Here is a 144,179-nt window from a genome sequence, read left to right as displayed (position 1 = left end):
GCTGATCAATGGGTGAGCCTTTGCCATTCTGGTTATTCTTCTATCCATTTTGATGGTTGTTTTCTGTTTTTTTCCACGCGTCTCTGTTTTTTTTTTGTCCATTTTAAAGCATTGGAGATCACTGTAGATGAACAGCCTATAATTTTTTGCACCTGCGTATAAGTTTTCCCCTCTCCAATCAACTTTTATTCAAACTACGCTGTTCTTCTGAACAGTGTCTTGAACGTCCCATTTTTCTCAGGCTTTCAAAGAGAAAAGCATGCTCAACAGGTGCTGGCTTCATCCTTAAATAGGGGACACCTGATTCACACCTGTTTGTTCCAAAAAATTGACAAACTCACTGACTGATTGCCACACTACTATTATTGTGAACACCCCCTTTTCTAATTTTTTTTACTAATAGCCCAATTTCATAGCCTTAAGAGTGTGCATATCATGAATGGTTGGTCTTGTTGGATGTGTGAGAATCTACTGAATCTACTGGTACCTTGTTTCCCATGTAACAATAAGAAATATACTCAAAACCTGGATTAATCTTTTTAGTCAAATAGCACTATTATTCTGAACACTACTATACAAGAGAAACAAGGATGTGAAGTATCACTTGCATTGTAATTTTAGAGATGTGGGAATGGACTGATTGTCTGCCTGGGTAGTTGCCATTCAGGACCCAAGGCGGTTCCGTGGTGTTGTGATTGCAACAAAGTGCAGCACCAGCCCATGTTCCCAGACATGACTTGTTGCTCAATCTTGTTCCCCTGCACTAGCAACTAGTGGACAGTCTATAGGGGAGCAGCCCCTGATACCTCTTCTTTTTTCTTCAGTTTTGCGCACATGCTGCAAAATGCCAAAGAGTAAGTATGTCCCTTTTCGGCTATATCAAAATGGCGGTGCAACATAGCAGCCTCTAATGACAGGACCCCGCTCCCGTGTGAAGGGGTCATTCTAACCTTATGAAAATGCAATGATCCATTGTTGCAGATAATTCTACACTAATACACACTAAGAAAAGAGAATAGTTGAACCAACTTCAATGAATTGTTTTAATTGGTCACATCTAAATGTATTAAGTTGTTTTAACTTAAGTTTGAAGTTAGAGTTGCTCGAACTTACGAACTTAAGTTCAAACAACTTAATTCATTCAGGTGTGACCAATTGAAACAACTTTTTAAGTTGGTTCTTTTTTCAGTGTATATTCCATTTAAGCTAATAAATGGCCCTAAGTCATACACACTGTTTTTTATAGTAAGGATACCTTGTTTTTTTGTGTTTCACATTTCAGCTTGTATGAAACTATAAATCTCACAAATAGGTGTCAAGAAGTGTTTACACTTCCCGACGCCACAATAATTAGATCAGTCAATCTTTGACAAGATGGAGTATTGATTTTGACATGCAAAATAAGTGATGGTCAAACACATAATGAGAATTTCCACTGATGTCGCTTTTGTGGTACATCAGCAGTCTGGGCTGTATTGTGGACTCATCGGCCCGGCGGTGATTTTTCTGGTTTCAACCACTCCTTAATAGCCCAAATCCCTTTTGGAACGGATATGTTACTTCTGGACCAAGTCATTACTACTTTGACAGATACCAAATGGAAGTGGGGGCTAATTATGCTGCATGTAATATGAAGGCAGTTTATTAATCAAAACTGTCGGAAAAAAAAGAGGACCTCAGACCAGCCAAGTTCAGTTTGAAATGTTAATTTTGTACTTGACTGAATGTTAACAATACTCGCATCTGTTGTTTACTTTGTGTGCCAGTTGTTTTTAATTGATGCTCTATCAAAGTAGAAGTGGAATATTGTGATCAACGATGCCCAGTAATCTATGTCTGCCAAGTAAATCCAGGGCTTTTTTGGTGATTAGTCAGATGTCAAACAACTGAGCCTTTAGCCCTCAGTATGAAGGTGGTGCATTATTGAAGTGCAAGTACATGAAGTTTTGTCCCTGGAGTACACTAAGCTGTCAACGCCAACGTGGCTGAAGGACTAAACTGGAGAAGAAAAAAATTCAAAAATCAAAACCACCATTATGTCGCTGCTGGTTGATGGTGAATATTAAATGATCAGATTTTATGTACTTTCTGAACTAACGCTCTCCCGTCTCATTATGGACACAGGAAACTCACCAAAGTGGTCAATTTACTCATCAGGTTTTATGTCATATTTGTTTTTCTTTTAACTATGATATTATGTAGATGTCCTCATGCAGTGTATTTGTCTTGATAGTGACCCACACTTTACTTCAACGGCACTTTTCCTAATCTAGGATTCACAGTGGAAAATAGGCCGGACTTAAGGATCAATGTTCAGCACTCCTGTGCACGTAGCAGCCATTGGCTTTGACAAGCAGCAGATGGTGAGCTATTCAGTGATTTACTGCCGCATAGCTGCGGGTGTAGTGCTTTTTGTGAGTTTCTCCTCCTGAATAATTGATAGAATACTTTCAGTTGGCTGTGTAGCATTTCACAAGTTGCCAGTTGAGTGTAAAACTTTGGCACACCTTGTGTGTTTCTTCAAGGTATTGGTGATTTTTAATTGTTAGGGCATTTGGCTCACATGTGTTAGGATGCAGTAAAAGACAGACTTTAGGGTTATGTTCATGGTAAAAACTACTTAAATGGGTGGAAGTAAATGTGCCACCTGAATGCATGCTGAGTGTTTAGTAGTGTTCCAGAGGATGAACATAAAGAGGACATGATGTGGGGACCTGCTTGCAAGTGCAAACTAAGTCAGTTTGCACCTTTGTAACACTTTCAACATCCAGAGTTGCTGTGTAAACATAATATATTGTATGAAGAAGAAATCTTTTTTTGGCAGTTGCTGCACACTGTATAGGAGGCAGCTCAATGGAACAGGTGCTGGGCTACAGCCATGAAAACCTGGGTTTGATTCCCCCATCATGCTACATGTCCATGCCTTTTGACATGTCATCTGCATTGTCCCAGTTCGCCCAACTGTAAATGTTGACCTTGGCTGGGGAAGTAACCTGCATGGGACAGGTGTCCCATCCAGAAAGAGTTGTAGTCTCCTCATCTACTTCACTTTTTGGTATCTGGGGATAACAACTAGTACCAAATGGCCTCAGGGCCTACATAGTACTAGCTTCATCTTCAAATTAAAATGAGTGCATAAAAGGAGGAACCACTTAGTTTGCAGAAAACTTTGGTGCACCAGATCAAGGACAAAAGCAGCTTAGGATGGCCTATGTAACATCCCCTAAAGGTGTCTGCTCTACCTCTCATGTAACTGTCGTTTGCGATGGAGTGATTTGGAATGTTTTGAATCCTTCTTGTAGTTAATAGGAGACCGTAGTCTCGTTGGAACCTTCAGTGATATTGCGGGATTTGAAAACTTATGGGGACCTCCATTTAATCTATATACAGCATAACTTCACATGGATAAATGGTGTACGGTTTTATTTTTGGCTGCAATCACCGAAAGCAGTCGCAAAAAGTTTTTTTTTTCGGTTCCCGTTGGAGAAGGAAAGTCGAGAGGTGGGAGACATCGTGTCAGTAAGTGTTAGCCTACACAGCTAACCAGAGTAGGCTCCATTCTCTCGCCTGCAAAACCGCCTCAACACGTTTGTGCTATGGATCATGAACAAACTGCAACATGTGTCCACTTTCCCACCGCATCGTCGCTTTTTCTTTGCATTTCACTTTATTTGCATGTAATTTGCCCAAAACCCCATTGAAAATGCCATGTTTTGTACCCTGAGAGTAGAGAAATTGCATCATATGCGTCACATTTTTACCCTTTAGTGCCCACCCTCACACGAGACTGTGCTGCCCTATTGGCAGATTTCCACTGACATTAGGTGCATACCACCACCTACTGTGCAGGAGTGTGCAGATGGACTTTGCCGAGTATATTCTTGTCAATAATAATATGGTAAAGGACTGTATTATATATAGCGCTTTTTATGGCCAAGGTGCTCACTACACACTGGGAGCAACTTGGAGATTAAGGACCTTGCCCAAGGGCTCGAGTGATTTTTCAGTGTCAGTGATTTGAACTGAAGATCCTCTGGTCACAAGCCTACCGCATTAATCACTTAAACATCACCATAATAATATGATGATGATGATAATACCCTGTTCTACCATCAGAGGGCCCAGGAATCTCCATGCGAAATTCTGCCTGAAGAAAGGATGGGCTGATGCACAAACATGGTCAATATCATGTATATCGCAATGCGAATTTCAATGAAATGTTTAATTAATTACAAATAAAAAAATCACAAATAACTCACCTGATTGTGCCCACTTTTGGTCAATTTCTCATTTCATTCAGTGGGTCTGTAACCAACTTTCTTCAATAAAGGGGTGGGGCTGATGCTTGGCCCCGGACCCTCCAACAGGCAAATACGGTAATAATAATAATAGTAAGTCCCTTTGGCTGCTCCCTTGTTTGCACTCAGGGTCACCACAGCAAATCCAAGGTGGATCTGCATGTTGAATTGGCACAGGTTTTACGCCGGATGCCCTTCCTGACGCAACTCCACATCACATGGAGAAAGGTGGCAGGGGTGGATTTGAAACCCCGGAACCTTCTGCACTGAAACCAAGCGCAGTAACCACTTGGCTACCACCCCTGTGGTAAGAATAATAATAATAATAATACAATGAAAATAAGTTTAAAATGAAATACTTTCTATATAAATATTTTGATGTATTAACATGTTTCTTTTTAAATTGGACATTTAGTGAATTTTATCTATTGGTAATTTCCAATAATAATAATGGACTCACAGGTAGGGAGTACCAAGATGGGACTGGTTATGGGAGGGGTCCAGAAGCAGCCATGGAATCTCTGTGTCTGTGCATATGGAGGAGATTGAGTGGGTGAAGGAGGTTTGTAGGAATGAGGCGCTTAACTGTTTCACCTCAGGGAGCTTTGGTGGATGACTGATGTGGCTGTAAATGATCTGCTCACTTCTGATCTGTTTCCTCATTTGAACACCTCTCACTTCTGTCACCTACTGCATCCGCCATCTAAATGCAGTGTGTGCAAAGATCTTTAAGGCAATGATGGATGACATTCTGATTGATATAATTAATATTAATTCATGTTGTGTTCTAATCACACCCATAACTGATTATGTGATTAAATACAGCCCCTTTGTACTTCGGGCCTTACTTTGTGCTCAGATTCACTGTGTAAACAGTAAAGCCGGTTGTACACCCCCAAATGTACATACACTGTGCGCTATAGAACACCAAGATAGGGCCCTTAATGGTCATAGTGGTCAAACGTGAATTGATTGTTGTCAGCAGGGTTAAGGTTTTGATATTATCACTTTAAATGCAGTGACTTGTTCTTGTTTGTACTTCTTCCTTCACTGCCTGTCCCTCCCTGTGTGGGTGTAATGGCAGCATTTGTTGTTGTCGCTTCCAAAAGTGTCATTTAATAACCTCACTTTGCAAATGGTTTTTGCTAACCATGTACAACACCCTACTGAGATAATTTGATTGGAATTTAAGAGTGGGCCTCTCTCAGAGAATTTAATAAACATTTTGGCAAAGTGTACGAACAAGTTATAACGTTTCACAGCCAAAAGGTTTTAATTTGTTTCTTATCGCCAAATGGCACTGACTGCCAGCAGCATCTGGTGAGTCCATTATTACACAGCATTTGGACTGCAAGAACATATCTTCAGTTTTAAACAAACACAACATTAAGACAGTAAAACCCATCTCTTTGATTTGTTACAGTGTGATTACATTTTCAGATTGCATGAATTCTGTATTGTTCACTTTGGGAACAAAATCTTTTGTTTTGGGAAAACGTGTATATTGCTGTTCAGATTTTAAAGACCTGCACCTTGTTTCATTGATGGAGTTGTGTTTTTAATGATCATATCGACCCCTGCAGTAATGATCTTCAGATTGTTTTCTTCTCTTATCTGTTACTTCACCTTGATAAATGCAGTGAGTCATGTTTCTGGTGTTTGGTTCTGATCTTTGGGTTCTTGTATTTCTTGTACTATGTCCCCCTGTATTATGATTTCATGCAGTTTCATTGATCTCTCAGGATTCTTTTACGTGTTAGATCTCTAGTTTTCCTACTGTGTAGTTATCGCTTGTGCTTTTGTTCTGATGTCTCCTCCAAGTTGTCTCCGTGCAGCTTTACTTCCTCCCTTCTGGCTTTCAGGTTCAAGTGATTAATTGTTTGTCAGCCTTTATAACCACTCACCATGTCTTACTACCGTGCCAGATTGTCTAGCTTCATGCCTGCTCCCTTGCATTTTTTCTCAGCTATTCTGTGTTTTCTGAGCCTGGCCTGCCAAATTCAGGTGTGGTCACCTGGTATGATTGAGCTCTGTGTAGTGAACCTCTGCTTGTGTTTTTTGGATAACTCTTCTGCTGCTCCCTTTAAGGACATGGTTGTCTATAGGAGAATTCAGGGATACCAAAAGTGATGTCATAGTCATGCATTCTTATGACACTGGTTGTCAACAATACGGCCATTGTTGTTAGCATTTGAATTATAACACCGTCAACAATTTTTGGAATACACAACATTATGTCTGGTTTTCAACAAATGTGATGGTGTTATTTGCGTAAAGTTGGCAAAAACACCTCACCAAGCTGAGGTGCGGTGGGGCCGAAAACTCATCCTGATCTATACCAATGGAGCCGTGACCTGACAAATACATCAAATTTGGAATTTAAGATAGGCACCCAGTGAATGCAGTCCATGACAGAGTGTTAATACACAGAAATTTAGCAAATCAGAGAATTTAGTTTTTAAAACTTAAATAACACAAACACAAATCCACACAACTCTGCAAATTCAAATTATTTTCATTTATATAGCGCCAAATCACAAAGCTACCTCAAGGGGCTTCACACAAGTAAGGTCTAACCTTACCAACCCTTACCAAAAAGGACTTGTTTTTTCTTATTGTTGTTTTGTAAATTATGGAAATAAATATCTGATTATTTGTTGAGATGGGAATTGATGACTTCATCAACACCAACACTGTTATCGATTTTGCTGTTTGGTCCAATTCTTTATCAATTCTTGATCAACATTCTGTGGAAAAATGTAGGCAGTTGTTCAGCATCAATGAAAGCAGAGTTTGATTTCATGACATCATATCTGTCCTTGTAACGAGACCAGTGGCCTGAAAAATTTCAAACTGGTTGGTTTTCTATTTCCCGGTTGCTCGATTAAGTGGAATAAAGTGCAGTAAGGGTTAAACTGAATCAAGACACTTTTTAGCCAAGGTGTATGGAAACCTTCACCAACATCTGTGTATTATATAGTGAGGAAAATAACTATTTGAACACCCTGCGATTTTGCAAGTTCTCCCACTTAGAAATCATGGAGGGGTCTGAAATTTTCATCTTAGGCGCATGTCCACTGTGAGAGACATAATCTAAAAGAAAAAAGAAAAAAAAAATCCGGAAATCACAATGTATGATTTTTTTTAAATAATTTATTTGTATGTTACTGCTGCAAATAAGTATTTGAACACCTGTGAAATCAATGTTAATATTTGGTACAGTAGCCTCTGTTTGTAATTACAGAGGTCAAACGTTTCCTGTCATTTTTCACGAGGTTTGCACACACTGCAGCAGAGATTTTGGTCCACTCCTCCACACAGATCTTCTCTAGATCTTTCAGGTTTGGAGTTTCAGGTCCCTCCAAAGATTTTCTATTGAGTTCAGGTCTGGAGACTGGCCAGGCCACTCCAGGACCTTGAAATGCTTCTTATGGAGCCCCTCCTTAGTTGCCCTGGCTGTGTGTTTGGGGTCATTGTCATGCTGGAAGACCCAGCCATGACCCATCTTCAATGTTCTTACTGGGAAGGAGGTTGTTTGCCAAAATCTCACAATACATGACCCCATCCATCCTCCCTTCAGTACGGTGCAGTGGTCCTGTCCCCTTTGCAGAAGAGCACCCCCAGAGTATGATGTTTCCACCCCCATGCTTCACGGTTGAGATGGTTTTCTTGGGGTTGTTCTCATCCTCTAAACATGGTAAGTGGAGTTGATTCCAAAAAGCTCTATTCTGGTCTCATCTGACCACATGACCTTCTCCCATGCCTCCTCTGGATCATCCAGATGGTCACTGGAGAACTTCAAACGGGCCTGGACATGTGCTGGCTTGAGCAGGGGGACCTTGCTGCCCTGCAGGATTTTAAACCATAAGAGCATCATGTGTTACTAAGGTAATGTTTGTGACTGTGGTCCCAGCTCTCTTCAGGTCATTGACCAGGTCCTCCTGTGTAGTTCCGAGCTTTCTCAGAATCATCCCTTATCCCACAAAGTGAAATCTTGCATGGAATCCCAGACCGAGGGAGATTGACAGTCATCTTGTGTTTCTTCCACTTTCTAATAAATAATCATAACAGTTGTTGTCTTCTACCAAGCTGCTTGCCTGTTGTCCTGTAGTCCATCCCAGTCTTGTGCAGGTCTACAGTTTTGTTCCTGGTGTTCTTAGACAGCTCTTTGGTCTTGGCTATTGTGGACAGGTTGGAGTGTGATTGATTGAGTGTGTGAACAGGTGTCTTTTATACAGGTAACAAGTTCAAACAGGTGCAATTAATACAGGTAAAGAGTGCAGAATAAGAGGGCTTCTTAAAGAAAAATTAACAGGGCTGTGTGAGCCAGAATTCTTGCTGGTTGGTAGGGTTCAATACTTATTTGCAGCATTAACATACAAATAAATTATTAAAAAAAATCATACATTGTGATTTCCGGATTTTTTTTAAATATTATGTCTCTCACAGTGGACGTGCACCTAAGATGAAAATTTCAGACCCCTATGTGTGTGTGTATTCTTGCACAATATGCAGAATTGGATGAACTATAAGGAACAAACACTGTGGTATATAAAATCTGTGGTATTTCAAAGTGAACTTTGGAATCTTTGGAATGGTCATCCAGTTTGGGCTTCTTAAAAATTGGTAGCGGGTTAGCTGCTCCACGCTGATAAGTGCAACAATTACTGTGGTGTTTGTAACAGGCATCGATTAGTGTTGTCTTCTCTTCCCCTCCTTTCATCGATTGTAGATGCCTCTCCCAGATTCCAGGCCCTGGTGTTGCTGTGTGATAACACACTAATGTCTGGCTGCAGGATCAGCCCTAATGCACATCTTCTTGTCTTTATGGCTGTGTTTGTGAAAGTCAGACATCAGAATGTTTTTCTATAAATAGTTTTTCATAAACTGATTATTTATGGAGGCGTTATGTGGCACTGTGAATTCTATCATGCTTGATATTCTTTTACTAAACTCCATTGCATACCTGACACCAAAACACATTTGACATTCTCAGTTGAATGTATAGCACATTGTACATTATTTAACATAAAAAGCTCAATATGCACTGCATCTGTGTTCTCCTGTAAACAATGACAGTTTAATTTGTTTCTCAGCAGTTAATAATGTGAATTGATTGTTCTGATTAAATGCTATTTTGCTGTCTGATGATGTTATATAAAGTATAAGGCTCTTCTAACATTAAAGAGTTATTTTTAATCAGCGACAAATGAGTTGTGGGTTGATGAAGTGTGTATCTACCTTTCTGTCATCTTCCCTGTGCTCGTGTGTTTCCGAGGTCACTACTTAATTTAACTTTAAATGAGTCCTTAATTGAAAAAGACTCCATCTACATTACAGATGATTTTAGTTAAATATTGTAGTGTTCATAATTTGCATCTTTATATCGCTCAACTTTAGAGAGACATTTTGATTTTGAAAGGTTTTTAATAAGGTAATACTCATAAATTTTATGCACAGTTCAGTAAATCCTTGAAAAAGCCAATAAATAACTGAAATTATTACCCACCGGTAGGTGTCAGAATTAAAGACTTTAAATGATCTACAATCATTGTGTGACATGAGAATCATTGGTAGTTTCCACCCGACACAGGTGCCATTTTTATGCACACTGCCACACACACACACACACACGCACACACACACACACACACACACACGCACACACGCACACACGCACACCACACACACACACACACACACACCACACACACACACACACACACACACACACACACACCACACACCACACACACACACACACACACTGTTGGAGCCTATCCCAGCAGTCACAGAGCGCGAGGTGGGATACACACAGGATGCCAGTCTGTCACAGGGCCACAAACAGACAAACAAACACATTCACACCCAGTCGCACACCTACGAACATTTAAAGATTCCAATCCATCCGCATGTCTTGGATGTGGGAGAAAACCGGAGCACCCGAAGGAAACTCATACAAACACGGGGAGAACATGCAAACTCCACACAGAAAGGCCACAGGTGGGAATTGAACCCATGACCTTCTCGCTGTGAGGCAACAGTGCTAACCACTAAGCCACCGTGCTGCCTGCACACTGCCAGTGTCCTCTAAATTGCAATACCTCTAAAAATGAGGTGTGATCCGGTGCAGAGCTCGTTCATTGATATCGTCGTCACCAGAAAGCATTTGCACCTTCAACCCCTGAAAACCATGTTTAAAGCACAGGTGCCTCATTTACACACAAAACAGGACCTATTTCCTTTCCTATTGCGTATGGTGAAGTGAAGCCAGAAAGTCAGAAAAATATGAGTGGCCCCAGTACACATTATAATGATGACATGTGCAAAGATAGGTGCACCAAGCTTGTGGCATAATATTCAAGAAGACTTGAGGCTGTAATTGCTGCCAAAGGTGCATCAACAAAGTATTGAGTAAAGGCTCTGAATACGTATATACATGTGATTTCTTAGTTTTTTTAATTTTATTTTAATAAATTGGCAACTCTCAAAAAACATTTTTCACATTGTCATTATGGGGTGTTGTGAGTAGAATTTTGATGGAAAAATGAATTTACTCCATTTTGGAATAAGGTGTAATATAACAAAATGAGGAAAAAGTAAAGGGCTGTGAATACTTTCCAGATGCAACGTAGCGTCACCACTTGCTGCAGTCATTCTTTTTGTTTAGTTTTTTTTTTTTTTTGGCATCCCATTACTGTGACCACACAGACAGCTCGATTTCTGTTTCAGAAAAGTTTCTTTTCCTGATCTTCCTTCCTGTTGCCATGATAAGTATGTGTTTCAGGCTTCATGTGTAGACTTTAATATTCATGAGGTGTTTTCCATTTGCCAGTTATATGTAATTTAGAAAGAGAACTTTGCTTGCAGGTGTGCATGTGCATGGTTTCATAAGTATGAGGGTTTTTTTTTTTAGTACGTCAATTTTGGTTTTTATTAGTACATACATTTTTTGTATGAATCCTACATAGTATTTAATAAATGAGGCCCCAGAGCTGTTTAGGACTGTATAAAGTGTGCAACAGTCACACACCCATAATATTAACAATGCACATAAGATTTGCTTGCACATATCATCACCAGTTGTCTGCAACAGTGTAATTCTAATATAATGACTCATTATGGCAGGGTAAAAAAAAAGAAAAAGAAAAAGACACTGGGAAGAGGCAGAAAAAAACACTTTGTGAGAGCTGTCTCTCTTTCTCACTCTCTGTGTTGAAGAACAATGACATTTTATGTATAAATTACACCACAGAGGTTAATCAAGAACAACCATTAAATAAAATACATGTAAACACTCATTGCAGAAGAAATCATCTTGCTACAGGCTTCACCTCAGGGAGCTTTGATATACACCATCTGCTTTGTGCTCTGACAGATCAGCTTGGATCTCAACTCTCTCAAAATCCTTTCACTTGAGTCTGCTTCCTCAATACCTCATTGCTGTGCAGCAGGTGCATGCCAGTTTAAATGGAAGGGCAGGTGGCACTCAAATTGGCTGAGATCATGTTCAGACCACAAAATGGCCATGAATAATGAACCTGGTAATTTGAGCCTCTTTGCACACAATGTCCACCTTTGAACTGGTATTTCCAGCCATTTAAATACTACAGTGCACTCTGACATGCATACTTCAGTCATAGGGGTCAGGCATAGTGTTGCTGGAGCAGAGCTGTTTAGAGAGCGTGCCTCCAACAAAATAACCCCGGCAATCTGCCAGATCTGGATCTCTGTCCAGACCAAATGGCATTTGCGGGTTATATGCAAACTGGTCTCACGGCAAGTTGTGATTCAGCAGCACGAAATATACATTAATCTATTGGTTCATGATATTGTGACGAAAAGCGCCTCATTTTCATCAGCAGCACAAATTCATTTTAATTCATTCCGTGACGGCTGCACAAAATTAAAAGTGAAGCGGGGTTGGGGGGGGTATGGTTAGGGTTGGGGAAATGAGTAGTGTTAGGTTATGGTTAAGGTTAGGGTTGGGGGTAGGAGTAGGGTTAGTAATAGTGAGTTAAAAAAAATCACGAAAATTTGGCTCATTTCGTGATGGTAGGATGAAAAAAAAACATGAGACTGGGCTGTTATATGACACAGTTATGATCAAGACATATCTATTGACTTTGAACTTGAATAATGAACAAAATTACATTTTTTCTCTTACAGTAAAAGTATTTCAAACATGTTTCATAAAAAAAAATCTACATTTTGGTAGTCCTATTCCAAAAACAGAAACAAACAAAGAAACAAACAAAATGTGGAAACATTTGGGTTGATTGCTGCAATATTAAAGGATTATTAATCAACTGTGAGGTCTGTACGGGGAAATATTAGACTGAGGTGTAAGTACGGGCCAAGTGCCAGCGAGGTCCGTGCGAAAAACACCGAGGTCTGATATTCCCGTACAGACTGAGCAAGTGAGGTTAATAATTTGTTTATTATATGGCTATTATATATATATATATATATATATATATATATATATATATATTGTTAAATCAAATCAATTTTATTTATATAGCACCAAATCACAACAAACAGTTGCCCCAAGGCGCTTTATATTGTAAGGCAAGGCCATACAATAATTACAGAAAAACCCCAACAGTCAAAACGACCCCCTGTGAGCAAGCACTTGGCAACAGTGGGAAGGAAAAACTCCCTTTTAACAGGAAGAAACCTCCAGCAGAACCAGGCTCAGGGAGGGGCAGTCTTCTGCTGGGACTGGTTGGGGCTGAGGGAGAGAATCAGGAAAAAGACATGCTGTGGAGGGGAGCAGAGATCAATCACTAATGATTAAATGCAGAGTGCTGCATACAGAGCAAAAAGAGAAAGAAACACTCAGTGCATCATGGGAACCCCCCAGCAGTCTAAATCTATAGCAGCATAACTAAGGGATGGTTCAGGAGCACAAACAGTGAGATGTGGGTGTGTGCACACCCAGTAACCAAAACAGTCAGAAGGTGGAAAGTCACCTCCACCCCTAATCACACACTCGTGCAGCTCCTGTTAACCACTTATCTGGTTGGGGTATGAAGCGAAGCCGTCGCTGTTCACACCAAACGCCAATCCAGCAGATAAGGCTCACAACAGGAAAGTGGCTGCAAAAAGAGTTCAGACTATGACACAGTTTTCAGTACAGCAGAGAATTATCTTCACAGGTAGATGATATCTCGGCAGCGAGGTGGAGATGACATCCGGCTTTTATGGAGTGATGAAATGATGGGTGACAGCTGTCATGAGTTGATGTGTGACAGCTGTCACTCCTGGTTGTGTCCGTGGCGGCAGCGCCCTCTCGTGCCTGAAGCCCGCACTTCAGGCAGGGCGCCCTCTGGTGGTGGGCCAGCAGTACCTCCTCTTCTGGCGGCCCACACAACAGGACACCCCCCTCAACGGGCACCTCCTGGCGCCTGACCAGGCTTGTCCGGGAGACGTCGGTAGAAGTCGGCCAGGAGGTCCGGGTCCAGGATGAAGCTCCTCTTCACCCAGGAGCATTCTTCAGGTCCATACCCCTCCCAGTCCACCAGATACTGAAACCCCCGGCCCTTCTGACGGACGTCCAGGAGCCTGCGAACCGTCCATGCAGGCAGGAGGCGGCACCGGTCCGGGAGCACAGAGTTGTGGTGTGGCTTGATCTGGGAAACATGAAAAACCGGGTGGACTTGCAGTGAAGCTGGGAGCTGGAGCTTCACTGCGGCCAGACTGAGGACTTTGAGGACCTTGAATGGACCAATATACCTGTCCTTGAGTTTGGGTGAGTCCACTTGGAGGGGGCTGTCCTTCGTTGAAAGCCACACCTCCTGCCCGGGATGGTAAGCAGGGGCCGGGGAACGCCGGCGGTCTGCATGGGCCTTAGCCCTCGTCCGGGCCTTCAACAAGGCAGAACGGGCGGTGCACCACACCTGACGGCATCTTCGCAGGTGGGCCTGGACCGAGGGCACACCGACCTCTCCCTCCACCACGGGGAACAATGGGGGCTGGTACCCCAGACACACCTCAAATGGGGAGAGGCCGGTGGCAGAGGACACCTGGCTGTTATGGGCGTACTCGATCCAGGCCAGATGGTAACTCCAGGCCGACGGGTGCACGGATGTAACACAGCGGAGGGCCTGTTTAAGTTCTTGGTTGGCCCGCTCTGCCTGTCCATTCGTCTGAGGGTGATACCCGGACGAGAGGCTCACGTTGGCACCCAGTTCTCTGCAGAAACTCCTCCAAACCTGTGAGGAGAACTGAGGACCACGGTCCGAGACAATGTCAGTTGGTATCCCATGCAGCCGTACGACATGGTGGACCAGGATGTCTGCTGTCTCCTGGGCTGTAGGGAGCTTCGGGAGGGCCACGAAGTGGGCCGCCTTGGAGAAACGGTCCACTATTGTGAAGATGGTCGTCATGCCCTGGGACGGCGGGAGGCCCGTGACAAAGTCCAGGCCAATGTGAGACCAGGGGCGACGAAGCACCGGAAGCGGTTGCAGAAGCCCTTGTGTCTTGGAGTGGTCTGCCTTGCCCCTGGCACAGGTGGTGCAGGCCTGGACATACTCCCGGACGTCGGCCTCCATGGACACCCACCAGAAGCGCTGCCGGACAACGTCCACGTCCCAGGTGAGGGTGGCCACGATAGTGGACTCCGGAATGATGGGCTCCGGTGGATCCGACAGCTCAGTCTTGACCTCATCTTCATGCACCCGGGACAAGGCATCCGATCTCTGGTTCTTGGTCCCGGGGCGGTAGGTGATTCGGAAGTCAAAACGCCCGAAGAACAGTGACCAGCGGGCTTGCCTGGGGTTCAGCCGCTTGGCGGTCCTGATATACTCCAGGTTCCGATGGTCAGTGAAAACCGTGAACGGCACAGACGCTCCCTCCAACAGGTGTCTCCACTCCTCAAGAGCCTCTTTCACCACAAGGAGTTCTCGATTGCCGACGTCATAGTTCCGTTCAGCTGGGGTCAACCTGCGAGAAAAGTAGGCACACGGGTGAAGAACCTTATCAGTCTCTCCGCTCTGGGATAGCACGGCTCCTATCCCTGAGTCGGAGGCATCCACTTCAACCACGAACTGGCGGCTAGGGTCGGGCTGCACCAGAAATGGTGCAGACGAGAACCGGCATTTCAACTCCTTGAACGCGGCTTCGCACCGATCCGACCAGGTGACGGGGACTTTTGGAGAGGTCAGGGCTGTCAGGGGGCTAACTACCTGACTGTAGCCCTTAATGAACCTCCTGTAGAAATTTGCGAAGCCAAGGAACTGTTGCAGCTTCCTACGGCTTGTTGGTTGGGGCCAATCTCTCACCGCCACAACCTTGGCCGGATCAGGGGCGACGGAGTTGGAGGAGATGATGAACCCCAGGAAGGACAAAGAGGTGCGGTGAAACTCACACTTCTCACCCTTCACAAACAGCCGGTTCTCCAACAACCGCTGCAGGACCTGACGTACATGCTGGACATAAGTCTCAGGGTCCGGGGAAAAGATGAGTATGTCATCCAGATATACGAAGACGAATCGGTGCAGGAAGTCCCGCAAGACGTCATTAACCAAAGCTTGGAACATCGCGGGGGCGTTAGTGAGGCCGAACGGCATGACCAGGTACTCAAAATTACCTAATGGGGTGTTAAATGCCGTCTTCCATTCGTCTCCCTTCCGGATCCGAACCAGGTGATACGCATTCCTAAGGTCCAGTTTGGTGAAAATTTGGGCTCCATGCAGGGGAGTGAACACTGAATCCAGCAGGGGTAAAGGGTATTGATTACGAACCGTTATGTCGTTCAGCCCCCTGTAATCAATGCATGGACGGAGTCCGCCATCTTTCTTGCCCACAAAAAAGAAACCTGCACCCATCGGGGAGGTGGAATTCCGGATCAGCCCGGCAGCTAATGAGTCCCGGATGTAGGTCTCCATTGATTCACGCTCAGGACGTGAGAGGTTGTACAGCCTGCTAGACGGGTACTCAGCGCCCGGGACCAAATCAATGGCACAATCGTACGGACAGTGCGGGGGAAGGGTGAGCGCCAGATCCTTGCTCAAGACGTCAGCAAGGTCGTGGTACTCAACCGGCACCTCCGTCAGATTGGGAGGGACATTAACCTCCTCATTAGCATTTACACCGGGAGGAACCGAGGATCGTAAACACTTCCGGTGGCAGGTTTCGCTCCACTGAGTCACAACCCCAGACGGCCAATCAATCCGGGGATTGTGTTTAATCATCCATGGGAAGCCCAAAATCACGCGGGAGGTAGAAGGAGTTACAAAAAACTCAATCTCCTCCCGGTGATTCCCAGACACTACCAGGGTTACAGGTAGTGTCTTGTGTGTGATAAAAGGGAGAAGAGTGCCATCTAGTGCTCGCACCCTCACTGGCGAAGAAAGCGCCACCAGAGGGAGCCCTGTTTGTGTTTTGACCGTTTGAGGCAGTCTCTCTGCTGATGCTCACTCGAGCCGCAGACAAAACCCTCCTCGCGGACCAGCCTCCTCTGTCTGAGCCCTGCTCGTGTCCCTAGCACAGTCAGCAGGGGGAGCTGTAGCCACACGGAGCGCTGTGGCTGTGGATCGTGGGGAAGACGGCTCTCTTTCGGACCCAGGAGGAAGAGGGACGGCTTGTGCCTGACCACGCCCTTCGCCTCGCTCCCGTCGGCGTTCTTCTAACCGATTGTCCAATCGTATAACCAAATCGATAAGCTCAGCCAAATCCCGCGGTTCCTCCTTAGCCACCAGGTGCTCCTTCAGGACCAACGACAGTCCGTTTATGAAGGCGGCGCGGAGCGCAGTCATATTCCAGCCGGATCTCGCAGCCGTGATGCGGAAGTCGACTGGATATTCGGCTGCGCTCCGGCGCCCCTGTCTCATTGACAGCAGCACGGTAGACGCGGTTTCGCCTCTGTTAGGGTGATCAAAAACAGTTCTGAGCTCCCTCACAAACCCAGTATAAGAGGCGAGGAGCCGTGAACTCTGTTCCCAAAGTGCTGTAGCCCAAGCGCGTGCCTTGCCTCGAAGCAAATTAATCACGTAAGCCACCTTGCTGGCATCAGACGCGTACATCACGGGACGTTGTGCAAAGACGAACGAACACGGCATAAGAAAGTCCGCGCACGTCTCCACACAACCTCCGTACGGCTCTGGGGGGCTTATATATGCTTCAGGGGATGGTGGGGGGGGGGTCGTTGAATGACCAGTGGAATGTCTGTATTCGGCACCGGGTCGGCAGGAGGAGGAGCTGCAGCAGCGCCCTGAGCGCGCGCTTCCACCTGCGCGGTGAGAGCCTCCATCCTGCGATTAAGGATGATGTGTTGCTCGGTCATCAGGTCCAGCCGAGCGGTAAAGGCGGTGAGGATGTGCTGCAACTCACCAATCATGCCTCCAGCCGACGCCTGCACACCCTGCTCTTCCATTGGCTGTCCAACAGATGGTTGACGCCCCTCGGGATCCATGACGTTGGCCGAGATATCCTGTTGGGGAAAGTGTAGTGACACGGACCCACAACATGGGGCGCAAATGAATGGTCAATAGATGAGCCAAAAGGTAACAATTTAATGTTGTGAATGTGCACAACGAATATACAGACAATCTCAGAATCTGATAGCAGTCAATACACAAAGGTGACGTGGGGGCAGGCTCGAGGATAGAAAACGTCTGTCCTGAGAAGAGCCGGAACCACACAATTTCCGCCACCACCGAACCTGGTGAATACTGGAGCCGCCAAGTCCCGAATTCCCAGGTGATCACCGTCCCCGACTGTCGGATCTGGTACTGCTGGCGAGGAGCACAAACAGTGAGATGTGGGTGTGTGCACACCCAGTAACCAAAACAGTCAGAAGGTGGAAAGTCACCTCCACCCCTAATCACACACTCGTGCAGCTCCTGTTAACCACTTATCTGGTTGGGGTATGAAGCGAAGCCGTCGCTGTTCACACCAAACGCCAATCCAGCAGATAAGGCTCACAACAGGAAAGCGGCTGCAAACAGAGTTCAGACTATGACACAGTTTTCAGTACAGCAGAGAATTACCTTCACAGGTAGATGATATCTCGGCAGCGAGGTGGAGATGACATCCGGCTTTTATGGAGTGATGAAATGATGGGTGACAGCTGTCATGAGTTGATGTGTGACAGCTGTCACTCCCGGTTGTGTCCGTGGCGGCAGCGCACTCTCGTGCCTGAAGCCCGCACTTCAGGCAGGGTGCCCTCTGGTGGTGGGCCAGCAGTACCTCCTCTTCTGGCGGCCCACACAACAGAAGAAGAATTTTAAATTCTATTCTAGAATTAACAGGAAGCCAATGAAGAGAGGCCAATATGAGTGAGATATGCTCTCTCCTTCTAGTCCCTGTCAGTACTCTAGCTGCAGCATTTTGAATTAACGGAAGGCTTTTCAGGGAACTTTTAGGACAACCTGATAATAATGAATTACAATAGTCCAGCCTAGAGGAAATAAATGCATGAATTAGTTTTTCAGCATCACTCTGAGACAAGACCTTTCTAATTTTAGAGATATTGCGCAAATGCAAAAAAGCAGTCCTACATATTTGTTTAATATGCGCATTGAATGACATATCCTGATCAAAATGACTCCAAGATTTCTCACAGTATTACTAGAGGTCAGGGTAATGCCATCCAGAGTAAGGATCTGGTTAGACACCATGTTTGTAAGATTTGTGGGGCCAAGTACAATAACTTCAGTTTTATGAGTTTAAAAGCAGGAAATTAGAGGTCATCCATGTCTTTATGTCTGTAAGACAATCCTGCAGTTTAGCTAATTGGTGTGTGTCCTCTGGCTTCATGGATAGATAAAGCTGGGTATCATCTGCGTAACAATGAAAATTTAAGCAATGCCGTCTAATAATACTGCCTAAGGGAAGCATGTATAAAGTGAATAAAATTGGTCCTAGCACAGAACCTTGTGGAACTCCATAATTAACCTTAGTCTGTGAAGAAGATTCCCCATTTACATGAACAAATTGTAATCTATTAGACAAATATGATTCAAACCACCGCAGCGCAGTGCCTTTAATACCTATGGCATGCTCTAATCTCTGTAATAAAATTTTATGGTCAACAGTATCAAAAGCAGCACTGAGGTCTAACAGAACAAGCACAGAGATGAGTCCACTGTCTGAGGCCATAAGAAGAACATTTGTAACCTTCACTAATGCTGTTTCTGTACTATGATGAATTCTAAAACCTGACTGAAACTCTTCAAATAGACCATTCCTCTGCAGATGATCAGTTAGCTGTTTTACAACAACCCTTTCAAGAATTTTTGAGAGAAAAGGAAGGTTGGAGATTGGCCTATAATTAGCTAAGATAGCTGGGTCAAGTGATGGCTTTTTAAGTAATGGTTTAATTACTGCCACCTTAAAAGCCTGTGGTACATAGCCAACTAATAAAGATAGATTGATCATATTTAAGATCGAAGCATTAATTAATGGTAGGGCTTCCTTGAGCAGCCTGGTAGGAATGGGGTCTAATAGACATGTTGATGGTTTGGAGGAAGTAACTAATAAAAATAACTCAGACAGAACAATTGGAGAGAAAGAGTCTAACCAAATACCGGCATCACTGAAAGCAGCCAAAGATAATGATATGTCTTTGGGATGGTTATGAGTAAATTTTTCTCTAATAGTTAAAATTTTATTAGCAAAGAAAGTCATGAAGTCATTACTAGTTAAAGTTAAAGGAATACTCGGCTCAATAGAGCTCTAACTCTTTGTCAGCCTGGCTACAGTGCTGAAAAGAAACCTGGGGTTGTTCTTATTTTCTTCAATTAGTGATGAGTAGTAAGATGTCCTAGCTTTACGGAGGGCTTTTTTTTTATAGAGCAACAGACTCTTTTTCCAGGCTAAGTGAAGATCTTCTAAATTAGTGAGAGGCCATTTCCTCTCCAACTTACGGGTTATCTGCTTTAAGCTGCGAGTTTGTGAGTTATACCTTGGAGTCAGGCACTTCTGATTTAAGGCTCTCTTTTTCAGAGGAGCTACAGCATCCAAAGTAGTCTTCAATGAGGATGTAAAACTATTGACGAGATACTCTATCTCACTCACAGAGTTTAGGTAGCTACTCTGCACTGTGTTGGTATATGGCATTAGAGAACATAAAGAAGGAATCATATCCTTAAACCTAGTTACAGCGCTTTCTGAAAGACTTCTAGTGTAATGAAACTTATTCCCCACTGCTGGGTAGTCCATCAGAGTAAATGTAAATGTTATTAAGAAATGATCAGACAGAAGGGAGTTTTCAGGGAATACTGTTAAGTCTTCAATTTCCATACCATAAGTCAGAACAAGATCTAAGATATGATTAAAGTGGTGGGTGGACTCATTTACATTTTGAGCAAAGCCAATTGAGTCTAATAATAGATTAAATGCAGTGTTGAGGCTGTCATTCTCAGCATCTGTGTGGATGTTAAAATCGCCCACTATAATTATCTGAGCTAAGCACTAAGTCAGACAAAAGGTCTGAAAATTCACAGAGAAACTCACAGTAACGACCAGGTGGACGATAGATAATAACAACAAATAAAACTGGTTTTTGGGACTTCCAATTTGGATGGACAAGACTAAGAGTCAAGCTTTCAAATGAATTAAAGCAGAATAAATCAATATGTTGATCAATTATTATATCATTTACTAACAGGGACTTAGAAGAGAGAGACCTAATGTTTAATAGACCACATTTAACTGTTTTAGTCTGTGGTGCAGTTGAAGGTGCTATATTATTTTTTCTTTTTGAATTTTTATGCTTAAATAGATTTTTGCTGGTTGTTTTTGGTCTGGGAGCAGGCACCGTCTCTACGGGGATGGGGTAATGAGGGGATGGCAGGGGGAGAGAAGCTGCAGAGAGGTGTGTAAGACTACAACTCTGCTTCCTGGTCCCAACCCTGGATAGTCACAGTTTGGAGGATTTAAGAAAATTGGCCAGATTTCTAGAAATGAGAGCTGCTCCATCCAAAGTGGGATGGATGCCATCTCTCCTAACAAGACCAGGTTTTCCCCAGAAGCTTTGCCAATTATCTATGAAGCCCACCTCATTCTTTGGACACCACTCAGACAGCCAGCAATTCAAGGAGAACATGCGGCTAAACATGTCACTCCCGGTCCGATTGGGGAGGGGCCCAGAGAAAACTACAGAGTCCGACATTGTTTTTGCAACGTTACGCACTGATTCAATGTTAATTTTAGTGATCTCCGATTGGCGTAACTGGGTGTCATTACTGCCGACGTGAATTACAATCTTACCAAATTTACGCTTAGCCTTAGCCAGCAGTTTCAAATTTCCTTCAATGTCGCCTGCTCTGGCCCCCGGAAGACAATTGACTATGGTTGCTGGTGTCGCTAACTTCACATTTCTCAAAACAGAGTCACCAATAACCAGAGTTTGATCCTCAACGGGTGTGTCGCCGAGTGGGGAAAAACGGTTAGAGATGTGAACGGGTTGGCGGTGTACACGGGGCTTCTGTTTAGGGCTATGCTTCCTCCTCACAGTCACCCAGTTGGCCTGCTTTCCCGGCTGCTCGTGATCTGCTGGAAGGGAACTAACGGCGGCTAAGCTACCTTGGTCCACACCGACTACAGGGGCCTGGCTAGCTGTAGAATTTTCCACGGTGTGGAACCGAGTCTCCAATTCGCCAAGCCTGGCCTTCAAAGCTACGAATAAGCTACACTTATTACAAGTACCATTACTGCTAAAGGAGGCCGAGGAATAACTAAACATTTCACACCCAGAGCAGAAAAGTGCGGGAGAGACAGGAGAAGCCGCCATGCTAAACCGGCTAAGAGCTAGTAGCTGCGCTAAGCTAGCGGATTCCTAAAAACACACAAAGTGAATAATGTGTAAATAATTTAGAGGTGATTCAGCAGAGGGAGTGCTTTAGTTAAGGCACGTGAAGATTACACTGTGAAACAAATCGTTATCTAGTTATCTAGATCAATCTAACTACGCAGATTAAACAGCTAACAGATACTGCAAAACACTGCTGTGCTCCGGAACAGGATGTGATACAATACCGCAGTGAGAGCCAACCACCAGTTAACACGTGAACGCCCGAATATGAAGGCTACTGACGGCTCGTAGACAGAGCTCATAGTCAGAGTGGAAGTGAAGCCGTTCGCTTCAGCAGCGGAGGTGAAGTTCACCTCCAAAAAAAGAGAACAACTTCACCTCCTCTGGTCACCTCAGAGCTCTGAAGTCAAGCTGAGCAGTGGCTCATCTCAGCTCACCTCCTAGCTGACGGCCGGTGTCCCAATAGAACACCGGATCAGAGCAGGAACTTTCTGACAGATGGTCCGGTCATTAGCTGGTGAGCTTTCAATGTGTGTGTTTTTCAGATGAGGTTTAGATATTTTTGGAGTATGTTCATGTCCGTTCATGTGCATTTTTCCTGGTTTGTAAAGAAAATACGCATTCTTGACAAAAGAAAAAAAAAACACGTTTGGACCGATTGTCATGGAAAACGGTCCGGATATGGGAAAATATCCAACCGGTAATCAGCCAATCAGAGCGCGCATAGCATCACAGCCATATAATAATAGCTTTTATCTGATACCTAATAGATCCTTGTCATTTGATTGGTGGATTGTATGTCATGTGACATTCATTATTTGTCCTGTTGTATGAGTGACATATGTTGCAAGCATTTTTGTGCTATTTACTGTGCATTTTTGTCCCATATGTTTTGCTTTATTGAACACCTCCATTAGTGTTTCATCTTACAAGGAAGCTCAATTTAGTAACCGCTGTGTTCACGGGGACATCTTTAGCAGTGATTGAAGTGCTGTCAGGTTAAGAATTGGACAAGTCCTTGTCGCGATTTTTCTCTGTAGTAAATAAAGAAGACGTGTGCTCCACACAGTCTGTTAAGCTCCTCAGTCTCTCTCGCAGAACTCAGCGGTGCGAACAAGTCACCTGGATAGAGTGAACTGCGGGGTCCCACTTCCCTTCAATTCCTGCTCCAAGAAGAAACAACTGTCAAATTTTAAGTAATATATAAATTAAATCAATAAAATGATGCAGATCTATTTAGGTGTCATATAAAACAAATAGTGAATGATTGCCTTTAGTGCAGTGGAAAGAATATGTTCATTTCTTGTAGTGGTTAGCACTGTTGCCTCACAGCAAGAAGGTCATTGAATCAATTCCCACCTGTGGCTTTTCTGTGTGAAGTTTGCATGTTCTTCCCGTTTTTGTGTGTTTCCTCCGGGTGCTCCAGCTTCCTCCTGCATCCAAAGACATGCAGGTTAGGTGAATTGGAAACTTTAAATTGTCTGTAGGTGTGCATGCGGGTATGAATGTGTTTGTTTGTCTATATGTGGCACTGTGACATTACTTTAACTTACCTTGTTAGATTGCGTTTATGCAGTAACACTGTGTTTCCAGTGCAACAAAATGATTATGCAGCAGCAGTTTTCTGTGATATATCATCAGAGGTTCGCTGTCACATTCAATCTGTGTTTGAGTAATACTGCAGTGGTTTCCAAGATTTGGACCAGCCTTCTAATGAAGTTCACTGACGTGGTGAAGGTGAACGGTCCCCAGGAGAAGCCACTCCGTTTGCCACTTGCGGCTTGTCTGTCATTTGTCCTACAATATCTTTGACCGCATCGCACAAACATCCACCTTCCTCTTCTCAGTTTCTCACTTTGGTAGTTTCATTGAAATACTGTGCAGCTTCACTTTAAGATCTAAGGATCACAGTATAAACCAACAAAAAAAGAATGTGTCATAAAATTGTTGTTTTGTAGGACTGGAATAAAATTGTTTCACTCTTTATATATCAAGTAACATAAGTACACATACAGACCCTGCACTTACTGTAACCTTTAAATATGAGATTCATAATTTGGTATGGATGGGGCGGCACGGTAGCTTAGTGGTTAGCACTGGTGCCTCACAGTGAGGACGTGGGATTGATTCCCGGCCTTTCTGTGTGGAGTTTGCTTTTTCTGCCCATGTCTGTGTGGGTTTTCTCCCACAATAAAAAACCTGCTTATTTAGGGTCTGCTCCTTTCTCTGCCCCGACCAAGGCAGCATCTGGAGTTGGTCCCCGGTCACCCGACTGTGGCTGCCCACTGCTCCTAGTGGTTGGATTGTTTCTAACTGTAATTAGAATGGGTTAAATGCAGAGGACAAATTTCATTGTATGTGTGTATGTATACATATATATATATATATATATATATATATATATATACGAGGTCTGTTAGAAAAGTATCGGACCTTTTTATTTTTTGCAAAAACCTGATGGATTTGAATCACGTGTGCTTGCATGAGCCAACCTTGAACCTTCGTTGCTTACCAGCAACTGACGCAATCGACAGGCGTGAAAACGTTCACGCATGTGCACGAAGGTTCAAGGTTGGCTCATGCAAGCACACGTGATTCAAATCCATCAGGTTTTTGCAAAAAATAAAAAGGTCTGATACTTTTCTAACATACCTCGTGTATATACACTCAACAAAAATATAAATGCAACACTTTTGGTTTTGCTCCCATTTTGTATGAGATGAACTCAAAGATCTAAAACTTTTTCCACATACACAATATCACCATTTCCCTCAAATATTGTTCACAAACCAGTCTAAATCTGTGATAGTGAGCACTTCTCCTTTGCTGAGATAATCCATCCCACCTCACAGGTGTGCCATATCAAGATGCTGATTAGACACCATGATTAGTGCACAGGTGTGCCTTAGACTGCCCACAATAAAGCAAATCAAATCAAATCAATTTTATTTATATAGTGCCAAATCACAACAAACAATTGCCCCAAGGCGCTTTATATTGTAAGGCAAGGCCATACAATAATTACGGAAAAACCCCAACGGTCAAAACGACCCCCTGTGAGCAAGCACTTGGCAACAGTGGGAAGGAAAAACTCCCTCTTAACAGGAAGAAACCTCCAGCAGAACCAGGCTCAGGGAGGGGCAGTCTTCTGCTGGGACTGGTTGGGGCTGAAGGAGAGAACCAGGAAAAAGACATGCTGTGGAGGGGAGCAGAGATCAATCACTAATGATTAAATGCAGAGTGGTGCATACAGAGCAAAAACAGAAAGAAACACTCAGTGCATCATGGGAACCCCCCAGCAGTCTAAGTCTATAGCAGCATAACTAAGGGATGGTTCAGGGTCACCTGATCCAGCCCTAACTATAAGCTTTAGCAAAAAGGAAAGTTTTAAGCCTAATCTTAAAAGTAGAGAGGGTGTCTGTCTCCCTGATCTGAATTGGGAGCTGGTTCCACAGGAGAGGAGCCTGAAAGCTGAAGGCTCTGCCTCCCATTCTGCTCTTACAAACCCTAGGAACTACAAGTAAGCTTGCAGTCTGAGAGCGAAGCGCTCTATTGGGGTGATATGGTACTATGAGGTCCCTAAGATAAGATGGGACCTGATTATTCAAAACCTTATAAGTAAGAAGAAGAATTTTAAATTCTATTCTAGAATTAACAGGAAGCCAATGAAGAGAGGCCCATATGGGTGAGATATGCCCTCTCCTTCTAGTCCCCGTTAGTACTCTAGCTGCAGCATTTTGAATTAACTGAAGGCTTTTCAGGGAACTTTTAGGACAACCTGATAAAAATGAATTACAATAGTCCAGCCTAGAGGAAATAAATGCATGAATTAGTTTTTCAGCATCACTCTGAGACAAGACCTTTCTAATTTTAGAGATATTGCGTAAATGCAAAAAAGCAGTCCTACATATTTGTTTAATATGCTCATTGAATGACATATCGTGATCAAAAATGACTCCAAGATTTCTCACAGTATTACTAGAGGTCAGGGTAATGCCATCCAGAGTAAGGATCTGGTTAGACACCATGTTTCTAAGATTTGTGGGGCCAAGTACAATAACTTCAGTTTTATCTGAGTTTAAAAGCAGGAAATTATAGGTCATCCATGTCTTTATGTCTGTAAGACAATCCTGCAGTTTAGCTAATTGGTGTGTGTCCTCTGGCTTCATGGATAGATAAAGCTGGGTATCATCCGCGTAACAATGAAAATTTAAGCAATGCCGTCTAATAATACTGCCTAAGGGAAGCATGTATAAAGTGAATAAAAATGGTCCTAGCACAGAACCTTGTGGAACTCCATGATTAACCTTAGTCTGTGAAGAAGATTCCCCATTTACATGAACAAATTGTAATCTATTAGATAAATATGATTCAAACCACCGCAGCGCAGTGCCTTTAATACCTATGGCATGCTCTAATCTCTGTAATAAAATTTTATGGTCAACAGTATCAAAAGCAGCACTGAGGTCTAACAGAACAAGCACAGAGATGAGTCCACTGTCTGAGGCCATAAGAAGATCATTTGTAACCTTCACTAATGCTGTTTCTGTACTATGATGAATTCTAAAACCTGACTGAAACTCTTCAAATAGACCATTCCTCTGCAGATGATCAGTTAGCTGTTTTACAACTACCCTTTCAAGACTTTTTGAGAGAAAAGGAAGGTTGGAGATTGGCCTATAATTAGCTAAGATAGCTGGGTCAAGTGATGGCTTTTTAAGTAATGGTTTAATTACTGCCACCTTAAAAGCCTGTGGTACATAGCCAACTAATAAAGATAGATTGATCATATTTAAGATAGAAGCATTAAATAATGGTAGGGCTTCCTTGAGCAGCCTGGTAGGAATGGGGTCTAATAGACATGTTGATGGTTTGGATGAAGTAACTAATGAAAATAACTCAGACAGAACAATCGGAGAGAAAGAGTCTAACCAAATACCGGCATCACTGAAAGATAACGATACGTCTTTGGGATGGTTATGAGTAATTTTTTCTCCAATAGTTAAAATTTTATTAGCAAAGAAAGTCCTGAAGTCATTACTAGTTAAAGTTAAAGGAATACTCGGCTCAGTAGAGCTCTGACTCTTTGTCAGCCTGGCTACAGTGCTGAAAAGAAACCTGGGGTTGTTCTTATTTTCTTCAATTAGTGATGAGTAGTAAGATGTCCTAGCTTTACGGAGGGCTTTTTTATAGAGCAACAGACTCTTTTTCCAGGCTAAGTGAAGATCTTCTAAATTAGTGAGACGCCATTTCCTCTCCAATTTACGGGTTATCTGCTTTAAGCTGCGAGTTTGTGAGTTATACCACGGAGTCAGGCACTTCTGATTTAAAGCTCTCTTTTTCAGAGGCGCTACAGCATCCAAAGTTGTCTTCAATGAGGATGTAAAACTATTGATGAGATACTCTATCTCACTCACAGAGTTTAGGTAGCTACTCTGCACTGTGTTGGTATATGGCATTAGAGAACATAAAGAAGGAGTCATATCCTTAAACCTAGTTACAGCGCTTTCTGAAAGACTTCTAGTGTAATGAAACTTATTCCCCACTGCTGGGTAGTCCATCATAGTAAATGTAAATGTTATTAAGAAATGATCAGACAGAAGGGGGTTTTCAGGGAATACTGTTAAGTCTTCAATTTCCATACCATAAGTCAGAACAAGATCTAAGATATGATTAAAGTGGTGGGTGGACTCATTTACATTTTGAGCAAAGCCAATTGAGTCTAAATGCAGTGTTGAGGCTGTCATTCTCAGCATCTGTGTGGATGTTAAAATCGCCCACTATAATTATCTTATCTGAGCTAAGCACTAAGTCAGACAAAAGGTCTGAAAATTCACAGAGAAACTCACAGTAACGACAAGGTGGACAATAGATAACAAATAAAACTGGTTTTTGGGACTTCCAATTTGGATGGACAAGACTAAGAGTCAAACTTTCAAATGACTTAAAGCTCTGTCTGGGTTTTGGATTAATTAATAAGCTGGAATGGAAGATTGCTGCTAATCCTCCGCCTCGGCCCGTGCTACGAGCATTCTGGCAGTTAGTGTGACTCGGGGGTGTTGACTCATTTAAACTAACATATTCATCCTACTGTAACCAGGTTTCTGTAAGGCAGAATAAATCAATATGTTGATCAATTATTATATCATTTACTAACAGGGACGTAGAAGAGAGAGACCTAATGTTTAATAGACCACATTTAACTGTTTTAGTCTGTGGTGCAGTTGAAGGTGCTATATTATTTTTTCTTTTTGAACTTTTATGCTTAAATAGATTTTTGCTGGTTATTGGTGGTCTGGGAGTAGGCACCATCTCTACGGGGATGGGGTAATGAGGGGATGGCAGGGGGAGAGAAGCTGCAGAGAGGTGTGTAAGACTACAACTCTGCTTCCTGGTCCCAACCCTGGATAGTCACGGTTTGGAGGATTTAAGAAAATTGGCCAGATTTCTAGAAATGAGAGCTGCTCCATCCAAAGTGGGATGGATGCTGTCTCTCCTAACAAGACCAGGTTTTCCCCAGAAGCTTTGCCAATTATCTATGAAGCCCACCTCATTTTTTGGACACCACTCAGACAGCCAGCAATTCAAGGAGAACATGCGGCTAAACATGTCACTCCCGGTCCGATTGGGAAGGGGCCCAGAGAAAACTACAGAGTCCGACATTGTTTTTGCAAAGTTACACACCGATTTAATGTTAATTTTAGTGACCTCCGATTGGCGTAACCGGGTGTCATTACTGCCGACGTGAATTACAATCTTACCAAATTTACACTTAGCCTTAGCCAGCAGTTTCAAATTTCCTTCAATGTCGCCTGCTCTGGCCCCCGGAAGACAATTGACTATGGTTGCTGGTGTCGCTAACTTCACATTTCTCAAAACAGTCACCAATAACCAGAGTTTGATAATCGGCGGGTTTGTCGTCGAGTGGGGAAAAACGGTTAGAGATGTGAACGGGTTGGCGGTGTACACGGGGCTTCTGTTTAGAACTACGCTTCCTCCTCACAGTCACCCAGTCGGCCTGCTTTCCCGGCTGCTCGGGATCTGCCAGAGGGAAACTAACGGCGCCTAAGCTACCTTGGTCCGCACCGACTACAGGGGCCTGGCTAGCTGTAGAACTTTCCACGGTGTGGAGCCGAGTCTCCAATTCGCCCAGCCTGGCCTCCAAAGCTACGAATAAGCTACACTTATTACAAGTACCATTACTGCTAAAGGAGGCCGAGGAATAACTAAACATTTCACACCCAGAGCAGAAAAGTGCAGGAGAGACAGGAGAAGCCGCCATGCTAAACCGGCTAAGAGCTAGTAGCTGCGCTAAGCTAGCGGATTCCTAAAAACACACAAAGTGAATAATGTGTAAATAATTTAGAGGTGATTCAGCAGAGGGAGTGCTTTAGTTAAGGCACATGAAGATTACACTGTGAAACAAATCATTATCTAGTTAACTAGATCAATCTAACTGCGCAGATTAAACAGCTAACAGATACAGCAAAACACCGCTGTGCTCCGGAACAGGAAGTGATACAATACCGCAGTGAGAGCCAACCACCAGTAGAGGCCAATAAAAGGCCACTCTGAAAGGTGCAGTTTTGTTTTATGGGGGGGGGGGGGGGGGGGGAATACCAGTCAGTATCTGGTGTGACCTCCATTTGCCTCATGCAGTGCAACACATCTCCTTCGCATAGAGTTGATCAGGTTGTCAATTGTGGCCTGTGGAATGTTGGTCCACTCCTCTTCAATGGCTGTGCGAAATTGCTGGATATTGGCGTCGTATACGCCGGTCCCAAACATCCCAAACATGCTCAATGGGTGACATGTCCGGTGAGTATGCCGGCCATGCAAGAACTGGGACATTTTCAGCTTCCAAGAACTGTGTACAGATCCTTGCAACATGGGGCCGTGCATTATCCTGCTGCAACATGAGGTGATGTTCTTGGATGTATGGCACAACAATGGGCCTCAGGATCTCGTCACGGTATCTCTGTGCATTCAAAATGCCATCAATAAAATGCAGCTGTGTTCTTCGTCCATAACAGACGCCTGCCCATACCATAACCCCACCGCCACCATGGGCCACTCGATCCACAACATTGACATCAGAAAACCGCTCACCCACACGACGCCACACACGCTGTCTGCCATCTGCCCTGAACAGTGTGAACAGGGTTCATCCGTGAAGAGAACACCTCTCCAACGTGCCAAATGCCAGCGAATGTGAGCATTTGCCCACTCAAGTCGGTTACGACGACGAACTGGAGTCAGGTCGAGACCCCGATGAGGACGACGAGCATGCAGATGAGCTTCCCTGAGATGGTTTCTGACAGTTTGTGCAGAAATTCTTTGGTTATGCAAACCGATTGTTTCAGCAGCTGTCTGAGTGGCTGGTCTCAGACGATCTTGGAGGTGAACATGCTGGATGTGGAGGTCCTGGACTGGTGTGGTTACACGTGGTCTGCGGTTGTGAAGCTGGTTGGATGTACTGCCAAATTCTCTGAAACGCCTTTGGAGACGGCTTATGGTAGAGAAATGAACATTCAATACACGAGCAACAGCTCTGGTCGACATTCCTGCTGTCAGCATGCCAATTGCACGCTCCCTCAAATCTTGCGACATCTGCGGCATTGTGCTGTGTGATAAAACTGCACCTTTCAGAGTGGCCTTTTATTGTGGGCAGTCTAAGGCACACCTGTGCACTAATCATGGTGTCTAATCAGCATCTTGATATGGCACACCTGTGAGGTGGGATGGATTATCTCAGCAAAGGAGAAGTGCTCACTATCACAGATTTAGACTGGTCTGTGAACAATATTTGATGGAAATGGTGATATTGTGTATGTGGAAAAAGTTTGAGATCTTTGAGTTCATCTTATACAAAATGGGCGCAAAACCAAAAGTGTTGCGTTTATATTTTTGTTGAGTGTATATATATATATGTATGTATATATATATATATATATATGTATGTATATGCAATAACAATAAAGTTTCTGTTCTATTCATTCCTGAAATGTTCAGCAGGTGCCACTGTCCAGCAGATGGCAGCACAACATGTGATGTGTTTCTTTATCTGCAAAGTCCTGAACAATGTTTAACATGCAGATGTTTCAAATGATTCAAAAGGAACTGTGCATACAGAGTCATGTGGCACAAAACAATGGTAAGACGAGAACTTTGAATGTAAAAAGTTGTGGGACAACAAGAAATGGAAAGGGATAATATGTATTCTTCCTTAAACCTTCGAGGCTAAAGCAACGTACACTACTTTGATATATTATGGAGCCATCTTTTCACTTGGGACAAAAACAAAAGCAATTGGTGCATTATTAATTTAGAACACCTTTCTTGGGCTATTTAATGTAATGGCATGCAGCAAGCTAAAAACTCTCTCAGTAAACTGCTTTTTGTCACCACTGAACAAGTGAAAATGTCATTAGAAGTGTCCAGTATCGCAGAGAGGGTCCATTTGGAGGTAAACCTGCATGTGTATGCCTCACTAAAGTCAAAGAAATGTAAAAAACAAACAGTAAGCTGCTTACATTAGCCTAGCTGTCCGACCTCAGCATTTCTTCCCACTGAGGTCTTACAAGTTTACTGCTGGCTGTATCTTATTGAACGAGCCTGTCATAGGCACTCATGTACACACAGCTGACTTTTTGTCTCGACATATCATTTCCAATATCTAAACTCTTGTTGTTGGTTGACACTGAGTACAGATCCACTAACATAGCATATCAGGTTTGATTGGGTCTTTTCTGTATTTTCATGACTAAAGGTGCCCTGACACTTGCACGGCTTTGATCCGTGCACTTACACGTACTCTGCCGTGCAGGAGAGTAAACTCATCTCGAACCTTTAAACCATTGTAAACTGTGCGTGGATTTGTGCAAGTGAGCAAAGAAAATTTTTCACATGTTCAAATGTTCAAAATCTCCATCATGCATTAATTGTGTGAACTTCACGTGAACATTGCGCAAACAATTAAAAAAACACTGCGTGTGAGTGCGAGTGATTGCGTCAGCGTACCACATCAGAGCGCAGCTCGTCTGAACGATTATAACGAGATGTTAAATATAGTGATCATGAACATATTTTTACAGCTGCTCATAAGAAGGAATGAACATGCAACTGTTTTACCAAGCTATTACAATATAAACATTACAAATAATTACCTTTTAGACGGTTCCAAATGCTTTCTCCATTTCATGAAGCACACAAGACAGAGGAAAAAAAAAAGTAGCTGATGAAACTCTGTGATTACAGAAGTGATTAGAAGCCAATTCTGAGAGAAAATGATTAATCCGCTATGAAATAATTATTTTATATATGCAGCATCCAGCGCACAGAAGGCAGTATCTAGTGTAACAAAGCATGGCGTCTAGCTGGGAACACAGCGGGTGGGATTGTCACGACAAAGTGCGTGCAAATGCGTGGATCAAAGTCGTGCAAGTGTCAGGGCATCTGAACTGATGATGTCTGTACGTCAACATTATTGTATCAGCTCAATTCAATTTCAATTTCAATTACAGTTGAACGTTGTTTACAACATGCAGCTAAGCATCCAGTTACTCATAAAGTCCAGTGGTCATATTAACCAGTTGTCCAAACAGTCAGCTGTAAAGATAATTAATCCATGAAGTAGAACATAAATTGGGGTCATCAGTGAGTTCACAGCTCTGATACATGGAACCACATCACACATTCCAGGCCCCCAGGGTACCACACAGATCCCCAGCAGGCAGCAGACCACCCCCCCTTCCCAAACCCCACACACACACACACACACACACACACACACACACACACACACACACACACACACACACACACACACACACACACACACACACACACACACACACACACACACACACACACACACACAGTCTCCAATTCATCACCACTCTCCAGCAAAAGGGTGGCCAGTCAAAACAACTGGCTCTTCATGGCACTGGTTGGCTCTTGGGGATCCACAGTCCATGACTCAATTCAGCACTATCCCTCTCTCAGCATTGTTGTTGTCTGCAGACTCTTCAGTTTTGTCAGTATGCAAGTTTAATTGCTCTACAAAGTTTATTAAAAATTTGTGTCAATGCCAGAGAGAGAGACAGATATCATGTGACATATCTACATATTGGTAGCCCAACTGATCTACCTATTCAACACTTAAATAACTACTAAACGATTTTCAGTTTGGATTCTCGCATCTGTCTGAGACCTGGTCCATCCATCCATCCGTCCATCCATCCATCCGTCCATCCATCCATCCATCCATCCATCCATCCATCCATCCATCCATCCATCCATCCATCCATCCATCCATCCATCCATCCATCCATCCATCCATCCATCCATCCATCCATCCATCCATCCATCCATCCATCCATCCATCCATCAACAACACCAGTGATGCTAGCATATCCTATGAATACCTCAATGAATCCAAATGTTGAGACAGAAAGGTGAAAGTCAAAGTTTAAAGATGAATAACCTCTGTCTTCATCCAGTTATAGGCAGATCATGGTAGATAATTTAGTTTATTATATTGTGAGGTGTTGTCTAAAAGAAATGGTTGCTCCCAAAGCACATTGCTAAAATCTATGACATTTAGTTTGTTGGCTCCATGGGGAATTTGTTGTTTTTTTCCAACATCACAATGCGCTCAACATTGTCTTCATCTGTAATGGCAAACCAAGTTTTTCTGTTAAGATAATAACTGTAAAGTCTGACAGGGGGCTGTATGCAATTAGATTTACTAGAATATTTTTCTAATTTATGCAGCAATTCTCCAGTGCAAAATACAGCTTAACATTTTCATAATTTGAAGAATATCACTGGAGATAAAAGACATAATATTGATAAAATTCTACCTAGAAATGTTAAAACAGCCTCGAAATAATTTGAATATATGGATGTTAGAGCACTAAAACATCAATACCCTAAGCACGTCCCTTCCCTTGTTCCGGGGTTGCAAAGTGATTTGAAACAAGTTTTACGCTGAATGCCTTTCTGATGCAACTAGACATTACACGGAAAACACACAGGGATGGGGTTGGAACCGGGAACCTTCCGCACTGGAAACAAGCGCACTACCAGGTGGGAATTATCCTAAATCAGATTATTTGTACAATGGTACTTGGTCTATCTGGATGGTCCTTGGGTATTACTGCAATGACTTTGTGTTGAATGAACGGTTCCTTATGGAAATTCAGACATTCGCTCATGTTTGCATCAAGAGCGAATGTCAGCCACAACATTGTTGCCATGTGACATGTTTCTCTGCATGATCCAGCATGGAGGTGGATCAGTTTTGATTACCTCAGTAATTGGAAAAGGCCAAGGGGATTCCACATTTCACCTGAATGTGACAGATGGATGACTACTTCTGTGAGGTAGTCGACAGACTGGTTGTCTGCCTGGGTAGTTGCCATCCAGGACCCAAGTTGGTTCTGCGGTGTTGTGGATGTGTCACCTGACAGCAAAGTGAATTAATTCTGAAAAATAGTGGCTAAAAGATATTGTTACAGGCCTGCATGGAAACTGTGGCCCAGTGCTTCATGTTGAAGTGAATCCTACGTCGGCACCAAGGTTCACTGAAGCCGGTGCTTATCTCTTGCATACCATAGCATGAAGCAGATAAGACTCTAGAACTCCCACCGGATGGGACACCCTAAACCTAACCCATCAGCTGGGTGGACTGGGATGATATAGATGAAGTCTCATCCAAAGACACCGACTGGTAGCACAACCTGGGAACAAATCCAAGAATGCATACTGGTAGTCGAACTGTTCTGCTACTGAGCTACCTGCTCTGCATATTTGGATATACACTCTGGATAATTAGAATTGCTATTTCCAAAAAAAAAAAAAAAAAAAAAATCAAAGATGCACCTATGGTATCGGGGTCATATGTCACCTTTCTATTGCTCACTTGATGTATGACCGTGGGTGACCTTGAAAATCCAAACTCCAAGTTACTACAGTTTAAGCAAACCAGTTTGGCACCAATGTGGCTTAAACATGGTGGAAGAGTTGTGCGTTAGTCAATGATAAAGGATCAGTAAGAGCCAAGAATTAAATTGCATTAATCTGTGTCAAACATGTAAGGCACTGGTATTGGTACTCCCTGAGTGCCCACTCTTGTTCATCCTTCTTTCTGTTCAGCCTAGTTCATAAGGTTACGTGTCTATCATTGGGCAAGCAAGGAGGGAAGCAATTAATGTGGAATCATGTGATCTTTGACCCTGTTGTTGAGCAGACCTTTGGGACATCATGATGAATGGCCTTTTTCTGCACATATACATAGAGTGTGTCTCCAGGTGAAGCAGGCAAAACCATGGAAGAGCAGAAAAGTGGAGGCGCTTCACAAGGATTTATGGACAGCAGCTTTGAGTGTAATAGCACTTGGTTCCATTAACTGTAATTAGGTCATTATTTTGATAAAAAAAAAACCTGAACACAAGAAGAAGTAGAAGAAGACAACGGCATTGTTGTCTATGTTTTGTCATGCTGGTGAAGCAATTACTTTTTAACTGCAGCCAGGCAGCACATTGAAATTGATTTTATGCAGTCATTTTACATTTAGCTAAAATAGATTAGAAAGAAAGGCTTTGCTTTTACCCTGACATTGGCTCTAAATTGACTTGATACAGGTCCACCTTACGTCATCCCATTCAGGTCTCAGCCAATGGGTGTATCACAGTCCTTTGTCATGCAACCATGTTCAATGACTAAAATATTTTGCAGGTCATCAGAATGTCAGCATGAGTTTGAGGGCTTTCAGGTGCATCAGCAGTGTGAACAAAATGCCAATGTGAAAAGCTTTGCCGAAGGCTAAGTGATTCTTCTCAAGAGCTGTTTGTCAATTAAATTCTTATAAACATGAAGCAACTGTGTCTGTCATAACGCCTTCAGAAATTCACTACATTAGCAGGAATGGTAGTTTCCTTAACATGTATGTTACGTAAAAGTAGACCGTTTTGAATTCACATGTTGTAAATTCAAAGAATTTTATTTCATTTATATATATTTTTAGTAGGTATCACTTTGTTTTTCCGCTCTGCTGTGCACTGGATGGATCGGAGCAAAAAGGTGTAAAAGTGTGTTGAAGACGCCCGCAGTCAGCAATCTGTCATCAAGGCAACCACCCGTCATGCATTTCACCCCGACACAAAAAGGAAAGCCCAAGGCAGTTCCACCTGTTGGTTTCCATTCTGATGATGGACTCTGCAAAAATTACGAGACATTCCAAGCTAACAAATGAGACAAGACCAACTTGATTTGATTTCCTACCATGACTGAGATTTTAAACCCTTATAGATTGTAAATACTCTATTTATATTAAGATAAAGATTGTAGCAGAAAAAAAATGCCAAATGAATACATTCACAAGAGTGCTGTGCGGAGAAGGAGCAGAAGTTTTACAAGTGAACTCTGGCATTCATCAGGGATATGTTCTGGCTTCTACTCTGTTCAGTGTTACACAGATTAGGGTTGTGGAAATCAGTGGCTTAGGTGCCTTTGTTGGTGAGGAAAGGTTTACTGACCTTGACTACATACCCTGACTGCATCATTTGAGAAGATGAGTGAGGAATTGGGGTGTCTGGGTTTGTGATTGTCATGGATCAAGATGAAGATCCAAGCTTTTTTTTTGGCTTTTTGGATTCAGCCATTAGAATTGTATCTGTGTGCGGTGAATGTGTCAAACGTATCTCAGCAATGACATTACTGGTTTCTCAGCATTTGAGATCGGATGATGCCTGTGAAGAGTTTGTAGAGTCATGAGATCGCTTGAAAATGGTGTTTGGTGACACCAATACCTTTTGCCAAAAGCCGGTGCTTCCTGTCTCACTGTACAGTTGTGAGACTTGGACATGTATCAGTGAACTAAAGTGATGAATAGATGTATTTGGTTCTGAGCCTCTTCATAGGATTCTTGAGTACTCACTTCACTAAGCGCTTTCCAGCTAAGGTAACCTCGTTGGATAACATGACCATATAATTTGGAAAGTTATAGAAAATTTTCAGGCCTTGTCTGCTCATGCTACAAGGGTCAGAAATCAGGTGGAAGAAGTTTCCTCAGTTCTCTGGAGATCAGCTGACACAACCTGCTCCCATAGCCCCGATCACTCCTCCAGCTCTCGTGCCCAGAAAACCCTATTTTCAACATTATGGCAGAGATCTCAGAAACTTGGAAAGTTGGACCTCAGCAATAGCTGTAGGAGTGTTGGTGAGGCAAATCTCATTCTCTCCTGCCCCTGATCCAGAATGCAATTCCATGGTACCATATGCTGGAAAAATCAGTTATTGTCATTATCTGCTGTCTGGGAAGAGTAGTGAGTTGATGTTAATTCATTCTTTTTGAGATATCATTTGCACATCATCTTCCCCAGTTGGTACTTTTTTTTTGTCCAAGAAAAACAATTCCAAAATGAAATCCTGCAATGGAATAGCGACGCTTGAACATTGGTGGTCCAAATGCACTGATGTTAAGTGAGCTTGTGTTGAAGAATAATGCAAGCACAATCTTTCTCCTGTGGTGGTTTCTGGATGAGGCCAAGAACTTTTTGAGGTACCCTCATACATCTATGAGGAAGACATCCAAAAAAACCCTGAAGCCCATTGTTGTCTGTGCTTATTCTTGAATTCCGAAGAATGAAGAGGAGGAGCGCTGATGACTTCCTATGGACAGGATGCCATTCCATCCTAGGTTACTTCCCAAGCCAAGGGTGAGGGACACAGACAGTCGATTGTTCTGTCTCCTTTTGAGACAGTTATTAGAACAACATTTTTCTCCAGACTGGGATTGCAGAACATTTACCATCTGGACCAAATGCAGGATAAAGATGAGTGGAAAGACAGCATTCAAATTCTCACACCATGCCAACTCCACAATACATATTGATACCTGTGATGAAAGTCCAAAAGCATATATATATATATATATATATATATATATATATATATATATATATATATATTTTTTTTTTTTTTTTTTTTTTTTTACCGATTACAACGGAGGAATCCTGAAATTACCTGCTGAGGTGACTTAATGGAATGACTCAAATGAACTTAACTGGTTGCCTATTGAGATTTTTATGTAGGCTGCTGTTTCTTAATCCTGATCCTGGGACCATAGCAGTGCATATTTTAAGTCTTTTCCTGTGCTCAGTCATTTCAGGTGACCAAGAGCTGGTATCTCCCAGGTCTTGGTTAACTGAGCACACCTGATCCAGATAATTAGCTGTGGGCAGAAAATGATAAGATTGGGGAATGCGCTGTGCAGCGAAGTAGTGATTCGTGATAGGGGAATGTTTTTGGACACAGACTGTGTTTCACAGCACAATGTGTGAAATCACTCATCTGTCAAACATCGAAGTCAATCAACCAAGCGTCTTGCATGCAGTTTATATGCATATTTGTGTATATGTAACTGCACCGTTATTAGCAGGGTGTTTAATGCATTTGCCTGCCTTCTGGCTTTATGTTAAACCCCTGCATTGCAGCACCACTAGTGGGATTTCCACAGGCACAGCCTTTTTTTTCCTTCCTCACTAACCCTCTATCCTCACAATGAAGAGATTAAATTTGGGCTAGATCCCTCCTGCATGGCGTGCTCCTCACTCACACGTGCACGTCTTCTAGTGTTCACGCGCCACGCTCCACAGATCACCAGGCAGCTGACTGAGAGCCCCAAAAGTACCATGTAGGCCCTTTCTGATCCACATGACTCCCCTTCGTCTTTTGCCTGAGCGGGGGCAGTAGTTGTGGAGAGCCACGTGTCTTAGAGACAGACGCAGAAGAAGCTGTGAAGAGGAAAACACACCCTCCTCAGGGGCCCGAACAATTCAAGTAGTGTCTGAGAAGCTGCACACCAACTTTGGTGCTGAGTGACTTTTCCATTTGTTGGACTTTGTGCTTCTCTTCATTTAGCAGTTATCAACTGGGGATTAAGAGGCAACATAAAAAATTTTTTTTTGCCTGGAAAGAAGAGTGATTTTAACAGCTATATAATAAAGCTTTGTTTCAAGTGTCTGCAAAAAGACATCGACTAAGCTCACAGTCATGGATCTAAGGATGGCTCAATAAAAACAAAATGCTGGTTAGCAGAGAGAGTTAAACACTGCATCACCAGCCATTTTGAAAAACAAAATACTGATAAATTATTAATAGATCAGGCCGAGCGCTGCTTAATGAGCCAAACAAAATAAAACTTTCAACAGATTCTCTCATATTTATACAATTATATTTTGGTCAGTCAGCAATGTTTTGAGAAGATGTTCATTATTGATGAAGGCAAACCAGGTAGAGGTGAATAAAATATTAAACAGTCATGCAGTCTTTCAGGTCAAATAAGAAAACACATTATTGTAGTGTATATTTCACATTGTCCTACGCCATAACCTCATCACACAATAAATATCAGCTTGTCTAGAGTCTAAGAGCTATATTTGGTATATTGACGATCATTGAAGAACGATCTAGTAACACTTTATGAAAGGGTGAAGGCTTTCAGCTCGAGAAACACTTGGGAACAGCTTATGGAGTCATTGGGTTGCTGGACAGAGGTGTTTCGTGATGCCAAGAGCTTTCAAGGGGAATGAAGGTCCAAGTCTCTGGGGTCTTGGTGCTTTCTTTCTTACTGTATGGTTGACAGACCTGAATGCTAATCAGTGACCTAAGGCAACAACTGGATGTCTTTGGTACTTGGTCTCTTTGGAGGATCCTTGGGTACCATTGGAATGGCTTTGTGTCAAAGGGGTTACTTCGGGAGACTCAGATGAGGAGTATCACTTGTATTGTGAGGGAGCAATGGCGAAGACATTTTGGCCGTCTAAGTGTTGTGGACCCCAGCGGCTGGAGAAGGCCAACGGGACGCCCATGTTTCACCTAGCCTTGGCTGAAAGATGGTTATTTTTGAGTGGTATGGATAGACTTGGGGAGGGAGGTGATGGTCTAGTGGTTAAAATGTTGGGCTTGAGACCATAGGATCCTCGGTTCAAATTCCAGCCTGATTGGAAAATCACTAAGGGCCCTTGGGCAAGGTATGGCAGCATCCTCACATGGGGTGAATGTGAAGCATTATTGTACAACTAGAAACAGGTGTGTGGCAAACTCCAATTATGTTCAGATTTTGGTAGATTGTTTTCTACAACATGTTTGGATTTTCAGAGACCGAACAAATCAGGAAGAGATCCAGCTTTGTTCACCAGAAGTCATTTTACTTTTAAAGTAATTGAATGTCAGAATGCACACATCAGTGGCTGTCCCTCCTGTTAACAAGCTTTCAATAATCACTGTTTTTAGTGGATTATAGGCCAATATTCGTCCTCATGAAATACCATGTTTTTATTGCTTTTCAGTTTGGTATAAATATGATGAAGATCAAATCAGGTTGACTATTTTTGCTTTGTTGAGAACTGAGTTAAAAATCTTCAGTCTTGAATCAGTGTTAAAGGATTGTTTTCCTTCTCCTTGTCACTTTGTTCCCTCAGCTGGCTGAAAACAACTTGTTTTGACAGCTTGATAGTCTTCCTAAGAGAAATGCAGGTATTTCAGTGTGCTTGAATGTAAAGCATTTCTATCAGGCCTGGCAGATGGAAAATATAGTCCTCCATGGACCATGTCTACAAATGCTTTGATATCAAGTCAAGTCTGGAAACATGTGCCAGTGACACGCGTAGCTACATCCACTACTTGATGGAACTTCCTTGTGTCCTGGACAGCAACCACCGATGAAGATCACAGATCCTTCCCTACCTGTCAAAAGTAACCATCTATCTGCCGCAATCAAGTGAAACATGAGTATCCCGTTGGCCTTCCCTATCCATTGCAGCCCTCAACACTTAGGCACTTATATGTAAGATCATGTGCAGAGAAATGTGCCACATGCCCAAAATGTTGTGGGCGATGCTCCCTTGCAATTGTTATTATTGTGTTAATATTTTAAGTGCTCTTCAATTTAACTGGGAAATTACCTTTTGAGCGTGTATTTAAAACAGGACAAACCGAGTGCATGTTTGACAGAAGAAGCACTGCAGGGGATGGTGGAGTTAAGCTGTTTTTTTCCACTGAATTATACAAATTGGACTTGGTTATCGTTCCCTGTGGATGTCTTTCATGATACACTTAGAATAAAACAATTAAGTCCAGTGAATCATGAAATAGATTCTTTTGTGTAAACAGGAGAAAGAAATTGGGCTATCCAAAAAGCCCAAAATAAAATATCCGCAATGGCCTGGAGAACATGGACAGAAATTGACAGATCTTAAAACTTCATTAGTTTGTACTTCTAGTTATGCGTGAGGCATATGCTTTGGAGACATGATGTATCTCCAAAAACAATTTTACATTGAGTCAGGAAAACAGTCTCATTTTAAAAACTTTTTGAGAATTCATTTGTTGAATGATTTAATATCCATTATTTGGATTTATTGGGAAAAAATAAAATATGGAGATGCAGACGAGGTTGGCTAGTGGCGTAGAAATGTGATATAGGTTATGTCTTCCATGCTACCACGAACTGGGGTACGCGGCGCTGCCCGGGTTAACCTGTTTTAGACATAAGCCAAATGCCAATCATTTTAATCAAAACAATTGCCCAACATTTGTTTTTGTAATGCTAATGTCTTATAAATACGAGGTCTGTTAGAAAAGTATTCAACCTTTTTATTTTTTTCAAAAACCTGATGGATTTGAAGCACGTGTGCTTGCATGAGCCAACCTTGAACCTTTGTGCGCATGCGTGATTTTTTTCACGCCTGTCGGTTGCGTCATTTGCTTGTAAGCCGCCTTTGTGTGAGGATGAGTGTAGTCTCTCGTCGTTTTTCTTTGCAAGGAAATGGCGGAACGACTGGAGCAGCGCGACTGCATCAAATTTTGCCACATACTGGGCAATAGCCAGGTGGAAACCATTCGGATTATTTAGACAGCTTTCGGTCACGATCCTCTGGGCATCACACAGATTAAGGAGCAGTACAACCGGTTTAAAGACGGCCGCACAATGGTGGAGGGCGTGCCACGCTCCGATCGGCATCAACATGCTGAAACGATCATTTCCAAAGTGAACGCTGTGATGATGTGGGACCGTCGTGTGATTATCCGAGAAATTGCGGCACTTTTTTGCCACATTCCACTGTGAAAGAAGATTTTGCCATGAAGAGAGTGGCGGCGAAATTCATCGGCACAAAGCTGATGGCGCAGCAACAGCACCTCCATGATGAAGCCTCACAGGACATACCCTGACATGTCCAGCTTGTCCACAATTTCTCGGATAGTCACACGACTGAAAAGCCACCAAAAGCCGTCTGAATCTTCCGAATGGTTGAGGAGCTGGGCATGTTACAACATGTCCTGTGAGACTTCAACACGGAGGCGCTGTTGCTGTGCCATCAGCTTCGTGCCGATGAATTTCACCGCCACTCTTTTCATGGCAAAATCTTCTTTCACAGTGGAATGTGCCGAAAAAGTGCTGATGTCCACCTCTTCCGCAGTTTCTCGGATAATCACACGACGGTCCCACATCATCACAGCGTTCACTTTGGAAATGATCCGGTGCGCACGAAGGTTCAAGGTTGGCTCATGCAAGCACACGTGATTCAAATCCATCAGGTTTTTGAAAAAAATAAAAAAGGTCAGATACTTTTCTAACAGACCTCGTATAATGGTTAATGGGCTAAAGTTTGTCCAGCAGAACTACAAGAGGTGGACTCCCCAAACTAAGTCGAAATACTTGGTTAAAAGACAAACACATTTGAAGTCCTTCATGCAGACTTTGTTTTGCAATCAAATTTATAACAAAATTACACACAAAAGGTAGGTAACAGTAAATGTAAATATCAGTGAATCAAAATTGAGGTAGTGGTGTATTTCACTGTTTTTACATTGCAGTTTTACAAACATAAAATGAATGTATTCAGACAGGAAGGCAAAGTGGGTTGTACAGGACAGTCAGATGCTTAACAGTTGAGAACATAAAGTAGCTGAAGAAAGGGATTAAATAAACAGAGATGGCCAACACATATACAGGACTGGAAATTTGAGTTTGCCTGGTCATACCCACAGCCTCAGCCTAAGCACGTTGTTGTTTTGCTGAGTGTGCTGTGGCTGTGCTGTGCTGAGTGTGCTGTAGAAAGGGATTAAATAAACAGAGATGGCCAAAACAGAGATGGCCAACACATATACAGGGCTGGAAATTTGAATCTGCCTGGCCATACCCACAGCCAGCTATTTTGGGGGTAATTTTCAGTTCAACTTTTTTAAAAAATGGTACCAGTTTGTTCCCCATGTCATGAGGATTCAGAATATATATATAGTTTTTAGGGCTACATATTATAGTTTGGGAGTTTATCCCAGACAGACAGAAAGACAGACAGAAGTGGCAGCATGAAAAGCACATGGTACAACACTGTATGATCTTACATAAATGGCTATTTTGGGGGTAATTTTCAGTTCAACTTAAAAAAAAATGGTACCAGTTTGTTCCCCATGTCATGAGGATTCAGAATATATAGGTATATAGTTTTTAGGGCTACTTATTATAGTTTGGAAGTTTATCGCACATGGTACAACACTGTATGGTCTTACATAAATGATTATTTTGGAGGTAATTTTCAGTTCAACTTTTAAAAAAATGGTACCAGTTTGTTCCCCATGTCATGATTCAGAATATATATAATTTTTAGGGCTACATATTATTGTTTGGGAGTTTATCCCAGACAGACATCCCACATGGTTTCTCATAATTTATATGTATGTATGTATATATATATGTATGTATATATATATATATATATATATATATATATATATATATATATATATATATATATATATACACACACACACTACACACACACACACACACACACACACACACACACACACACACACACACTCATCTTTAACCGCTTAGTCCAATTAAGGGTCGGGGGGCTGGAGCCTATCCCAGCAGTCATAGAGCGCGAGGCGGGGTGGGACAAAACCGGAGCATCTGGAGGAAACCCATGTAAACATGGGGAGAACATGCAAACTCCACACAGAAAGGCCACAGAAGGGACCCATGACCTTCTCGCTGTGAGGCAACACAGAGATGAAAATGTCTTCAATGTCTACAATGCGGTCATCATGCCAACCCTGCTGTATGGATCTAAGACTTGGCCACCTGAAGACCCTTGAGTGATCCCACGAATGCTGCCTGAGGGCTATCCTCCACATCAGGTGGGAAGACTACCTCACCAACATCAGCGACCTGGCTGAAGCCAGGCTCCAGAACATCTAATGTGTCATCATAAAGAATGGGTCACCTTATTCAGATGGATGACGGCTGACTTTCCAAGCAGATCTATTCCCAGCTGAGTGAAGGAAGGTGGTCCAGAGGAGGGCAGAAGAAGTGCTACAAGTACCTCCTGAAGCAGAACCTTAAGAGCTGCTTTACTGACTGGAAGACCTGGCAAGCTGGTGAGCAGTGATCCACACGGGAAGTGGAAGTCTTCGAAAAAATGTATACAAACAACACAGAGGAGAAAGAGGAAGGAGACAGTGCAAGATTATGACCAGCAGAAGCTTCCCAACCACTTGCAGCATTTCACAGAAACCATGCACATAAAGAATCAATTAAGAGACCACTTTCCTTGTCAGCAAGGTTTGCCACAACGATTATGATACCATTATGCTGTGCGTTATTCAGCACATTGCTGCCAAAACAATTGCATCTTTCATTTGTTATTTTTCATTTAATAAATTATAAGAGAACAATACAACTTTTGTGCCTTTATCTATCTTTTAAACATGTATGCTAGTCAATTTTTTACACCTGCTCCAATATAATCACTCTCCAATTATGCCAAGAAAGAAAATAAAATGTTTGTCATGAGGCGTGCTTATAGGGAAGTGGTGTCGGTGACAGCCATTGAGCTTTTGCCTCTCCATGCTCACTCCCACCCTGTTCACATGCCCTGCTGGTTGCTGTGTTGTTAATAATGTGGATAAGATGGAAAATGGGGATTGCTGCACAGACACACACTTCAGATCTGGTGATTTGTTGTATATAATATGTACAGTCAATTAGTGACATCAGATTACAATCAGATATGCAATAAATTTGATTTGAACTGGAAATCTGAACAGAACCAAAGGGTATCCGTAAGGATCTGTGGTGACCCACGAGCAAAAAATGAGAGCAGCCAACAGAATGACAATTTATTTGGAAGATGGGTGGTGTTTTTAATTTGGCAGAGGTATCCACTCTACGTAGTGCTTATCTAGTTTAGGTTTAAGGATTTCAAAAGCAGTTGCATGTACCATATTAACGTGCAACATTTGTCAAGCAGACAGTCATCATGCGCGCCATAATTCAATAACTACTGAGCCGTGGTGTGCAGTGGATTGCTGTCAGTGACGATTCATTCATTCTCCAGTTGTGTGGATTGAAACAGTTGGTTTCACGCGCACACTTTAGGCAAGAGGGAGGCTGTTTTCAAGATGTGAGATTTTCCTATTACAGATTTCAGCTCGGCATTTATATGTGGTCGGAATTGTCCTTTTGCAGTGCAGTTGTTTCTCTGACCTTTTATTTCAGTGTCTTTCTCTTACAGGGTTTCCTTCCTCTGACTGACACCAGCGATTACTTCCAGGCACTTTTGAAGAATCGACATTTGACTGTAAGTATCCAACCAGCAGTGACAGCACATGCATGAGAAAGTTGGCGTTAAGGTCTGGGCAAATGTAATCTATTGTCTGAGAGGTCAAGAGAGGAGGAGGGAGGAGGCGATTCTCTGCTTCTTCTTCTTCTTCTGCGTGGTGAAGTGTAATATCTGTGGCCTTCTTTAAGAGGAGACAGATGACTGCATGTTGTTACAGCTCTCCACCTTCTGCAGCTTTTTACCCCCTCCGTGTTGTATGCTGCCTGAATCTATCCTGTGATCAAGTCTGCTGTCCCGTTGAGTTCAGCACTAAATGACACGGATGTAAAAACTCAGCTGCCAGCATCAAAACATCATGTAGAAGCTTTCATGCATTTTAATTTTAGTAGAATATGCAATAAAAAATGCAATCTGCACGATGGCAAGATGTCGGTTAGAGTCTTGCACGATCACGTTTTGGATTCCACTAGATGTCAGCAGGAAACATACATCGTGTGTTGGGTTTTCCCTCGCTGTCCCATCTGTTCTTTGGAAAGGTTTGTGCGTGCCAGGGAAACATCCACTGCAGCGTGTAGTGTGGTGAACAGGCAAATGCACAGTACCGCCCTCTGTGTACAAATATGATTTACTGTAGGACTGGCCCTTTGTGTGTCAGTCTCCAGCAGCACTCAGCTGATTAAACAGAGTCATTTCCATGAGCAGTGGAGGCTCTATAGGGGTTACAGTGAGCTAATAAAAGCCAGCAGACAACAGCCACCACGCCTTAAAGAACACACTGGCTCTGTTACTAAAAACATCCCACTCAGACTCATCTTCAATAGTATTGATCAGTTCCACAACTGAACTGAATACCCTCAGTGCGAGTGCACAGTTTGTGCATATCTGCAGCACCAGGACACATGGTATATGATACTGTCATTGTTCAGTGGATGTATTCAGGTATATTTTTAAAATGCATCTTGGAACAGGAAATCCAGACTTGTCTCATGTTTTGAGTGCAGGATACAAAAACAAACTAGAAGAACACTCAGTAGAACACTATCTCTGCTCAATGAATTCTCATGACGTGTTTCACGTGATATAATACAAAACATTTAACGGAATATTTTGTGCATATTTCTATGCATTTAAGCTCACATGCACAACATGCGTTTTGCATTTAGCATTCAGAAACACACGTTAAGGGCCCCTTCACACATCGTACAAATGTAGTCAAATTGTGCATGAAGCAGGAATCGTATGCAATGCGTGTAAAATCAGCACCTCATACACCTGTTGCTACAACTATTTGCGCACACCAGCAGCTGAAAGACAGAGTGTGCCCTGTGAGAGCCCATTCAATCCCTCTCGCAGCAGGTGTCTGCCAGATTCCAGGTGACACACAGGAACATTTAACACCGCTTGCTTGGCACTTAGAAAATGTGTGGACATTAGTACAAAACAGTCAGCAGACAATCACTTTGGAGCTGGCGGTGAAATTTGTCTAAGTGCCCCCACGACTGTGGAGCTGCCGAGTACATATGTGGCGTGATGGACATGCGCAAGTGTGTGTTTGTTGTCCTCACGTGGAAATACATAAAAACATACATCACTTTTGCGATGGGCTGGAGAGCGCACACGTTGACAGGCTGCCCCAGCTGAAATGGACCGTCCGTTTATGTGGACACGCAGCAGACGCTCTGAATGTCACGTCTGCCTGACAGGACACACATGTCCTGTGAGCGGCGCGCTGCAGGACTATATGGCAAGCCAACAGTGCGACAAATACCCCACTTTCAGTCATGTATCAGCAGAAATACATCGTAGCAAACTCAGTTTGGTCAGTTATCACGGTGCTTTTTTCTCTTTTTAAAAAAAATACGTTCATGTCCTTGTTGATGTCAAGCATTTTTCAGCACCTTTTACAGGACAGCGATGGTAGTGCAGTGGTAAAGTTTCTGGCTGGCAATCAGGGTTTTGTAAATTGCAGGTTCGAATCCTGTGGGGGGGCATGTATTTTTTTCACAGCAGCTGTGCTACGTGGTTACACATGCTCCAAATGCTCAATTTCAATTTCAATTTATTTTCATTTATATAGCGCTAAATCACAACAAAGTTGCCTCACACAGCTTACACAAGTAAGGTCTAACTTGCAATGTGTTCCCGCTGTGATGGTTTCATGCACGCTTGCGCATGACATCGTCGCGTGCATCAAACCATACCAGTGGGATCATTTACGCCTGCCCGTTGGCTCAATGTTTTTGTGGTTCTCTCATACGAGTTGTTCCGCTGTGATTTGCCTTGATTTGTACTTATTCATACCATGTGTGAAGGGGCCCTAAAAGTTAGGTTTAGAATAATAACAAGAACAATAAGATGGAATTTCCACCTTTTTATTTCCAGTCATCTTTCTTCAGTCACATCATCACAGCCTCCCTGCTGATTAATATGTGGGATATGTATGAATTTTTGGATTACTTTTCTCATGTTTTACTATGAATTTTAATTTGCTCTGTTAACTCTGTTATAGTGAAATACTCACCTCAAATGGATTCATTCTGGGCCATATTCCAGTTGTTGAACTCTTCTTACACTGCAAAAATGTGAAATATTACCAAGTTTATATTTGTAATTTCATGTCAGATTATCTAATCTACGTATAAAACACACTCACTTAAGTAAAATATCAGTACGAGTCTTGGGAAACTACTTATTTTGAGTCAATTTTATCTCATTTTTGAGACAAAAGTTTTTCAGACTCATAATATTTTTAAGATGCTGTGTCACAGATGTAACACTTCATAATACCAATAAAGCTGAAAATGAGTTTTCCTAGTTCATTTCAAGACCTTATTTCTCGAACCCGTGAGTAAATTTGGTCTTGTTCCATTGATTTTTTTTTAAAAACCTTGTCAGCATGTAAAAATATATGTGTGTGTGTGTTTTATTAAGTCTAGATTAGATATTTTAACTTCAGATTACACAAAGTTATTAAGCGTTCATGATTTTTACAATGGGAAAAATGTGGAGAAAAAAATGTCCTTGGGCCAAGATTTGGATCTGCAGCAAAATAACATGGGTTACCTGGTCAATGCCCGAACAGTACATTTCGTGAAAAATCACTTCATAGGCTTTTCAGTAATGCATACTAGAAATCACAGTCTGTGGTCAGAATACAAACAAACAATAAGGAAATGAACACAGGGAGTATTTTGCATGAATTACATTAGATTATTTATTCATTTTAACTGTCAGTGTTCATTTATATTGTGGTTAAGCCACTGAATAATAGCAGTGTAAAGAAGGATATCAAAAAATATTTAAAGTTTAAACAAAGAAGTATGTATTGAACACATTAACATCTTCGGTTAAAATTATTTTTTTAATAGGCTTTTTTTATTTTGAACCTTTACAGTGCATCCAGAAAGTATTCAGAAAGCTTCACTTTCCAAAATGGAGTAAATTCATTTTCCCCCCTCAAAATTATACTCTCAACACCCCATAATGATTACATGACAAAAGTTGTCATGCTAAAACTCTAGTCTTCAAGTGACTGTTGCTAGAATGTCTTTTTGCCGCTGGAGAATGAGGTTTACTTCATTGCACAGCACCTCCTACTGGCCACTGTTACAACTACAAATCATGTTTTTTGTGTAGGTGCATGGTGTGGTCTTACAGTGTGCTGTGAATCTTGTGTGGATCGATATCCAGTTCCCACTCAGACTCTGAATCAGGCGTGTCTGCTCTTTTCGGGCCATTGAGTTGCAAGATATTTCTCACAATATGGAAAAGCGTGCATGCAGAAATATACAGTTTGATCTTATAGTTACAAAGAAAAAGCCTGTGAACTGCTGATCATTTAAAAAAAGCTTCATTTAGTGTAATGTGAATTAAGACAGGAAGGCTGCCATTTTACTTTCTCTGTATGCAAACAACATGGAGACTGAGATATGCAAGATGAGCTGAAAGATCTACCTTCTACAATTGTGTTTGCCTTGAAAAATACAGAAGTCTTATTGTGCAAAGTCATCTTTTATTTACACTTTAAAGTCTGATGAATTACTACAATTCAGTTTGAGGAGACTTTTTCTTCTTCCTTTGGTTGCTCATATTTGCTCATGGACGAGACAGTAGATTCCATATTGATGGGCACCTTGATTTGGCACAGGGTTTCTCCTATAGTCAGATTAACTACAAAAGAGGGCAGCAAGCAGTTGGCACCCTCATCTGCTGTTTGCTTGTGGGTCTTCCTGCCATCAGGTTGGTCTTTAATCAGTGAAAAAACCAACCCAGTCTCCTGGCTGTTCATGAGACTGCGATACGAAAGTTACATTAATCTATGGGTTTTTGCTGGGGGAACGAAAGTGGGGTGCTTTTCGTGACTGGGGAACAAATTAATTTCGTGACGGGGCAACAAAATGTGGGGGGGTCTGGAGGGGTTATGGTTAGGAGAGGGTAGACAGTAACGCTATAGTTATGGTTAGAGTTAGGAGAAGGGGAAGATTATAAATTGCAAAATAAAAAAAAAAAACGTGTCACGAAAGTTGGTTACTTTTCATGACAGGGGCACAGAAAAAAACATGAGACTGGGCTGGAAAAATCATCCCCTATTGGTTCTAGATCAAGTGACTGACTTGGTCATTGAAGAATATTGTGTTTCTTTGCTTTGAGGTGCTATTGCATTGCTTTGACTGTTTTCTTTGGGTCATTGTCTATCTGAAGTGATGTGGTGATCAGTTGAGCAGACAGTATCGCTGTATACACTTTAGAATCCATTATGCTGCTACCATCAGCAGTCACATCATCCATCGATAAATGCCAGTGAACCAGTTCCATTGGCTGTCATACATGACCATGCCTCCACCTTGTTTGACAGAAGATGTGGTATACTTAGGGAATTTGTGTCTGATGATTTGCAGACGTTCATGTTGGTTATACGGTCGCAAATTGATCTTGAGGTAAAGTGGATATTTACAACCGTAATCCAGCATGAACGTCCGCAAATCATCAGACACAAAGAGGTTATTCCCATTCTAATCCAATTCCATCATTTGCATGGTTTATTGTTCTATAGGTAATTCGGACAGCGAGGCTTACCGTCAAGGCAGCGTCGCTCCAAGAGCGGTCAGGGCTCGGAGTAATCCATCAAATGTGAAACGGTAATTCTGTATCAGAATCCACATCTATATCACCTATTTCCGCATCGTCATCGCTACATGAATTTCTCTCGCTCTGAGCTGATACCACCATTATTGACATCTGCGTAGCAGTGTGCACCATCAGGGTGCGCAGTAATACATCCAAATGTAAAACGGTCGAATATTTTGCCATTCTACACCCAATATTAGACACGGTCTGAAATCTCACACGATCAGATTTGCGGAAAAAATGTAATTGGATTAGAATCCACAATACAAGCCCTTCTCCATACTCTTCTCTTATTCTACCATGAGCCGTCTCATGTAAGTTAATCTTGGTTTCATGTGCCCAAACAATCTCGTTCCACAACTTTTCAAGACTTTTTTAGGTGTTTTCTGGCAAAGTATACTCTGACCTTCCTGTTCTTGAGCGTTACCAGCGGGTTTCACCTTGTTGCAAACCTTCTGTATTTAAGTAACAGCATTCATCTTGTAGAGGATGTACCAAGTTGTTGATTTGGCCATTCCTAATGCTTTTGCTGCTACTTGCCTACACCTCATATTGATATTTCCATAGAGCAGCTGCCAAATGTAAATTCAACATTTGGAACCAACTCCAGACCTTTTATCTGCTTAAATTCTTAAGTACCAGACTATATAGCCTGATAACACTCGTACAGTATATTTAAAATCTGACGAAGGATGTTCTACACATCCAAAGACATAATTCAAGTAAACGGGTAGGAGAGAGAGACAGAGAGAAACTCAGCAGTGCACTGTTTGAGTATAGCATGACAAATGACAGGCTTCTTTTTCATCCAGACTTGTTTTACCCAGAGCTGTAACTATTTGCCATTTGTTCTGTTTACACATGGTGTTTCTCATGCAGTCACTGGCTTTTGCATTCAGGGACGTGCTTTAGTGCTGGTGGTGGTCGTGGCAAAGGTGCCGCCTGGATGCCTGCTGGACATTGGAGCAGATATATAGGAGTGATTCTTAGACTACGGGCACTTATTATGTCCTTTGATCATATTGTATGAAAAACAGAAAAAAGGGGAAATTTCACACTGTTATAGTTATCTTTACAATGAAAGTGTGTTAAGAAATTTGTTCTAGTAGTCTATCATGTCTTTTTCACCTTTTTTCAGCATCATTATATGCAAATATTGCCGTTTTGTGCGTGTCCCACACCCAGACTTTTGATCTTCAATGATAAAAATGAATGGTAAAGAAACGTTTTTTCTAATGTCTTAAAATATCTCTGAATAAAATATCAGTAAAATAATCAAAACATAATTGGGGTATTCATTGTCATACAACTGTTGTGATTTTTTTTAAACAAAATGTAGTTGTCCCACACTATTGCCGTAATTTCCACCACAACACTGTAATGTCCCTAAACAGTTTGTATGAAAGATTGTTTGGGTAGTTTCTATGGAGATAAACAGTGACATCAGAGCACATGTATATAGCGCCAAATCACAACAAACAGTTGCCCCAAGGCGCTTTATATTGTAAGGCAATGGTGTGGTGGAAATTACATTTACAAGGCCAATAGTGCCCGTAGTTAAAGATTCACCCATAGATTGTGGTGCATGGCCCTGATGTGATGGACTGGGGTGCGGATTGCTGCATACTGCTTTTTGTGAGCAGCATCACAAATAAGCGGGCTCGGTGGTGCGCTGGAGTGCAGGGAGAGGTGGGAGATGGAGAGAGAGGAGGGACGGGAATGGGAGGGGGGTCCTTTTGAAAAAGACAGAAAGGAGGGAAAGGAGGAGGGGTTTGAGAGAAATCGAGGTGGGGGTTGTCACTGAGAGGATGAGTGAGTGTGTCTGTGTGCGTGTACATGTGGGAAGAACGTAAGTGCTGCAGTGGAAACATTGTGAAGAGGACTGTTTGTGGTGCTGATGCGAGCGCAGTCGAGGGACATTATTGAGGCATTGTAACATTTACCCTAAGTGCCTCTTTGGTGAATGGGTTAGCCTGTTGTGGAGAACAGGAACACGGACATACAGCAGTGCTGGTAAGGGTGTATTTCCACTGTCATTTCTGCATTCATATAATGTTTCTTTGAGAGAATGTGCAATCCTTTGCAGGTTATACATGCTGAAATGTGATGATATTTTTTTTTAGGATGCGTCTGACTTTGCTTGCCTTTTTTCTGGATTTACAATAAGGCAGGTACTGTATCGCTGGTGCATGTGGTCCAAACTTTACTGAAAGCTATTTCTTAAACTTGATGACGAGATTACAGAGGGTATGATCTTCCCGAACATCTACCTTGTTTTTGCACATTTTGCATTACAGACCATTGCACATTTGCAGTTGTAGTTTGGGCTGGAGCTGGGGGGGTGGGGGTGCTAGATCTCCACTGTATTCACTAATCGTGCCTCATTTAACTCTGACTGGTGGGTGTTCTACCTTTTTGCTGGACTGTTTTCAAGAGGCATCCCTGCAGACAGATGCTACCCCAGTTCTTAACCATTAGAATCAACCAAGAGGATTAAAAGAAAAGACCTGCAGGATGCATTAAAATACCTCAGGCCTGCTGCATTATTGTTACCACAAAACCGATTCAACCAATCATCTTTATCTTTTGAGACTGAGGAGTCAGACCTTAAAGAGAGGCTGACATTTATGCTGAGGAGTGCAGAGTGGGGTGGGGATTTTATAAAGTGCTGCAGGATGCTTTTTTCCCCTGCTGTCTCTCACAGGACACACAGGCAGCAGTGAGGTGACTGTACCAAGGACAAAACCTATCTTTGGATGCTTATACCTCTCACAGCTTAATGCTGACTCTTGAAGTTCTGCATCAGCTCTGTCATGGACCTTCTAATTCTAAAAAAACATTAATTCGTCAATCAGCTACGATGCATAGAAAGAGTGTGCATCTCCCCCTTATAAAACTATAAGTATCTATGCAACAATACAATTCAGGAATGATATTTATTTATTGTGGAACAAATCGATTCGATGCAATTTTATTTGGTGAGATACAATGCAATTAGATACAGTTCTTTCTTTAATGTAGACATTCATTTTCTGTGATGAATTAGAAAAAGCCAAATTAAATTCATTTTATTGGGAAGCGGAGCGCGCTGCGGCCTCAACTTTATCAAAATTGTGGGTCTTTTAGTGAAGCTTGGGTGTTCTTTTGTTCTTCTTGTTGCTTAATGCTGACAAATATACTGTATTTGTTGTCTTTCTGATGCCTGATTCTGTTTTTTTTCTCTCTGTGCGGCTCCATCCAGAGATGGGTGTGGTGTCTGTTTCTGAAACCCTCCCATCCTGTGCACCAGCAACATTTCCTGTATATATGGTTTGTGAATTGTTTTGTAACCTGTGTCAGTAGCATGTCCCAAGCAGAGGGTCACCCCTTTGAGTCTGGTCTGCTTGAGGGTTCTTCTTCAGATGGAGTTTTTCCTTGCCCATGTGTACTTGCTCTGGGGGTTGGTAAGGTTAGACCTTACTTGTGTGAAGCACCTTGAGGCAACTTTGTTGTGATTTGACACTATATAAATGAAATTAATTGAAATTGAATTGAATTGTGGTATCGCGTGACTTCAAATATGCAGCATATTCTCATGATGCATTTCATACAGTATCATCCTAAAAGTTGAAGTTGATATTTTATGAATTTTCATACGAATTTCCACTGACGTGTAATGTGTTGCATTTACCATTCACATTTTGCATTTAACATTCAGAAATGTGCATCAGGGTTAGGTTAGAATAACACTTGTAGGAGGCCAGTCAACTAATGGCCTACTGAGAAGTTTAACCCCAGGAATGACCTGGTTTACACAGTAAGGTGTAATTTGACTAGCTACCATCAACGTGTTGTTCAGTAAGTCCACAGACATCTTCTTGGCATTAAAAGGTAATCATTTATTACAGTAATAAGGGCTTAAAATCCACAAAACAACAAAACGGCATATCAGTCATTCCTTTACGATAAAGTGGCCAAAATATTTTGCGCTTCCAGGGTCAACATCTATCCACAACAGTGTACTTCCTGCCTTACAGCAGATAAAATAAGTATTGAACACATCAGCATTTTTCTCAGTAAATATATTTCTAAAGGTGCTATTGACATGAAATTTTCACCAGATGTTGGTAACAACCCAAGTTATCCAAACATACAAAGAAATCAAACCACAGATGTCCATAAATTAAGTTATGCATAATAATGTGAAATGACACAGGAAATAAGTATTGAACACCTAAAGAAAGGGATATGCAAAAGGCATGGAAAGCCAAGACACCAGCTGAAATCTATTAGTAATTACAATCCTGCCCCTTGTCAGTGCAAATTAATATCAGCTAGTTCAGTCCTAACTGATGGCCTATAAGAAGGTGTCTCATTACGAAGATGTTACACAAGAAACATCTCATAATGGGTAAAAGCAAAGAGCTCTCTCAAGATCTTCGCAATCTTATTGTTGCAAAAGATACTGATGCCATTGGTTACAGAAAGATTTATAACTTCTGGATGTTCCAGTGGGCACTGTGGGGCCATAATCTGAGAGTGGAAAGAACATCATTTCAATATAAATGACCACGGCCACGGCCAGGTGCTTCTTGCAAGATTTCTGACAGGAGTAAAAAGAATAATCAGAATAGTTGTGTAAGAAACACCTGGATTAGCAGGTACAATTGTTTCAAAGAAGGCCATAAGTAATGCACTCAACCACTATGGCCTGTATGCACACTCATCAGACAAGACTACCTTGCTGAAGAAAAAGCATGTTGGAGGTCATTTAAAGTGTGTTGCACATTTAGACAAGCTTGTGAAATACTGGGAGAATATAGTGTAGTTAGATGAGACCAAAATTAAATTCTTTGGATGCCCTAATAGTAAGTCCCTTCGGCTGCTCCCTTGTTTGCACTCGGGGTCGCCACAGCAAATCCAAGGTGGATCTGCATGTTGATTTGGCACAGGTTTTATGCCGGATGCCCTTCCTGACGCAACTCCACATTACATGGAGAAATGTGGCAGGGGTGGGATTTGAACCCAGAACCTTCCGAACTGAAACCAAGCGCATTAACCACTTGGCCACCACCCCTGCTCTTTGGATGCCCTAATACACACCATAAATGGCCCTGAACATCAGCCCAGAAACACCATACCAACAGTGAAGTTTGGAGGTGGGAACAGCATGGTGTAGGGCTGTTTTTCAGTAGACGGCATTGCAAACTTCATTTAATGGAAGGAAGGATGAATAGAAAAAGTACAGAGACATTCTTCATAAAAAAATACCAGGATTACAAAAATGAAACGAGGGTGGACATTTCAGGAAGCCAGTGAACCCAAACATGCATCCAAGGAAACTTTCAACTGGTTTCAGAGAATGAAAATAAAGCTGCTACAATGGCCCAGCGAATCAACTGACTTGAATTCAATAGAAAATCAATGGACAGAACTAAAGATCAAAGTTCATAGAAGAGGTCCATGGAACCTTCAAGATTTGATGACTGTTTAGTCCACAATCACACCTGAGCAATGCATGTGATTAGTTTCTCCATAAAGGAGGAGTCTTGAAGCTGTCATTACCAACACAGACTTAAATAAGTATTAAATAAATTTCAGTAAGCCTGTTCAATATTTTTTCTGTGTCATTCCATTTTATTTCACATAAGTTAATTTCTGTACTTATTTGTACTTGATTGTTACTGACTTCTGGTAACAATTTCATGTTGGTTGTACCATATTTAATAAGAAAATGGTGACATGTCCAATACTTATTTTACCTGGTGTACTTATTTTACCCGATGTACCTGTGCAATGTATAGCGACACCCATTGTACAAAAAGAACATTGCACATTGGCTGTAGTATCATATTTGGCTGCTACAACATTAATAATTAAGCATCAAAGGAATTTTCACATTTATTTTCAGTCATTTTTCATTTTATTTTAATTTATTTTCACATTCATTCTCTGTCAGTGATATCATCACAGTGTCCTGCCTGAGGAATACATGGAATGTGTACAAATTCAGTTGAAAAATATGCAAAAATATGTACAAATTTTTGTGCATTACTTTTTCTTGAAGTTTATCATGACTGTTTTGTGAGAACAGGCTGTAAATACATATTTCGTGAAAAACACGGGACCTTATTCAGGTTTTTGCTGCTGTGCTGTAGCACACCTTTTGTTCACTACTAGTGGCAGCATTGTGTACAGCAGCAGAAAGCGCAAAGCGTAGCACAAAAGTAGCCCCATACGCTCACACACGCCACTAGCTTAGCTTATGGAAAGCTAAAAGTGGACACTCTCGTTTTGGCTGAAAAACCTATCCAGTTTCTGGATAATCTGTGTTAGTACGCATCTGCGGCCAATGTGCTTCATGAATTCCTGCGCAAGAAGTAGTTCCCAGATAATTGTAATATATTCCTGTGAGATAATGAGTATATCTCATCTAAATTAATTCTAAAATTTACCAGTAATAAAATTATGAAGATAACTGAAGTTTTAAGAGTGGCCTTAATAAATATTTAAGAAACTTAAAGTTTATGAGCAATTTCACCTGTTATTGCTGAAGCACATTGTAAACATTGACATGATAGAGTTTGATGCGGAAGAGTTCAGAAAGATATGATTGGAATGTTTTGATTACCATTTACAGTTGGCGATGAAAGACTTGGGAGTTAACTTTGTGTTAAAGTCAGAACAAGAAGCTGCACTGAAAGAGATCTATCTGGGAAAAGACACATTCTGTGTGTTGTCGCTCCAACGAGAGCGGCGCGCTGAGCAGTGTGGCGAAAGTAGTCCAGCAAGCTCAATCTGTGGGCGAGCTGTCCCACAATGCCAAAATAGCAGAGATGTCGCTCCAACAAGAGCGGCATGCTGAGCAGGGTGAGCTAGTCCAATAGAAGAAGCCAGCTGTTGCTAGCATGCATAAATAGCATAGCATAACCTTCCTGTTGTGAACTGGTATGACAGGACAGTATCACAAATTGTGAACCAAACATGATGTTCCAACATATACATTTATCTGCTTTACTGCTTATCAGTATCAGACATGTTGATATGTTTTTACATTACAAATTAACATAAAAAAATTATAAGATGTTGATTTTCTCAGTAATCTTGCGTTGACAGGCTCCTGACAGCTGCCAAAAATGCTAACAGCATTAGCAAACAACAATAAATAAGATGAGTTTCATTCAGCGTGAATATTGCAGGAGGGACGTCTTAGAAGATCCATTAGGAAGTTTCACCACACAGCAAGCCATATTACTCCTGGTGTTTGTAATAAAATACAATAAAATATTCCAAATGAGAGACACAGCCTCTACATCAGCTTGCAGCTGCATTGAGTGGACACTGAGCTAAAGGCGCTATGAGAGGTGGAGACATTCGGTTGAGAAGCTGTCACTTAAAATGACCTGGGTGCAATTTTACAGAACTTTATGGTTTAAAACATCTTAAATATGAGATTAGAAAAAAAATCACAGTGGAGAAAACTACCTATAGAGTCCAAAACTGTGTTCTTTCTTTCTTTTTTTGTACCAGGCTGTAAACATGTCTATTTCTGCTCTTCTATGGGCTTGAGCTGCTTTTTGGAGCCAGCCTCAAGTGGCCAGTCAAGGAAGTACAACTTTTTATTCTTCCAGGAGGGCTTCATGTGAGGTCATCAAAGTTTAACGGTTGATTGAAACATGCAAATGTAGCAGCAAAACAAGTTTAAATGAACTGATTCATAATGTTAAAATGGAACCATCTTCTGGTTCATTGTACACTAAGATCAGTTCAGGGAGTCTGTGTATTGTTGTATTCGTATCTATTACTTAAAAGTCATATTTGGATTTGTATCAGAGAATTACACCCCTAACGAATAGCAGTGTTCAGATATTATCTTTGCCTGAGGTTTTTTTTTACCGTTTATACTTGTTTACTCTCAAAACTAATCCACATATGATTTTGCATTAGGAAGAAAGAATAATTTACTCTTGTGACTGCCGTCACAGGCTTGTGTGTACTGAAGTTACATCCTGAAATATAAACCAGGCCCTCTCCCCAGCGTCTCTGGTGTTGTAATTATGAGATAGTCAGTGGCTTATATTTCGAGTGTTAACATGTTCACGCCAGCCTTACACGCATAGTAAACAAACAGTGAGGAGGATCTAAGGTATCATATTGTACCTGAATGTGGCTGGATCCCTGTAGAACTACAATAATATATGACATGAGCATCATTTGGTGAACTCCATCTGAAAGTTGACGTTTGTTTCATTTCGCTGGGATTCTCCATGTTTGCCTCTCCAGTGTTGTCCGTCAGCTGAGCCTTTGAATTTGTTAGTTTTGTTCCAGCAACCGTGGTAATAGATTTTTTTCAACAGAATTGGCGAGATAATTTACCAAAGATGAACAAGCAAAACATTCTCCATGTGTTATCCTGCAGTTTTTTTCATAATTTGGGTGGAAACAGCAAACTATTTTGTAATCGGGGAGGGTAAATTTAAAGTTAAAATTAAAAGATCATCTGCGAATGATGTAATCTGACCATGTGATGTAAATTGTTCAATCTGAGACCATCTTGTGGTTTGTGGGTCATGACACGTAAGCAGCAAACACAGCAACATCCGGTGATGCGGAGTCTCCCTCAACATCAACATTGACAAATTTAAGATCATTAATGCACAAAGAATCGGTGAAATTCGAGAAGATAAAAATCCTTGCGAATGTCTGGTGGAAAAAGTTCACTTCCTGTGCCAAAGAATGTCTTTATTTGAGAGTCACACTTTCTTCATGACAGGAAGGGGAAGTAAGAGTCGCATCATAGACGTGCATCTCTAGAGAAATTTGTCTGCTTAACTTGATGGCCAAACAATGAGAAGGTCGATGAGGACAGATACAACGCATTTATGGGTCTCTGTTGCCAGAGCAAAGTTTCCCGACAACAAAGGATGCACTGATCCAGCATGCTGAGAGGTTCAACTACCAAGCTGCCATCCACCGGCGAGCACTGCAGCAAGTAATTAATGGACCATCCTCAGACGGGCAAGGATGGAAGATGGGGAACCCACCATCACTTGGATGACGAAACCCTCAGCACCCAGTGTTCTCCTCCAGTGCATCAGCTATATTTGCAGAGTCTTCAGATCTCAGAAAAGGCGATGCTCTTGTCTGAATGCAGAACTTCCTTGTACAGATCTTTGCAAATGTACAAACTGGACCAGCTTAACTGAAGAAGATGATGTTGCTGATGCAGATGAAGATGACTTAGATGAAATGTGATGGACAGCAACAAGAAAAATACTCTGGTTTTATCAGCCTTTGTCCAAAACAACCAAATTTCACAGCTATCCCTCTGTTGCTTCTGATTTTCCTTTTTGTTACATAAGGCAAGTTTTAAACCCTAAGAAATTAAATTAAGTTTTAAAATCCTGAGTGGGTAAATTTTTAAAAAATAAATATTTCTTTCCTACTGCTGCGGCCAACAATCAGATGGCCCTGTTGAGTAAATGTCAATAGTACTTGCATGTGTGTGTTGAAGTTGTCATACACAAATCTGATTTTTGATACAGTAAATTTACATGTACTGTATCTGCTCTCTGGCATGTTTTCTGTAATTGTCATATATTTAAAGAGTGGCAGTCTTGTCTTAATGAAGAGCTTTTGTTTTTCTCTGTTTTATAAATGCACAAATCAAAGCAATTTCAAAGAAAAGGGCAGCGTTGCAAATGCAACGCAGGATGACCTTCTGCATGATGTTCAAAGACTGCAATGAGAGGAATGTTCTGTTGTTCCAATTTGAATTTGGGGAGGTGATGGGCTACTGGCTAAACGTTGGGCTTCAGACCAGAGGATCCTTGGTTCAAATCCCAGCCTGACTGGAAAATCACTGAGGGCCCATGGGCAAGGTCCTTAATCCCAGAGTTGCTCCCAGTGTGTAATGGGCACCTTGCATGGCAGCACCCTGACATCAGTGTGTTTGTCTGAATGGGTGAATGTGAGACAACTGTAATGCGCGTTTAGTGTCTGATGCAGATGGAAAAGTGGCATATAAATGCAGTCCATTTACCATTTATGAAGCCTTTGCCAGCAATGGATTTTCAACGAAACACAAAGCATCTGGATTCCATGGCCGTCCTCTTCATTAGAATTGTTTCCTATATCTTTGCATTATACCATTTTATTTGTACAATTAGCATAACATCACATAGAAATGTGCTCTTTTGCTTCAACTTACAACCTTCAGTGGGTGAAATTAACCTTTTTTGAACATATTTTTTTGAATGCCTTGTTTCACCATCATATGCCTGATGTATTTGCTGGTCAAATTCTCACATCAAAGGCTGAATTAATAATAATAATAATAATAATAATAATAATAATACATTTGATTTATAACACACTTTACATTCCATAGAATCTCAAAGTGTGAATTACAGTCGTGATTTGCAGTTACAAACCATTTTTGATCACAAATTGGCTCTGAATCAGAATGTAAGTATGAGTACATTTAGGGAATAACCCACTTGTGTCTGATGATTTGCGGACATTAATGCTGGATTTTACGGTCGCAAATTGAATTTTACCGGCTCCACATTATCCAGTGCTAATGTTTTCATGGATCCATGCCCACAACTGAAGGCTCATCAAAGCTTACCATAGCAAGATCCTCTTTATGCCAACCTGGAAATTCTGTGAGCAGAATCCACATCAATACTTTCGTATGGTAGCTTAAATTAATCCATTTCGGCATCGTCGTTGCTACATCACTTTCTCTTGGCCTCAGCTGGCAGCGCATTAATGACATCTGCGTAGCAGCAGCGCACGGTCAGGGCGTAGAGTAACACATCAATGTGAAACGGTTTTAATATTTTGCCACCGTTCACGTGATATTTTATGGTCTGAAATCTCACACGATTAACCAATCAAATTTGCGGAAAAAAATGTAATTGGATTAGAATTAGATTTTAATTAAGTGCATTAAATAAAGTTCTAGATTTTTCTTCCTGCTGTCAGCAACTTATTACATTTACATCTCCATTTTAGATATCATAGCCCCTGATATTTGAATGCAGCAAAATAATTAACCCTTCTGTTGCATTTATCTTTATTCCAGGAGGAGAGACCTCTTGAACTTTTTGAGAGCATAAAAACAATGGTGACTTTTGACATGATGCTTTGGATGTATAGAACATCACATTTATGCATTCAAAGTCTTAGCAGCATTGCTGGAAGGGGACCCATTTTTCATCATATTTTGAAGTCTCAGCTGTCCGCCTAATATCCAGCGTGCAGATCACTAGCTGATGGTGAGAATGTTCTGCAGGCTCTACTTTCTCAGGCTTTAAACATTCAGGCAAACTCATTAAGTCTGTACTTCAGGCTGCTGCTCCCAGTGGCACTCACGCTGAGAAATACTCTGCGTGTCTCATACATAACCAGAAAAGGATGAGCAGGCTTTGAAGTTCACCAATCTTATTTATTTATTTATTTTCTTGTCTGGTGCTTATATCAAAGGCAGCTGGTGACCGGCTGCTGGAACTGCTCAAAGGAGGAGAAAAAGAAAAGAATCCTTGTCTAACTGTGGAATCTCTGTCTTACTTGATTGGGTGTGGCTTTGGAAAATGACAAGTTCACTTTTCTTATGACCTCAACCACATTAGTGAGCAATCCCGTCTCTGAGTGCTGCAGTCATTTTTGACAGTTGTGATATGAGAAAATTTCTTTATTCCACAAATTGCTGAAAAACAAATGCACAGACTGTAGTAGAACTGGAAATAAACTCATTCTATGTATTAACTTTAAAATTGCATAGCGTAATGATTAAAGTATTTTTGCTTTTCATGATTACTTTACAACATATACTGCTGGTGAGGTCAGGGCTGGGAACATGCGTGTCACTGCGCATGCGTGTCACTGCATCTGTTGTGCTATGGAGCCACCTTTTGTCAACTGCCCCCACCTCCTGAAAGTACAGTCATGTATCTATCGTTGGCATCCCCATGGTGTTTACTAGTTTTTGTGGTCTACGTGACCATAATGTTATAGTTGATGTTCTCTCTTAATACAGGTCGTATGTAGTCCTGAGTCTCCCTACCAGGGCTATTCCACAGGGTGCCATTCTAGTACGATCACCCACATTCCAAAAACATGCAAAAATGGGATGAAACTCCTTAATCCGGCTTGCTTCCTAACAGTCTGTCTCATAAAGTGCATACCAGGCAACTGAAAGAAAGGATCTGCACCCTTGGCCAGACATGATCAAACTGTTCAACTTTGAACAAAAACTGCAACAAACGCTGCTTCAGACTCAAATTTTTACCACGATGAAACACGATCAAACAAGTTTCAAGTCGTAGTGACTACGAATACCCTGTTTAAAGAAATTCGAACATGATTGAAGCAGATAAGACAACAAATAACCAGAAGTTACTTTCAACCATTTCAAGAATCGGGGGTGAAATTTTGGAACTGTTCAAAAATTGGATCCCAATTTCAAATCTGGTACTGAACTACTACATATACCAAGTTTGTTCAAGATTGACAAAGATAGATCAAGAAGTTACTATGATGCTTCGAAACTTGCCCCAATTTGCTAATCAGGATTAAACGGCAAGGAACAGTGCTCTGTGGAATAGCCCCATTAGTACCTTTCAGTTTGACACCAAGTCATTCCAGTAGTACACAAGAATCCTCCAGACAGTTCCAAAGACAACTTGTCATCTCCTTCAGTCACTGGTATCACAACCCAACAGTAAGACTGGAGGACTCACAAGACCTTGACCTTTGTTTTTTTTTGTTTTTTTACAAAGGCATTGGCATTCCCTAACAATTCCGTCCATTGACCTCATGAATCCATAACTATGTCCCAGACATCTCTTGACCTCAAAAGCTGAGCTCCCAGAAACATGAATGACATTGCAGAGACAAATTAATCTCTCAACAAGTTTGACACCCTCACCAAAAACAGATACACCTTTGGTGGCTGAGCTCAGAAAGGCACTGAAAGCCTGGAACTCAGTCTTGATCCAGGAAAATCACAAACCCAGACACTCTGACTCTTCAATGAGCTACACAGGTGTTGCAGTCAGGGTCTCTTTGATTCCACAAAGATCATCGCAATGTTGCCAAAGTCAAGGTCAGTTTATTAAGTGAAGGCCAGTATATTGTTGATGATGTTGTTAGATTTGTATGAGAACTCTTTAATATGCAACAGCCACAGTAAAGAAACTGAATAGAGCGAACCTCTAAGATAAACACAGGTTTACTATAAACTGGTATTTCAGGGAGAGAGAGAGAGAAATCACCAAGCTGGCTGCCAGGATTTTTGGTTGTTGTTTTGTATTACACATTTAATTTTGATCATGTTCTGTGTGGTGATTTTTCTTGTCTGTCTTTTTCTGCTTGGGGTTTTCTGTCTCTATTTCTCGTCTGTCACTTGGTGGCCGGTGGTGGGCATGTCTTTCCACTCCCACGCGGTGTATCTTTCTCTCACACCTGTTCCTCATTTACTGCTCATCACCTTCCTGTATTTAAAAATCGACTAAAAATCGAATTTCCATACCAGATCGGTCGCGGCCCGGGTTAACAACATCCGCCACCGGTGCTGTTGCCCAACAGGGTGCCAGTGGAAATTGGGCTACTGCTGGGTGAAGACGACAAAGAAGAGGAGGAGAACATTTCCACAAACTGCAGGAGAAGGAAACTAGAAGGGTGGAAATGAGAGTGGGGACTTTAAATGTTGGTAGTGTGACTGGTAAAGGGAGAGAGCTGGCTGATATGATGGAGAGGAGAAAGGTAGACATATTGTGTGTGCAAGAGACCAGGTGGAAGGGAAGTAAGAGCAGGAGCATCGGCGGTGGGTACAAGTTGTTGTACCATGGTGAGGACAGGAAGATGATGGTGGTGTTGGGGTCATTTTAAAGGAAGAGTATGTTAAAAATGTGTTGGAGGTTAAGCGAGTGTCTGACAGGGTGATGAGTGTGAAGTTGGAAATTGAAGGGCTGATGATGAATATCATCAGTGCATATTCCCCACAGGTAGGTTGTGAGATGAAGGAGAAAGAAGATTTCTGGAGTGTGTTAGATGAGGTGGTGGAGAGTGTGCCCAAGCATGAAAGAGTGGTGATAGGAGCAGACTTCAATGGGCATGTTGGTGAAGGGAACAGAGGTGATGAGGAAGTAATGGGTAGATATTCACCCATATTGGCTTCTCTTCATTGGCTTCCTGTTAATTCTAGAATATAATTTAAAATTCTTCTTCTTACTTATAAGGTTTTGAATAATCAGGTCCCATCTTATCTTAGGGACCTCATAGTACCATATCATCCCAATAGAGCGCTTCGCTCTCAGACTGCAGGCTTACTTGTAGTTCCTAGGGTTTTTAAGATCGGGTTTTGACCGTTGGGGTTTTTCCGTAATTATTGTATGGCTTTGCCTTACAATATAAAGCGCCTTGGGGCAACTGTTTGTTGTGATTTGGCGCTATATAAATAAAATTGATTTTATTTGATTTGAGATGTGATATCAAGGATAGGAATGGGGAAGGACAGATGGTAGTTGATTTTGCAAAAATGATGGAAATGGCTGTGGTGAACACCTACTTTAAGAAAAGGGAGGAGCACAGGGTAACATATAAGAGTGAAGGAAGGTGCACACAGGTGGACTACATTCTTTATAGGAGATGCAAGCTAAAAGAAATCAGAGACTGTAAGGTGGTGGCAGGAGAGAGTGTCGTTAGACAGTACAGGATGGTTGCTTGTAGGATGACTTTAGAGGTAAAGAAGATGAGAGTGAGAGCTCAACAAAGGATCAGATGGTGGAAGCTGAAGGAGGAAGACTGTTGTGTGAAATTTAGCGAGCAGGTGAGAGAAGCATTGGTTGCAGGGGAAGCAATTTTGGACAACTGGAAAAGTATGGCAGATGTAGTGAGGGAGACAGTTAGGGAACAACCGAAAGACAAAGAAGAAGAAGACCTTCCTGTATTTAAACCTCACCTTGTTCACCTGTTCCCCGCCAGATCATTGTACGCCATGCCTTCGCTTCCAGCCTTGTTCCTCGTATTTTTCTCATCCTGCTTGCCTCTCTGTGTTTTCATGACCACCTGTTTGTTTTTGGACCATGCCTCTGCCTGATGAACTTGTTACTGTTGCTTATTCTGGACGGCTTTTTTGTGTACAGAACCCTGCTTGTTCTACAAGTAAACGTCTTTTGAACAACTCCACTCTGTATCTCAGCCTAGCAATTGTGTTCAGCCATTTTGTGTTACAAAGCCTGATGCTGCCTATATTTCTTCAAATATTGTACTGCTAATTATTATTATTATTATTATTATTATTATTATTATTATTATTATTATTATTATTTGTATTCCCATTGACAGTTCTCCTTTATCTCTTCCAAAGGTAATTTCTCAAAAACAGATTTCTCACAAACACAGCAATCCTCAAAGGTGTGGAGACACTCAAAAGCTTTATTGCTAACAATGTTTTACTATGACTAAAGCTGAAAAAGTGAACTCGTTCTTCAAATGTTTTCTTATGAATGTTTTTCCACGCAAAGTTTAACTGCAGAAACAAGACTAAAGACAGATCTTTAATTTATTTGTACAATGCCAAATCACCACATACATTGTCCTTGGTGTGCAACATGTGAGAAAGGTTTAATCATAGAGTGCATATATACTGGACAAACCGTGTTTGACTTCACCCAGAGGGTTTTTTTTTTGTAGAGACCTGGAACAGCCAATATGAAGCTAATATCTGAATGTCGCCATGTTGGCAGCACTGGTAGCAATTACTCTGCCTACATCACAAGGAACCCATAAATCTGTAAAGAGGTGGAGTCTGTGTAAATCAGTGTGTGACAAAATCCTGAACATGCCCCTGTCCTGGAGTCCAAACCAGCTAAGCTAACAGACTGATCTCAGTTCGGGTGTTTATTAAATTATATTTTTGGGGACTGCATGGTGTTTCTCCTAACAATTTGCTTTGGTGTGGATATAAAAAAAATTAAAAATTTTGAGCCGCTTATTTTCTCAGTGATCATGGATTAATGGGACATACTGGATCAAGCAACTGATCACACTTTGCTAAAAGTGCTAACGTAAGCACATAATAAACTTGGTTATGGAGGATGTTGTCCTTAAGATCATCTCTGATCTAAATCAGAGCAAGGCGGCTGGTTTAGACCAATTGTCACACATTTGATTTGTAAAAGATGGTTCCTCTGAGCTTGAGTCGATCAGAGAATGGCTGATCAACACCAAGCTTTCCCTTCATGTTGGGAAAACTATAGCAATTATTTTTGGTTCAAATTTATAGAAATAAAATACCATTCAGGTGCAATGTGCGGGTGATAATTTCAAATGCCAACCAAAGGTTTAATACCTAGATGCCACTCTTGACCAATCTATATCTGGAGAGGACATGGCTATAGATGTTATTACCAAGGCAAATGCTAAGTTAAAATTCCACTGCAGGAAAGCATGAAATGCCAATAATAGAACCAAGAAGATGAAGAAGTCAAGGTCAACTTTTTCTTCTTCTGGGTGGCTTTCATCTGAGACCACTGAATCTTCCAGCTTGGTTTAAACCTTACCCGCCCCATGAACAAGCACAATGATGACAGTGGTAATGAAAATGTGTCTTTCAGTTACAGCAAGAAAACTCAAGCAGACCAGACTCAGTGGGGGGACCATCTGCTTTGGCCATACTGTGCTACTTAAAACAAAACATCTCAGAGTCACCACATCTTCTTCTAGTCAGTCATTGAAAAGCGCAGAACCAAATGACCCAATCCTCAAGCTCTGCCCACTGCCCTAGATATGCAGCTTTTCAAATTTGGGTGGGGCTGTGATTGGCTTGCAGAAACACAAACAAACCAAAAAACAAGAAACAACAGAGAGTCTCCTTCGCTAGGCGAACGTGAAAAAATAATCAATGAGAAACTGTGAACACACATCACAGTGTGTCATGAAAGTTAATCCTCTGTGTGATAAAACAAGAAATAAATCTTACTTTTAACCAGTTGTGGAAGGAGACGTGAATGAGTGAGGATGGCGGTGATTCTGGACGCAGCATGTGTTTTCATCTCAGCTGTTATTCCAAAAATATTTAAGACAGCAAAGCCGTACACACAGGGAGAACGATCCACTTATTTTATTCCTGTGACAGATTCTGTGGCTGCTCAGCTGTCGTCGACTCCTGTCTCCAGGTGAGCGAGCCGCCAGGCGCTGCCAGCTGTGCACTGGTGAGCTGCTGGTAGCCGATGGCAGAGCAGCAGCAATAAACGCTCACACGCCATCGCCAGTCATAACATCATCCCGCTGTGCTGACGGGACGTTTTCAGCACGCTTTAATCGCTCATGCCGCGGCTATTTAGATGGAATTCAGAAGCGAAATGCTATAAATCCATTTTTCTCAAATGGGAGGAAAAATCTACTCAAAAATATGTATCCACGACAAAACACATTACAAAAAGATTTTAAAAAGTTACATAAATACAATGAAAATGTGTGTGCAAATTCTTTCATATTTTGCACACTGATCGTAACCGGAGCAGTCAAGTGCACGTTGGTCTCATCGAAAAAAAAATTGTGATTTTGCACTTATGGATTTTTACTTCAGGTTTTGTTGTTATCCTAATGGTGAGAGAGCAGATTAACTGCTGTAGGAAGCATGTGAGGAGACTTTCAGTGGTTTTCAGGTTTTGTGCTACAGGAGATGGTTTGAATTTACACAGATACATTTGCTGGATGGAAGGATAAACACTTATCTAGCAGTTAATTTTTGATGCAATCAGAATGACCCATTTCCAAATTTTAAAGCAGATTTCTATTTGTCTGATCTCTCTCTTTCCTCACACACATGTTGTGTGTCTGCAGTGCTGCAGAAGTCCTTTTCTTAACATGCACATCGGGTCACCCTCACTTTGACAGAATGATTAATCGCTCTATCGGGACATGGAAAGGGTTTGTGCTGAGGAGGGGGGATAATGTGTGGCAACTGGCTGTAAATGATCCCTCCAATCCCTCGTTTTCAAGGATCCCTCCTGATAATAGCTGAGTCACATTCAGCTGCAGGTGAATGTTTTATCTGCACCAGCAGGTTTGTCAGCGAGCCTCTTTGGACTGTTCTCCCCCGCTGAAAGCGATGAAGTGTACGAGGGAGAAGCTTTTCTCTAATTCTCTGTAATGAGATGATTTGCAAGACACCTTTTGACATCCTTATCTCATCCCGACCCTCAGATTCGCACTGACTCCAGGAGAATTCCCCGATGTGCTCCCATGTTGTTGACTTTGAGATATGATTTCCACATTGATGGCGACTGTCTTTTATCGTAGATGCTTATGTCCATATTTGCATTCTGGGCATTTCTACAAAACCTCAAACCATTTACGTGATGGTTTGTTAATTTATTTTACTTCCTGAAGAGTTGCATAAGCAGGCCCGCTGACCATGTTGCGGATCAGCTGTTGAGTCATCTCATTTGACAGAGCAAAGATGACTGTGCATGAAATGTTTTCCACCAAACTGAAAATGATTTTTTAAAACTCCAGCAGCTGCAGCCATGACTTATTTCTGACAGACAACTCAAACCTCTCTGCTACATTTGCTTGTTATTCATGACTCAGCATGACAACTGCTCTTAATGTCCTTAGCCGGTTCTACAGTGGCCAAGACAGGCCACAACACATTCATATTAAGACAAATCCAGTGAATGCAGAAATTCCTTAGAAATACAGTAGTGTTCAGAATAATAGTATTGCTATGTAACTAAAAAGATTAATCCTGGTTTTGAGTATATTTCTTATTGTTACATGGGAAACAAGGTACCAGTAGATTCAGTAGATTCTCACAAATCCAACAACACCAAGCATTCATGATATGCACATTCTTAAGGCTATGAAATTGTGCTATTAGTAAAAAAAAAGTAGAAAAAAGGGTGTTCACAATAATAGTAGCATCTGCTGTTGACGCTACAAACTCAAAACTATTATGTTCAAACTGCTTTTTTAGCAATCCTATGAATCCCTAAACTAGTATTTAGTTGTATAACCACAGTTTTTCATGATTTCTTCACATCTGCGAGGCATTAATTTTGTTGGTTTGGAACCAAGATTTTGCTGGTTTACTAATGTGCTTGGGGTCATTGTCTTGTTGAAGCACCCATTTCAAGGACATGTCCTCTTCAGCATAAGGCAACATGACCTCTTCACGTATTTTGACATATCCAAACTGATCCATGATATCTGGTATGCGATATATAGGCCCAACACCATAGTAGGAGAAATATGCCCATATCATGATGCTTGCACCACCATGCTTCACCGTCTTCACTGTGAACTGTGGCTTGAATTCAGAGTTTGGGGGTCATCTCACAAACTGTCTGCGGCCCTTGGACCCAAAAAGAACAGTTTTACTCTCATCAGTCCACAAAATATTCCTCCATTTCTCTTTAGGCCAGTTGATGTGTTCTTTGGCAAATTGTAACCTCTTCTGGACATGTCTTTTATTTAACACAGGGACTTTGCTGGGGATTCTTGCAAATAAATTAGCTTCACACAGGCATCCTCTAACTGTCACAGCACCTACCGGTAAATCCAGACTGTCTTTGATCGTCCTGGAGCTGATCAATGGGTGAGCCTTTGCCATTCTGGTTATTATTATTATTATTATTATTATTATTATTATTATTCTGAACACTACTGTACACAAACAAATAAATGCCATCTGTGTCAATTCAACAACATGTAGCTGCATCAAAAACATCATGCAAATTAAAAAAAATGCTAACACAGAGAACACAAAAATATGTTTAACCTGAAATATATGTAACAATGTAATTTGGTGTTGTACAGTGCATCTGGTGTCAGGGTTTGGGGGTTCTGGGTAGTGTTCTTTGTGTTATGCATTATTGTTTAGTTCTGATCATGTGCTGTGTGGTGATTGTTCTTGTTGGTCTTTTTCTGCTTGGGGTTTTCTGTCTCTATTTCTCTTGTCTGTCACTTGGTGCTCGGTGTTGGGCGTGTCCCATGTCTTTCCTCTCCCACGCCCTGTATCTTTCTCTCACACCTGTTCCTCATTTTCTGCTCATCACCTTCCTGTATTTAAGCCTCACCTTGTTCACCTGTTCCCCACCAGATCATTGTGCTCCATGCCTTCGCTTCCAGCCTTGTTCCTTGTGTTTATCTCATCTTGCTTGCCTCCCTGTGTTTTCATCACAACCTGTTTGTTTTTGGACCATGCCTCTGCCTGATGAACTTGTTACTGTTGTTTATTTTGGACTGCCTTTTGTGTACTGAACCCTGCTTGTTACACCAGTAAACCTTTTTGAACAACCCCACTCTGTGTCTGAGCCTAGCAATTGTGCCCAGTCATTTTATGACATCTGAAAGTATTCACGGCACTTCACTTTTTCTACATTTTATGTTACAGCCGTATTCCAAAATTGAGTAAATTAATTTTTTTCCCTTTAGAATTCTACTCACAGCACCCCATAATGAGACCATGAAAAACATTTTTTTTTTTAGATTTTTGCAAATTTATAAAAAAAAAGAAAAAGAAATCACATCTACATAAGTATTCATACCTTTTGTGCAATACTTTGTTGGCGCACCTTTGGCAACAATTATAGCCTCAAATCTTTGTGAATATGATGCCGCAAGCTTGGCCCACCCATGGTTTGCAGCACCTCTCAAGCTCCATTAGGTTGGATGGGGAGAGTTGGTGCGCAGCCAATCAGAGTTGTCCTGAAGCCACTCCTTTTGATATCTTGACTGTGTGCTTAGGGTCATCGTCCTGCTGAAAGCTGAACCGTCACCCCAGTCTGAGGTCAAGAGCGCTCTGGAGCAGGTTTTCATCCATGATGTCTCTGTACATTGCTGCATTCTTTTTTCCCTCAATCCTGACTAGTCTCCCAGTTCCTGCTGCTGAAAAACATCCCCACAGCATGATGCTGCCACCACCATGCTTCACTGTAGGGATGGTGCCTGGTTTCCTCCAAACACACCTGGCATTCACACCAAAGAGTTCAATCTTTGTCTCATCAGACCAGAGATTTTTGTTTCTCATAGTCTGAGAGTCCTTCAGGTGCCTTTTTGGTAAACTCCATATGGGCTGCCATGTGCCTTTTACTAAGGTGTCGCTTCCATCTGGCCACTCTACCATACAGACCTGATTGGTGGATTGCTGCAGATGGTTCTCCTCTCTCCACAGAGGAATGCTGGAGCTCTGACAAAGTGACCATCAGGTTCTTGGTCACCTCCCCTGACTAAGGCTCTTCTCCAACGATCGCTCAGTTTAGACGGGAGGCCAGCTCTAGGAAGAGTCCTGATGGATCTGAACTTCTTCCATTTATGGATGATGGAGGCCACTGTGCTCACTGTGACCTTCAAAGCAGCAGATGTTGTCATTATGTCTGATAAACAGAATATGTCAAAGAAAGTGAAGCTGGAAATGAAACTATAGAACTGGACCCACTCATGAAAAGTCACACATCCCAAGTACCAAAAAGTACAGTAGCATGGCAGTGGAAAAGTGCTTCTGATAAGGAATGTAGTCTAAAGGTTTAAGTAAACGATAATAAAAAGGACATTTACTGCAATTCTGTCATCAAATTAATTTAGCATCTTATATAAGCAAATATGCCATTAGGCTGAAGTTGCCAGACTCCCTCTCTGCATGCGATCCTTCGGTGGTAAATAACAACCAAAGGAGCCATCAGTATTCCCCTGTAACCCTATTAAAATTTGGCCAAAATGAGACCATTATGACTGTGGGAGCCCCAAGTCCATTTCAGCAGGAGTGAATTACCACCGAGTAGCAAGAGTTCAGGAACAAAGCAGCACATTATCTCTAATTGAAACAACTTCACTTCTCAGCTCAGCTTTCTCACTACTGTAATGCTGTCTGATGGGTGAAATAAACCACAATGTACCTTATTCTCTAATGTTTTGTACAGATTTACTGGTGAACTCAAGTCTGAGGAGATCATAGTTTAAGCCGGGTTCACACGGCAGGATAATTAGGCCGATATCGGACCCGATCTTCCCCTTCCGACAATCTTAAGGACTCCCCGACAATCGTGATGACGTCAAAGATAACCTTATCAGATATTCCTGCCGTGTGTGGTGTGTTCAGAGCTCTCTGATCTGCTCGGAAGGGCGTCAGGAGCGCTCCGATTGCAAATCGGGGATATTCAACATGTTGGATTTTTTTGGCCCGATATCGCAGCGTGTGTTGTGTCCTCCGACCACAAACGAGCTCACAGCCTGCTGAATGTGACGTGCAGCCAATCAGAAAGCGAGGTGACAGACGTACGGAGTGGAAAATAAAATCAAAACAGCTGTTCTGACTTACCAGAAAGTCCGGTGGTCGCGCTGTCTTTAAATAACACCTTTGCTTTTTCTTTTTGTATTTTTTTTCCCCCTCTTTTAAATAGTCCACAAAGTACCTCTGTTTGTTTACTCTGAAGTCACGTTTAATCTTGAGAGATTTTGCGAGATTTCCTGTCTGAACTGTGAATGTCCGTGTGTGAAATCTGTTCGTGTGTGGTGTTGCTGTCCTTACCGTGTGGCTGAACACCACACACTGTACGACCAAACCTGTTATATCTATGATTTTTTTTATCTTCACGTGTGTTGTCTCTCAGGTTTTGGAAACCTAAAGATAATTTTAAGATCCTGCCGTGTGAACCAGGCTTTAGCTGTGACACTCAAAATTAAGCCAGTAGTCCACCCTGACTTTCAGGTGTGGTTGACGAAGTGCATAAAATGTTTGAACAATTGCCCTTTAAATAATATTGCGTGCAGGCTGATTCATAACTAAAATAGCTCAGTGGAATTTGAATGAAAGACACAGTGTTTGTGTGTGTGTAAGTTATAAATTTGGATTGCATTGTTTACATCCAACTCCAAAAAAGAGATACATTTTCCCCTATTTGAAAGAAATGACACTTTGCATCAAGGTCTAAAACGAGCAAGTGGACAATCTCTTTCCACTGTCAAATCTCACTGATTTCTAACTTCTTGTATATTCAGATAATCCGGCCATTTTGTGGTAGCGATTACATTAATGAGACTTCCATGAAACAAAGCTGCACAGGCTGTTCAGCTGGAGGCCAAACACTCCACCCACACACACGTATCTCTTAATGTCACACATGCCAGGAGCCTCAGTGGAGGCTGAGATTGGGGTCACATTAAACTGAAGCTTTGCATGTTTGAAGACTCTGGTCGGCCTCAGATGACCAAGAAGACACTGCTGTTGTCTGCAACCTTTTCATTAATTTTCAGAAATGCCTGAGTGCTCCTGACTGTTTCCCTGAGCTACAAACACATGAACCCCTGACTAGATTATTATGTTCTGACAAATAAACTATTCTGACAGCAAGAATTAAGAATTTCCATCCATCTTCTATACCTGCTTACTCCAACTAGAGGTCATTGGGGGGGGGGGGGGGGGGTGCTGGAGCCTATCCCAGCAGTCATAGGGCATGAGATGGGGTACACCATGGACAGGACGCCAGTCTATCGCAGGGCCACATGTAGACAAATGCATTCACACCCACATGCACAATTTAAAGTTTCCAATTTGCCTAACCTGCATGTCTTTGGATGTGGTAGGAAGGTGGAGCACCCGGAGAGAACCCATGCAAACATGGGGAGAACAAGCAAACTCCACAAAGAAAGGCCCCAGGTGGGAATCGATCCCACAACCTTCTTGTTTTGAGGCAACAGTGCTAACCATTAAGTCACCATGCTGCCTGAATTAAAAATCTTATCTGTGGAAAAGAACAATCCTCTTGTTGTTGTTGTGTTTTTTTGTTTGTTTGTTTTTTTTTTGCTGTTAAATGTGAGGCTGTGTCTTTGCTTATTTGTGGACACAATGGACACACACGTATTTCTTATGTTTTTCTTGTTGCTTAATGCTGGCAAATTATACTGTGTTTGTTGTCTTTCTGCCACCTGATTCTGTTTTTTTTTTCTCTCTGAGGTGCAGTTCCATCCAGAGGTGGGAGTGGGTGTCTTCTTCTGCAGGCCTCCCATTCTTTGCACCACCATGGACTCCCAAAATTGTCATTTGTGTTTCTAGCATGGCCCAAGTAGAGGGTCGCCCCTCTCAGTCTGGTCTGCTTGAGGTTTCTTCCTCAAATCATCAGAGGGAGTTTTTCCTTACCACTGTCACCTGTGTGCTTGCTCTCGGGGTTGGTAAGGTTAGACCTTACTTGTGTGAAGCACCTTGAGACAACTTTGTTTTGATTTGGCACTATATAAATGAAATAAATTGAATTAAATTTTGAATGAATGACTAGTTACAGAGATACAGCGACCGAATCACTGCAGACGCTGCACCGATCCGTCTGTCGATCTCACGTTCCATCCATCCCTCACTCGTGAACAAGACCCCGAGATACTTAAACTCCTCCACTTAAGGCAATGACACTCCACCGACATGAAGAGGGCAAGGCACCTTTTTCCGGTTGAGAACCATGGTCTCGGATTTGGAGGTGCTGATTTTCATCCTGGATGCTTCACACTCGGCTGCCCCAGTGCATGTTGAAGGTCCTGATTTGACGAAGCCAACAGAACCACATCGTCCGCAAATGGCAGAGATGAGATTCTGTGGTTTCCAAACCGGACCCCCTCTACAGTCTGGGTGCACCTAGAAATTCTGTCCATAAAGGTAATGAACAGAACCGATGACAAAGGGCAGCCCTGGCAGAGGCCAACGTGCACTGGAAACAGGTTTGACTTACTACCGGCAATGTGAACCAAGCCCCTGCTGTGGTCGTACAGGGACCGGATAGCCCATAGCAAAGGACCCCTGACCCAATACCCCCGGAGCACCCCCCACAGGGTGCCCCGAGGGACACGGTCAAACGCCTTCTCCAGATCCACAAAGTACATGTGCAAATAAAGAAAAGGGCTTAAAATGGCAGGGTGCTATGGACCCGGCGCCACGAAGGGGCGTTTGGGGGTGACGCCCCCTCACGTCATCAACCTCGCCCCCTCGGATGTGAGAGTTATCAAAAATAAAAAAGAAAGAAAAAGAAATACTGGAAAATGTAGCGCCTCGCAATTTTGCAGATTTTTTTAGTTCAATTTTGCATGCTTTTTTTTTTTTTTTTACAGCGCATTGTGCTCTGCGTCCTCATCAAGTTGGCTGATGTTCTGTTGAGATGACGGGACACCTGTTGCGGCACCGCGAAGGGAGAGTACGCACATTGTGTTCTGTGTGTCTGTTTATAAGAATCTTCTCACCTAGAAGAAAAAAGAGCGCCAACAACTACCCATAACTGTGTTCTTCACTCGGAAGAAGACACCTGCAGCAAGGTGTGACTCAGTGGAAAAAGGCGTGACAGTGGCGCGGCGCCAGGACGAAGAGGCGCGATCAGAGGAACTGTGAAATACTGGTCAGTCACTATTAATAATTTCTTATGTGTCCAACCTCGTAGGTTGATCGTTAAAATTAAATTTGTTAGTTCTAAAAGCCATCATAATTATTTATAGGAAAACATTCTATTTTTATTTCTCAAACAAATGTTTGGGCCTGAAAACAGGTTGGTCTTATTTTTCTACTAAGGTTTGAACTTTGAGAGTGTTTACACAGGAGAGAAAAGTGAGAAAATGTTAATGCCTGTTTGAGAGAAGTGTATAAAGTGTGTAGTGAGGGGTTTTACAGCCTTAAAACATCTATAATAATTGTAAAGAATAACGCTGACTACTTTGCGGATTTCGCCTATTGCGGGCTATTTTTAGAACGTAACTCCTGCGATAAACGAGGGACCACTGTATATCTACATGAAAGGTTTATCTTTGACCCGTTGTGTGACTGTCATGTCCAGTTGCGCTGTGTTTGTGCTTGTGATGGAGGGCTGCATGTGGGGTTAATCTACTGTCTCATGTCATTTCTCAGATCAGTTGTTGGTTTGGTTTTGTGGTATGCAGGAGATCACTTGACCGAGGGTCTATACGTTCAAATAATAATTAAAAAAATACTGTCATCACTCTTTACTCTGTCAGTCTCTTACAACGGTGTAGCCTAAATACACGAGCTTTCTAGGAGCGCACCCAATTCATTACGCACGCTCAGAGGCACGTACCCTCCTGTGCACACTTTTTTTTGGGGGGGGGGGCAACCCCGCCCCCTGTGATAAACTCATCGACCCCTTAATATTTTTTTTCTGGCGCCGGGCCTGGGGTGCTAAGAGGGCCCTGGTTAGGCTGAAGTGTTTTAGCCATGCCAATGCTTCCCAGAACCATTTTAATGAAGAAACGTCTGAAGGACCTAAATGACATGGTTAGATGGTGAGGAACTTTGCTCATTAATGTCAGCGACATGAATCATATTATTTATTGTTGTTGTAAATTACATTTATCATTCAATAAATCTACTGATCTCGAGAATGCAGAAGTTTCAGTTCTTGATATGCTACTTAGCACTCACTCATCTTCAACCTCTCACGGGGCGCTGGAGCCTATCCCAGCAGTCATAGAGCATGAGGCGGGGTACACCCTGGACAGGACATCAGTCTGTCACAGGGCCACGTACAGACAAACAAACACATTCATGCACACCTATGAACAATTTAAAGTGTCCAGTTCACCTAACCTGCGTGTCATTGGATGTGGGAGGAACCTGGAGAGAACCCACGCACACACGGGGAGAACACGCAAATTCCACACAGAAAGGCCACAGCTGGGAATCGAACCCATGACCTTCTTGCTGTGAGGCAACAGTGCTAACCAATAAGCCACCGTGCTGCCAGGTTTGCTTCAATAACTGCTGATTTAGATTAAATTAAGCAGTAGTTTCCTTTCAGCACTGAGTTTCTTCACATGAAAGAAAATATTAAATGAATAAGAAATAAAAATACACAGGAAAAGCAATTGTAGTAATTTAATTACTCTGTCTTCACCTCGTGTTCCTCCGTCTCCTTGAGGTGATGCTTCTGGCCTTCATGCATATATCTGTTTCACTTATTAATGTATAAGCTCCAACAGGAACAAATGTAGGATTTGAAGGTTTACAAATGTTTTTGACCACTGAACTTTGTTTATTGTCCGCTAATGATTTTCAGAGTAAGCTTATAAGCAAGGTTGGGTAGGATTACTTTGAAATGTAATCAGATTACAAGTAATCCAAATGTTTGTACATACATACATGTAATCCACATGTATTCTTTCAAAGTAATCCTACCCAACCTTGCTTATAAGATAATCTGCTAACAGAAAAAAGTTAGCTTTGCTAATTAGCTGCTAGCTGAATAGCAGAACTGTACCCACCACTGTACTTAACGCTGTATGTTGATCCACAGTGGACCTCGGTAGAGGCGCCTGCACTCCGAAACTTGAGTTATGCTTCAGCAGCTTGTGAAGACAAAAATTTAAGATTCAAGAAAGTGTAGTGTCGTTTGTGTAACATGCTTTGTGTTCCTGGAGCCCGTGTGTGAGGGAGAAGTGCACATCAGATTCAGTGACATAAGCATCGGCGCGGTTCTGTCCTTGTGCGTACTGGTGCGGGTCGGCTGTCACAGGGATGAATGGACTGAGCAGCTGTTTGAAACACTTCATAACTATGGAAGCGAGTGCTGCCAGAGGATAGTCATTCATTGTTGCAATCGAAGTGTTTTGGCACTGTAATGAAATGCAATTCCCCGATGAGAGAGAGGATTTTCATCCACTACACGTCCCCAGTTTTAGATGTGGTGGAGGACTTGTGGTCATGATGGAGGTCACGTATCTCTGAATATCTATATTCTGTATCTCTGAACAGGGTGGAGGACCTGCTCTGAGATACAGCATAGATATGCGTATGACTACAACCCCAATTCCAATGAAGCTGGGATGTGTGAAATTTAAATAAAAACAGAATACAGTGATTTGCAAATCCTCTTCAACCTATGTTTGATTGAATACACCACAAAGACAAGATATTTAATGTTCAAACATTTGTGCAAATATTTGCTTATTTTGAAATGGATGCCTGCAACATGTTTCAAAAAAGCTGTGACAGTTCAGTTCAGTTTATTGGCCATTTGCAGTTACAGAAACCACACTAGAAAAAAAGGTGCAAGAAGCTCAAGTGCAGTCTTTTGTTGCAGTGGCAACAAAAGACTGGGAAAGTTGATGAATGCTCAAAGAACACCTGCTTTGAACATTCCACAGGTTAATTGGAAACAGGTGAGTGTCATGATTAGGTATAAAAGGAGCATCCCCAAAAGGCTTAGCCATTCACAAGCAAAGATGGGGCAATGATCACCACTTTGTGAACAACTGCGTGAAAGAAATAGTCCAAATGTTTAAGAACAATGTTTCTCAATGTTCATTTGCAAGGAATTTAGGGATTCCATCATCTACATCTACATATAATCAGAAGATTCAGAGGATCTGGAGAACTTTCTACACGTAAACGGCAAGGCCAAAAACCAACACTGAAAGCCTGTGACCTTCGATCCCTCAGGTGGCACTTTATTAAAAACCGACGTCATTGTGTAAAGGATCTTACGGCGTGGGCTCAGGAACACTTCAGAAAACAATTGTCAGTTAACACAGTTCGTTCCTATATCTACAAGTGCAAGTTAAAACTCTACCATGCAAAGTGAAAGCCATACATCAGCAGTATCCAGAAATGCCACGCCTTCTCTGGGCCCGAGCTCATTTGAAATGGACAGACGCTAAGTGGAAAAGTGTGCTGTGGTCTGATGAGTCCACATTCCAAATTATTTTTGGAAATCATGGACATCGTGTCCTCCGGACAAAAGACGAAAAAGACTCCAGATTGTTACCAGCGCAAAGTTCAAAAGCCAGCATCTGTGATGGTATGGGGTGTGTTAGTGCCAATGGCATGGGTAACTTAGACATCTGTGATGGCACCATCAATGCTGAAAGGTACATCCAGGTTTTGGAGCAACACATGCTGCCATCCAAGCAACGTCTTTTTCAGGGACATCCCTGCTTATTTCAGCAAGACAATGCCAAGCCACATTCTGCACATGTTAGAACAGCGTGGCTTCGTAGTAAAAGAGTGCAGGTACTAGACTGGCCTGCCTGCAGTCCAGATCTGTCGCCCACTGAAAATGTGTGGCGCACTTTAAGCGCAAAATACGACAACGGAGACCCCGGACTGTTGAACAACTGAAGTCGTACATCAAGCAAGAATGGGAAAGAATTCCACCTACAAAGCTTCAGCAATTAGTATCCTCAGTTCCCAAACACTTATTGAGTGTTGTTAGAAGGAAAGGTGATGTAACACAGTGGTAAACATACCACTGTACCAGCTTTTTTGAAACGTGTTGCAGGCATCCATTTCAAAATGAGCAAATAATTGCAGAAAAACAATAAAGTTGATCAGTTTGAACATTAAATATCTTGTCTTTGTGGTGTATTCAATTGAATACAGGTTGAAGAGGATTTGCAAATCATTGTATTCTGTTTTTATTTACATTTTACACAATGTCCCAACTTCATTGGAATTGGGGTTGTAGAACCCGAGGGATCATCAGAATAAACGAATAGCGAGTGTACCACCTCCTTTGTCCTCAGACTTAAGTAAACTCGTCACTACACCGTGATGCAATGTGCTTGTGCTTTATCCGTGTATTGCAGTACCGTGCCAGTGTATTGCAGTACCGTGCCAGTGTATCTAAGAAATGTATATTGACACAGTGTATATATTGCAGTGTGTGCCTGGAACCAGGTACAATCGGAGAAAGAGGACGTGCGCACTGTGTGCAGTGCTGCATAGATTTTCCAATCTGTGGCTGAGGCCATGTTTTATTGAACACTCAATATTCTACTATATATGCCTTTTCTGATTTAATTCTTGTGCATGCCAAAAATTTTATTTTATGATTAAGAAGTCAAAAACAATTTAGCCTCACATTATTCTTTAATGCCAGGCTGTAGCTGGATTTACTTTTAAACATTATAAATATAAGTTCATGTACCAGCTAACAATGTAGGGGTAATAAAAGAGTGAACTATTATGCTGTGAAAATTAAATTCTCCAACAGCTATACTGAATTTTACTGTCACTAAGACAAAGTACTAAATGTAAATCAGCTGTCATTGAATGCAGTTGATGTCCAATTATTTCAAAGAAACACAAAACGTAAGGTGGTCGATCATCTGATGGTCAGACTGTTTATATTACATTACATTCTTTTACCTGATACTTTTATCCAAAAGGACTTAAAACTGAGGAATCACAATCAAGCTATGTTCTGAAGGGTGACTTTAGCAAAACAGTAAATGCATACTATCTTTACAGTTTAAAGGAAACTTCATCATAATGATGAATACCATCTGTACAGTCATATTCTTACAAACCAACAAGTGTAAAAACGTAAGCAGATATCAGGGAGTGAAATTTGAGAAAGCAATGTAAAGTACAGAGAGAAAGGAAGTGCATGGTAAGTGCGACTTAAGCTTATTAGGGTCGTTAGTGATGTTAGGACAGGAGGTACTGTCAGAAGAGTAGGATTTTCAAGAGCTTCTGCAAAGTAGAGAGCGATGCGCCTGCTTTGATTGCATTTGTTAGCTCTTTCCAACAACAGAGCGCACAAATGAGAATAGTCTGGATGACCTTGTATATACGGATGGCAATGTCTGGCGCTGCTAATACAAGGAGCACAGCGGCCAAGGGGGAGCACAAGCCTTAATCAGAGCATTTAAGTAGATGGATGCAGGTCCAGTGGTCACTTTGCAGACAAGAATTAGTGATTTGAATTTGATGCTGGTGGCAGTGGGTAGCCAATGGGTAATCTGTAAGGGCTTCATTGTGCAAATTGGAATGCCCATTAAATGGGCATTACAGTTGTCAAGGTGAGAGGTAATCAGTACAATATACTGTAGTTTGTACCAGGGGTTGGGTGGCATATTGAGTTAGGTATGACTTGACTTCTTATGTTAAATAGAATAAAGACAGATGCAATATGGTCAGAGAAGGACAGCAGGTCATCAGTCATGACACCCAGGTTTTTTTTTTTTTACCTCTCTGGTAGGTGTGAGATTTTTAATAGTTATTTTCAACCTTTAATATAAGTAAGTAATAGCAACTCATAATTTTGAAGATAAACTAGCAAGGAATGTCCACATTTATCATTTAATAGCTGGCAATGAAAACTCAGTTGAAAATGCGAAAGTTTATTCAACGTCTATACATAGACGTTGAATAAACTTCCTCTTTTAAACCAGTTTTCAACGTATTTTCACCATAACTGTTTTTTAAACATCTATTCAATGTTAAAATACACCCTTTTGGAAGTCTTAATTAATGACCATAACATTTTTGTTAATAGTATCACGCAAATTAAAATTTGAAACACGCAAATTAAAATTTGAAACCCCATTCTCGTCAATAAAGTCAATGTAATGTACAGTAGCTCATGTCAGGTCAGCTTGGTGTATAAATATCATTGTTCCAGGTAATGATAGCAAGTTAGAGACAAAACCAGCTTAATTAAATAGGTTGCCGCGGACTTTACTCAAGCGCCCGCTGTTGGCCATTTTTGGCTGATGAAAGCATTGCTGAGCTCAATACAAATACATCCCATCCCTGGTTCTCAAGACCAGGCACCTAAGTGGCTCTACTCTACTCTTTTCTACTCTCCTATTTTACGCTTCCTTTTTAGATATTTAGATATACCTTTATATACTGGCATAGTTCCACCTTAGAATTGGTATATAATATATAAGATATACCTTACTGAATTGTCATGTAATTTGGTCACTTTTCAAACGGGTCAGCCTCGTCAATAAAATCAATTGAATGTACAATGGTTCATTTCAGGTCAGCTTGGTGTATAAATCTCGTCGTTCCCAGCAATGATAGCCATGTTAGAAGCAAGTTAGAGACTAAACAAAACCAGCTGATTTCAATAGATAATCAATGCAGCCCGAGCTTGTTTTCATCGGGCAGCCAGTCGCGGAAGTACGAATTCTAACTTTCGGATTCGGCACTTTGCCGGAAGTGACGTAGCTCTGCACCAACCCATAGACAAGCCTATAGCCCGAGCGTGGTTTCACTGAGCGGCTAGTCTCACATGTGTGCAGAAGTACAAATTCTCGCCTTCGGATTCACCATTTCGGTGGAAGGGACATATGCCTGACCATGAGAATTTTTTATGACAATGTTAGTACATCAGTTGGCTTTCTTGCTTCCTGTACTGTAGTTCTGTAAAAAGCACAATATTCCATTCCATATTCCAATATTCATTAGTAAAACCAGCTTTACTAATGACCAACACACACAAATGTGGTGAAAATAGTTGGGTGGCATTTTTGATTAGTAATTCATGCTCAGTCAGCATAAGCATGCTAGCTTTAGCTTAGCAGGCTAAGAGTCTCACGCGCATCGTGAGTGGCATAAAATAAAACCAACATTTCTGGTTTGTGTAGTAGAAACACAGTAGTGAAACTACTTACCAAGTGTGCCATCAAGTCTGACATTTCTTTGGCTCATCCACATTGCAGCTGTCTTTGTTGCGGTGTTGTGAGGTAGGTTGCTACAGTAACTGTGCAGCGACCAAAGCAAAAACTCCAGAAAAACTCTGTTTGCGCATGTGCATCATGACAATAAACGTAAATTCTTATTTGAAAATAATCCCTAAATCTGTTCACATTACAGTGTTCTGGGGGCTTCTTTTTGACTGCCTGTAGCTGACACAGCACTGTGTTTATGGCGTTTTATGTCAAACATTAAATGCGCTGAAAAGACTTGTGGTTTTTTTTGTAAACCAGATTTCACCGACCAGTGAAAAGGGAATTTGGAGAAATTTCACCACAATAATCTGTATCACCTCTGTTTAAAGCTTCATCTGAATAAATAACCCATTTACTGAAAGAAATCTGCATTTTGTGACACGTTGATAATGGCTATCACCCAGTTTACAACCAAAAATCAATGTTGAAATTATGTGTTTTGCTCACTGGGTATCAGAGATATACAACCCCTGGCAAAAATTATGGAATCACCGGCCTCGGAGGATGTTCATTCAGTTGTTTAATTTTGTAGAAAAAAAGCAGCTCACAGACATGACACAAAACTAAAGTCATTTCAAATGGCAACTTTCTGGCTTTAAGAAACACTATAAGAAATCAGGAAAAAAAAAATTGTGGCAGTCAGTAACGGTTACTTTTTTAGACCAAGCAGAGGGAAAAAATATGGAATCACTCAATTCTGAGGAAAAAATTATGGAATCATGAAAAACAAAAGAATGCTCCAACACATCACTAGTATTTTGTTGCACCACCTCTGGCTTTTATAACAGCTTGCAGTCTCTGAGGCATGGACTTAATGAGTGACAAACAGTACTCTTCATCAATCTGGCTCCAACTTTCTCTGATTGCTGTTGCCAGATCAGCTTTGCAGGTTGGAGCCTTGTCATGGACCATTTTCTTCAACTTCCACCAAAGATTTTCAATTGGATTAAGATCCAGACTATTTGCAGGCCATGACATTGACCCTATGTGTCTTTTTGCAAGGAATGTTTTCACAGTTTTTGCTCTATGGCAAGATGCATTATCATCTTGAAAAATGATTTCATCATCCCCAAACATCCTTTCAATTGATGGGATAAGAAAAGTGTCCAAAATATCAACGTAAACTTGTGCATTTATTGATGATGTAATGACAGCCATCTCCCCAGTGCCTTTACCTGACATGCAACCCCATATCATCAATGACTGTGGAAATGTACATGTTCTCTTCAGACAGTCATCTTTATAAATCTCATTGGAATGGCACCAAACAAAAGTTCCAGCATCATCACCTTGCCCAATGCAGATTCGAGATTCATCACTGAATATGACTTTCATCCAGTCATCCACAGTCCACGATTGCTTTTCCTTAGCCCATTGTAACCTTGTTTTTTTCTGTGTAGGTGTTAATGATGGCTTTTGTTTAGCTTTTCTGTATGTAAATCCCATTTCCTTTAGGTGGTTTCTTACAGTTCGGTCACAGACGTTGACTCCAGTTTCCTCCCATTCGTTCCTCATTTGTTTTGTTGTGCATTTTCGATTTTTGAGACATATTGCTTTAAGTTTTCTGTCTTGACGCTTTGATGTCTTCCTTGGTCTACCAGTATGTTTGCCTTTAACAACCTTCCCATGTTGTTTGTATTTGGTCCAGAGTTTATACACAGCTGACTGTGAACAACCAACATCTTTTGCAACATTGCGTGATGATTTACCCTATTTTAAGAGTTTGATAATCCTCTCCTTTGTTTCAATTGACATCTCTGGTGTTGATTCATGTCAGTCCACTTGGTGCAACAGCTCTCCAAAGTGTGATCACTCCTTTTTAGATGCAGACTAACGAGCAGATCTGATTTGATGCAGGTGTTAGTTTTGGGGATGAAAATTTACAGGGTGATTCCATAATTTATTCCTCAGAATTGAGTGAGTCCATATTTTTTTCCCTCTGCTTGGTCTAAAAAAGTAACCGTTACTGACTGCCCCAATTTTTTTTCCTGATTTCTTATACTGTTTCTTAAAGCCAGAAAGTTGCCATTTGAAATTACTTTAGTTTTGTGTCATGTCTGTGATCTGCTTTTTTTCTACAAAATTAAACAACTGAATGAACATCCTCCGAGGCCGGTGATTCCATAATTTTTGCCAGGGGTTGTAAACAGCCAATTTAAATGTGTCAGTGGAAGTGTAAGATCCAGTGAACGCGCACATGTTGATGAACACATGCACCCACAGACAGACTGGCCTCTGGCAGACAGCTGTGTCAACCAGTTCCGAAATGCCTTGTCAGAGTGTGGGGAAAACAATGAGCTTGGCCGTCTGGCTGCAGGTTGTTAATTAATTGTTGTTGAGGGTACTTGTTGTTGTGTAATGAAACAGCTGCATGACTTTAACTCACTCTCCTTAGGTTATTTTCTCTTTGGATCTGACCTAGGTGCTAATGAGCCATTAGCAAACACAACATGTGCACACGGAGCTGTGCTGCATGTCGCACTATGTGCATGATATCTGATAAGGAAACATCATTTCTTATGTGTTCCATGTGTGCTGACAGCAGGTAATTGAACTGCCAGCTTTAAGACTGGCGCTCACATCCAGGTATGTCCACTTGAGGCTACCTGCCTGTGTCAGTGCACTTTATCTGTATCCTCTCAGGCCAACCAGCTGTGAAATGGACACCAGCCTTGACTGGGGAGTCCCTGTCATGACTAGTGTCCTATCTAGAAGAACCCACGGGCAGTCTATCCATTTCAACTTACGGATGCCAGAGATAAGTAATGATCTGATGCACTACAGGGCCTGGAAAGGATTTACTTCTGTTTTACTTGCCAGCCTCAAGCCCGTCATTTATTCCTAAAATGTGTTATCTTATTTGCTAGTGAAACGTATTGCTATATGTAGCCAAGTGTTATGTCTTCGTGGCTTCTGGTGGGATCCAAACACCAAATGTCTTGCTCTTTCAAGTCAGCCAGTGGGGAATCCTCACTAGCCAAGCTTGTAAGAATGAATTTCAATCTGGATTTCACCTGGATTCCGTATCCCTGGATACAAGGGGTGTGCATCTCTCCCTTATGGGGCTATTCCTGTTGTGGGGGCCGCTGAAGAGGAGGTACTGCTGGCCCACCACCACCAGAGGGCACCCTGCCTGGAGTGCGGGCTCCAGGCACCAGAGGGTGCTGCCATCCCACAGGAGCAGCCGGGGTGACAGCTGTCACCTATGACAGCTGTTACCAATCATCTGATCCGCAGCAGTATATCTGCAAGACGTCATCTCCACTTCTCTGCCGAGATATCGCTCTACCAAGGAGGTAATTTCTCAGCTGACTGTGAATATCTGTTGATTGTGTGAGTTGGATATTCCGTTTCTTTTTTCGACGAGAGGTGGAGGTGGTTTCCCACCATACGTGTTGCTGGGTGCACACGCACCCACTTCTAACTGTTTTTGCTCCTCGCCAGCAGTACCAGATCCGACACGCGGAGGCAGTGGCCACCTGGGAGTTCGGGACTTGGCGGCTCCAGTATTCCCGGGGTTCGGTGGCGGAGGAAATCGTGTGGTTCCGGTTCTGCTTTGGACAGACGTCTCTTATCTTCGAGCCTGCCCACGTGACACATTCTTGTGAATTGACTTCGTTGTCTATTGTTGTGATCCGTTGTGTTTGTTGTGCTTATTCACAACAGTAAAGTGTTGTTATTTGACTTCATCCATTGTCCGTTCATTTGCGCCCCCTGTTGTGGGTCCGTGTACCTACACTTTCCCAACAGGATATCTCGGCCAACGTCATGGATCCCGAGGGGCGTCAACCGGCTGTTGAACGGCCAATGGAAGAACAGGGCGCACAGGCGTCCGCAGGAGGAATGATCGGTGAGTTGCAGCGAATCCTCACCGCTTTCACGGCTCGGTTGGATCTTATGACCGAGCAGAACGTCCTCCTTAACCGCAGGGTGGAGGCTCTCGCCGCGCAGGTGGAAGCGCGCCCTCAGGGTGCTGCTGCGGCTCTCCCTCCTGTCGACCCTGTGCGTAACAGTGACGTTCCACAGGTCGTTCAACGACCCCTCCCACCTTCCCCGGAAGCATACATAAGCCCTCCAGAGCCGTACGGACGTTGTGTAGAGACGTGCGCGGACTTCCTTATGCAGTGTTCGCTCGTCTTCGCACAATGTCCTGTCATGTACGCGACTGATGCCAGCAAGATAGCTTATGTGATAAATCTGCTTCGCGGTGAGGCACGCGCTTGGGCTACAGCGCTCTGGGAGCAGAATTCACGGCTCCTTCAGACATATGATGGGTTTGTGAGGGAGTTCAGAACAGTGTTCGATCACCCAAATAGAGGAGAGACCGCTTCAGCCGTGCTGCTGTCAATGAGACAGGGGCGCCGGAGCGCAGCTGCTTATGCAGTCGACTTCCGCATCGCGGCTGCGAGGTCCGGCTGGAATAACACTGCCCTCCGCGCCGCCTTCGTAAACGGACTGTTGTTGGTTCTAAAGGAGCACCTGGTGGCTAAGGACGAACAGCGGGATTTAGATGGGCTTATTGATCTCGTTATACGATTAGACAATCGGTTAGAAGAACGCCGTCGGGAACGAGACGAAGGGTGTGGCCGGGCACGCGCCATCCCTCTCCCTTCCAGCTCCGACCGAGCTCCGCCCTCCCCACGCTCCACGGCCCCTACGCTCCGTGTGGTAACAGCTCCCCCTGCTGATGAAGCTATGGACACGAGCAGGGCCACATTTAGACCCCCGGATAGACAGAGGAGGCTGGTCCGCGGAGCGTGCTTTGTTTGTGGCTTGATAGAGCATCAGGTGAGGGACTGCCCCGAGCGGTTAAACACCAACGCCCGCCCCTAGAAACTGGGCTAGGGGTGGGCCGAGACATTCACGTGGGACACACCCATATTGCCACACGACTCCCAGTTACAATCCTTTATGAGGATTTAACCCTTCAGGCCCCAGCACTGGTGGACACGGGCTCTGAGGGGAATTTGCTAGACAGCAAATGGGCCAGGGAGGCAGGGCTCCCTCTGGTGGCACTTACTTCACCTGTGCAAGTACGGGCACTAGATGGCTCCCTACTCCCTTTAATCACACATAAGACACCTCCAGTAACTCTGGTGGTGTCAGGGAACCACCGGGAGGAGATCGAGTTTTTTGTGACTCCTGCCACCTCCCGCGTGATTCTCGGGTTCCCCTGGATGTTAAAACACAATCCCTGGATCGATTGGCCGTCCGGGGTAGTGGTTCAGTGGAGCGAGACCTGCCATCGGGTATGCTTAGGTTCCTCGGTTCCTCCCGGTTCCCAGGCTAAGGAGGAGGTCAGAGTCCCGCCCAATCTCGGGACGGTGCCGGTGGAGTACCATGACCTTGTGGACGTGTTCAGCAAGGATCTGGTGCTCACCCTTCCCCCGCACCGCCCGTACGATTGTGCCATTGATTTGGTTCCAGGCGTTGAGTTTCCGTCCAGCAGGCTGTACAACCTCTCACGACCTGAGCGCGAATCAATGGAGACCTACATCCGGGACTCTTTAGCTGCCGGGTTGATCCGGAATTCCACTTCCCCGATGGGTGCAGGTTTCTTTTTTGTGGGAAAAAAGGATGGCGGACTACGTCCATGCATTGATTACAGGGGGCTGAACGAAATCACGGTTCGTAACCGATACCCATTGCCCTTGTTGGATTCAGTGTTCACGCCCCTGCATGGAGCCCAAATGTTCACTAAGCTAGATCTTAGAAATGCGTATCACCTGGTTCGGCTCCGGAAGGGAGACGAGTGGAAGACGACATTTAACACCCCCTTAGGTCACTTTGAGTACCTGGTCATGCCGTTCGGTCTTACAAACGCCCCCGCGACGTTCCAAGCATTGGTTAATGATGTCTTGCGGGATTTCCTGCACCGATTCGTCTTCGTATATCTAGACGACATACTCATCTTTTCTCCGGATCCTGAGACCCATGTCCGGCATGTACATCAGGTCCTGCAGCGGTTGTTGGAGAACCGGCTGTTTGTGAAGGGCGAGAAGTGCGAGTTCCACTGCACTTCTTTGTCCTTCCTGGGGTTTATCATCTCCCCTAACTCCGTCGCTCCTGATCCGGCCAAGGTCGCGGCGGTGAGAGACTGGCCCCAACCCACCAGCCGTAGGAAGCTGCAACAGTTCCTCGGCTTTGCTAATTTCTACAGGAGGTTCATTAAGGGCTACAGTCAGGTAGTTAGCCCCGTGACAGCCCTGACCTCACCAAAAGTCCCCTTCACCTGGTCGGATCGTTGCGATGCCGCGTTCAAGGAGTTGAAACGGCGCTTCTCGTCTGCACCCGTTCTGGTGCAGCCCGATCCTAGTCGCCAGTTAGTGGTTGAAGTGGACGCCTCGGACTCAGGGATAGGAGCTGTGCTTTCCCAGAGAGGGAAGACCGATAAGGTCCTTCACCCGTGTGCCTATTTTTCCCGCAGGTTGACCCCGGCCGAACGGAACTATGACGTCGGCAATCGAGAACTCCTTGTGGTGAAAGAGGCTCTTGAAGAGTGGAGACATCTGTTGGAGGGAACGTCCGTGCCATTCACGGTTTTCACTGACCACCGGAACCTAGAGTATATCAGGACCACCAAGCGGCTGAACCCCAGGCAAGCCCGCTGGTCACTGTTCTTCGGCCGTTTTGACTTCCGGATCACCTACCGTCCCGGGACCAAAAACCAGAGATCGGATGCCTTGTCCCGGGTACATGAAGATGAAGTCAAAGCGGAGTTGTCGGATCCACCGGAACCCATCATCCCGGAGTCCACTATCGTGGCCACCCTCACCTGGGACGTAGAGAGAACCGTCCGGGAGGCCCTGGCACGAAGCCCGGACCCCGGAACTGGGCCGAAGAACAGACTCTACGTCCCACCAGAGGCTAGGGCTGCAGTCCTGGACTTCTGTCACGGCTCCAAGCTCTTCTGTTATCCAGGGGTGCGAAGAAACGTGGCAGTTGTCCGGCAGCGCTTCTGGTGGGCGTCCCTAGAGGCCGACGTCCGGGATTATATCCAGGCCTGCACCACCTGCGCCAGGGGCAAGGCTGATCATCGCAGGGCTTCGGGACTGCTCCAGCCGCTGCCCGTGCCTCATCGCCCCTGGTCCCACATCGGCCTGGATTTTGTCACGGGCCTCCCGCCGTCCCAGGGCAACACCACCATCCTCACGATAGTGGACCGATTCTCCAAGGCGGCCCACTTCGTGGCCCTCCCGAAGCTCCCGACGGCCCAGGAGACAGCGGACCTCCTGGTCCACCACGTCGTCCGGCTGCATGGGATTCCCACAGACATTGTCTCCGATCGCGGTCCCCAGTTCTCCTCGCAAGTCTGGAGGAGCTTCTGCCGGGAACTGGGGGCCACAGTGAGTCTCTCATCCGGGTATCATCCCCAGACCAACGGGCAAGCAGAACGGGCCAATCAGGAGGTGGAACAGGCCCTGCGTTGCGTGACGGCCGTGCACCCGGTGGCCTGGAGTACCCATTTGGCCTGGATCGAGTATGCCCATAACAGCCAGGTGTCGTCAGCCACCGGCCTCTCCCCTTTCGAGGTGTGTCTGGGGTACCAGCCTCCTTTGTTTCCGGTGGTTGAGGGAGAGGTCGGTGTGCCCTCGGTCCAGGCCCACCTGCGGAAGTGCCGTCGGGTGTGGCGTGCCGCCCGTTCTGCTTTGCTGAGGGCCCGGATGAGGACGAAGGCCCATGCAGACCGTCGGCGGACCCCGGCCCCTACGTATCGGCCAGGGCAGGAAGTGTGGTTGTCAACTAAGGACATTCCCCTCCAAGTGGTCTCCCCTAAATTGCAGGAACGGTATATCGGTCCGTTTAAGATCCTCAAGGTCATCAGTCCAGCCGCAGTGAGGCTTCAGCTTCCGGCCTCACTGCGGATCCATCCTGTTTTCCATGTGTCCCGGATTAAGCCTCATCACACCTCACCCCTCTGTACTCCGGGTCCGGCACCACCTCCTGCCCGGATCATCGATGGCGAGCCGGCTTGGACTGTGTGCCGGCTTTTGGATGTCCGAAGGATGGGCCGGGGCTTCCAGTATTTGGTGGACTGGGAGGGGTACGGCCCCGAAGAACGCTCCTGGGTGAAGAGGAGTTTCATCCTGGACCCGGCCCTCCTGGCCGATTTCTACCGCCGCCACCCAGACAAGCCTGGTCCGGCGCCAGGAGGCGCCCGTTGAGGGGGGGGGTCCTGTTGTGGGGGCCGCTGAAGAGGAGGTACTGCTGGCCCACCACCACCAGAGGGCACCCTGCCTGGAGTGCGGGCTCCAGGCACCAGAGGGCGCTGCCATCCCACAGGAGCAGCCGGGGTGACAGCTGTCACCTACGACAGCTGTTACCAATCATCTGATCCGCAGCAGTATATCTGCAAGACGTCATCTCCACTTCTCTGCCGAGATATCGCTCTACCAAGGAGGTAATTTCTCAGCTGACTGTGAATATCTGTTGATTGTGTGAGTTGGATATTCCATTTCTTTTTTCGACAAGAGGTGGAGGTGGTTTCCCACCATACGTGTTGCTGGGTGCACACACACCCACTTCTAACTGTTTTTGCTCCTCGCCAGCAGTACCAGATCCGACACGCGGAGGCAGTGGCCACCTGGGAGTTCGGGACTTGGCGGCTCCAGTATTCCCGGGGTTCGGTGGCAGAGGAAATCGTGTGGTTCCGGTTCTGCTTTGGACAGACGTCTCTTATCTTCGAGCCTGCCCACGTGACACATTCTTGTGAATTGACTTCGTTGTCTATTGTTGTGATCCGTTGTGTTTGTTGTGCTTATTCACAACAGTAAAGTGTTGTTATTTGACTTCATCCATTGTCCGTTCATTTGCGCCCCCTGTTGTGGGTCCGTGTACCTACACTTTCCCAACAGTTCCACAGAGATCTGTTCCTTTTCGTTTAATAGCAAATCATCATCAAAGCATCATAGTAATTTCTTGATCCATACTTGGTGAATCTAGTAGTTCTGACCATCATCAGCACCAGTTTTGAAATCAGGGTCAAATTTTCTAAGTGTTCAAAAATTTCATCCTGATTTGCAAAATGGATGGATGGATGAGATATACTGTCATTGTCATTACAAGTGCAACAACAACGAGATTACGTCCACACTCACATTACCACAGACAAACAGCAATTAATTCACAATTATTACTTGTTTACCGTAATAATGGCACACATCAGGATTAAGACAACATATATACATTTGACATTGTTTATGTGCACTATCCAAATTGAAGTGATGTGAGTGTGTGTGGTAGTCGCTGCAACTGGAGTCACGCCGCCGCTTGCTTGGGGGGAACGGGGACCTGCCGCAGCTAAAACCACACAGCCCCCAGAGGGGAAAGGGGTGGCGTGAGTGGTGGCCGGGATGGGGTGTGTGATGGGGGACAGGAGGTGAGGTAGAAGGGAAAGTGGAGCATGCTTCAGTCTTTGTCCATGTGTGAGTCTGTCTGTCCTTGTGTACTGGAGTAAGAAAGATAAGGAGGCAGCCAAGCTTCCCAAGGCCATAGAAGTTCTTCTGGAGGATAAACAATGGACATTTTATCCTTGATAGGCTGATAAGCCTGCCGTGTTTGTGGTTGAACAGTGAAAAACACTTTTCCAGCTTCACACGAACAAACCAAAATCCAATTATGAAAAATTCCCCAGCCTCTGAAATCTTCTCCTGCAAGGCACACATTTGCTCCGAGATGTTGTCCAATTTGCATCTGAGTTCAAGGGTTAACGTAGTCTGAGAATGCATCACCTTGCCCAATTCATTAATCATGACAGACAAGCGAGGGGTCGTGGTTTTGGCGGCAGCCGTCTTGCCAATCTTCCGGTAGGTCAGGGCAGGACATAAGCCAATAAGTACCAGCCCTCCTACTATGAATACAATATGAATAAATCCTCAACGTCCTCCATAGAGAAAGGCAGAAAGCATGTGACCCGCCAAGTCTGCCAGGTGTCGAGAACATAGCCCGCAGGGTAAGTTCCATCCGGGCACACAGGGTTCCCCGGCCCTGATCTACTTGTAAAAAAAAAAATGGTGTCAATAGCGTTCAGAGACCAGCTGATCAATTCCATGATTAATCCAATATAGTTTGAAGAATTCACAGCTTGGTGAAGTAGGGACTTTGAAGGGTGGAGCAGAGATAGAGGAGAGAGGAGGAGATGTGACCGTCCCAAGCTGAAATTGTCACTAGTGTGTTGTAACATCTGGGTGTTCGTAATCTTAACAGCTTTAATCATGTTCAAACATCTTTAAACTGGGTATTCCTAGTGAGTACAGCTTGAAACTTGTTTGATCCTGCTCCACTGGGGTAAAAATTTGAAGCCAAAGCAGCCTATATTGCAGTTCTGGCTGAGGTCACAGCTCTTTACTTTTGTTTTTGTTTGCAAGCAGGTGCTTTTAATTTTTACACACGTACAAACAGATAGTAGTGGAAGACATCAAAAGCATATTCTTTTCACTCATGGTAATGACAACATGACACTTAACTAAATGTAATAAACCAAATGGTAATGACAACATGACAATTAACTAAACTGAATAAACCAATTGAACTACAAAACACAATAAATCAATAACACTAACAACACTCTTAATCTAACATGAACCACAATAACAACACTTCAAACCCCAAAATCCTGAACTTTCATGGTGCACTGCAGCACAATGTCCAAACAGCAAATTTCAGCTCTCCCCGGTTTGTGCTTGTTCGAAGCCATACACACGCATTCACACACATAGAGGGTAGTAGTTAGTAAGCAAGACCATTTTCACACAGAAATGTGCTAAATCAGAGATTTGTAATTTGAGGTTTAGTGCATAACTGCTATGAAAGAATAAGAAAGTAACAGTCATACCTCTGCACAACCCAGCTGAAAGGATTTTGTATCATTTTATTTGTGAAGAAAAAAGTGCGAAGGAGGTGATCGAGCAAGGTCAAGAGTGAATGCTTCCCATGAAAGATTGAACGATATTTTCACTTAGAAGTGAGCTAAATCAGAGAACTAAGCCTTTTGTTCTGATTATTTAACTGTGTTAACTCAAATTTTACAACCAAAAGTTCATACAAAGCTGAAGAAATGATTTTTTTCATGCATGTAGCCAAATTAGACATTAATTTCATATCTGTGGTTCTGAAGGTACATGCACAGTCAGGTCCCAAAGTATTTGGATAGTGACAGTTTTTTTTTAAATTTTGCAACTGTAGACCCCACCAATTGTTTTGGGTTGAAATTAAATAAAATAAAAAATAGGAATACTGGGATTATTGTTAATACAAAGAATCACTTTTACAACCAGTTTTCTTCAGGCAACTCAGGGGATGGATACATGATCATTTCCCAGTCACTTATGTCTTATGTATGGTAAATCTGTCTGGAGCAGGCAGTTCTCAAAAACTCAAGAGGCTAGAGAAGACCAAGAGGATGCGAATATTTAACCTGGCTGTGAGTTATAACTGGTTACATTCGAGAAGTGGGGCTTGTCTGGAAGTCTGCCTGGGTGGTTGCCACCCAGGACCCATGCTGCTTATGTTATCCTGATATAATAGTTTCAGTATGAAGAAATGTATGAGAGCCCCAGTATACTGTATATACACTGGACCAACCCTCTATGATGTCTAGGTTTTCTGAAGAGCGCTGGCAGAGCCATTTTAAAGCTCAGAAAGTGGTGCTCTGGGAGTCACCATGGTGGTAGCGCTAACTCCATTTATGTCCCTGCCAACTCAGAATGGGTGGCGCACGGGCAAGAGTCTGTGTGACCTGGGCGGGACAAATGATGCTTGAATACCTCCCCATCTTAGAGTTACTGAACAAGTTAAAGGTAACAGACTAACTTTGGTTCAGTGTTTTACGAAAGCATTTTTTTTTTTTGTGGCTTGTCTGGGTGGCGGCGGTAGAAATCGGCCAGGAGGGCCGGGTCCAGGATGAAACTCCTCTTCACCCAGGAGCGTTCTTCGGGGCCGTACCCCTCCCAGTCCACCAATTAGCTAAACTGCAGGATTGTCTTACAGACATAAAGACATGGATGACCTCTAATTTCCTGCTTTTAAACTCAGATAAAACTGAAGTTATTGTACTTGGCCCCACAAATCTTAGAAGCATGGTGTCTAACCAGATCGTTACTCTGGATGGCATTTCCCTGATCTCTAGTAATACTGTGAGAAATCTTGGAATCATTTTTGATCAGGATATGTCATTCAAAGCGCATATTAAACAAATATGTAGGACTGCCTTTTTGCATTTACGCAATATCTCTAAAATCAGAAAGGTCTTGTCTCAGAGTGATGCTGAAAAACTAATTCATGCATTTATTTCCTCTAGGCTGGACTATTGTAATTCATTATTATCAGGTTGTCCTAAAAGTTCCCTAAAAAGCCTTCAGTTGGTTCAGAATGCTGCAGCTAGAGTACTGACGGGGACTAGCAGGAGAGAGCATATCTCACCCGTGTTGGCCTCTCTTCATTGGCTTCCTGTTAATTCTAGAATAGAATTTAAAATTCTTCTTCTTACTTATAAGGTTTTGAATAATCAGGTCCCATCTTATCTTAGGGACCTCATAGTACCATATTACCCCATTAGAGCGCTTCGCTCTCAGACTGCGGGCTTACTTGTAGTTCCTAGGGTTTGTAAGAGTAGAATGGGAGGCAGAGCCTTCAGCTTTCAGGCTCCTCTCCTGTGGAACCAGCTCCCAATTCAGATCAGGGAGACAGATACCCTCTCTACTTTTAAGATTAGGCTTAAAACTTTCCTTTTCGCTAAGGCTTATAGTTAGGGCTGGATCGGGTGACCCTGGACCATCCCTTGGTTATGCTGCTTTAGACGTAGATTGTGGGGGGGTTCCCATGATGCACTGTTTCTTTCTCTTTTTGCTCCGTATGCATCACTCTGCATTTAATCATTAGTGATCGATCTCTGCCCCCCTTCACGGCATGTCTTTTTCCTGGTTTTTTCCCTCAGCCCCAACCAGTCTCAGCAGAAGACTGCCCCTCCCTGAGCCTGGTTCTGCTGAGGTTTCTTCCTGTTAAAAGGAAGTTTTTCCTTCCCACTGTTGCCAAGTGCTTGCTCATAGGGGGTCGTTTTGACCGTTGGGGTTTTTTATAATTATTGTATGGCCTTGCCTTACAATATGGAGCGCCTTGGGGCAACTGTTTGTTGTGATTTGGCGCTATATAAGAAAAAAGTTGATTGATTGATTGATTGGTGGCCAAGTGGTTAGTACGCTTGGTTTCAGTGCACAAGGTCCCCAGTTCAAATCCCACCCCTGCCACATTTCTCCATATAATTTGCACTTGTGTCAGGAGGTGCATCCGGTGTAAAATTTATGCCAAATCATCCATATTGGATCTGCTGTGGCGACCCGGAGTGAAAACAAGGGAGCAGCTGAAGGGGCTTTTTACTTTTTGTGGACTGGGCAGTGGTTTTCATGATGGGTGCTTGAGATGAGTATGAAGAACTATGAACATTTCATGACTTTAATAACTGTGGGTTACCTGAACCTAACATCATCAAGCCAATAGTGCTAATGTTGCTAACATATGAAATTAAATCACACAAAAATTTCACTCATGAGAAATGCTACAACATAGATGTTGTGCTAGGATAATTAACCACACACTAAGCATTATTATTAGATATTCATAATAAAATGCTCAAAGGACACGGCTGTCCACAACAGTTGGTAGCCACGGCTAGCCGCGTCTGGTGGCACAGCTCGGGACTCAGCCGAGCGACACACACTCCCTGTTACTCAAAGTGATCCCGCCCATAATTATTCATAACTTTACAGGTTCAACAGATGAGTTATTTTTAAAAAAATATCACCTCCTTTCCAGTTCTCATGGAGGGGGAAAGTAGCTGTAGAGACCAAAACCATGTTTTTGTACCAAGCTGTAAACATTTTTATTCTTCCTCTAAAGTTGGACATTTTAACATGGGCTTCTGTGGGAATCTGCTTGCTTTTGGAGCCAGCCTCAAGTAGCCATTCAAGGAATTACATTTTCTTCTCTTCTGGTTAGATTTCATTTTAGATACTGGTTCTCTCCCTCAGCCCCAACCAGTCCCAGCAGAAGACTGCCCCTCCCTGAGCCTGGTTCTGCTGGAGGTTTCTTCCTGTTAAAAGGGAGTTTTTCCTTCCCACTGTAGCCAAGTGCTTGCTCACAGGGGGTCGTTTTGACCGTTGGGGTTTTACATCATTATTGTATGGCCTTGCCTTACAATATAAAGCGCCTTGGGGCAACTGTTTGTTGTGATTTGGCGCTATATAAAAAAAAAATTGATTGATTGATTGATAGATGAATGGAGGTTGGGGCTAGGGGGCACCATCTTCTCAGACAAAGCTGTTTATTCACCTGGAAGATGCGGGTAGCTTTCAGGATAATGGATGCTATAAAACCAATAGTTTAAGTCTGCGTCCTTTGTGTCTGCCCTCACTGACGCCCCTGAGAGCTGAAGGGAATAAAATCCTTCAGCAGGTAGCCATGAATGTTAATCTAATTGGGTTGGCTCAGCCTGATGTGAGGGACAAAAAGGATAAAATGCACATAAACATCAGACGTAAGTGGCTGCTTTAAACATTGTCACAGCATCTGTAGTAATATATGATAAGGAGCAGAGAGAATGAGGCGTCTGATTCTGAAATGTGTGCAGAAGTTGGCTATTCGGTGTCATTTTCTTTGCATTGCAAATCAATGCAAATGCACAACATCACAAGACGTCCTTCATCTGAAACACACCGCATTCTGCAACATGGAGCACAAGTTATTTCATATACTTAAGATGCATGAACCAGACGTGAATAATATAAGCATATCTATCCAGCTGTCAGTGTTGATTTTAATCATTTAAAAGTGGCAGTAAATAGAAACAAGGTCGCTGGCACAAATGTGGGTGAATGACGCTTGAGAAATCACCATAATGGCAATAAAGCCAGCAAGCCAAGTCGCCTCTTGTTATGCTCGTCATCTTTTTGTGCTTTCTGAACCGAGCTCTCCATCACTCTGTCAGCAGGCTTCTTTCATTTGCAGTTTTCACACTGCGATATCTGAGCTCTGATTGAACATTTGTTTGGCCTGTGGACACAGCACCGCAGAATGCCTTTTAGTTGTTGGTGTGGTGTCTTTCTGTGGTTCAACACTCCCTGGTCAGCCACGGCTGTTGGTGTGAGCACAGAGCGGCGTGCCAGCGAAATAAAAATGGTGGATTGATGATTGTTTCTCATAAATATTGTTGGAAAATGATCTCAAGTCATTGCCCACCAACCTGACAACCCGGTGAAACATGGCGCAATTACTGTAAAATGGTAGACTGAGGTGTAGACAGAAGCAATCTGTCATTTTATGAAATAAATTCTTGTTCAGTCTTGCAGTGGAAACAGATTCAGTGTTAGAAGGCTTGATGATTCATAATCTTCACCCTAAGTTACCCAAACTTCTTTTCTATTCAGTTTACTTTCTTTATTATCAATCATGTTTAACATGGACAAGTGAAACTGCTTTGATTTAATATTTAATCACACTGTTGGCATTATGTTTAATTTATGAACTACAAATGTACAACCTAATGTGATGACTGTGGTATAGGATTACTTCTTTCACTGAGTTGTACATCCATATACATTACATTTTTAGTATAAGGGGTGGCAAAAGAATATGACACATTGCACTGATTAGTATTTCGAAATCTAACTAGTTAAATCAAAATTGTGAATCATTTCTAATCAATAATTCAATTAGGTACTTTCAATTCAATTACACAGTGCCAAGTCACAACATACAGTATGATGCCCCTCCCCTGGCCAAACACATTTTCAATAGTGTGAAGGAAAAACTTCCACTGGCATTTTTTATTACAGGAAGAAACTTCAAGCAGACCAGACTCAGTGGGGTGACCATCTGCTTTAGCCATACTAACAAATAAAGCAAGCACAACAAGGACATGTCAAGCTTGCAGTGACAAAAGTCACAATCGAGTGATCATATTGACAGATTGTAGAGGCTTACATAGCGGACCCTTAATACAGAGAACCAGAATGTTGGTAAGTAGGAAGAATCTGGTTTATTGTGCACAACACCACAGTTCACACAGCAGAGAAATACACTGGTCAATACGCAGGCTGACGTCAGGCACATGGGTGATCAGTCCAGCGGGCAGCAACCTTTCAAGGGAACAGCAGAAGAATTACCCAAAACACAAACACATGGTTAGCGCACAGAGGTCTGTTATTCCAGATGAAGACATCCAGAAGCCCAGAAGCAGCAGGCTAAACTCAGCAAACATGGAATCGCAGCATGGGTCTATAATAGAGAAACAAACACTGGGAAATATAACATGAGAGAGTAGGTATGAACCTAGACAATCTGGCAATGAGGGAATTAAACACCCTTTCCACAGAAGAGTATTAGTTCAAAACCACCTGTACCTATTTCCCATGTAATGTGGGGTTGTGACGGGAAGGACCCATGGCATAAAACCTGTGGCACATGAACATATATTGGATCTGCTGTGGTAACCCCAAGTGAAAAGGGTGCAGCTGAAAGGACTTATAATAGGTCCAGATTTTGTTTTCAAGATATCAGTATCGTGAAGGTATGGTGACTGCACACTGTGATGTACAGTATGTCACAGTTTGTCATTATTGTAATTTTTTTCTCTGCTGACATTACACAGGTTTCTTTGCACTTGCCTGAAATCTGAGTTTCTCATGAGCATGGAAAAAAAAAAAAAAATCAATTTGCTGCTTCAGAAATTGAGCAAGCAAATTACAGGAGTGGTTGGTGAGGCTTGAGGACTGGTTACTTTTTTCAGTGAGGCAGAAGGAGAAGCTGTGCATTCTGGCCTTTTTCTGCAGTTTAGTGAATAATTTTTCTATGAAAGATAAAATACCATCCAGAGAAGACTATGTGACAGAAATAGTGCTGTGTCTACCTTTTTAAAGCAAGGCTTTGAACTGATTCAAGGAATGAAAATGAGAAGCAAAAATTAAACCGGAAACTTTATATCTTTTAATGTTGTGCAACCAGAACATTTATTTTATACAATGGCAAGTGGTTAATAATATTATTTATTTATTTATATTATTGATTACATGCTAGAATATTGCCTGCTTGCAATAATGTGGTGCTGAGTTCATATCTTCTTCAAAACATTGGGCACATGTTTGAATGGTGGAGAGAAATATTGACGCCTTTACAGTGTCAAATCTCGTGCATAATCACGGTCTCTCTGTGGAAGATTTCGTTGTCAGTGTAAACAAGCATTTGCGGGTGGCGGAGTGGACAAGCAACAAGCAACTTGTTTGCAACATTGCGTTGTTATGGAGGTGAGTTCAACCATAAAATGTATTTTAGGTGTTTAACTAAAATAATCATAAGTCTTTAATGTGAGTTATTTATATATATATATATATATATATATATATATATATATATATATATATATATATATATATATATATATATATATTTCTCTACATTGATTACAGACCCTGCAGCGGGTCTGTAATCAACCGTTTCTGCAACGCGGCTTTGCTTTGAACCTTGAACCAATGAAGCAGTGCTTTGATCTTCGATGCTGCTTCCTTGGTTCTCTGTTTTATTTCGCTTTATCTTAATTTTTCCCTACTAAAACCCTAAAGAGCATATGTCTGTGAGTAATATTTACCTTTTTTATGTTAAACCGACCTGTTATGGTCTTCTGAAACAGTTGATAGATGATGTAGTTTATAACTTAAAAATGGGACCGATGCCAATGCGTTAGCATGTCTGTAGCATTTTCAGTGTTAAAGTTAGCATTAAGCTCAGCCATTATCAAGCCTCCCTCCCCAGCACGCAAAGGATTCTGGGATACTCTAAAATTGTGAATTTGCCCTATTGACGTATCCAAGGGCGTAGGTTTGGTCTCAGCTTTGGTAGGGACAATACCCCCCCCCCGGCCCCCCTGCCCACCACCACCACCCCACTCATACCATTAGACGCACAAGTACAGCATAATACATAACATATGACGACATAATGCTGAATAATTTAACACTTTATTTACATTATCAATCAATCAATCAACTTTTTTCTTATATAGCGCCAAATCACAACAAACAGTTGCCCCAAGGCGCTCCATATTGTAAGGCAAGGCCATACAATAATTATGAAAAACCCCAACGGTCAAAACGACCCCCTATGAGCAAGCACTTGGCCACAGTGGGAAGGAAAAACTCCCTTTTAACAGGAAGAAACCTCCAGCAGAACCAGGCTCAGGGAGGGGCAGTCTTCTGCTGAGACTGGTTGGGGCTGAGGGAAAGAACCAGGAAAAAGACATGCCGAGAAGGGGGGCAGAGATCGATCACTAATGATTAAATGCAGAGTGATGCATATGGAGCAAAAAGAGAAAGAAACAGTGCATCATGGAACCCCCCACAGTCTACGTCTAAAGCAACATAACCAAGGGATGGTCCAGGGTCACCCGATCCAGCCCTAACTATAAGCCTTAGCGAAAAGGAAAGTTTTAAGCCTAATCTTAAAAGTAGAGAGGGTATCTGTCTCCCTGATCTGAATTGGGAGCTGGTTCCACAGGAGAGGAGCCTGAAAGCTGAAGGCTCTGCCTCCCATTCTACTCTTACAAACCCTAGGAACTACAAGTAAGCCCGCAGTCTGAGAGCGAAGCGCTCTAATGGGGTAATATGGTACTACGAGGTCCCTAAGATAAGATGGGACCTGATTATTCAAAACCTTATAAGTAAGAAGAAGAATTTTAAATTCTATTCTAGAATTAACAGGAAGCCAATGAAGAGAGGCCAATATGGGTGAGATATGCTCTCTCCTGCTAGTCCCCATCAGTACTCTAGCTGCAGCATTCTGAACCAACTGAAGGCTTTTTAGGGAACTTTTAGGACAACCTGATAATAATGATTACAATAGTCCAGCCTAGAGGAAATAAATGCATGAATTAGTTTTTCAGCATCACTCTGAGACAAGACCTTTCTGATTTTAGAGATATTGCGTAAATGCAAAAAGGCAGTCCTACATATTAGTTTAATATGCGCTTTGAATGACATATCCTGATCAAAAATGACTCCAAGATTTCTCACAGTATTACTAGAGATCAGGGAAATGCCATCCAGAGTAACGATCTGGTTAGACACCATGCTTCTAAGATTTGTGGGGCCAAGTACAATAACTTCAGTTTTATCTGAGTTTAAAAGCAGGAAATTAGAGGTCATCCATGTCTTTATGTCTGTAAGACAATCCTGCAGTTTAGCTAATTGGTGTGTATCCTCTGGCTTCATGGATAGATAAAGCTGGGTATCATCTGCGTAACAATGAAAATTTAAGCAATACCGTCTAATAATACTGCCTAAGGGAAGCATGTATAAAGTGAATAAAATTGGTCCTAGCACAGAACCTTGTGGAACTCCATAATTAACTTTAGTCTGTGAAGAAGATTCCCCATTTACATGAACAAACTGTAATCTATTAGACAAATATGATTCAAACCACCGCAGCGCAGTGCCTTTAATACCTATGACATGCTCTAATCTCTGTAATAAAATTTTATGGTCAACAGTATCAAAAGCAGCACTGAGGTCCAACAGAACAAGCACAGAGATAAGTCCACTGTCCGAAGCCATAAGAAGATCATTTGTAACCTTCACTAATGCTGTTTCTGTACTATGATGAATTCTAAAACCTGACTGAAACTCTTCAAATAGACCATTCCTCTGCAGGTGATCAGTTAGCTGTTTTACAACTACCCTCTCAAGAATCTTTGAGAGAAAAGCAAGGTTGGAGATTGGCCTATAATTAGCTAAGATAGCTGGGTCAAGTGATGGCTTTTTAAGTAATGGTTTAATTACTGCCACCTTAAAGGCCTGTGGTACATAACCAACTAACAAAGATAGATTGATCATATTTAAGATTGAAGCATTAAATAATGGTAGGACTTCCTTGAGCAGCCTGGCAGGAATGGGGTCTAATAAACATGTTGATGGTTTGGATGAAGTAACTAATGAAAATAACTCAGACAGAACAATCGGAGAGAAAGAGTCTAACCAAATACCGGCATCACTGAAAGCAGCCAAAGATAACGATACATCTTTGGGATGGTTATGAGTAATTTTTTCTCTAATAGTCAAAATTTTGTTAGCAAAGAAAGTCATGAAGTCATTACTAGTTAAAGTTAATGGAATACTCAGCTCAATAGAGCTCTGACTCTTTGTCAGCCTGGCTACAGTGCTGAAAAGAAACCTGGGGTTGTTCTTATTTTCTTCAATTAGTGATGAGTAGAAAGATGTCCTAGCTTTACGGAGGGCTTTTTTTATAGAGCAACAAACTCTTTTTCCAGGCTAAGTGAAGATCTTCTAAATTAGTGAGACGCCATTTCCTCTCCAACTTACGGGTTATCTGCTTTAAGCTACGAGTTTGTGAGTTATACCACGGAGTCAGACACTTCTGAGTTAAAGCTCTCTTTTTCAGAGGAGCTACAGCATCCAAAGTTGTCTTCAATGAGGATGTAAAACTATTGACGAGATACTCTAACTCCCTTACAGAGTTTAGGTAGCTACTCTGCTCTGTGTTGGTATATGACATTAGAGAACATAAAGAAGGAATCATATCCTTAAACCTAGTTACAGCGCTTTCTGAAAGACTTCTAGTGTAATGAAACTTATTCCCCACTGCAGGGTAGTCCATCAGGGTAAATGTAAATGTTATTAAAAATGATCAGACAGAAGGGAGTTTTCAGGGAATACTGTTAAGTCTTCTATTTCCATACCATAAGTCAGAACAAGATCTAAAATATGATTAAAGTGGTGGGTGGACTCATTTACTTTTTGAGCAAAGCCGATAGAGTCTAATAATAGATTAAATGCAGTGTTGAGGCTGTCATTCTCAGCATCTGTGTGGATGTTAAAATCGCCCACTATAATTATCTTATCTGAGCTAAGCACTAAGTCAGACAAAAGGTCTGAAAATTCACAGAGAAACTCACAGTAACGACCAGGTGGACGATAGATAATAACAAATAAAACTGATTTTTGGGACTTCCAATTTGGATGGACAAGACTAAGAGACAAGCTTTCAAATGAATTAAAGCTCTGTCTAGGTTTTTGATTAATTAATAAGCTGGAATGGAAGATTGCTGCTAATCCTCCGCCCCGGCCCGTGCTACGAGCATTCTGACAGTTAGTGTGACTCGGGGGTGTTGACTCATTTAAACTAACATATTCATCCTGCTGTAACCAGGTTTCTGTTAGGCAGAATAAATCAATACGTTGATCAATTATTATATCATTTACCAACAGGGACTTAGAAGAGAGAGACCTAATGTTTAATAGACCACATTTAACTGTTTTAGTCTGTGGTGCAATTGAAGGTGCTATATTATTTTTTCTTTTTGAATTTTTATGCTTAAATAGATTTTTGCTGGTTATTGGTGGTCTGGGAGCAGGCACCGTCTCTACGGGGATGGGGTAATGAGGGGATGGCAGGGGGAGAGAAGCTGCAGAGAGGTGTATAAGACCACAGCTCTGCCTCCTGGTCCCAACGCTAGACAGTCACAGTTTGGAGGATCCAAAAAAATTGGCCAGATTTCTAGAAATGAGAGCTGCTCCCTCTAAAGTGGGATGGATGCCGTCTCTCCTAACAAGACCAGGTTTTCCCCAGAAGCTTTGCCAATTATCAATGAAGCCCACCTCATTTTTTGGACACAGCTCAGACAGCCAGCAATTCAAGGAGAACATGCGGCTAAACATGTCACTCCCGGTCTGATTTGGGAGGGGCCCAGAGAAAACAACAGAGTCCGACATTGTTTTTGCAAAGTTACACACCGATTTAATGTTAATTTTAGTGACCTCCGATTGGCGTAACCGAGTGTCATTACTGCCGACGTGAATTACAATCTTACCAAATTTACGCTTAGCCTTAGCCAGCAGTTTCAAATTTCCTTCAATGTCGCCTGCTCTGGCCCCCGGAAGACAATTGACTATGGTTGCTGGTGTCGCTAACTTCACATTTCTCAAAACAGAGTCGCCAATAACCAGAGTTTGATCCTCGGCGAGTGTATCGTCGAGTGGGGAAAAACGGTTAGAGATGTGAACGGGTTGACGGTGTACACGGGGCTTCTGTTTAGGGCTACGCTTCCTCCTCACAGTCACCCAGTCAGCCTGCTTTCCCGGCTGCCCGGGATCTGCCAGGGGGGAACTAACGGCGGCTAAGCTACCTTGGTCCGCACCGACTACAGGGGCCTGGCTAGCTGTAGAATTTTTAGCGTTTTTTTTTTTTAATTTACAAAGAATTTTATGTCACATTTTTAAACAGTAATTATAGTAATGGGGAAACTATGGCAAAAAAACAACGCAAATGCACTACCAGACTAGAAACATTTTTTTTTTCTGTGAAGGGACACAAACGTGTTAATTACCAGACTAGAAAGAGTCGAATTCAACCTCGAGGTCGCTGTCGTCATCCGATGCCATGGACACTTGTGCAGATTTTGTTGAACACAGAAAAAATGTTGACACCTCCATAAGGAACTTGGAACTTTTTTTTATTTTTCTTGTATATCTCTTTGCTCTTGTGTTTTGTTCGTTTGTTATTGCATTTGTTGAAATAAAGTTTCGAAAAAAAAGATGGTTGGGGAATCTTCCTGTCACGGCACAGATTGGATGGAACTCATTACTCTGTATGAGAGGGGGCGGGCTTTCAAATGACGGTCGCCGAAAGCCAGCAGCAGCCCTGTGTGTGGTGTGTCTTTGATGCCGACTGAGTGCAACGCCTGCAAAATGATTCTTGGGTGTCAGAGAGAGATGTGTGTTTGGGCAACCAACTGAAATTATCGTACATATTGGATTTTTTCCCATTATTGATCGTACATCGTACAGAGGGCACAACTATCGTACAAATACGATAATTATCGTACATTTGGCAACACTGCACCGGAGCCACCCATCCTCTCTGCTCCGGGACCTCACACTTTACAAATGAAGCACTGCCTGCCACGAGATGCGCTTTGTTTACGTTCATGTGAGAAGAACGTGAGCTAATGAAATTGCAACATGGGTAACCCTGTCATTCTGGCACTGTTGGGAAAGCGTAGGAACACGGACCCACAACAGGGGGCGCAAATGAACGGACAATGGAGTAAGTCAAATAACAACGCTTTACTGTTGTGGATGTGCACAACGAATACAACCAATCACAGAAATGGACAACAGTCAATTTACAAAAGTGTCGTGTGGGCAGGCTCGAAGATAGGAGACGCCTCTCCAAGGTAAGACCGGTACCACACGGCTTCCTCCGCCACAGGACCCCGGGTATACTGGAGCCGCCAAGTCCCGAACTCCCAGGTGGCCACTGCCTCCGCGTGTCGGACCTGGTACTGCTGGCGAGGAACAAAAACACAATTAAAGGTGGGCGCGTTTGCACCCAGTAATCCACACGGCAGGAAAGCTACCTCCACCTCTCGTTGGAAAAAAGGTCTGTTATCACTCACAAAAGTCACAAAAGGTTACTGTCAAGCAGTCAGCTGAGAATATTACCTTCCAGGTAGAACGATATCTCGGCAATGAGGTGGAGATGCCGTCCTGCTGATATACCCCACTGATGATTGCCGTCAGCTGTCTCAGGTGATGGGTGACAGCTGTCACCGAGGCTGCTCCCGTGAGGCGGCGGCGCCCTCTGGTGCCTGGAGCCCGCACTCCAGGCAGGGCGCCCTCTGGTGGTGGTGGGCCAGCAGTACCTCCTCTTCAGCGGCCCACACAACAGGCACGTCGAAAACACAAAACATGACGACTAAAATTATATCAACAAAAATGCTAAATATTGGTAGGGACTATTTTGCCATCCCAAAATATTGGTTGTGACTTGTCCCTGTGGTCCATATGCAAACCTACGCCCCTGGACGTATCCCATAATCCCTTGTGTGCCAGAGAGTCGCTGCAGTCAACAACATATAGAGAATCAACACGATGACAGCTGTTAATTAATATTATACTACAAAAATGTAATTTTTTTTTATGCTTTTCGTCACATTAATAAGAGACTGCTGCATGATATCCTGAAAACTTGCTAAAACAATTATAACAAATAATCCGTGTCTGTTACGTTTAATCTGCGTGGAATTTAATAAACGCAAACCAAATTTCAGACATATTATATATTAGTCTGGAACAAAGAGGACAAACAGTGTTGTAAAGAACAATTATCAAGACGTTAAAGATCAAACTTCACTTTCCCCCAGAACGACATGAACAGGAAGCGATTGTCGCTCACAGCAGCTCCCATTGAACATAATAGAGAGACAGTCTGTGATTCTCACGTTTACATAAAACACACGCAATAACAACGTCTAAAAACCCAGAGAATATATTCATGAGAGTTTTAGGCACAATATAAAAATAGTTTTATGTTGCGATGTTCATACTGTTGTCCGTGTGCAGCGGTTAAAGTGCAGCGTGATCAGAGCGTTTCAATGTAGTTCTCAATGTTACTGAGATCTCGCAGCGCGGCGACCTCTCCGAGGTTTTGCGGGATTTGAAACGTCAATAGGGCGAATACCAACAGCAGGTGATGAAAATAAAACCTGGTGTGGTCTCCCTGTTTAAAGTCAGAGGAGGTTAATAAGTGAGCTTTGTACCATTATTAATGTTAGTCTTATAATGTCTATAGAGACATTATAAGACTAACATTAATAATCTTTAATTGCTTCTCCATCATGTCCAAAAGCATTTCAGTACACAATTGGGTGGTGAAAGGAAGGTAGAGAGCACAAATGTACTCTACCACAGCTAACACGCTAGCTCCATTTTGGCTGAACAGTGTGCTCAGCATAGGCTAGCGTGTTAGCTGTGGTAGAGTACATTTGTGCTCTCTACCTTCCTTTCACCACCCAATTGTGTACTGAAATGCTTTTGGACATGATGGTGAAGGAATTAAAGAAATTTAGCAACATTTTGGTAAAACTAAGTGTATAATATTTGGAAATAAGACCAGGAATTTAAGCAAAAATGTATTATTACATGATACTGAAATTGAACTTGTAACTGAAACAAAATTTCTTGTTTTTTTTAAATGACAAATTAAGCTGGAAAACACATTAATTAGGTTAAATCTAAAATTTCTAAATCCATTGCAATTCTGAATAAAGGAAAAGACTTGCTCTCGCAACATTCACTATTTTATATCTCAACTCAAACTTTATTTATAGAGCACATTTAAAGCAACCGAAGTTGACCAAAGTGCTGTACACATTATAATAGAATCCTCAAAACGCAGCAATTACAATAAGTACAATAGTATTAAAATACATAGCACAGCACACAAAAAATTTTATTAAAATATAATTAAAATTGAAATAAAATTTTGCCAGCAGCCCACTAAACTTGATTAAAAGCCAGAGAGAAAAGGTGAGTCTTTAGGGAAGATTTAAAAACCTTGCAAAGCGAATGTGCCAGGGCAGGTTGTTTCAGAGCCTAGGGGCTCCAAGGCTCCATCATCTTTAGTTTTTAGCCTCAGTTTTGGGGGAACCAGTAGCAGTTGATTCACAGATCTCAATGCTCTGGCAGGGGCGTAGACATGAAGGGGCTCAGTCAAGTATGGCTAGGCCATTAAGAGCTTTAAAAACAAATAATAAAATTTTGAAATCTATTCTAAAAGCAACCAGAAGCCAGTGCAGTGAAGCTAGGAAAGGGGATATATGGTCACGCTTGCGTTTGCCAGTAAGGAGACGAGCAGCTGAATTTTATACCAACTGCAGGTGGTGCAGGAGTGACTGGTCCAGGGCAAATACAGTGAGTTGCAGTAATCCAGTCTTGTGTTAATAAAAGCATGGATTACAGTCTTGAAATCTTTGCATGACAGGTACCCTTTTACTTTTGATAAAATCCTTAAATGAAAAAAGCTATATCAGAAATATGATTTATGATAAATATCATTCATTACTTGTTCTATATATGACTAATATATAAAACTAATAGGGCACCGCAGTCTGGTTTCAACCCTGCGTGATATAACAGGATTTGACCACTTATTACGACAGCCGCTCCCATTGTGCAATATATACACAACATAGCTTCACATAGAAAAATGGTGTACTGTTTTGTTTTCGGATGCAATCACCGAAGCAGTCGCGAAAGTGTTCTTTTCGGTTCCCAGTGGAGAAGGGAAGATGAGGTGAATGGGAGAGGTTGTGTCGGTGTTAGCCTACACAGCTAACCAGAGTAGCTTTGTTCTCTCACTTGCAAAACCACGTCGACATGTTAAGGCTCCTGGTCATAAACAAACTGCAACACATGTCCACTTTCTCACCGCATCGTCACATTTTCTTTGTATTTTCACTTTGTTTGTGTGTAATTTGCCCAAAAACTCTGAGAAAATGCTGTGTTTTTGTCCCCGGAAGTAGGGGACAAAAACAGAAGAAATTACATCATACGTGTCATATTTTAGCCCTTTGTGCCCTTTGTGCCCACCCTCAAACGAGTCCCCCAATACAAAACAAATATTGTTACTACAAAAGACTTATTAGAATTATTAGTAACAAACCCTACCGTGAGCCAGCGAACCCAGTATTTGTCTGTTTACATATTTTAAAATGCTGAGACTTGGTTGATTACACCACAGTTCAAATCATGTATAAAGTTAAAAACAAACTTTTTCCTCAACATGTCCAGGATTTGTTTAAAATGAGGGAATCCAGTTACAGTTTGAGAGGAACATGAGTATTTGAGAAGTCATTGATTCGAACTACTGTAAAAAGTCATTGCATTTCTGTTAAAGGTTTTAACATTTGGAATAAATGTCCTGATCAGGTCACATTATGTGGTACGTTAGTGGGCTTTAAAATGCTCTATAAGAATCAAATCCAATCAATTTTATTTATATAGCACCAAATCACAACAAACAGTTGCCCCAAGGCGCTTTATATTGTAAGGCAAGGCCATACAATAATTATGTAAAAACCCCAATGGTCAAAACGACCCCCTGTGAGCAAGCACTTGGCGACAGTGGGAAGGAAAAACTCCCTTTTAACAGGAAGAAACCTCCAGCAGAACCAGGCTCAGGGAGGGGCAATCCTCTGCTGGGACTGGTTGGGGCTGAGGGAGAGAACCAGGAAAAAGACATGCTGTGGAGGGGAGCAGAGATCAATCACTAATGATTAAATGCAGAGTGGTGCATACAGAGCAAAAAGAGAAAGAAACACTCAGTGCATCATGGGAACCCCCCAGCAGTCTAAGTCTATAGCAGCATAACTAAGGGATGGTTCAGGGTCACCTGATCCAGCCCTAACTATAAGCTTTAGCAAAAAGGAAAGTTTTAAGCCTAATCTTAAAAGTAGAGAGGGTGTCTGTCTCCCTGATCTGAATTGGGAGCTGGTTCCACAGGAGAGGAGCCTGAAAGCTGAAGGCTCTGCCTCCCATTCTACTCTTACAAACCCTAGGAACTACAAGTAAGCCTGCAGTCTGAGAGCGAAGCGCTCTATTGAGGTGATATGGTACTATGAGGTCCCTAAGATAAGATGGGAACTGATTATTCAAAACCTTATAAGTAAGAAGAAGAATTTTAAATTATATTCTAGAATTAACAGGAAGCCAATGAAGAGAGGCCAATATGGGTGAGATATGCCCTCTCCTTCTAGTCCCTGTCAGTACTCTAGCTGCAGCATTTTGAATTAACTGAAGGCTTTCAGGGAACTTTTAGGACAACCTGATAATAATGAATTACAATAGTCCAGCCTAGAGGAAATAAATGCATGAATTAGTTTTTCAGCATCACTCTGAGACAAGACCTTTCTAATTTTAGAGATATTGCGTAAATGCAAAAAGCAGTCCTACATATTTGTTTAATATGCGCTTTGAATGACATATCCTGATCAAAAATGACTCCAAGATTTCTCACAGTATTACTAGACACAAGAACAATATAATTACTTCTTATAATCTGATGAACTAGGATTGTTGATTTTTGTTATTGTTTTTGGGGATTGTGTGGGGTTTGTCTGGTTGTGTTTGGAATTTTGTTTATTGATTAATTTATGCTGTTTGTGCATGGCATTTGCTGTTGAGTATGTGTATGTATGTGTGTATATATGTCTGTGTATACATTTTACTTTTATAGTAAAAGGAGTGGGCGTTTATAAGCCATCAGTCACACAGCTTCACTGTTAAATTGTCCTATTTATGAGTTTTTTTTGTTATTGTTGAGTCTGTTCTAAATAAAATGCATTTATTCATTCAAATGTGTTAAGAATTTAAAGATTTCTTTTTCAAAACTCCTAGTGCTATCTTTCATTTCATCTGCCGTAGCCTACATAAAAATCAAGATGCATTAGCTTCCCAGCTAACTCATTCTAAAATGATTACAATCATCTGAAAGCATCTGAAGAGTTTCTGAATGACACAAGCATATAATTAACTGTCATTCATAAAAATAAGGACAAAAGACCATCTGCACTCTATTCAGATCGCAAATAGCATAAGTAAATTAATACATTAATATCCATCCCATTATGCTGTGAATGTTTTGTTCTTGTCCCAAGTTCCTGTTATTTGATTATATGTGGATAATTTTTTGTTTGTCTGCGTGACTGTGCTTAGTGGTTGTTTTGGATGCCAGTCGCATAACAACTCTATTAAAATGTAAAGCAGCAAGCTTCCATTTAGGCTATTATCTAACCACACAGTGTGGCATTTTGGAAATGGACCATAAATCACTCCATGTTTTAAATGCATTATTATAACCTTCATAAGTTGTTTGTGATCACAAACAAGCTATAAAATGTTCTGGCTGTGCTATTGCAGAATTTAGATTGTGAAGTGTTAATATCTGCTTGTGAATTTTGACATACATGTGTAGTACAAGGCTAATTTATAACTTCCTCTCATATTTTGAGAGGTTTTAAAGGAAAAATTCATGTGCCTATTCTTTTGATGTTTCGTACATATTAGTCTTCATTATAGTACATGTAAACTCTTCTCTGAAAGTATTGGAATGACCATATCAAGTCACTAGTGGTTGCTATGCACTGAACATGAGGTCAGATACAGTCAGGTCCATAAGTATTTGGTTGTGACACAATTTTTGGACTTGTGCTTCAGTTCAGCGCCGCAATGGAGTTAAAATGAAACAATCAAAGTGTGCTTGTAGTGTAGACTTTCAGTTTTAAAATATCAACCATTTAGAAATTTGCAATCATTTGTGTACACAGTCGCTCCATTTTCAGAAGATAGGTACTTGGATATACTAAATGTCATGATTCATTTTAGTACAAACCATCACATTTGCAGCCAGTTACTTGAGACAAGTCAGGGGATGGATACATGAACATTTCCAAGTCACTGTATAGGGTTTGGACTTTAGTTACATCAATCATTTTGAAATACAAACAGTATAATAATGGATGGGAAAGCTAACTGGAGTAGGACGTTCTCAAAAACAGAGGGACTGTGCAAGGAGTATTGTGAGGGAAGCCACCAAGGCACCCAAGACAAATCTGAAGGCATTGTAGGCTTGTGTGGTTGTAACTGTGTTTTGTGACACTTTTGTCTGATTCGTCAACTTGGTGGAGTTTAACAGAGAAGGATATTCATATAAGAAAACAGCTCAAACCTAGGCTCTAGCCTCCCATGTGATGTCTGGAAAACTGTAGCTAAAATTTCACATCTTGTTAAGAGAATCCTTCTCTGTGCCACACCACCATCAGCTTGTCTAACTGGCATTGCAACAGACAAAAGTTGGACAATTCTCAGTTTCTCAAGTGCTGGGAGTATCTCAACGAAACAGAGGGAGAGATGGAGAAAACATCTGAAATCCGAAAAGAAGTTTTTTTCAATGGGGAGTTCAGATTAATGTTTACATTGGTGGGCTCTCTCGCCTTGTTTGCTAACTTTTGCACATTGCTGTACTGCACCACCATACTGCCAGAAGACAGTTTAGATTGTTCATTTCTATTTTCTGGTATTTACAGTTACATTATGTTAAACAGCATAGAGCACGGTCTCTATTTGCTAGACTACCTAATATTTGGGGCAGGCAAAAACATTGAGTCATACTAACAAAATGAAACCAAAACACAACACAGAAATGTTGTAGCTAATCAACCATATGCAGTCCAGTTTTTGCTGTGACAAACAGGCAAAAAATATCCAGTGTTGGGAGAGTGTAGTGACACGGACCCACAACAGGGGGCGTAAATGAACGGACAATGAAAGAGTCGAATATGAACACTTTACTGTTGTGAATGAGCACAACCACAATACAGAGGAATACAGAATTTTGCAAACAGTCAATCCACAAAGGTGACGTGTGGGCAGGCTCGAGGATAGAAGACGTCTGTCCTGAGAAGAACCGGAACCACACGATTTCCTCCGCCACCGAACCTGGAGAATACTGGAGCCGCCAAGTCCCGAGTCCCCAGGTGGCCACCGTCTCCGAATGTCGGATCTGGTACTGCTGGCGAGGAGCAGAAACAATACGATGTGGGTGTGTGCACACCCAGTAACAACAATGGTGGAGAGTCCACCTCCACCTCTCACACACACTCGTGCAGCTCCTGTCTCAAACACTTATCTGGCTGGGGTGTGAAGCGAAGCCGTCGCTGATTACGCCAATCTCCCAGATAAGGCACTCCACAGGAAAACAGCTGTAAAACGAGTTCAGACTAAGACACAGTTAGTTTTAAGGCTGAGAATATTACCTTCACAGGTCGATGATATCTCGGCAACGAGGTGGAGATGACGTCCGGTTTTTATGGAGTGGTATGATGAAGTGTAGATGGATGACAGCTGTCACCCCCGGCTGTGTCCGTGGCGGCAGCGCCCTCTCGTGCCTGAAGCCCGCACTTCAGGCAGGGCGCCCTCTGGTGGTGGGCCAGCAGTACCTCCTCTTCTGGCGGCCCACACAACATCCAGAGTGTGACAATTAGAGAACACGCAAACAGACCTCATGAGTATATCAGTGATTTCATCTATGCCAGATCAGTCAGGATTCATGAGCTCCCTTCTAGACTCACTGTCCCCTCCCCAAGATGACAAGTCAGTTCAGATGTGATGTTTCATCACACCCGTTTAGTCACAGTGCTCAACACACATGTTGTCCTTGGTTCGGGGAAGAACTTTTAAAATTTTGGTGATAATCTGTATCTTCCTCAATTTCTTTTTCCCCTTTTGTCACCACTGTTGAAGGTTATCTGGAAATTCATTTTTTATAATGTGTAGGTGTAAATCAAGCGACTGATGATTCTATAACTGCATGCTTGTTGTTTTACAGGGCCAGTGTGTGCAGCCTAAATGATGGGGAAGTGGAACTTGTTCAAGAATAAGTCATCAGAGGCCAGTGCACCAACTGTGCCACCAGCTCCTGTTGCACTAGTTTCTGTCGAAAATGCCACCGAGCCAGCAACCAAGAACGAAAAGAACGATGCCTTTGACGAGATCAAAAACAAGTTCCTGAATGAAATCGACAAGATCCCACGTGAGTATCGGACAAAACCCCAAACCTGTCCAGAACAACCGACATTTATTGATTTCATTCTAAGGAATTATTGTGGAATTAGATTGTATCTATTGCTGCAGGCATTGGGAGGCTTGTAATGTCTTTATTCAGTATTGATCATCCTCTGCCCTTCCCAATAGTTAAGAAATCTAATTTCCATCTGCTTTAATTGCTAACGTATCACCTCTTAATTAATCTATTTTGCCCAGGGCACCAAACGGAGTAGTAGGCTAATTGATTGGTCAAATGTTGCAGGATTTGTGTTGTTCTTCTGTACACATACATCTATACACTTGTCTGTGTTTTTTCCCCAGTGCCATCCTGGGCCATCATCGCCATCGCTGTGGTAGCCGCTTTACTTATTCTAACATGTTGCTTCTGCATCATCAAGAAATGCTGCTGCAAGAAGAAGAAGAACAAGAAGGGCAAGAAGGGGAAGGGTGACATGGGAATGAAGAACCTGAAAGGGGGAGAGGTATGTTTCCTCTCGGAAGGTCACATGATGGTGAAACTCAAACTTACACCCAACACTGTATCTGAAAAAAGTCAAATTACTGTTCTTTGCAGCACCAAATGTATAACTCCATCTTGTTAAGATGTGTAACACCTTAGTAGCTTCAGTAGGAAGAAGACACCAACACGTTCTCATTCTGAGGCATCGGTATAACAACACATCATGTGTTGCCAGAAACAAGCAACCACGTCTGTGAAAATGAGAATAAATAAGGAACTTTTCTGTCCAAAGGGAACAAAAACAAAACATTTTGGAATCTGACTACATCTATAATTTTCTTTAATAAACAAACTACTCCAAAGTTTATGTCATGTTAGATATCTTCATCCGATTTATTTATTCAAGGTTATTGTTTAAATTTTGCTTGGATACACATCATTACTGCATTTTGTTGACTGTTTTCTAACTCACTTTATTCTCCGCAGGTGTAGAAGTCATTCCTTACCCACCATGTTTTTGTTTTCTTTTCTTTTTTTGTTATTTGATGTGTTTCTTTTTTTTTTTTTTTTGTTATTTGATGTGCTATTTTGTTATTTGCCATTAATGTTACCATTGCTGTCTCTTACTTGTGTTTTTGGGCTCTCGGTGGAAAATGACATGATTTTTTTCATCTATTCGGTGTAACTCTCATTTCCTCAGTCATTAAAGAGGAACTACACAATTAGGCAATACAAGTATGAAGTTATATTGTTTCACGAAGACCACGTAGGGAGATAAAAATACCTTTCAAAGACGATTTATTTTAAAACACAACAGGAGGCTTCGCCTGTCATTTTCCTCCCTGCCTACAGTGCTGCTGACAGCATTTGCTGTGATTACCCTTCTTTGGTGTCTGCTGTGAGTTCAATCTCTTCCTTTGTCTCTGCTCTCCTCCTTCCTGCTTTGTGTCTTATGTGTGCTCCGTGTATCTTGACTGTGGTGGACCTCCCTGCCTACGGTAGGTCTGATAGCACTCGGCACCCCTCTCTGGTCGCTCTGTGTAAGCGCAGACCAGGGCGGCGGGGCGTGGGAGAGCGGTTGGGGGCGGGCTGGGCTTGGAGGGATGGATTGCAGTGGTGATGACAATGAGTGCTATGGCTTCCTTAGTTTTTTGCAAGCTTAGGTGCTGCAGGTGCTTGAGGAATAGGCTTGTGGGAGCGAATAAGCTGCTTTGCAAATCCACTGAACTGATATGCCGCACCAGCTGCTGTGTCTTGAATATCCAGAGATTGCAGTTTTGTCCAAACGGCAGAACAAACACTTGTACAAGTGCAGATGTCTATGGTTTGAAACATGAAACTCATCCTGTGGTTGATCGAGCCTTTGAATGATGAGTGCACTCAGCAACTCACTAGAGATCACTAACATGCATGTGCAAGGGCTAAGCTGGACATTTGTCAAATAACAGGTGAAACCTTACTGAACCGAGAGCTTTGAGTACATTTGCACCGTAAGCAACCACGACTGTGCGACACACACACAAAAAGAAAGAGCTCTCGGCAGTTTGAGGAACTTTGGTACTCAGAAATCTCCTCAAGGTGTTCATGGTTGTCATGCCACAAATTTGAGTCCAACAAAGATCACCTAAATGTGGAAAAATGATTGCTGCATTCAGGGAGAATTAATGAAATAGTTAAATTAAATAAATTACTTTTCATTTGCCATATTTCAGTATCCCATGAGCTTCTCATTAGTCTCAGTTAGTGTTGGGAAGGTTACTTCTGAAATGTAATAGGTTACAGATTATTAGTGACTGTGCAAAAAAATGTAATAAGTAATGTAAGTATTTTAATTTCTTCTTCTTGATTAGTTTTGGTGACTCATGTTCAGAAACCAGCCCAGTCTCATGTTTTTTTTTTCATGATACCGTCACGAAATTTATTCCATTTTCGTGACACGCCCACTCATTGCTGACTAATTCTAACCCTAACCATAGCCCCATATCCCCCCATGCCACACCTGTGTCACCCCAAATTTTGTGATACCATCACAAAATACAGTAGATTTCTGTGATGGTATCACAAACTAATGGATTAAATCACTTTTCATGATGCCATTGCAAACTTGGCGTGACATCGGGTTGTTAAGGAACATGCCATTCTTACACATATAATCGCTTTGTAATCACCAATATTTTAACTAGTAACTGGAATTTAATGACATTAATTCTCAGTAACTGCAATATTACACTTACATTTATTTTGTAATTAAATGACTTAACTCTATTACATGTAACTTTACTCCCCAACACTGTTTATGTTTTTTCTAAAGTCTCAGTCTTACACAATAATAATAATAATAATAATAATAATAATAATAATAATAATAATAGAGCGGTTAGCGATTTCTCAGTGCGGTAGTTTCTGTACCATCTGATCTGGAATAGGAATTTATAAACAATTTCAAAAACTACATTTGAAGATCTGAAATGGGTCCTGTGGTGTGAAAAGACCTGAAATCTTACTGATTTACATCTGAAATTTCATTTACATCCCACTGGTGCAAACGCGCTCTGACTTCCACGACAGAGAAAAAGCTGTTGGTGCCTCTTGACAAATGCCAGCATATGTCCTTGCAGTAGGAACCATTGAATGGCCACAACTTGACTTGAGAGTAACCTTCCTGGATGACCCATGCTGCCGACACCATTCTGTGACAGTCACTGACTCGCTCTCTTACCTAAAACATTCGATGAAGAAGAGAAATATTGAGCCAGAATGTTTGCACCTTTTTCAGCAAATAAAACAGTTTTAACTCCTACAGTGATTTAATTTAGGGGGAAAGAAAACCCTCATTAGGAGCTCAAAATTGACCTTGATGAGATTAACCAAAGGGCAAACATTCAGACGTATAATGTCTTTATTTTTCTACACGGCTGGAAAACATTTTACAATTCTTAGTATGGCATGATCCCTCACACACATGCAAAAGTAAAAAAAAAAAATTTCATCAAGACTTTAAAAATTTGAGGGCTTTCAGTCTTTAATTTTCATTTATTTCCAGAGAGAGATTCTTTTTGTTTGTTTGTTTGTTTTTGTCTGTTCGGTCCTGCATTGTGCGGCCTGGCATGCTTGAATGAAAAAGCATTTAGCACAGCAAAGACAGAGAATGCTACAAATAAGAAGAGGGCGCGTGAACGTGAGCGCGTGTCCGCTGCATGTAATCAGCTGTGTGTGTGTGTGTGTGCGCGTCTTATCTGTGTGCACGTGTGCCCTGTTACTCTTCCAGCTCATCAGCGAGTAGATGAAATCTACTCGTACCAAGACGTCAGTACTTTTTTTTTATTTCGAGAAGTATTATCATTACATAGGATCCAAAATAAATGAACTCGGAGCACTTTGCTGTCGTTCGGTGTTGTGACTGTGATTACTCAGGCAAAGTGAATAGCGACACGCTGTGATGTCAGACCGGATGGATGATAACACCAACACTTGATTCATGATGATTATCTCACTCACGGTTAACAGCTGAATTTTCATCTGGACTGTGATTATGTTCCACATTAATTCACTTTAGAATATTAGTTGAAATCTATCTGGAGTAACACAATCTCCACTAATTCAGTTAGCTGCATCAGCAGACTGGCTCCAAGAACAGAAATGAAATCCCACAACAATACCACTGGAAATATATAAATCCTAATTTGGTATTTGATAACTCTTGTCAGGAGGAGATAAACAGCATCCACAGATGTTCTCTGGCTTTTATTGTCTAACAGCTTACGCCACTGTGTTGTCTGAGGGCTCTGATGTCAGATATTACAAAGTTTGTCAGCTTTTATTAAAGAAAATTACGAGGGATTTAATTAAGTCATTGCCTTGTTTTAAATCTCTGGCCTTTCAATCTTCTTGATCGTCTGTGCACAAGCACAGCCTCTATTGGAAACAGCGAGCATCAGGTGGATTACAGTAAGTCACAGATATTCTTGAATGTTGTACAATGCAAATGTATTCTATTTATTAATTATACTTAAATATAATACATGTAAAGCATGATCGAGCTTTGAGGAAAAATTCTTTGAGACATGAGTTAAAGTTGAAATACAGTAATTAAATTAAACTCCCACTGTTACAAGAAATAAAGATGTAATATATGAATTGAGAATTTTTTTATTGGGATGATATTAATGTTGTAATTTTAAACACAAGTCAATAATACAAGATGTACAGTGTGCACATCCAGAAAGTATTCACAAGGCTTCACTTTTTCCACATTTTATGTCACAGCCTTATTCCAAAATGGAGTAAATTCACTTTTCCCCCAAAATTGTACTCACAACACCCCATAATGACAACATGAAAAAACTTTGTAACATAAAAGGCTGTAACATAACAAAAGGTGGAAAAAGTGAAACGCTGTGAATACTTTCTGGATGCACAGCTTTCATTTTCACATATTAAATAGTGAGTGCAATTGCACTCATCTATGTGCCCATGGGTGTGGTGGTTTTAAAATAAGGTATATTGAGATGCAGTGTTTGTGCCCTGTATGATGAAGCACCAGAAAGCATTTGTTCTATAGACCAACAAAAACCTGGTCTTATGCTAGGTGCAGTGTATTTCTGGTTACACGGCACAATATTCAAATACACCTTACATAAGCAGGTTCATGATGCATGTATACTCAACCTTTTCTCACGGCAAGTCATAATTCAGCAGCACGAAATATACATTAATTTATTGGTTTGTGATATTGTGACGAAAAGCGCCTCATTTTCATCACGGCAACACAAATTCATTCTAATTCATTCCGTGACAGCTGCATGAAAGAGTAAGAGTAAGTAAGTAAAGAGTATGCTTATGTTATGGTTAAGGTTAGGGTCAGGGGTAGGAGTAGGGTTAGTAATAGTGACTTAAACGAAATGAGTCACGAAAATTTGACTCATTTCCTCACGGGAGCACACACAAAAAAAACCCCCCAAAAAAACGTGAGACCAGATTTACATGAGAATAGATTTGAAAACAACAGTTAAACAAAATAAAAGTAAGCATTATTAGAAAAAATACAAAACACCACCTTCATGCTTCACTTTAGGGAGCTTTGGTGGCTGCTCTTTGCTTGCATGTTTTGAGGCTGCACACAGAATCCATGAACTTCCCAGAAAACCTCTCACTTGTTTCAAAATAGTCTCCAGCACACTGTGGCTCTGAAAGGTAGTTACAGATGACAGTTTGGTTTATTTCATGTTATTTATGTCGTTATGCCCCAAACACACCCATAATTAAATAAGTGGCTAAATACACCTCCTTTGTGCCCTGTTCCCTACGTTGCACTCAGATAATGCCAGTAACCCTCTGGGGTCCAAGAGCATTTTCAGTAATTTCCCTTTAAAGGTAGTTGCATATAGTATAATGTCCATGTGTTGCATATCAAAATGTTCAGAACAATCTTGACATTCTGTGTGTGAGACATATATTTTACTAGACCACTGTGTAAAAGATATAATTTGGTTGTAATGCTGAAAACATGAAATGTGTTTTCAGAAATTCTTTGTAACTTTGGTGAATATACATTTTTATTATGTTGACACTGTTTTGGTGTTAGAAATGGGTTTACCAAAGGTCAAACAAGATATGGAATATATATATATATATATATATATATATATATATATATATATATATATATATATATATATATATATATATATATGTGTGTGTGTATAATATATTACACAATGTATAATAATAAAATGAAATATGTGCTGTGCAGCACAGCAGCACCACCTGCTGGAAGCTACAAATCAGAGCTCAAGATCATTGTAAAGCAGCACATTTAATACACAAAATAATATTAGGCACTTACTTATGGCTAGGTGTTTTATCTTTTGGATAATTTGTTTTTGGAGGAATAAAGTCCATTTGTGAAGAAATGCCCATTCCTGCCACAAGAAATCACCACAACATTGCTCTTAATAGTCTGAAGGTATTTCACTGAATAACACTGTGTTATGGATGAGAAGCTATTAAATCATGTCTTAATAAGAGCTTAATGACTTTCACAAATACACAGTTTGTCTTCTGGAACAAAGTTATAAGTATTAGGAAATAATTTCACTTCTGTTCTTTAAAGAAATAGAGTGACATAGTCCTGCACAATAGGGACATTATTCTCCTAACAATATGACTTTTCAAAATATTAAGCTTTATATTTTACAATATTCACTTCATATTTTAAAGATTATCTCTCATTGGTACAACTTGATTCCGAAAGTTGTTTCACTATAAAATCTCAGCACTGGCCTTAATCTTACACCATAGAAAGAAATATTGAATTTTGATTTTGAGAATGTAAATGTAATGTTTCTTTGATATGGTTGTGAAAGTACTGCATGATGTTTCTGTCAGTATACCCAGTTAATGTGTGCAGTTTTTCTTTGTGTGGTCTATGTTTTTGAAACTTTTTTTTGGATTGATTGTCATATTTGGGATTTGTGTAGATAAATGCGTGATCTCAAACAGGATATCTTGTTTCATTTCTCTTATTTTATCCACCCTCATAAATCACCGCGACAGCAAAGTAAGCAAGTTAGTCATATTAGTTCACAATCCAACTGGAAGTCAGTTTTAATTTACATCTGCCAATATTCACATTTTGGAAAAGGACATGATGAAAATTGGACAGCATTGGCGGTCTGTTACATTACAGTAAAAAAAAAAAATGTTCCTGTTTTTCCATCCACCCTGTGTATTAACTATTTTTTTCTGTCTCTCTCTTCATTCATTATGTAACAAAATAAAGTTCTGTGGAAACATTTTTTGACAACACACTGAAATCCAGCAGAAATTCTCTCTTAGAGGTTCTCATGAAACACAGAAAATGGTGTCACCCATGAAATAGTGAAATCAAGTCAGGTTGCAACTGTGGTCATGGATGAACAGACTGCACTAGTAACACCGGGGTGAGCAGGGGTAAGTGGCAGGTAGGTGCTGTGACTAACCTTGACTGGCCGAGGTTTGGCGCTCAGCACGTGTCGAGGTCGTCGTCTCACCTGTTCCTGTTCCTACTGTCCCCTTCTGTCTGCACAGAAACCGCAGGACGACGATGACGAAGAAGACGACATTGAACCCGGACTGACTGGAGATGAGAAAGAGGAGGAGGTGAAGGAGAAGGAAAAACTCGGGAAGCTACAGTACTCCATTGATTATGACTTCCAAGAAAACAAGGTAAGTAGCACCCAAGTTGTCTGGCGTGATAAATTGAAATTGAAATTGAAATTTTCTTGCTTTGCAATCATTGTACATACATGGATAAATAAAATGAAATTTATCCTTTGCATTTAAGACATCCTAAATACAGTTAGTAGATGGTAAGAGTTAAAAACAAGCAGAAATACACACTGGTTCGAATGCATGATGCAAAAAAATTAAATAAATAAATGCAGTGGCCATATTATATTAGTCAGAGAATCAAATGTTAAAAAAAGACTGTAAATACTGGCCAATAATATGGGTGCTGTCATTTTTTTTCTTTTTTTATGGGAAAACAGAAAATCTTTGAATGTACCGTTGCTCAGTAGGCTGATAAATTCTGCTAGTAAATAAAAATATGTTGGATCAAAATACATGAAAGATCAAAACCAGTGACAATTTAAATGGACTGCATTTATATAGCGCTTTTCCATCTGCATCAGACGCTCACTGTGCTTTACACATCAGTGCCTCACATTCATCCCGATGTGAGGCTGCTGCCATGCAAGGCAGCCCACTACACACTGGGAGCAACTAGGGGTTTAAGGACCTTGCCCAAGGACCCTTAGTGAGGCTGGGAGGGTGGGGCTTAGTCAGGCTGGGATTTAAACCGAGGATCCTCTGGTCTCAAGCCTGACACTTTAACCACTAGACCATCACCTCCCCTGATGATCATCATGATCATTCTCACATTCACTAAAGCCCATTAGGGGCATGGCTGCTTTGAGTGGCAGCTGGTGTGTTGGTGTTTTTTGTTTGTTTGTTGTGCTCATGCATTGACACTGTGGCCGGCCATTGGCTCAGCAGGCTGCTGTGAAGGGTGTCTTTTTTGTTTTTATTTTTTTGAGCATTGTATTACAAATATCTGTAATTATATGGCCTGTTGTGTGCTAAATTCCCAGAAAGGATCATCTAACACGTGTGTGCACCATATTTGCTTCAAGTGAAATTATCATGTAATGCTAATAGCAGCTGTCAGTAGCTTCATGACATTACATCATTAATACGTGATAACTGAGGAAATAAACGGGCCATAAATTGTAATGACCACACCAAAGCTAAACTATTATGAGAACCACTGCTCAGCCGTTCAAAATAAGATGTAATAAACACCCAAACCTATATCAGTCATTAGCTCAGCTTGTCGGAAAGATGCTAACAGTGTTAGCATTTGTAGCAGTTATCGGTAGCTTGAAGACATTAGGTTGAGTTAATCCACAATAAGCCGGTCCTAGTTTTTAATGGCCACACCAAAGCCATTTGAGGTACCTACCACTCAGCCCCCCAAAATATGATGTGCTAAACACAGTGCTGCCAACTCATCAGTAAGAAAAGTAGCTATTGGCTGTCCTAAAAGTCACCAGAAGTCGCTAAATAATGTCATCGGCTAATTTGAATATTATTTGCAAATTCCATATTCATAAATGCAGATTACTGAAAAGGAATTTTCACAGACTTCTGGCTGAATTTGATCAATATACTATAAGCAGTATTAAGCTTATATATTCTCCCTAATGTCATAAAACTGTCACGTTCTATAAGGAATTTTTTTTTAAAGAGAATTAATATTAAAGAAACCCTTTACTTTTGTATTGTACAATTTATTTAATTTTTTTCTATCTCTTTCTATAAGAGATAATGATAATACTGTGGATGGTATTGTGGCCTTGTCCTTTGTTTGATTACTGTTAATGTAAAATTTACCTTTTGGTACAAACAAAGTAACCTTTAACGTTGAAATACAATTTTGAAAAAAAAAAAAAACATTGTGGGAGAGACAAAAGATTGATTCTTAGCTGCAGCGGAGGCGGAGACAAGGAGAACCACTGCTGCCTGGTGAGAACAGAGATCTCTAGATCAATACGTGCTTTCACTTTTGAGTCGCCAAATACCAGAAAAGTAGCTAGATTTGTCGCTAGTGGCTTTTGAGAAAATAAGTCATCAAGAGAGTTTGGAAAGTCACCAGATTTAGCGAGAAAGTCACCAAGTTGGCAGTACTGGCTAAACACCCAACCTGAGGTTAACCGATTAGTGTTCAGGTTTCATTTGTCCCACTCAGGTCATACAGGTCTCACCCCACACTCCACCACTTTACCCCACACATGGGCTGGAGACAACCCCCCCCCCCCCCCCCCCCCCCCACACACACACACACACAGGAGTAGATCCTCCTTTTGCAGAAATAACAGCCTCTAAATGCTTCCTATAGCTTCCAATGAGAGTCTGGATTCTGGTTTGAAGCTATTTTGGACCATTCTTCTTTACAAAACATCTCAGGTTTGTGGTTTCTGAGCATGGACAGCCTGCGTAAAATCACACCACAGATTTTCAATAATATTCAGGTCTGGGGACTGAGATGGCCATTCCAGAATATTGTACTTGTTACTCTGCATGAATGCCTTAGTAGATTTTGAGTAGTGTTTAGGGTCGTTGTCTTGTTGATAGAGCCAGCCCCGGCGCAATATTAACTTTGTCACTGATTCATGAACATTGTTCTCAATAACCTGCTGATATTGACTGGAATCCATGTGACCCTTAACTTTAACAAGATCCCCAGTACCTGCACTGGCCACACAGCCCCACAGCATAATGGAACCACCTCCAAATTTTACTGTAGGTAGCAAGTGTTTTTCTTGGAATGCTGTGTTTTTTTCAGCCATGCATACCGCTCCTTGTTATATCCAAATAACTCAATTTTACTTTCATCAGTCCATAGCCCCTTATTCCAAAATGAAGCTGGCTTGTCCAAATGTGCTTCAGCATACCTCAAGCGACTCTGTTTGTGGTGTGCACTCAGAAAAGGCTTCTTCTGCATTACAGCATGTCTTTGTGCAAAATGCAGTGTATAGATGAACGATGCACAGAGACACTATCTGCAGCAAGATCATGTTATATGTCTTTGGAGCAGGTCTGTGGGTTGACTGTGACTGTTCTCAACATCCTTCGCATTAGCTTATCTGAGGTTTTTCTTCGCCTGCCACTTCGGGCCTTAACTAGTACTGTGCCTGTGGTCTTCCATTTCCTCACTATGTTCCTCACAGTGGAAACTAACAGCTGAAATCTCTGAGATAGCTTTTTGTATCCTTCCCCTAAACCATGATGTTGAACAATCTTTGTTTTCAGGTCATTTAAGAGTTGTTTAGAGGCTCCCATGTTGCCACTCATTAGAAGAGATGCAAAGAGGGAAACATTTGCAAATGGCCACCTTAAATACCAAAACCAATTTTGTATTCCAATAATTAGTGCTAAATGTATTCAAATAAATAAAATGACAAGGGTGCCCAAATTTATGCACCTGCCGAATTTTGTTTAAATAATTATTGCACACTTTCTGTAAATACTGGAAACTTCATTTCACTTCTCAAATATCAGTGTGTTCATCTGCTATATGATATATTTAACTGAAATTTCTGATCCAGACAACCAATGATTTATGAAGGAACATCATGAAAATTATCAGGGGTGCCCAAACCTTTCCATACAACTGTATATAAGATTGCCAGTAAAATCAAATGCATAAAATGGTGGCTGAATGTTTGTACTGAGCTGCTCACAGTGTCTTTCTGGCCTCTGTCCAGCTGACTGTGGGAATCCTGCAGGCAGCAGACCTCCTCTCCATGGACAGTGGTGGCACCTCTGACCCCTACGTTAAGGTCTACGTCCTCCCCGACAAGAAAAAGAAGTTTGACACAAAGGTTCACAAGAAAACACTCAACCCCGTCTTCAATGAGACCTTTACCTTCAAGGTGAGCTGAAACAGCCTTTATTCAAACTGTTCAAAAAAATGTGCTCCTGTCTCTGTTTGATGGACAGATGTGACTGGTTAAAGGTGAACCGCTCCCCATAGCTTTCTTTCTTTCTTTTTTTTTCAATCTTAGCAGTGGATTAGATTCTGATTTTTCTTCAGGCCAGGATTGATAGAACGCAGAAGAAATGTTGAAGGAGAATTTGGTATAAAATTGATTTTGAGGAGCCTGCTGACACAGCTCTGTGAGAAACAAAGTCTCTTCTAACAGCACGTCATAGCATCAGGCAACCTGAGTCACAGCAAACATTTGTGTCAAGTTCTGCTTTGTCACTGTCAGCAATCACATGAGCAAAGTGGAAGATCAGAATCCAACCAAATCTGGCCAGGAGTAAATTAATAAAATGGGGAATGAGTGTTTTTTTCCCCCCTCTAGATTCCATTCCAAGAGATGGGCGGGAAAACTCTGGTGATGTCAGTCTACGACTTTGACCGCTTTTCAAAACATGACGTCATCGGGGAGATTAAATACCCATGAATACCCTGGATCTGGCAAAGCCAATCCGAGGAGCTGGAGAGACCTGGACAGTGCAGATCAAGAAGAGGTCAGTGTCATGCAGCTAGCGACTGTTTAGCAGAATTTCTCTTAAAAAAAAAAAAAACTAATTTATGTCTCACATGTTCGTAATTTGTGCAAGGAGGTAAAATAACTATAACTGCACCTGCGAACAGAACAAAACATACAATGTACAGAACCCAGTGAGACACAACCAGTTTTCTTCAGGCATATTTGAAGATTTTCAAGTCTATAAACAGTATGGTACTGTGTAGTAAATCTGTCCGGAGTGGACATTTGTCAAAAAGCGAGAGACTGTTTAATAAGAAGCCCGATGAGGGAAGTCACCAAGACATCCAGACATTGCTGGAAGTCTTATTGGCTTCTGTGGCTGTGATTGGAGAAACATTTGTCGTGTTGCACCACTAGTAACACACTCATCATGGAGTGGAACATAAAAGAAAAACAGAACAAACCGAGGCTCGAGTCTCCCATGTGCCTTCTGTGAAGCTGCAGCTAAAAATTCATGATGTTAAACTGAAATTATAATTCCTAAATGGTTCATGTGATGTTTTCATTGAAGCCCTTGAATGAAAGCTGAAAGCCTCCAGCACACGTGCATGTTAACTGTTTCCTTTCTACTCCAGTGTGATGGTGAACAGAGGCAAAAATGTGAAAGTTGGCTCTTTGTGTAAATAACTGTTAACTCATGCTAACATTAACTTTTGTAAAAGACATGATGATGACACAGCCCATGTATGTATGTGTATTTTTAATACATTTATAACAGCATTTAGACGGACATAGTGTGTTTGTTTTGTGCATTAAGCAGCAAAAAAAGGACGTAAGTCTTTTATGTTCTTCTCCTCGTCCATCACAGCCGGAGAAGCTGGGTGACATTTGTATCTCTCTGCGTTATGTTCCCACTGCTGGCAAACTCACCATCTGTATTCTGGAAGCCAAGAACCTAAAGAAGATGGATGTGGGTGGGCTGTCAGGTATGCAGTGGCAGTGTCTTTGGTTTAATTTTGGTTTGTGAGATTTTGATGTTGCATGCATCTTGCTGTGTGTAAAATGTTTTACAGCCTGGAGCAAAACCATTAGGGTGAGCCTTCTCTGCTCGCATGCTGACACTGCAGTGGTTGCCGTGCAGCAGCTTGCCATTCTGTAGGTTGCCTTGCAGCCCAACATGTAGCAGTTCCACATGCACAGCTCCACATGCAGCTGCTTGCCGTGCAGCAGCTCCATATGCAGCTGGCTCGCCGTGCAAGCAGCTCCACATGCTGCAGCTCCACATGCAGCTGCTCCCCCATGCAGCTGCTTGCTGTGCAGCAGCTCCACATGCTGCAGCTCCACATGCAGCTGCTTGCCGTGCAGCAGCTCCACATGCTGCAGCTCCACATGCAGCTGCTTGCCGGTGCAGCAGCTCCACATGCTGCAGCTCCACATGCAGCTGCTTGCCGTGCAGCAGCTCCACATGCTGCAGCTCCACATGCAGCTGCTCCCCATGCAGCTGCTCGCCGTGCAGCAGCTCCACATGCAGCTGCACGTTGGGCTGCTACATATGCAGCATCTCACCATGCAGCAGCTTGCAGTGGTTTCAACATCAGCACAATCACATCTGAACCAAAAAATGATCTGTCTCCCTGTTTCATCTCATCAAGACTGTCTTTTCAGATCCCTATGTGAAGATTAACCTGCTGCAGAATGGGAAGAGGCTGAAGAAGAAGAAGACGACAGTGAAGAAGAACACTTTAAATCCTTATTACAACGAGTCATTCAGCTTTGAAATTCCTCTCGAGCAAATGCAGGTAATGCTAAAATTCTGCCATAAATCCAAGTTTAAGTGTAAAAAAAAAAAAAAAAAAAAAAAAGAGAACTCTTCTCCTCATGTGTGAGGAAATATCTGTAAAAACCTCTATAAATCCTTCAGGCAGAAAATATGCCTCAAGGTTTAATTTCTGCCCTAAATCATGAATGTCTTTCCTTCAGGTTTCCTAAAACAAAATCAGCTAATTGTGTTTTGAGCAATTGTGCTTATGACCGGACACCCAAAGTTCAAACCATTCTGAACTGATTTGGTATTTGGTCTCAAAACTGAGTGGAAAAAAGATCAGGTTATGGTCTTTTCACAGCATGCGTGGGACTTTCATGGTTCTCTTTTTGGTTTGAGAGCTGTGAAAACGGCCCTGGAGATGATTTTTGGTCAAATGAAATAGGTGGTCTGTCCCCATAAAACTGAACCACAGTCTAGCCTAATTATAGTGGGAAATCATTTTGGTGGATATCTCAGATTTGTCAGACCAACTACAGGAAGTCCGAGCAGATTACTCACCATGTTGGTCTCTTTGAAAAGGAACTGCATTAACTCTCTGGATTATTTGCACTCTTTTCCTGATTTCCTGTTGGCAGCAACACAATTTTACGCACAACAAAGCTGTTGAACTGGTGAATTGGCACTCGTCTTAAATATTATATTTGAAGGTGTTGCTGGTGTTAGTAATACCACAATAATACTGTTATGACAGCAATAAAATGAGCTGAACTAAGCCAGCAAACATTCTCCTCTGTTGATTCACACTGTAATACGACTGATAGTATGTCCTCAAATTTATTTTTCTTTTAACGTTTCGAAGGAGTAAAACGTAAATTTTGGTGAAACAAATTACACTAAAGGTCTGTACAAAATTAAATTTTTACATTGTTGGAAATGACAGCACACACAAATCAAACATATGTTCATCTACAAACTACCAGAAGAAAAACACAAGCAAAACCCCATCACTGAACTGAACGTCAATAATGACCTCAAACCATTTAACTTAGGTGACATAACTCAAGCAATAAAGGTGAGATTTCATATTTTTGCAGTTAGTATGTGTAGACGTAGTGGGATTCATGTTTTCACTCAGGTCAAAAATGAAATTTAACCCCTTAATGCCCATTGTTGCATATATGCTACAATCTCTGACTCAAATATCAACTTACCAAATTGACTGTATGCCCGTTGTCGCAAATTTGCAACATACCATCATTATAACATTATAACATAAAGTCATTACCAGAATACCAATATTACTATCTAGTTTTTGTGGCAAAAGTGAAATTTAATAATCTCAACATTATTTACCATCTACTTAAAGGCAAAAAACACACAAAACATGTTTTTATATACAGCTATATAAATTTGGGTGTTAAGGGGTTAATTGGGCATTTTTGATTTAGAGCACAAACACCATCACAGGCTAACCAGTTACAAGCACTAACAGTAAACCGCTTCTTCACCGCCGAACAGGTGAAAAATGTCAAGAGAAGTGTCTGGTAGCATGAAGATGATCTCCACAGAGGGGAAGTGTATACGTTTGTCTGTGGAATGGCAAGTTGTTCCTTAAGACAAAGTACCTCATTGGAATTCGACTTGTAATGACTCAGTGGACAGCAGCACTACTGGATGACTAGGAGGCTAGGGTAAGCGGCTAACTGTAATCAATCATCTTAAAAGATTTCTTTATATTTAGTGAGGCAAACGCGGATGTTTATCTCTCCATGCCACGAGACACTCTAATGACATCTGGGTCCAGCTTCGTCTGTGATGGACTGATGCCCTGTTCAGGGTAGGAATAAGAATCATGAGCTGTTTCCCCTTTGAGAGCTCTTTCCAAAATGTTAAATACATTGGAATTGTATGCCTCAGACATAATCAATTTCTCTTATCAGTATTGACGTGTTATTCTGAAACTTCTGTGTTGCAAAAATGTACATGTGGTGAGTTCGCTTATGGCATCATCTGCATCCAGCAACAAGGGAAACGGCTGCATTGACATTAAAAACTTGTTGTAGTCCTATATTTTTTCACACAGGTATCAGGAATCTATAGGGAACTGATAAAGAATTGGACTGATAAGCAGAATTGATAAACACATTGCTATATGTACAGTAGATAAAAATTTGTCAATTCTCATACCTAGTACAGGGAGACTCATTCACTTTACACTGTGGTATCAACGGATAATCACTCGCTCTTTGTTGAACCCCAAAACATGAATCTGCTGCAAATGGCGAATTATCTGCAAACCATTAATGAAAATTTAGGCAAACCGTGAATATCCATGAACTGTTAATGATTTTGCTGCAAACTGTGAATGAAATATCCCACAAAATGTGATCGCAAAATGTGAATATCATTCATGATGTACATTTTCTTTCAGTTTAAGTAGTTTACGGATGTCAATTTATGGATCAATTACTTCAGAAAATCTTGATCGCAAACTGGCTGGTAACGTGTGCGAGTCGAAAGGTGGCGCGAAGCCCCATGGTGCAATAAAAGCGAGGTGCGTGCAGTCATAATCCCACAGATGGCAACTTCGCACCATTGGCTCCTCAGCCAAGCACATACGGTACACCAAACATGAAGAAATTCACGTTTTGCGAGATGTGCGTTCACGTTTTTGGAGATATTTTTTCAGTATTCATGTTTTGCAATTCATGGTTTGCAGATAATTCACAATTTGCGGTGATTCACATTTTGGGAGTTAACACTTTACTTTCACTATATGTAATAAGTGCAAGATACTCAGTTTTCTCAACATGTTTGAGTTATTCTGTTAGTATTTTTGTATTGGCGCAGGCCCAGGTTTGAACTTTCAGCTGTGAAAGCACCCTTACTTAGTTTTTATCCATGATTTCATAGTTTTTACACATGAAACTGTGTGATTTTGATGCTGTAATATTACTGCCTTTAATTCTCCCAGAAATCCAAGCCGTGATCACAGTGCTGGATTATGACAAGATTGGCAAGAACGATGCCATTGGAAAGATCTGGGTGGGAAGCAAGGCCACAGGGGCTGGCCTGAAACACTGGTCCGACATGCTGGCCAACCCCCGCCGCCCCATCGCCCAGTGGCATCCACTGCAGCCAGAGGAGGAAGTGGATGGCGCCCTCGCAGCCCTGACTGCCAAGAAGTAAACTCCAACCAGAATACATCGTCCCCACCTCCACCTACTCACGCATATCTCATCAACTCCCAGAATCCCACACATCCGTGTATGATCCACGAGAACACCTTGACCATACTTCCCTTCCCGTTCCACCTCCACCTTTTAAAAGGCTCCATAGATTCCATTCAGCAAGAGATAGTATTATGTTCCATGACATGATTGAAAAAAAGAAGTTACAGGACGGACAGATGTTCCGTTGATTTCCTTTAGATCTATTTTTGTATTGGGGTTCCATTAATAAGAATAGAGAGCAGACTATGAAGAACAGGAATGTGGCGATAGAGGAATTGAACATGCATTTACTCATATTGTACTTCCCTTTAGTGACAGTTTGCTTAGAATATAGTGCTTAATAATAAAAATGCTTTATACTGCCATATAATAGAGAGATAACACAAGCAGGTCCATTCCTTAGGTGTGTATTGTGCACCATGTTCCTCACCTGCCACTAGATAATTTATTAGTTTGAAGTACATTCCTAGAGTTGGGTAGCGAGTAGGCACATATCCAGTTACCCAGAAACACACTGCCTTTTTGATTAGTTCCCCTCCCACCCATCGTCTCAGGAAACCTGAGAGGAAAACTGAAACTCCATGCCTTTTTTTCCTAAACGGGTTACTCAAACGCTCCACTGGATTCGAAATTGTGTGCGGTGACGTGAGACTCACGACTGGCATTAGCTTTGTTCCTGAGCTGGTAGAGAAACTAGGTATTGTGTTTGTGACTCTGCTAGCGGCTGCGTCTGCTCCAATAATGACCGATTCCGACCGCCAGTGACATGATATTTACAAGGTGATGATTGCTGCCTGCAGGCCGCCACCGACCCTCCCAAACGCGTCCGATTCTGTATCTCACTCGTTCAGTGCTACTGCCATTCGTCATGGACTTGACACAGGGGTTTTACTTCAAAGGAATCCCTAAAATGTCTTACAGTCATAAAGGAGACAAGCCTTCCAAGTAACAAAATAAGCAATTTCCAACTACCAGGGACGCCTTCCACTTAGCGGTGTTGTTCTCTTCACTTCTTTATTTGTTTCTCTCTTTAGTCTGTTGCTCACTTTGCTTGTTTTTCAAATTTATCCAGATTTATTTAACTTCAAACACTTTGATTCTTCAAGCACTTTAAATCCAGATGCTATGTTTAAGTTCCCTCAGAATCTAGAGCTTTAATTATGTTCAGAAAAACAAAAGAGAGTGTGTCCACGTGATTTGATTGATTTTTTTTTTTCCTCACTTGATTGCAAAGATTCAGTCTGGAAGAAAGCACTGATCCATGTGTGTTTTATGCACAGCTAACCTAACTGCTGAATTGAATTGCACTACTGGTTATTATTGTGTTCTGTGGCAATTTGCCAGTATTTTTGTTCTGTGCTGTGTTTTTGTGATGAAATGACGTGAGACTGGATTATTATTTTAATTTTTTTTGGCACTTCAGGCAGGTTGTATCGTTAAAAAAAGGTCTCTTTTGATAAAAACCCTCTGGCACTGCTTGCTGGCTCCTGCACTGAATATAATTGTTTCAGTGTAATTGTAGAAATAATTGTGAAGAAAACCAAATCTTTTATTTAACCAGACCACAAGAGCCCTGAATAGATACATAGAAACAAAACAACAAAAAACATAAAGGCTCTTTGTTTTAAATCTTAACATATTTTTGAGCTGTCATAATATTAAATTGACTGAAATTGAAAAGATAAGTTCAGGCAACTTTTATAATTATGCAACAACTGTATCATGCTTTTTGATGTCATAATCGTAAATAATTGATCTACGGACAGTGCCAAATATAAAAGTGCACAGCTGAGTTCAAACTGGGAAATTTCACGTTGTAGGTTACGTGCACTGCCAGCCCACTACTGTGGTATTAATAAACATTTCATAACCTACATACAATATTAATTAATGTACATCATTGATTAATGGCATGCTGGAAGTGCAGCCATCTGACAACAACGCCTGTGGTTCAAAGCCATTGGTTAGGGTTAAAAAATGCATGAGTGACACAAAATGAATTAATCAGACTGTGAAAGAGACAGAAAATAACCTGTTGTATTTTTCGTGAAATTTTTGTTACTCAGCATGAAACCGTAGATCAGTCATGCGTGTTTATGATATAAAAAGTCCCGATACTGTGTTGCAGTTGTTAAATCATCATAAAAGTTATCTCAACTTCTCTTGTCAAGTTCAGTTAACTTAAAAATTTTAAATTAAATTTTAAACACTATAACAAAAAATTTGATAGTCTAAGCAGTGAAAGAAGATGAATGCAGTTCAAATGCAGTCAGCATTTTTTTTGACAGATCCACTTTTTTTTAGTTGAAATTTAATGAATGTTGGCTCTTTTTCTCTATGTTGCAAATTTTAGTTTTTTTTTTAATATATATAAATTGCATAAACAAGGTCAGATTTGCTTTTTCCATCTTGCATAATCTATTTTTTTTCTGTTAAAAAAGCAACACTAAAAGAAAAGGCAACATGGAAGCAATCAAGCAACCCATTGATATGTAGTTTTGCCTATATTCATCCACGTTGATACTGCATGTTTATACAAATAATGTACATAAGCGCATGTTTTAGAGAGCAAGCAAAATATCTTGTGTATGTAAAATGAGTGTCATATGTCATTTTAATAACACACTGAAGGGGAAAAAAGATGCACTGTATATTTTCTAAATGAAACAAAATGTGTATTTATTTTCCACGAGGGTCATTGGAGAGAATGTCGTACAAATATCAGAGGACTATGACTCATAAGAAGCTTTCCTCCGCCTGAAATTCTTACGCAAGTGTGTCGTCCAGTACCATGTGTAAGTTCATGTAGGATGAAAATGTAGCCGCATGCTTGTTATTTAACTCCCCGTGATCCAGATGATTTATTTATTTATTTTTTAAATGTCACGTCATTAATCTGTCATTTTATTTTGGCACTTATGTGCACGGCAATGTTGGATTTATTTATGAAACCTATTTGTTGTGTATTTTATTTATTATAATTTTTTTTTTTTTTTTTTTTTTAAGTTTGTGATGGCAAGATCTCCAAGTCTACAAAGTGGTAGCAGATTTGGCATTCTGTTACTGTGAAATATTACAGAAATTTTAAAAAAGAATACTTCTGCACTCTGCCGGAGGAGAAACCAATACAAAGCCTGCCGGCTTTTCCAGGGGCCAAAACAGATTAAAAAAAAAGTATTTTCATTGCACACAAATGACTTGGAATCCTTTTGTCTTTATTTCTTTTATTTTTAAGCTTTTTTTTAATGACATGAATCCTTTCTGGCCTGTGTCTCTTTGACTGTGTTTATGATCCAGTATGTGTACGTGTATACAAGATAAATAAGATTTTAAACTAAAGCCATAAAACTCAAGCACTATCTCTTTAGAGCTCAGCTGAGTAGCTCGTTTATTTTGAAAAGAAAAAAAAGAAGAAAATCTGACGTTTTCACGTTCGAGAGGAGCAAAAATCCATCCTATTGTACATGTGAGCGTCGAGAACAGCTGTGCGTTTATTCGAGTGAGTGCGTCTTTTTCTACTTCCAGAGCTGTTGATGTCTTTGTTTTATAGCGGTAGCCGATTTTACAGTATTGTGGTTAGTTAGTAATGTACACGCTTTGTTTTTATAGTGTAAACTCCAGATATCACAATAATACATAAGTATATAAGAGTGTGTTTTATTCTAGGGCTGAGTGCAATTTTTGAGCCAAAACGGGGTCACTTTTGAAGTTTCTCTTGCACCAGTGACAACAATCAAATCTCTCTGCTGGTGATTGACAGCTTGAGCTCGCCATTTTTTGTCAGTTCTTTCAGCGTATTGATAAATCTTGTTGGCACTCTGAGGTCATTAACGTGGTTTGGAGAAATGTAACAGCGGCACCTATGTTTTTAGGCCGAAAACTCAAACATAGAACTACTTACTCTGTGTACAGCTCTGATTTTCACACACAAAAAGTGGAAATAAATGTCACATTTATTATTAATATATGTATATTCTGTTGTGCACCTCGCTGAATTATACGTGAGGTTAATGTTAAACTGCCATGCCTGTCCTGGCATTGATGCAATATCTTATTGAGTACATTTTACTCACATGATACCGTTGATTGCGACCAAACAGTTCAAATATGAGATTTAAGCACGATTTCAAAATATTACTCGTAAAACACCTGCACCTGCTGCAGTTTGAATTTACAAAGTGAAAATGAATCATGCTGAGGCAAGCAGGGCAGATTAGACAACAGGATCCGTGCCATTATACGTAAATCTATAGTGAATTTAAGAGGTATATTTTTGTTTGTGTCATGACTGTTGGAATTTCGGGTGTGTGGGTATGTTAAATAGATGATGTCTGGCCCTTTAGCACATACGGTGCAACAATGCACCACTAGATCAGGTTATAGAAACCATACACAGTCCTGAGGGGTGTACTATGAAACAAGATCAATAAACTCGGGCTTTATTCGAGCAGGCTCAACTAACCGTAAGGCTACAATTGGAGTTAACTGTGCCACAACACTGGCTTTGTCCACTATCTACATCATCAGAGTTTTAAAAACTAACATATCAAAGTGACTGTTCTACAAAAATGGACCAATCAATGATCATTTTTGTTCTGCAAACATTCTGCACATTCAGTGCTCTTAAACATTAAAGCTGATGCTGCAGATTTAAAGATTATAAGTGCATTTAGGTCTGACGATTTCAAAAACATGAAGGATGAATGGAAATCAGTTTGTGAAATTAATTTTATAGTTTGAATATTATGTGTGATAAAAATATCAAATATTATTTTCATCACTTTTTTTCCTATTTGAAAAGCATCTTTATTTATACAAAATCTTATCCAACAAATAATGGCTCATTAAATCTATCTGGGTATTTTAAACTATTACTGCCAATATGCTTCCTAGAGATCTTTGCGTTGGCACAGATGTTTAGCAAAAATCCACTAGAGGGCACTGCGTAGGCTCCAAAATTTTGGATACTGTCAAACCTGGTGAGAGTGGAAAACCTTGTAATCATGCATCAGTTTCAATAGAAACACAAGCTTAGGCAGCAGGGTAAAAAGATTTGGTCATTAAAAATGAAAAGATTATATATCTAAAACCTGCAGTAAACTATTCCACCACTGTTAAATGTCTTTATTATGGCCTCTTGCACAGGGTCATGTCTCGTTTTAACTATTGGCTACACTGCCCCATTATTTCCAGTGGCACTGCTTCATTTTGTCTGCATCTATACGCATTCAGAAAGTGGGCACAAATATGTATATATCAAATATAATATATCTGTATTTAATGCTGAGCATAAATGACACTTTACAGTTTAAAGTATGGCATATCAAAACACTGTAATTCTGTAATCAGTTTTTGCTTTTTTAAGTGATTTAACCTGAAACTCTGAACATAACATGCGTCTGACCAGGTTAACATCACAGCTTAAGTTACCACGGTAATCTAGACAGGTTCATGACCCCCGAAAACCACAACTTTAGGCCTAACATGCCTCACTAACCCATGACTCACACTTCATAGTGCACCCCTCGGTTTATGCATGCACGTGGCACATCACTCATTTCTAAACGTGCAACAGTTTGTTTTGTTGTTGTATTTTGAGGACGGCTGTGTGTCATAGAAGTGCTTCTACAAAACTGTGCATGCAGTCGGAACCCTTTGCACTGGCTGCGTGCATGGTGCAGGAGAGGTGCTCTGCAGCACCGTGCATGCAGCCAAAACAGTTTGCATTGCACAGTTTGTGTGTCAGAAGTACCTGTGCAGCCAGTGGCAGATCTAGGAGGAGTTGTTTATATACGGTATGATAAACCATAAAAAAGATCTTGCACAAACAATATTCTGATCGATGAAAAAAAAAAGTATTGAAATCACTGGAGAATCAGTATTTAGTTTCCCAGATTGCCTTCGAATGCAGGAAAAAGGCTATTGATTTAAAAATTTTTTGAGGGAAGCGTTCCCCCTAGTCAGAGTGTGCCACCAGGTCACAACGCCCCCCTTCACCTGAATCTCGGTCCGCCCCTGCAGCACTGTGCACACAGCCAATTGTGCGCTGGTTTTTATTGTTCTATCACAAATGCTGGGATATACAAAGGGAAAGTGTTCAAAGTTCAGCAGATCCTTCACCATCCTGTCACAATGAGTTGAAGAGTGTTTCAGCGGGTAACAACACGATGTCTAGTCTCCTCTATTACTCGTTGGATTCTTTGTGTTCTCGTGCTCGTGTATCTTTGTCAAGCTCCAGTCTTTCATCTTTGATGTCTGCCTATTTTTTTTTTTTTTTGGTCTGTGTGTCATCAGTATGCTGAATACAAAACAGACTTGCTGAGTTCAATCTGCTTGTGCAGAATGTAAAAAAACAAAACTAAACCCAACAAAAACATGGACATAGTGGACCCTACCAAAACATGCAAGATCGAACCAAATCCCTCTTTTGAGTGCTTAGCCCTCCACCTCCCCTCCCTGTTGACTCCTTTCTTTCACCTTTTCCACTTCCTCCCCTCGCCATCTTTCAGAGCATCGGAAGACAGTCAGGTCGCGTCCTCTTGCCGTGTTTCTACGTGTCTCGTGTCGTGGTGCGCGTGTTCATGTCAGTACTTGTGCCTACTGTGGATCGCATGCTTTAGCCCTTGACTGGACACAAACGTTGCTCACAAACTCCTCTTGACCCTTGTGTGGATGTTGGGAATCATTATAAACTTAACAAGGGAACCAAATAAGTTATTACAAATTTATCATATGTGTTACCAGTTCTGTAAAAAAGAAGAAGAAGGAAAAGAAAAAACAAACAAAAAAAACAAATAGGAAATAAAGGCCTTTTAATTACCATAACTGGTTTGTCTTTAATATGCAATGTGTTAAAATGTGAAATGAATGATACACAAGGAATCCCTTTATAGTTTATTGCACAAAGTGAGCACACCAGCATGTGTCTGAAGCTGCTCTACTTTAAGAAGACAGACACGGTTTTGTGAACAAACATAACACCAGTGTTCCAACATGCAGCCTGGTTTGTCCGATTGTTAAAGGGACACAACAACATTTGGGGACTTTGGTCAACTTTGTTGTTTCAGTGATGAAAAGACACCAAAACCATTCATGTGTCTCCAGCATCTTGTTCACAGGACTCACAGCAAAAGCAATTTTAAATTGTGAATAAAAAAAAGTGGAGTTGGCTGCTTGTATCCATTACAAATTAATACGCTGCACTGAAGTCCAACGATGAAGCATTTTTTTCCTTCTAAACTTTTAGAATAAATCAACAGCAGCTGCAGTGGTTTTTCTGCCTCTTCTCTGTTTTTGTAAATGCCACCGTGGAGAATACTTTTCAGCCTGATCTCCACAAAACGCAGTGGAAATATTAATTGGATCAAGTCAAAGAATGCATTGATGTTTGATGCTGATCTGAATTTGTATCTTGATTCTATCTATGTTTTTAACATTTTTTAACATATTGAGATTGATTGACATTTCAATGAATTTCTCACAAATTTATATTTGATTGATAAGGCCTGCCAATCATACAGACAGCAGACAATCTACAAGTGTTTTTTTTGTTTTTGTTTTTTGTTTTTTTGCAAATCTGGGTATCTGGATTCTCTGACATGCAATAAACATTTAGGAGTAGTAAGTTGCAGTCATGTTGTTCATCCCAATGCACGTAGATCTTCAGAATTGTTTGTCAGATGCAGAATTTCCCCATATTGCTTAAGTTGTTATTATGTAAACTATTAATGCAAACAACTGTCAATTTCCACCTTTTGAAATGCCAGTTTTTGTGGACTAAATAGTGAGAACATCTTTCAAAATCATGCAAAACAGTGCGGCAGCACTACTAATAATATGGTCAGCCAAAAAACAAAACAAAGCAAAACAAAACAAAAAAACAACCAAAAAACCCCAAACCTAAAAATTATATCATATTAATTGTAGTTGGACTGAATTGCAAGCAGATAGATGTGAGTTCAGCACAGGTCTGGGAGTATTACACAAAGTTGATGGAATAAAAAAGGAGGAGGAATACTTCAGAAGTCTACAGCAGCACCTCAAACTATCAGCCAGACAGTTGAAACTTGGACACAATTGGGTGCTCCAACAGGACAGTGACTCTAATCCCACATCAAATCCATTGGCATGGTCTTCATAAAGTCCAGACATCAACCCCATTCAAAATCTCTAGACTGTGCTTCAAAATCAGGTCCATGCCAGGCATTGGTGAGGTCAGAACTTGAGACATGTGCTGGTATCACACGTCACCATATACACCACACTACAGAACTGCCTTGACTTTGAATGGCAACCATGCAGGTTGAGATGCGCTCCATTCCTACTTCTCAAAATTTAACCATCTATCTGCCGCAGCCAGGTGGAACCTAGGTGTTCCCTTGACCTTCTCCAACCTACTGAGATTCTCAACACTGGGGCACCTGCATACTGGATCAGGCCCAGAGAAACACGCCACATGTGCAAAATGTCACAACTGATGTTCCCTCACAATGCAAGTGATGCTCCTTATCTTAGTCTCCCTAAGTAACCATTCGCTTGACACAAAGTCTTTCCAGCAGCAACCAAGGATCCCCATAAGAGACTGTATGAAAAACTCCCAGTTTTCACCTTCGGTCACTGGTTAGTGTCCAAGTCCCACAACCATACAGTGAGACAGAAGCAGTAGGACATGAAAGACTTGGACCTTTGCGCTCTTGCAACAATATCAGCATCACCAAATGTCTCTGTGTCCAGCAATCTCATGACTCCATAAGCTCTTCCCACGTGTCTGGCAATGGACTAAGCAACATGAGTGTCACTGCTGACATAAGTGAATGTCTCTCCATAATTTCAACACTTTTAGCACTTATAGAAGCACTTCTCTCCAGAAACCGTTAAATGTCTGAATCTTAATCTTAATCAAGGATTCAGAATCCGTCCAGGATCGCAAACCCAGACACTCAGATTCGTCACTCTGCAAAGAGCATGGACCATGAAGTCAAGGTCAGCAAACGTCTCCTCAACAAAAGCACCTAAATTGCTGGTGTCCACAACCCAACCCAACACGCAGCCCACGACTTCACATTAGGGTGTAATTTATTCATTTCGTCTTTATTTGTATTTTTCTTCAAATATTTTATTTTGCAGTTATTACTGCAGCGTTACATAACAGGCGATTTTGGTGTCAGTTTTCTTCACATAATGAAAAAAAAAAATGACCAAGAGATCAACCAAAATAATGAATGAATTCATTTGAAACAAACAAGGGTAAACAAAGTGTTAAACTCATAAATAAATAAATATTTTTCTATTACCATACAAAAACATGACACTGGACCTTCTTTTTCCAGCACATGAATGTGCACGTGCTGTCTCTTCATCAAACGCTCAACTAATTTCAAAGTGTGTTTCTACATAAGAAAAATCCTCAGTGAATGACACAAAAGCAATAAGCAAGTGTGTTTGCTGAAACAACACAATGAACTGAAAGCAATTTGGAAATTAAGGACTTTTGTTGTCATGGCAACTGGACAGTTTGGAATTGCTGCTTGTGACCCCCCAAAGACATCAGAGATCAGCGCTGCTGCTTGTTATGTGGTGCACGTTCTCCGTTTGTCTTTGAACGCCTGCAAATACAAAGAACTTAAAGGGCAGAATTTCCTCACGTGAGACAAAAAACGATGAAAGTTTGCACCAAGTCCCTCATTAGTGTCTATGAGTCTGTCCATGGACCACAAACTGTCTCGTTATCTTCAGACAAAAAGTCTTTGAGAACCCCAAAATACTTGTAGAGGTACAATCTGAATTTGTGTAAATATTCCAGATCAGTATTTTCTGAGTTGAAGAATAATTTTCTAAATAAGTGCTAACGCACACATTGAAGTGCTCCTGCTACATTAAAGTGTACATGATACTGATGTTTTTCATCAATCTCTTTGTAGTTTTATGGCGTGTAGCTACGTTGTTATGGGCTCTTATGTTTTTTTTAACCTGAGAGTTTATGGGGTGTTGTCTGTTTTTTAGGCCTTAAGCACGTTACGTCTGCCTGCATAATTAAACGTATGTGCACTGACTGTTATTTTTGAGTCGCTGATGTTCTAATTTTAATTTTCATTATGGCTACGCAAGTATAGCGTCAGTAGTATTTACAAAATATTACAGCTTCTCTCAGTTCAAAAATAACGACAAATGGGGAACTTGTTACTGCGGTGCACTTGGAGCAAACATACGTGGTGTCATGACGACTGCGTTTACATTCAGCTTTTTGTGCCAATTCTACTTTGAGACGTCTGATCTCCTCAGATCTGCTTGTGTCCACAAATCATTCGACAGTGTCTTTTTGTTCCCCTTCTCCCATCAAGTCTTTGGCACGAATTCCAAAAACCACGGGATGCAGATGGAAGTTGAGCCTCGAATTGCTCGTAAAAAAGGTTTCATAAAGGTAACATGGCACGCATGTGGTGATTAGATCTGGAATTGCTCAAGTGAGATGAGATTCACCAAAGGAAAATGATTGAGGCCAGTCACTGGGGTCAAGTTAAGTTTTTCCACACTGATTTGAAATAAACATGGGTGTGTGTGTGTGTGTGTGTGTGTGTGTGTGTGTGGTGTGTGTGTGTGTGTGTGTGTGTGTGTGTGTGTGTGTGTGTTCTGGTATGGCCCAGGTGAGGTCAAATTTGCCACGCATATTGGGGACAAACATATTGGCTCAAAGGTCTAAATTTAGGTGTTTCACTCCAATTTATATATGGTGCTGGATTCTGGAATTGCCCAGAGAAGTCAAATTTGACAAATTGGGGAATCAGTGCTGATTTCTACCAAACTTGGCCTAACAGTTAACCCCTTAATGCCCATCGTCACATATATGCTACAATCTCTGACTCAAATATGCAACTTACCAAATTGACCTGTATGCCTGTTGTCGCAAATTTGCAACATACCATCATTATTATTATAACATTATAACATAAAGTCATTACCAGAATACCAATATTACTATCTAGCTTTTGTGCAAAAGTGAAATTAATAATCTAAACATTATTTACTGTCTACTTAAAGGCAAAAACACACACAAACATTTTTTTTATATACAGCATATAAATTCGGGCGTTTAAGGGGTTAAGGTTGACCTCAAAACTGCCGTACAACAATGAATTTTGGTAAAGTTCAAGGAATTTGATTTTCAACACAATTTGGACCAAATGTGGCACACCAGTCAATTGGATTCCACAAATGCCCTGACAAGGTCAGCCACAGATCAGGGGCCTCATGTACAAAGGTTGCGTATGCACAAAAACATGGCATGCGTCCGCTTCTGCTAATGTTCAGATGTAACAAAAGTGAAATGACTGTGGAAATGTGCAGTGCGCCACTCCAAATTCATGGCTGGCTATTGGTCCACTGGGGACACATAGCGGTGATGCTGGGAAACTATAGTGTGAAAGCCATCACAATGTTAATTTGCTCATAAGCTGTTTTTGATTGCCAAGGCCAGTGTTACTGTTACAGTTATGCTGGGCTTCCTGGTGACAGGGGCATTCCAGCGGGAGCTTGCCGATTGGTCAGTAGCGTACCTGTCAACCTTGAGCCAAGCCATGCCAGCTGTGTGGAATGCAATCATCCGAATGTCATCCAGGTACATCACATTCCAACATTAAAGCACAATTTGCAGCGAGAGCCGGTTTCCTTAATGTAACCAGAGCTATTGACTGCAAACATGTTACTATAAAGGCGTCATCACATGATGAATTTGTTTTTGTTAATCAGAAATAATTTCATTCCATCAGTGTTCAAATCATATGTGATGTGCAAATACACTGGGTTGGGACCAGGCTAGAGGGTGGCGCAGTGTGCGATGGGTGGCTGCTTACTGAGGAAATAGTTTATTTGTGTAATTGTTCCGAATCAGGCACATTTCTGCATGTGAGCATTCAAATATGTTTTTTGTTGTTGTTATTATTAATGTTTCTGTGTAGGCTCTCAGTTGTCCAGGTGGTTTCCATAGTAGAGAAGCTTGAATCTTCGACTGGACTGGGTTGCTTGACGCGAGGACGTTTCACTTCAAATCTTGTCTTGACTCTTGTAGAGAAGAATCTTCTGTACAAGAGTCAAGACAGAAGTCAGACTACCAGAGCAAGAATTTTAGCTGAGGAAGCTTCTGCAATTTGAAGCGAAACATCCTTGCGTCAAGCAACCCAGTCCAGTTGAAGATTCAAGCTACTCTACTTATTATTAATGTGTTTTTTTTCTTGATGGTGAAATTCAAGCTGCAGAGCTTCTTACCAGGCTGAAATTGTTTCCTTGTGTTCCATATTCGTCATTAAATGCATGTGTAAAGTTGTGAATGCCACACACTGTCAGCCGTGGTGCACCTTTTTTACTTCAGTGTGTGTGTGTGTGCTGCTCTGAGCCCACAGCGTTTACACACACACACACACACACACACACACACCACACACACACACACACACACACACACACACACACACACACACAC

General features: G+C 41.7%; 1 protein-coding gene across 1 annotated transcript; it reads left to right on the top strand.

Moving 5' to 3' along the window:
- Positions 1-52,611: 52,611 nt before the first annotated feature.
- On the top strand, positions 52,612-132,658 carry syt2a (synaptotagmin IIa). Its single transcript, XM_034172897.1, is given in 12 exon segments — positions 52,612-52,835; positions 114,486-114,689; positions 115,025-115,185; positions 122,232-122,369; positions 125,972-126,139; positions 126,575-126,665; positions 126,668-126,702; positions 126,705-126,743; positions 127,575-127,692; positions 128,372-128,505; positions 131,446-131,455; positions 131,458-132,658. Coding segments are annotated over 11 exon segments (1,278 nt in total). The 5' UTR covers positions 52,612-52,835; positions 114,486-114,508; the 3' UTR covers positions 131,661-132,658.
- Positions 132,659-144,179: the final 11,521 nt, after the last annotated feature.

Source organism: Thalassophryne amazonica, chromosome 6, assembly GCF_902500255.1.
Source record: "Thalassophryne amazonica chromosome 6, fThaAma1.1, whole genome shotgun sequence".
Taxonomy (NCBI): Eukaryota; Metazoa; Chordata; class Actinopteri; order Batrachoidiformes; family Batrachoididae; genus Thalassophryne; species Thalassophryne amazonica.
The sequence above is the reverse complement of the archived record's forward strand: the minus strand, read 5'-3'. Positions and strand labels throughout refer to the sequence as shown.